Below are 144,179 nucleotides of genomic sequence, written 5' to 3'. Positions count from 1 at the left end.
TTTTCCTAGTCTCTGGTGTGTGTGTGTTCTAGTTTATTTCACATAGATATGCATCTCATTTGGAGTTTTTCTCTATAAGTTGCAGTTTATCTGGATTTAATCTGTCTTCTTTTATAAGATAGATTTATATACTTGTTTATATATTTAACCTGTATTTAAAATCTGCATTTCACTTCTGGCTAGAAATAACATTTTTAAAAGATTATTCTGAGTTTTTTTTATAGTTCACTTCTATGTGTACTCATAGTCGAAAACATTTGGACTTGAAAATAAGCAGGATAAAAAGATGTTAAAAGGCTCTTTCAGTCTTGGCCAGCTGTAAGTTCTAGTGTACAAGTATCTGTGGAGTGACTCATGCTGTGTTGTTGTTCTTTTTAATGCAACTTATGTAAAGGGAAATTGTATGTGGGTTTATATAAAGGAATGGATAAAATTAAAAACAGGGCGTGCAGCAGATTGTATTTTCTAATGGTCCATCTTCCATGTGATGACATAAAGTAAATACTATGTACTTACACTTTCGTGATGAACTTTATGCTGGTAACTTAATATAGATGTTGAGTAGAAAGCATGTGATTTTCAGAGCACTGTCTCTGATGAACTTCTAGCCTTTACAGTTCCAGTGTAAGTCCAAGATACATCTCTAATCACAGGAACTGAAAATCCCCTCAGGCTGCTGACTGGTTCCAGTAGATCACAGGGAATTTATGGCCCTCTTGTGTGGAACATACTGGAATTTTAGGCAGTGTTACCTGTGCTGTGATGACACAGCTACAACCTTCCTCCTCATGAAAGGACAGGTTTGGGCAGTAAGACTTCTCATGGTATTTATTGTAATTGTCTCCCTTCTGCCCACGTGTAGAGGTTGCTTTCTTTCCCCCATAGATGGAGACACCTGAAACTCCAAGCACAAATCTTTGTTTCCTCTGTCTGTGAACAGCTCTGTGCCATGCTTTGGGACCCTGACAAAGAATATGTCACTTCTGTACTTCTCTTTGTCACTGTTTAGGTAGTATGGAGTTCTTAAATCATACTTGATATCCAGGGATCTGAGTAGAGCAGCCTTTCTAGAGCATGTGAGTTTAATTTCAGGTTTTGTGGCACATCAATAGCCAGCTGGCCCAGCATGGTTTGTGTGGTAGGAACACATCTGATATTCTGTGCTTTCTCGTAATTGGAAAAGCACAGGGAAGACAGAACCACGATCTCCATGTATAGTGATTCTCCTTTTTCTGTTTTTGTATATTCTGTAATGCTCAGCTGGTTTCTGTGTTGCTTCCCCGAGCAGACCTTCAGGGAGCCCCCTAGGCTGCCTGGTGGGGCTGTCAGCCCAAGTGCAAGTGTGCAGTGCTGGAGATGGAAGCCAGAGAGGGAAACAAAATCCTTCAGTGTATCTCAGTATGCTTATTAGATTAGCTCATATAGTAGGAGTGGGAACTGGAAAGCATTCCTTGAGATGCTTTTAAATGGTCTAAATCCAAAAGACGAAAAACTAATCTAAATATGAATTCTTTTTAAGTACCATACCCAAGGGAACTTGTTTGGCATTGTGAATTTGTAGAAGGTTGTGCAGCTATTCCTCTATAGCTAATCAATTTTTGTCTTGTCATGATCATGATTGGTGCCATTGTTGCAGTCCAATGGCTGTTGATAGCCTGCATAATAAGACTACAGAAAAATTTGTAATGGGAGCTATTGTAAGTATCCAACTGAGCTGTGCTTTTTTAAAGAGCAATTTGAGAGTTATTGAGGACCATGGATTTGAATCTGATGTTTTTAGAATTGTTGCAGGTTTCTTTTAACTTAATCACATCAAAACTTCACTTTGAGTTTTCTCCTCTTCATTAGACAATTTTCATTAGATAACCTACAGGAGAGTTCTGTCACAAATGCCACCAGGACAGGAAGCTGATCAGCTACACCTGGGACTTTTAATAAATGTGCACAGTCAGTATGCTGTACTGTGTCTGAGTGAGGGGTGAATTCCAATGTGGTGAAAACTCTGCTGAAAGATTTATTTTGGCTACAATATTCATAACTGTGTCATCTTTATATTCTAGTGAAAGTGAAAAGCTCGACCTCATTGTAGCCTTCCTCTTGATAAGGAGTGTTTAGCAGGATCCTCTCATTTGTGCATGCTTGCCTGCCTTAAAGAAACTGGAAGCAACCTAAGTTATCTGTGAGCTCTCTGCTCTTGTCAGAGATCCAAAAGTTAGGAACCGTCAACCAGTGGCAGACCTACATCTAAAGGCCTTGGCAATGTTTAGTTTCCCTAGGAAACCAGCTAAAAATGAAACAGAACAACTCCTGCCAAAAAAAAGGACTCTCAAAACCCCTATATCCTTTATTTGTCAGGGCCTGAGAGTCTGAAACAGCATACAATTCTGAAACATGCATGCAATTTAAAAGTAAAATAGAACAGCACAAGTTACAAAGTAGAATTTCCTGAACTATTGTGAATATGTAATACATTTTAAATCACAGCTAAAAAGCACAAACTAGTGTAAACCAGAGCCAAATCCCATTCCTTACAAGAGATGTGTGTGAAAAGCACACAGCAATTGCCAGTGCGCTGAAGTAAAGAAATGCTCATTCATGCTGCAGACTGCCAGGGTATCCAGAGAGTTACAAAAGCCCACTCATGCTGAGCACCCTACTTTCCCAAGGAAAATGCTTAGTAAAACTATGTTCCCCAGCCTTGAGTTCTCTCTGCTGCCCTGCAAGTGATGAGTTTTGCCTTTCTGTCTGGGCTTCCCTGTGTTGAAAGGAAGTGGATTTTAAATGAAAAAACCCTTTTGTGATCAAGGCACTTGCAGTTTCAGGGAAGCTGGCAGGTCACATTAAAGCTCATGTGAATACAAGGCTGCCTCATCTTGCTAGATTTGAACTCACATGACTCAACTTGAAGTAGAGAACACGTTTTTGGTTTAGATGAAGACCCAGCTGCAATAAATGGCACAAGTTGTTGCCAGCCAAAGAATGAGGTAAACCGATATGAATGAGGTTCACAGTAATAAACTAAAATGGAACTGTCTCTCTCCTTTGTTTAGTGACATGTGGAAGCACAAATCATGAAAGGCCACTCACTTCTCTAATACACAGTTAATATTAAAAGCAATGGAAAACTGAGGGCAATGCTTTGCCTCAATTACACTGTTAGCTGAAGAGCACTGGAGCAATTAGGCCAGTGACCCAGAGCAGTGTAACTTGGATCGGAATCTGGCCCCAAGCAACTTGTCTGGGGTCATACAGTCAGTGCCTTCATCTGAGATCTGTTTTCCTTTGTTGTTAGTCCTGGAGACATAGGCAGTTCCATAGTCTCGGATGCAGCTGTACATTTTATTCACCAGAAGAGACAAACCTCATGCCATTAAAAGATTTTTATCCCTTCCTGCTCCAAAATCTGCCCCTTTGGGAATCAACAGGGTGGGGGTCTGCTGAAAAATTTTATTCCCAGTTTTATTCCCAGAAGAGTACCAAGATAGCATCCTTACAAAAATACACCACAAAGTGGACCTGAGAGCAGTCTGAAGACTGGTCAGAATTTCCCACTGGCTAGATAATGATAGGCATCTGATAACACAGACTTCTGCTAAATGAATGAAGTGCATATGATAGGTTGGTCTGGCAGAGATTTTGTAGTAGTTTCTGACATACTTGCTTTCTAAGTCTGGAATTCTGTATAATTGAAGGTATGCATTACACTCAAATACTAGTTGTATAGGTAAGGACTGTAAAGTTAATTTTTATTTTTAAATGGCATTTAAATTAAGTGCAATGGTGGTTTAGAGCCTTTTACATCCCTTGTTACCTTCTTTCCCTTTCAGCAACTGAGAAATGCACATTTTAATTAAAATTAGTTTTTCAAATGTATCTTGTAGCCAACACATGCTGAGAAGAGCCACTTACCACCCATGTACTGCGAGCTTGCTGTGCTGAACAAAATGGGAGAATTTAATTAGGAGGAAATTGTGGTGGCTTAGTGTTTGTGGCCTGCAATGATGTCCTTTTTGGTTTCAGGAAGACAGAATTGCCCTTGCCTGGCACTGATGGCAGAGTCATGAAAAGTGATGGTTTGCCCACAGGAGATTTTTTTTTTTTTTTGCATACTGCAGCTCTCCTTTCACAGAAGGCCACAGAGAAGCTTGTTTAGCTTTATGTGACAAGGTACAGTAGAAAATGAAGCCATGTTTAGTAAAAGCAGGCTGAGAATGTTAGAGGGAACTGGGTATAAATTGTTTTGCATACAGGAGTCACTGAGCAGACAGGATGAGGAGCAGGATGCTGATGCATGGTGATGACATTTGCACTCAGTCTCAGCTTGGCTGGCCAATTCAGTTTGTTTGGTTTTGGTATTCATGGGTCATAAAAGGAGATCCCAGCACTTCTCAGCTCTCCAGCCAGGGATTTGGTCACTCCTTAGAGCATGGTAGGGTCAAAGGATCTCAAGAGATCTCCATATCTTGGATACAGGGAAGAGTAGTTATGATAGCATGGATGGCAGTTTAATCTTCTAGCCTAAGTGGTTTTTCAGTCTTGCAGGTTTCCTGGTGCTTAGTGAAGAAAAATGTACCTACATGATTATTTACAACCTTTCAGTTGCATATTTCCATCTGATAATGAAAGTCCTCCTTTTTTATTTTATCTCCATTTATTTTTAATACAGTGAAAACTAAATTTTGTGTGAAGCCATATGTGTTTAGCATATTAGTGTGTTAACACTCCTCAACTTACATGTAATAAAATTGCAAAAATAAAAGAGGAAAAATTCAATAATAAAGGCCCAGCCTTGTGGGATACCAAGTACTTTATAAAGGCATAGAGACCTCCAGTTTCCTTACAAATATTCTTCAAAAAATATCTAATAGGAGTAAGGGGAGCTCTAAAAAAGGTAATTATATCAACAGAGACTTGCATCTATTTCCATTTCAGTACTCGGTCTAGGGGTTTGGCTGATATGGACATTCTGAAAATGTGGTTTAGTTTTGAATGAATTAGGTATAAATATTAAATACTTCCAAGATGCCAAATTACTTCAGGATATCAAATAACAATTAAATCTTAGTGAAAGAATAAGGTCAGCCTTGCCAATTTAGCCATTGATCTGATTTGCAGTCGGGGTTTGTGTTATCCTTTGGGTTTGTGGGGTTTGTGTACATAGTTGCAATCATGTTTTCAGAAGTTTTTGAGTAACTCAGCTTAGATTCCATTGATTTCAATAAGACTTTTTCTAATAATTTATCTATTTCTGAAGGTATTACTAATCATTACTTAAATTTTTATTTAGAGTATGGGCAAAAATCAAAGGCAGCATTGATACTGATTTAGACCATTTGGCTGATAGCAACAGAGGACAATGTACAGTGACATATCTGAATTTTCTGTATGGTAATAGCAAGAGAGGAAACAATTATTTTGAGGAATTAGTTTAATGATGCAATTAAATGCACTATTTATTTTATTTATTTAAAATTAAATTACAGTTATTAAATAATTTCTCTATAATTGAAGTTAGCAAGTTATAAATTCATCCACATTTAAGCTTAAATGGTCCTGAGATATTTGATCCTATCAGTGCTTTCAGAAAAAAATTGTGGGAGTAAATTATGTATTTGACACAGAAATTCTGACAAATTATTCTTGAAAAGATTATCCCTTTTAAAGTGTTAGTCCAAATGATATTTCTGATTCAGTGACATGTATATTTCTTTGCTAAGGAGTTCAGAAATTGCCTACAGCATAAAACATACTATTTATCCCCATGATTTTTCTTTTTTCTCTGGCAGAAATCTTTCAAATTGCTGTCGCATCACGAGAATCGGTCAAATTGACAAATGTAATTTAGGAAATTATTATAAAGGGTAACTTCAGCTAGCTCTTAGCTTCTGTGACCTCCCTCTCTAGTCTCTGAAAAGAATTAGATTCCTCCAGAGCAAAGTTAAATGTGAGAGTTACCTGTAGGTACTCAGATTACCCCATCTAGGAAACTGCCTCTCTTCTCTGGATGCAAAGTGAGCCTGAGGAGGTTCACTGCCCAAGGGGGATGGTTTTTGTCAGTATTTTTGTCTTTCTTAGCATAGTAAAAGTATTAGCATTTTCCAGTATTCATATATATATATTCATATATACATAAAAATTCATATATGTGTTTTATGTACATCATATGAAAATTGTACCTAAACATTGCAGGTCAAAGGCATAAAATCTTTTGGAGAATAGTCTTTGCTTTTGGATTAACAGGTGCATATTTTGTATCAAAATGATTCCAGGTGTAATTCAAGATATCTATGGTCTTATCACAGGAGTGAGTATTGTTGGTTCTTTTCTTGTAACTGTTTCTGCTGTCATATTTAAGAAATATTTAGGTTTTATTATTGACTTAGAAGGAGTACATATGGCCCAACAAATCCACTGTTGAGAATCCACTATCTATGCCAAAATTGATATTTCACAGAAATGTTATAATGTGACTATTTAATTTCTGCGCACTAATTATAGTAGCCTCCTCTGTGAAGATACACTTAATTTCATATTGAACATAATGTTGTGTTCAGTGCCTGCTGAGAGAATGAGCTGTAAACCAAAGCCCTTCAGTTCTGATGGCATAACCACGCTCCAAAATCTGCCACAGTACCTCTGTTGTTGCTCTAGCCGTCAGCTTTGCCACTCATGTGTTGTGTATTCCCAGTGGTGTTGGTGGAACACACACATTTGAGGAAACAAAGCCCCTGGAGTCCCACCTGCTTTTGTTCAGGGGCGTTTTGTTCAAATGGGCATCTGGGCTGGGGGGTGTTGGGGAACCAGCAGGGAAACCAGGCTTGGAGAGAGCAGGAGCTGGGAGCTGGGAGCCTGCACATCTCTGGCTGGCAGCGGCAGGAGTGAGAGATGGGGCTGCTGCTGATGTGAATCACGGCGCCACTTGTAGAGTGCATTCATCCTCCGTGTGAGAAGGAGGAAGAATCGAGTCCTTTGTAAGGGGCTGAGACAAATTTTTCAGCACAGAAACCGGGCAATCCAGAGATTGCTCAGTGCTTTGTTTATGTGGGCACTCTTTGGGGGGCATTCTCAGCTGAAGAAGATGCCTGTACTGAAGGCACATTTGTACTCACAGAGTCCAGTTGTGTTCTCTTTCTTTGGTGTGTGGAATATTCCTGCTGAAGTCAATGTCCTAGATTAGCAGGAAACAGATAAATTAAGCTGTTAAAACCATGTAATAAGAATCTGAGTGTATATACATGTTTCAAAACCACTCAGTAAATATAGATGCACGTTTTAGTCAAGTAATGCTTTATTCTTGAAACTATTTTTAAAATATTTTGGCCACAGTGCACATTTCATACTAGAAAATGCACAGCAGTAGTATTAGACAATGGGGAGGAAATGAGGAGAAGGTTTAGAGGGATTTATCCCTCTAACAGGATTTCTAGGGTCAGGCATTCTCTCTTTATCTAATTTAGGAATTAGTTTTACAAGGATACTTATTTAGAAAATATTCCTAAATATGCTTATATAAGTATAAAAATCTCTATTGGGAGGTAGTTTACTAGGATTCTGGGGGAGAGGAGAGAGAGATACTTAAGAGTCTGAGACTGTTCACTCATTTTATTGTACATGAAAAGATGCATAAACAAAACATCAACATTACTTCTGTGGTTATGGATAAAAAATTGTGCTTTGAAATAGAGTAACTATCCTAGAGAAGTGCACTTACATAGCCTAACAAATAACAGGCTTGAATTAATGGTTTTTTTAATGTTGTTGCATTTGTATTTCCTCTGTGTGATTTCACTGTCTCTCTTGAAGAAGGTGTTGCTGTGAATATTGAAATGTTGGTATTCAGGTTAATTATTTGCTTGGTGAGGACGTATTGTCCTGGCTCTGTAATTCTATATAGCCAGGCATTGGACAGGGAGCCATTCATTGCTGAGCACAGGAGGAAAATATGAGACTGTATTTTTGCTTAGTTAAATTTAAAGTAGCAGCTAATATGTAATTTCCTGGCACTTCCCTGTCATTTTTGATGGTTATACAGAATGAAGAGTTTTCTCCCTTCTATTGAATTTTTGAGGAAATTAAATACCTTCTCAGTAAATTGGAGAATTCACTCTCAATTACAGCACTTAAATATTGTCAGTCTAGATCGGATTTCTGTAATTACAATATTTTACCTCTAGAGCTGTAATACATAACCTATCTGTTGAATTATCAAGACAAGAAAAGGTAGAAAGTTCTGTATTTCAGAAGGTGTAAGGTTTCTCTGCTCATGTCATGGGAGTTCCTGTTTGTAAATGAGTTGTTCTCAGTTGCTAGCATCCACGTCTATAAGAGGATTTCTTATGTCATGGTACCTAAGGCATGTGTGCTCTTAGACATTGATCCCATCTCATCAAACATTTCTTCTTCAAAATACCATAGCTAATACCTCTCATTGTATTGAAAATGTTACCTTGAGAAAACCACATTTTGATTTCCTCAGTGCATGCATTTTAAAATCTGGATAAGGTGAGATTTTTTTTTAAATGTGATTCATATTATAAAATTCTGTTTGGCCTTTAGTGTGTTTATTGCATGTGCTGTTGGTATCTATCTATCTATAAACCTAATCTTTCAGGGTCTCAGAAATTGCTTCTCATCCTTATCTACACATATTTTGATTTTCAGATATCTTCCCAGAATGTATTAAGCATCTAGCATTAGCTTTTAATTTTGTACTTTGTGAGTACGGTCTTGCTTATTTCTGGCACATGAACCCGAGTCATGTTTCCCTCATCCCATTCCGAGGTTTTCATGGAGCTGGCAGCTCACAGAAGTAACTGCAGGAGTTAATGTCTTGTGTGTATTCCCAGACACTACACCCAGCACCTGGTGCAGCCTCTCCTACATGACAGCAGCCCTGATGAGTGAAATTACATCAGTGTAGGGGAATATTGTGGTCAGACACAGAATATTGTGGTCGCCAGGGTTCCACTGACTTTCCTCCCAGTCACTGCTTGTGTGCTATCACCAGGGCTTCCCTGTGCTTTTGTCATTCCCAAATCATTCAGTGGTTTCTGGATGTCTCACCCACCATAAAAACATTGCAACGACCTAGAGGCTGCTTTGAGGTGCTTGAATGCAGACAGACATGGTTTGGGTGAACAGAGCAATCACCACTGAATCTGGGATTTCTTTTTTGTAGCAAACTTTCAGTCCTGGGGAAAAGGCCAGTGTTAGAGATGGAGGTCCTTCAGGAGCTTGGCATGTTAGATGTGCTTAGATTTCCTTGTGGTCTTTATACTTCCCCTAAAATATGTGTGTTGTATCTCCTAGTTTTCTGTCTAAGCACTACCCTACCCCTATCCCAACATCATGGGATTCCAGATCACAAAGATGCAGGAGCAGCAATGCTGGGGCCCTGCTGGGATAGCCTTGCCTTTTCCAGCCCCAGTTTTCCTGAAGCTGCAGGCTCTTTGACTCTTTCAATCCTAACCCCTACCCTAACCCTAAAAATTACCTGGAGGTTTTCTGCTTGACATTTACTTACAGCTACTTATTCACTTCAAAAGCAAAGAAATTAAAAGGAATGAGAGTGCATATATGTGTGCCAGGTATTAATACCAAGAAATGCAGAGAAAATTATACCTATTTCCAAAAGCACTTTTGCTCTTTGCCGCTGGTGTTCTCCAAAGTGTTTCTTTCTCTCTGTTATTTTTGACAAAGTAAAAATTTGACAAAGGAGTCAGTTACTGCTTTGCACGTGTCCTGAGGCTGAAACCACCTTGGCTGTCGGTAACACAGCTCAGGCCCTGAGTATGGAATACAGAATCTCATTTTTAGGCAAATAATTTGCACATTGAGCTGTTGTGGATTTATGGCTTGGATTTCCTGGCTGCACGTCTGTTCAGGATGCTACACAGTGTTCAGGGAGCTGGGGTCTCAGTCTGTCCAGCTCTCCAGCTCTGAGAACCTCAGCAGCCACACTCCATCTTCTGCTTAAACACAGAGCCTCACTCTTGGAAGAGCCAATCATATGAAGCCTTTTCAGTGTACCTGGCAGAGCTTTCAGTCATCTTTCAAATACAAATTGCTTGCAAAAGAAAGCAGTGCCATTTTCTCCCTGCTGGCTTTCTGAAATGTCATGTTGGGAAAAGCACTTGCCACGTCTTTCATATGAAGAGAAAGCTTTCAGTAATGACTGGTATTTCTGAGTCTCTTGCAGCCAGTGCAGCTGTTGGAAATGTCACTGTGTATGGCACAAACAGGGGGCATTTTGAGCAAGACCATGCACTAACTGATTTTGGTATTAGTTGAAAAATAATTTAAGAAAAGCAATAGGATGTTTGAAGAATAGACAACCTTTTAGATGTAAATGCATAAAATAAGACAAAACCAGAAAAATAGTTTTATTAGTTCTTGAAGTCATCAGTAAAAATACATTATTCACAATACTAGCTGGAGATCTTTGAATTTTGCAGAGTCTGTGATTGAATTTCACATATCTATGGGTAGAATTTTCAACAATCAGGCCAACAGTAATATTCTTGCACTGAAGTGCTGGAATAATTCTTTGTCAGAGTACGTTGAGAGGCTGAAATGTTCCTCATGTTTTCCAAGTCAAGTTTTTACTTTTACTACTGCCCAAACACCTCTGAGTTCAGTTTTTTATAATTTTTTACTAGCTATGATGAAAATATAAATACTATCTTTTTCTATAATTAGATGTGGCTGTGAATAATTCTGATAATGCATTGCCCCACATCCCTGCATGAGCTTCCCATCTTCGTCACCTGGCCAGAGTTTGGGAGCTTTCCTCCCTTTCTTAGGCTTTTGTTTTCATTAGCTTTTTGTTTTCTCCCTTGGTTCTATCTCTCCTTATCCATGTTCAATTTTTTTTTCTGTTCTGTTTCTTTCCTTCTTCTCTTACATCATATCGATTTTTTCATTTTTTACCCAGTATTTTTTCTCCACTTACTGGGCTTTTTTCGTTTGTTCACTTTTGACTTGGGTCTTATGTAAGTGCAAGAACACCTAACGTTTCTGAATTCTAAATTTCACGGAATGCTGAACTATAAAGTTGCCTTGGGAACTAAGGGGAGACAAATTTAGAACCAGTGATTCTTTTTGGGGTCAATGGTCATTTGTTAGTCTTCCATACATACTTAGAAAATAACTTCCCAAGAAAACTGCAGGGTCTCAGCTGGGAAACTGGGAAGAATTAAGAACAGAAAATGCAGTTTGCTTTTGTGTCCCTTTTGCTGTGGCTCATCAAAGTGTTAATTGTTTCATTTCAAAGAAGTTGCTGTTTTAAATATGTGTATACATATGTGTATATGCATCCAGCATCTATAAATCTTGCAGAGATTGGCTGTGTTTAGTGCTTGAAAAGTGGTTTAAGGATGAATATGATTTCTGCTTGTGTTTAAGTCGCTGACAGATATGAATAGGGCCATTATGTTAACTGTGGGCATTGCTGGCTTCTTAACTGAACCTTGGAGCACTTGATAGCTTCAGGTGGTTTGTGCTGTCAGCCTGCTAGCACACACAGCGGTGATGCCAGCCACTCTCTGCACCATGCTATTAGTGCTCATTCACCTGAGGAATTTCATCCTTTCCCAATGCTTTCCATCACTGACATCCAGACTTGCATTACTGTACCCCACTGGCTGCTGAGGACCCCTCTGAGCCTTTGTGAAAGGCTGTTCAGGGATGGGCTGGTACTGGAGCACACAAAACACTGATCAAATGGGTCCTTCACTGAATAACTCGTGCTTATTTTCCATGCAGGGAATAAATCACAAGATAGTGGGATTGCAGAGATGGAGGAGCTTCCAGTCCCACACAACATCAAAATAAGTAACATCACGTGTGATTCCTTCAAGATTTCTTGGGAAATGGATTCTAAATCCAAGGATCGCATTACCCATTACTTCATCGATCTCAACAAGAAAGAAAACAAGAATTCCAACAAATTCAAACACAAGGTAATTTTCATTTAAAAATCAAGGCACAAATGCTTGATTGTAAGCAGATGAATCTCTGTTTTATTAACCTTTCAAAGCCAGGCCATGGGAAACAGGAATTGATATTCAGCAAAGGTGGGTTTTGATTAATCTGATGGGATTTTGGTTTACTCTCTGTCTCCAGCCTATGTGCATGTACACACAACTACATTTGTTTCACAGAGAACTGCACATTACTTTTTCTGTTCCATTTGAAAGCACTTTTGGAACCTCTACAGTGTAGTGCAAGACTGCCATTTTTATTCCTGACTAGTTCTTTATCATTATTTACAAAATGTGTGTATTCCCTGCCTGTCCTTGTTCAGTGACAGACTCCTGAGAGCAGCACAGCTCATTTCAACAGAAGAGCCACAAATTCTAATGCACTCCAGGAAGGCTTCCAGCAATTTTAGTTTGCAGCATTCAGCACTGTGACCTGAATATTCATCTGGCCTCTTTCCTCAAGCCTCTGGTGCAGGAACATATTGGAGGCATTGCAGGATCTGCAAATGCCTTACTTACCAAATCCAGCAAAATTTTCTTTTACCTCAGAACAGTTGAATTACTGAGATGTCCAGAGAAACAGTGAGACAGAACATTCCTCAAATTTAAAAATAATGTTGGCATTCTCTAAAAGATAAGGTTTGCCAAGGCACAAATAACTGTCCAAACAAATGTAAGGGCTGTAATTTTCTCAGCACCTAAATAATTGTTGGTTTCTCAGCCAATGAGATAAACAGAAGATATTCCCACCAATTTCTCTGAGGCTTTTTATTGTGAGAGTATTTTTTATGAGATTTTTATTAATGGCAGGTGTATAATTTTCTTATTTGACCTTTTTTGCTGTTGTTGTTTTTTTGAGTTTTTTTGGTTGGAAGTAACATATGCAGTAAGAGTAACAAAAAATCACTATTTCTTTAAATTGAGAATTTTACATGTTTGGCCAGGTTGTTGCAGTTGCTAGGAACCAATGTGTGAAGCACTACTAAACCTAATGTTATAATAGGCATGTATTATGCCCCATTTTTAATTGTAACAGCAAATAAACTAGGGTACTTTTGGTTTTTTCTTACTCTCACTAATTTTGGACTGACAGCCATTGAATTGAAATTCCCATTTTACACTGCAGGAATAAATATACTCTCTAAAGTGGGATGGATTCTTTCTAATGTCAGTTATTTTATTATTCTACATGTTTTTTCATTCATGTGCTAACTGGTGTATACTTGGAACATTTATTTTTGTGAAAAGTAGAGCCATCCTAGTAGAGCAAACACCACATACACTTCAGAATCTTTATCCCAGCAATGAGACTAGACTTACAATGGAAGGGGGGAAGGATATTGGTAGTATAATAAAGAAAAGCTATTAGATTTATTTTGTGTTTCTCAGCAATTCCCTAGCTTTTTATTGTGCAGCAGTGTTTAGTCAAAGGACAAAGGTAATTGGTATTGTAAGAACAGGAGACTAAAATCTATCCATTAAAATTATGAATAATTTGGATGTCTTGTCAGAATTAACTAAAAATTGATTGCTACTAATTTTGTTAGTGACTTGGTTAAAATTTTTTTGTGTGATTTTTTGATGGTTTTATTCCCAAGCTTGAATGACAGAGATCCAGAGAGTAGAGAGAGATTGGACAATAGTAAAGCACAGACTGAATACTCAGCTCTGTGCCAGAGCACTTGGGTGTTTGCTTTCATGCATCTTTAGTACTAAGCAATTTTTAGCACACCTTCTAGAATGAACTTGGGTTGATAATTGAAGTGCTCAGATCCAAAGATGTAACCCGGGTGGGGTTCAAGACAAGCAGCCTTCCTCCCTCTAAGGCTGGCCGTAGGAGTTTCCCAGCTGAAGCTCAGCAGCAGGAGCTGATAGCCCAGCACTGAATCCTCGCAGCTGGGAACTGACTCCAGTCCCCACCCATCTCATTAGTTCCTAAAAAAGCTTTTGCATAAAGGAGAGGGATAGCACTGTCCTTTCTCCTAGCAGAGCTTTTTTAGAGAGAAAACTGTGAGCTCTATTGCCTAGGAATAAAACAGAGCATTGGGATTTGCTCCTAGGAGTCATCCAGCATCCTGGCCTGTGCAAGGAGAATTCATCCTTACCTAACTTACAGGTAGGGTAAAGCACTGCAAGTGCCCATCTCTCTCACAGGTGTTAACACCAGGGACCAGCTTACTTTCTAACTTATACAGAATTAACATTAAGTATCAGTTTGCTCAGATGGCTTTAAGTTACTTATAGACTTCACCTGATAGATCCATGCTGTACCTCAGGAAAGGGAGCTCTGTGTTTTCTTGTGTACCAGGGAATGATTCAACCTTCCAATACTGTTTCTCTTGGTAAATATATAAAGTATATTCAGCATACTTAGGGTGCATGAAGTGTTATTATTTTTGACTATCATCTCTGTGAAAGAGGTTTGTATTGATAGTGGTGTGCAAAGACTAGAATTGTAATAAGATTTTTGTCTTTTCAATTCATTTTGCATACCTCCTCTCTTTTAAATATGGAAATATGATTATTCCCATGTAATAAGAAAAATATTCAAATATTTAGCAAAACTGGGACTAGAATCTGGATGTGCTGAGTTCCCACAAAGTTGAAGACTGAAAGCTGCCTCTTTTCTTAAAAAGGAGAGTAGTGTGACTCATAAACATTGCTGCTTAGTTATTCAAAGCTCCCAGGCTGTTCTTAGAAATTATTGCCATCTAGGTAGCTTTAGAGCTGTCTGGTGGGTGCTGGTAGTGGAGCAGCCATCTGCCACTCTAGAATCCTGGCTCTCCTTGGGCTGGCACAGTACCTGCTTTGCACTTCTTTGGTGGCTCAGCCAGGAATGAGAGCTGGGCAGAAGAGAGATGAAAGGGAGAAGTGGAGAATCCCCAGACGAACCTCAGTGTGAACATTGGAATATTTCTTCTGTATTGTGGCCTTTAAAAAAAATGTGGTGTTTGCTTAGGAAAAAACAGCAGATTAGAGTTGTGAGAGGCATCACAGCCCCTCCTCTCCAGCTGTGCAAGACATAAACCCCTCAGGTCTGTGGTCCTCTGCCCCTTTATTTTTACCTTTTTTTAAATTTTTTTTTTTTTGTAGTCTCTCCCTTTTTTGATATGGTTAAAAGAGGTAGCTGATGCACAGCTGGAGGGTAAAGCTTTGACACTTGGGGCAACAAGGCTTCTAATGTTACATGAAAACTGACAAAATTAATGGTGAAAAGCCACCACTGGGGTGTGAGCACAGAGATTTGACCATAACCCAAGAACAGGTGACAGGAAGACCAATGATGTTAACTGTGGCACCTGCTGACTGCATTAGCAGTAGCAGACTCTGTCCAGTGGGATGCCTTTCAGGGTGGTAGCTTTAAATGTCATTTGGTGTTCTTTTTTTTTTTTCTTTGTAGTTTTTCTCTACATATTATGAACTGCAGCATGCACAACTCTCTCCTTTTCAGATAAAGTTTTTATCCAACTATTATTTTATTTAGATGAGAATTGACAAAAAAGAAATCCTGACAACAAAATTTTACCCTGGATTATCACTCAATTACATCAATTATTGTAATATCTCAAGCTGCTAATTTTACACTTTCTTAATACAGAAACTGAAGATAAATTTTTTTGTTGATAGGAAAACAAAAGGGAAAAGATCTTTTTCCCATAACAGAAGACAAGGGGGAAAAAAATCCTTTAGATCTCTAGATCATGATCCCTTCTATTCCTTTTTTCCTTTAAAGACTACTATGCTATAGGACTACTATAGTAGTCCATCTACCTGTAGTCCTAGTATAGGACTACTGTATATAGGTAGATGATTGTGGATTAGTATTTGTAGGTGGACAGTTAAGGATGTCATTTAAAGTGCCCACTTTTCACATGGCAGGTGTCTTACTATTCTGTTATTACTGGTGAATATTCAATAACAAATATCTTTCATTTTATCACAGCTCCTCAGGTACACTACAGAGAATCATTGAACTCCCTTGTGAGTCCTTTCCCTCACAGTTCTTCCATAAAATGTCCTGTTCTTCTATTTTTTCTGTCCTTTGGCAGTCTGCACCAAAGTCTTTGGTACTGTACAAATCAAGTATTTTAACTACAGCAAGCAGCTATTTTTCTTGGTTGCATCCTGGGGCTTTGATATCCAGTAAGAACAAAACAGAGGATCTAAAGGGGCAATGGAGGGGAAAGCAAGAGGTTCAGTGGTAGGCTCAAGCTGTTTGGCTTCTTCTGGCCATTGCTGCACAGAACTGTATTTTGAAAGATGTGAACCAGCCATGGTTACTCTGCAATGTGTTTAATTTTGTCTGTTGAAATTTAGTTTGGAAGGTAGCAGCACTAGTGTAGCTGGACTGATTGACAGCAGGAGGAATTTTGTTTGATTACATTTGCCAAAAGAAACTAGTGAGAGCACAAGACTCTCTTAAATTAAGGTAGCTTTGTTCTCAATAGCATGTCTTTCTTTCTTTGCATACGTAAGCATAAATGATCCTAGAGTGAATTATACATTTGGGCTATATATAATAGCATTACTCTACAGTCACTGGAACAAATAATTATTTCATACATGCAAGTTATCCCTTTGCCTCTTAGATCAGGCCTTATGCCACTGCTCACTTTGCTGCAGCAACAAACTGTGGGAAATAACTGGAGTTTGAAAAGAAGAGCCAGGGTTGGTGACTACGCTGCAAAAGCAGTGAAGGAAAGGGTGGCACTTTGGTTTGGGTTCGCTGCTGACGTGTGTGTCCTTTGGTGCTTTTGTTTGTGCCAGGATGTGCCCACCAAGCTGGTGGCCAAGGCAGTTCCTCTGCCCATGACCGTGCGCGGGCACTGGTTCCTGAGCCCCAGGACAGAGTACACGGTGGCGGTGCAGACGGCCTCCAAGCAGGTGGATGGTGACTACGTCGTGTCCGAGTGGAGTGAAATCATCGAGTTCTGCACCGCAGGTAACGCTGCTGAGGGATGCTGCTCCACGGGCTGGGCCAGTGCTGCCTCTGCTGCCACACCAGGCTGGTCACCTGCCAGTGCCAGCTGTGCTGGTGGCCTTAAACAGTCACCCCTGGAAACTGGAATGCACGCTTTAGGCTTTCTATGTGCTGAGGTTTGGCACGTTAAGCAGAGGCAGCTGGACTGCCCTTTTCTTGAGCAATAGTTTAGCTGTCCCAAAGTGCTGTGCCTGGCACCACTGCTTGTCCCAGGCTAGGAAAGGGCCACTTGTGTGCCTGTCGCTGGCTACCAGCGCCTTTGGGGAAAAGTAGAAGGGCAGCTCCCTGACAGCTTAAGACATTCTGCTGCTCTGCCTTCTCTGCATGCTGCAAAGCCCTAGCACCATCTACACCCTATCCTGAGCATCACTTTGGCCTGTCTGATTGATAAGGTTTCCTTTGGATGTTCATGACCTGCTGTCACTGTGCATGCCTGTATCAAAGCTGAGGACTGAGGCAGGCTCAGTATGAATCCCATGTTGGTTGGGAAGCTATTTAAGCAGGGTCCTAAGCAAGCCTTGTTAGTACTGTCATTGGTTGTTGGCTCACAACCAGGTGTGTAGCAAACAGTTTATCAACTGATATGAGCCAGAGAGAGCAGTCCTGAGCTCCTCTGCAGTCCTGAGCTGCACTGCAGTCCCACACACAGGGAAACCAGCTCTAACATAGGAAATCCTGAGCTGAAAGTTGCTGTAGGCTTGCAGAGTCTTCATGAGGAAGGGGTGGGGGGACTCACAAACACCTGCTCCTGCCATTTGATTTGTTTGTTTCCACTGTTGAGAACTGGGGCATGATGTGATGTGTATTACCAAGACTGTTCCTAGTTTTCAGTCTGTGTGTCTGTGGCTTTTGGAGAGTGCTGTGGTTTTTCCTGCCTCCTGTACTAGCAGGTTGTCTTTCCTTTCCAGATTATTCAAAAGTTCACCTAACACAGCTATTGGAAAAAGCTGAAGTGATTGCAGGCCGTATGCTTAAACTGTCTGTTTTTTATCGGAATCAGCACAAAGAATACTTTGATTATATCAGGTAAGAAACCAAATATATTCAAAGTCCTTTGGCAAATTAAAGGACTAATGAAAATAAGTAAATAGAGACAGCTGTGCTGAAGCTAGAGCAGAATGTCTGTATGCTTTATAGCCCATTCAGAGGCAGGCAAAGAATAAAACACAAATTGTTTCTTTCACCTTGCTTAACTCAGCACCTCCATTAGGCAATAAAAGTCTGTGTTTTGAAGCAGAAACTGAGGTACTGATAGGGACTCCAGCTGATTAAAGCATCTGTAATCATAATTGAGAGTTTAGTAGCCAAATATTTCCACTGTACTGAGAAATTAAGAGTGAGATGACTGACAGTAGGAGTGTGCAGCAGTGTGCACAGGCGTTTGCCTGCATGTAAGAGTTCCATCTCAAATATTTGTCTCCCATGTACAACCATCCTATTTCCATGCTCAAATGCAGTTATACAGACTCTGCAAGCTGAATGTTAATTTGTAGACCATGTGAGGAGGGAGAGGGCATTATGTTTGGGCAGTGTTAAACCACCATGCTTCACCTGGAATGAAAAAACAGGATAGCTGGAGGTAGGTTCCCTGTTCTGTTGGAGACCCGGTGTGCCCTCCACACACGGTCAGAAGCATCAGGATAAGAGAAAAGCAGACTTTATGATAGAAGGAGTCAAAACTCGTGCTGCATCAGCAGGAACAGCCACACAGAGTAACCTTCTCCTGTTAGAAGAACATGGATGAGAGGTAAGCAGTGTGTTGGAAAGCTGCACCACTGACTGTGCTTCTTTAATATTCATCAGGAGATAGGGCTCTTGCTGGGCCACATAATTTCAGGTTTGTGTGAGTGTCCCACTAGTACCTGCCTAGAATGGAAAGTTTTTAAAACAACCCAAGGCAATCCAGCTTCAAAGAACAGAGTCTACTATATTTGGAAACATTCCCATTTTGTAGTCTTGGGTATCTAATTTATTCCAGGAGTGTATTGGATATTGCAGAGCATGGACTTGCTCTTGCCATTCTGTGTTTTGGAAGGATTATTTTATTGCACATAGGGACACAGCTGCAAAACTCAGTAGAAGTAGAGAATAAATTGCAGTTGTTGAGGTTCTTTGAGACCCTCATAACCACTGCTGCCATCCTGGGCTAGATACCACAGAAGGGAAATGCCTGTGCTGTTCTGATCCTCACACTGCTTTGTTTTCAGCTATGTAATCATAGTGCATCTGACTTTGTGTTCATTAGTGTTGAAAATTGCCACTGAGTGCATTTATAGCTGTGGGTTTAGCCTTGTTCTGCCAAATGTGATTCTAATTGATTGCACTCTGTCTGTTCCTCTTCTTCCCGCTAAATTCTTTCTTGGTTTGACACCAATAGAGATGGGTTTGTTTTCCCTCTGTTAGTAAGCTGGAGACAAAAACCTGTTTTACCAGGCCAGTGGGAAGCTACACTACCAGAACTGGCTGATGGTCTCCTCTTTTGATCAGAAATAGAGTAATATATACACAAAGGGTAATCCTTCCCCAGTACACCTGTCTGCGTGTTATGTTAAAAGCCCTGACCATGTGCTTCCTATTAGGGGAAATTCCTTGTCATCCCATGCCTGCCATGGTCTCTGGTGTCATCACACAGCCTGGAAAAGCTCTGGTAGCATTGGCATACAGGCAGCTGTGCTAAAGCAGCCCCTAAATGGAGGGTTGAGGTGAGCTCAGAAGGGGTGTTTGTGTCACTGCAGCTTACCTGGGCTGGGAGCACCAAAAGCAGCTCAGATTCCCCGAAAGGGCGACCTATAATTAGCCTAATTGGCCACTGGATGTCAGTATCTTGCCACAGAAATGGAACCCACTTCCTAAGACTGAAGCCTGACTTTTCAGGTTGCAGAGGTTTCAGGTGGCTATTTAAGATTATCCAACCTTTTTTTTCTTCTTTTTTTTTTCTCCCTAGTAATCTCTTCAGTCATAAAATACTAATTATACTCCCCACTCCAATCAATGTCTTATGAAATAGGGCTTGAGACAATAGGTAGTATTTGAATGGCTCAGAAGACTTCTGAAATGCATCTTAGAGTATAATAAAAATGTGCTGCTGAGGAGATTACAAATAATGAAAAAACTAATCACAGCTGGGGATATTTATGAGTTTATTCAGAGCTGTTTTGTAATGTATACGCTGAGTTTGTTTGCTTTGACTGCTACCTCCCACTTTAACCAAGCAAAACCTTCTCCCACACAGCACCATTTCACATGGACCTGTTGCAAGTTAGAAGCAGAGAGAGAACAGACTTTCTTGGCTAGTTTCCCCTTTCCTAAAAGAAGGAAAAAATAAAATAAAAGTAAAAGCAAAGCAAGAGGGGAATATAAGAATCATAATAATCTGTAGCCCCATGCAGCCTCATGCATTTTTAGTCTGTCATGTCAGTGAGTATAAAGACATTGTTATAAGGGTGCCGAGCAAATATGCTGTTTTACAGGACTTACAAAAGAGGATGGTTCCCTTTCAGGTATTATGTGGTTGCAGGTGCAGAGGGAGTCAAAGCTGCCACTGGAGCACTTGCAGAGGTGTGTGGGACACAAACACAGGGGAATGCCCTGCTAGACATAAAAATCTCAGGTGCTAAGGAATGTTAGAGGGGGTGTTTTGGAGTATTCTCCTAAATTTAGCAGCCTAATGCTGCTGAATGCAATTTGGGGATTTCAAAAATTCACTTGTTCGTTGTACATTTCTTTTCACTGGAATAAAATTGAGCTAAGTTAAAAAAAAAAAAAAGTCTTTTTTTCCCCTTAGGACTAGTGACTGCAGAAGCTGGATACCAACCAAAATGGAAACTAACCAAATTGCCTAATTCTCTGTGCCCAGCTCTGCACTGATTGAAGTCAGCAGTAGACCAATTAGACTTGAAATGATCATTTGGGGACAGAAAATACTGGCAGACAGTACATTCTTTCCTATAACCTCTCTAAAAAGCATCCTTAAGAAATAACTTTCACTGGCAGTATTCTACTACATGAACTATGTACTGCCTATACTAAAAATACATAGTAACAAACAGCATATTCAGCATATGGAGACTGACTTGCAATAGTCAACGTGTTTATTGTTAGAAATGTAGTGTAAGTAAGTCTGAACAAATCAGCTAATTAAAGACATTTGTGATTTGGGGGCTTTTCTGTTTGTGGGTTTGGTTTGGGGTTTTGGTTTGGTTTTTTTTTGCCCAGACAGCCGCCAGAAAAGGCAGGCCGGAAAAGCAGATTTTCCCCTTGAACAGGAATTGCTCTAGCTCTTCCCAAGTCTGATGGGACTTGATTTTCCTGGTCCTAAGATCCTGACACTAACCCTGTCTTTCAGTTTAATGGTTTTCCTTTGTGTCCCTTCAGTCCTGTTTCCAAACAGCATGATGTCCTAACTTTCCACTTTTTCTTTGCCATGTGTTACAAAATAAACAATGCCAGTCCTTCATTTGTAGAGAGCATCATGGGAATGCTATGCAGCCCTCTGTTAAGGATAACAGTGGCAGCCATGGCTCTCCGATCAGTGGGAAGCTGGAAGGCATCTTCTTTAGCTGCAACACTGAGTTTAACACTGGGAAGCCACCCCAAGATTCACCCTATGGAAGATACAGGTATGAGATTGCAGCTGAAAAACTCTTCAACCCAAATACTAACTTGTACTTTGGAGACTTCTACTGCATGTACACAGCCTACCACTACGTCATCCTCGTGATCGCCCCCGTGGGGTCACCAGGAGATGAGTTCTGTAAGCAGCGCCTTCCCCAGCTAAACATAAAAGATAACAAATTTCTGACCTGCGATGAAGAAGACGGGGTCATGGTTTACCATCACGCCCAGGATGTTATTTTGGAAGTAATTTACACTGATCCTGTGGATCTCTCCCTTGGCACAGTTGCTGAAATTACTGGTCACCAACTAATGAGCTTGTCTACTGCAAATGCAAAGAAAGATCCCAGCTGCAAGACCTGCAATATCAGTGTTGGACGTTAAAACCCCCCTCGTTCCTTAGGAGCCTTCAAGCCTCTGTTGCCCATGTCCATAGTCAGACAGTTCTGTCGGAAGCATGCACATGCCGCTGCCACCAAAAGCAACTACCAGTCTTCAAAACCTCCAATAGCCTTCTTAGGATCTCTTCTCTCCCTCTTTCCCTTCTGTTCCCCTGATGCTTTAAATGATTAGAAGTCCTGGATTTCTTTCTGGCAACCATTTATACCTAGATGCTGCAAAAATTGTTTTCTGTTTCTTGCCAAACATAACAAAATCCTATATAAACTGCTTTAGCAAAATAAAAATAACGGCTTATAAATGGTGTTTAAATATGCATTCATTTTAACTACTGAACAAGTACTGGGATAACTGAACAGCATGAAAGGTTGTAATTGCAGCATGATTTGAATTTCAGAGCCTAGAAATGTCAGCACTTCCAACGTGTTGTTTGACAGTGTTATTTATGTTATTTATATTAGCTAACTGAAAACAGAAACTGTGTCTTGACATAATAAATATAATAGAAAAATATTTTATTTGTACTGTTGTATAAAATATTATACAATCATATAGAATATATAGATTACATTTTAATATCAATTGTATACATGTCATTAAATCATTTTCCCTTATCAAAGATGTAGTTTGTAAACTTCAAATAGCTCTGTATCTGTTCCTGTTGCTCTAGATGACTTTAATTAAAACAGATTTATGAAGACCATTTCTGATTCATAAAAGTTAAGTTATAAATTATTAAATCAGTACACTGAAACAACAAACGGTGCAAAATAAAAAATTCCTTTTTTAGTGTTCATATTTTTTCCTCCAGACTACTTGAAGATGTGTACATCTTCCAAATCATGCCGTTACATACTTGATAAATACAAACATGGTTGGTACATAAGAGGCTTTATAAAATCAAAATCTTTTTACCAAGATAAAAAACAGGTTGCTTATACTATGTGGTCAATACAAAATGACAGGTAAAGCAAAACACTAAACATTATTCATCTGGTTCCAGTCCCTTTTTTTTTCTTTAATTCTTCTCTCTTTTCTGTCTGGGGTAGGAATTTCCCAGAATCCCTGCTTTTAATTTCTAGTACAAAACCTGCTGATAATCTTTCTATTACTAGTCCACTTTTCACATCAATGGTCTACCACAAACAGTGACAATTCTCCTTAATATTACAAAGTGTGGTGCTCTGAAAGTTAAGAAAAATGCATAACTCCAATGGAAAAATAACTTTGTATAACCTTATTTTCAGTAAACAAGAAGTCTACCAGTCCTCATCAGATAACTGTGACACTCACTTATATACCATGTACTTTATCTATCCAAAATATCTTCGCATAATGCAGTAATCTAGTCCTGTTTTTATATATATATATGTGGCAATTTATAACACAAGAAGTACTTCAACATTTTACAAAGTGCATGCGTTTGAACGAGCTTTGGTAGTTAGAGAAGCGAATGTTATAGCGTCAGGCAAACCAAAGTGCAAAGGTTAATAGAGAAATCAAAACTAGCATGTAGTTGATCTATTTACTGACTTCTAAATTCTGTGATCCAGGTCCTGTGAACTAGTGAAAAGGACAGCAGCCAGGACATTTGTTCCATCTTCTCTCAGCAACCTGTAGCTGTTTCATTTTGCCAAGCCCTTTCTCTTATTCCTGTAACACCACCAGTTCCCTTTGGCAGTCTTGTTCTGGCCTTTTCCTGCTCTGCTCCCAGCCCTGGCACTGCTTCTCCCTATGCATCTTTCTTTGAAGCCACTGGAATTGAATGGCAGCTCTGTCTTGACAGCTAGAGTATGTTCTGAGTGTTTCCTTCACTCATTCAAATCATTTATTTTAATCTAGTGAATCAGCACACTAATAGCCAACATTACTAATTAGTTATAACACATGTTAATTCTGGAAACAAACGTGTGGCACATTAGCATGTACTGAGATATACTAAAAACCTGCAGAACATTTCCTCACACTTTTGGAGCAGGTCATCAAACTGAGAATCTACATTACTTCACTGTCCTTTTAATTTCTTAACATTCTCACAGTGCACTTCAAGGCTTTTTCAAAAGGAAAAATATATACTATATTCCACTCACCCGTGCTTAATATTCTTGCATATTGCTGTCCTCTCTCATCACAGCTATTATAATTGGTAAAGTGCATCAAAAATCTCAGTGTGTCAATAATCGTGCAGCAGACCAAGACCTGTAAAATTACTTTCTCTTTTTCATTACTTGTTTGCTTGCATTTTTTTCTCTCTCCTTTTTTTTTTCTTTTTTTTTCCTAGAGAACAATATCACAGCATTGCATTCACTTCAAATTGTTTTGGAAATATCATGCTTACTGATGAGAACCTCCAGCAGCCTGATTTTGGCTTTTGTGTGCTTGTATTCAGAGTATTCCTCAGCCATTGGCACCCGATCTTCTTTCTGAGGACTCCTATAAAAGCAAATATAAGCACCATCATTTTTTATGACTAACAAGAGAAACAGTATTAAAAATTAATTCTGCAACAACTGATGAGGATTGGTTTTGTTTTTTTTACTGACTGTAAATGACTAAGATAATTTGACAGGACCAAAAAAGCTCTAATATTCAGAAATAAAGTCATATTTTAAATACTGAATTTTCATATACTAGATAACTTTTTTGACAGCTGTGGAAGTATAATTACTTGATTCTCAAGTCACTTGCAAATGGTTACCAGTTACCACCATTACCAGTGCCCGTATACACCATGGTTTTCAACAAAAATGTTTGCTAAATGAAGAGGAGGAAAAACAGAGTGAAAAATGGCCAGTATTTAATTCTGAGTAAAAAAACCCCAGTGGCTTCTGGTTTTAAAATCTGGCTGTTTACAAATGACCCAGCTGCCAAGTCTATTCCCTGCAGAGTGACATCCTCAGAAAGAGACTTTTAGCAGCCTCTCTTGAGCTCAGGGAATATCCTGTGCTGAGGTGGGTATAAACTCATTGTAGGCATGTCCTGGAAGATCCCCAGATCCTGGCTTTCCTCACAGATGACCACATCTTGAAGGAGCTAAGCAGAGAGATAGATGGACATCTCCAGAGACCAGACATCTCCAAGGTATCAGTGCTAGGATGCCCAACGGGCAGGAAGAATGATGTGCAGAACTCCATGATATCAGAAGGCTAATTAATTACTTCATTATATTATAACTATATTACACTAACAAGAACTATCACTAACTAACTAGAAAACCCCTGACTCTCTGCTCAAGAGGCCTGACACACACACACGTGGGTCCAATTGGTCAATGAATCCAAACCACCATCACCAGAATCCAATCAAGCAATCACCTCAGGTAAACACTCTCCAGAACACATCCCACATGGGCACAAACACAAGAGCAGCAAATGAGAGAAGAATTGTTTTGATCATTCTTTTCTCTGCTTTCTCTCCTGAGAAAGTGAAATCTCTGTTCAGAGAGCATGTGAATACCACATCAGGGTATTTTCCTGCCCTTAGGTGCATCCCCTTTGTCCTGCTCACCCTCACAGAGACAAACACCCCTGCCCAGGACCCAAAGGGGACAAGGAGAGGGCCCTGCTGACTTACCTTCCTGTCTGTTTGTAGAACTGCTCCTCAAACTCTCGGAGAGCCTTGCGAAGTCTCTTCTTATCAGCTCTTGTTTCTCTGAGATGTTCGAGCAGAACCGGCCTGTGGATCAGAAACAGGAACATGAAATCCCCTTGTGCTTGGGAGGGTTGTAAAGCCCTGGATTTGAGCTTCTGCTCTGGGCCCTTCCCAGGCACTGGCCAGAGCCCCAAGACATTCCGTCACCCTCCACACAACACTGTACTCCTTCCCTTTTACTGGTGTTCCAGCTAATAAAGGGAAGGCAGAGACTCTGGTCAGTGGAAGAGGAGAAGCATTCAGGACTGAGCCTTGCTACTGGCCTCAATTCCCTGTGGAATTAATAGAGTTGACAGGGTTCAGTATCTCGCAGGAGGAAATGCTGTAGCTGAATTACAGTCAACATGCAAGCCCTGCTCCTATTTGCAGCTGCTCCCAATCATTACTGTGATGCAGTGGAAATGCTAGTGGTACCCAGAAGCATAATGTTTGGAGGCCATGTTTTAGCTAGTGTTCAGAGCATAAGGGTTTAAGCAGAGAGAGAATTCTGTTGACATTTTCTCCTGGTAATTTTTTTTTTCATAATGACAAAATGCACAGAAATATATTCCCAGTATTTATAGCAAACTATTGTGCACATCGTTGAGTTACATAGAAATCTAAGTAATTTTTATTTGATCTCTATAGAGTCTAGTTAGCTTCATTTATGCATCTAAGACCTTCCAATCAAAACACAAAAGATACCATCCCCTAAGGTATGTGAACATATCTGTTCCTGGAAGGCACAAGTTACCTTTCTCTTCCTGGAGACAAAACATTGTTTGAATAAACAGCTCAAACCACCAGTGTGCTGCCCAAACAGTGAATCTCCTCTGCCTCCCCTCTCCCATAAGAAAGCACTGAATCACTCCTTTGGTATAGAATATACCTATGCAACAAATATGGCTCATATTTCTCTTAAAGGCTCATATGTCACTTACAAAGTCTACAAGAAATGTTTTTAAACATTTGGGGGGGAAAAAAGAGAGAACTTACATTGTTGCCTCATGTAAATTGGACATTGACAAGGCTGTTTGTCTGTAAACTTTCTTTTCATCCAGAGGTGAAATATGTGCAGGCTCACTCTCCTCCTGTGAATAACACAGGTGCTCTTCAACAGGGAAGCAAGACATTGGGCCAGATGATAACTCATGGCTGCTTTGAGAACGGTCTTCATCTGAGTCCTCTTCCTCCTGCTTGGGAAATGCAAAACATTATCAAATTAATTGTTTAAATTACAGTGCTTCCAGTAATAGGCTGACAACATAAAGAATTAGGATCTGACTTCCTGCATGTATTCAAAACAGAATAGATGTTTTGAAAGGTTTACCAGGTCTACCTGAGGCTGCTCACAAAGGCACTCCTGGGGTCACTGGGTTGCATTGCCACTAGGAGTAAAAAGGACAGAAGCTGGCCCTGCTCCCAAGTATCTCCAGCCAACAATTTATTTCTGTCTGTTCAAAAGCCTTTACATGTATCAAAGATTTAACTAACATTCTGTATTTATGTAAGCAATGCAGTCTGGCTGGAACTTCTACTCCTCTTATATACACATCTCCTGTATGTGTATGATATCCAGATGTTTTGGCTATAGAAAGAGTTGGAGGGAGAGATTCCACAGTTTTATAGCCACTAAGGAGACTGACATTGGTGTCTTGCTCACATTCCTCCATCCTCAGAAAAAAAGTTGAACTATCAAAACCAAGGCTTAAACATAACAACTCCACAGGGCAAAGCTCCTGACAAGTAACACTTAGGGGGAATTGCAGTGAAATTTTTCAATGAAACATCCAGGTGCAAGTGTGCCAAGCTTTGCACTGTGATTTTTCAAAGAAACTAAAGTTACATTGTCATCAAACAAGACAATAATAATTTTTAAAATTGACCTAACCCCAACTACTATTAGATTAGTATTTTTGGTAGACATGCTAATTAAATTCCAAGTAGCCAGATTCCACTGCCTTCACTCACAGTGAGACCAGTACTGTCCCATTGCACCAATATGTTATTAAAGTACTACAAATTTCATGTATGTGCTACATGGTTGATGAAAGCATTGTTGATAAGATATAAAAGTGAGATACAGTGACAGCAGAGTCCTTCGTGGACAGAGAGAGCTTTCCTTCTGTGTGGCAGAGGTTTGCCACAATGGAAAACTAATGCCAGCCTTTGAAGTCTTACCCAGCCCTCTGAAGTTCTTGCCTCAGAAACTGCTGCTGCACATTGGAACCTCTAGCATGCATGGAAGTTGAATTTTACAGAGCATTTTGAAGTATCAACACCCTGTGTTAACCAATCAGCAGGGTTTTTGGTATCAGTAGTTCTATTGTTGCAAAATGGACATACAGGTACAAATCAAGCACAGCATTTTGTATGTTTCCTTGGCATTGGATGAATTCTTTCCAACTTACAATTGTTGTGATCAAAGATGGAGCAGCCAGAAGTTTCTTGATAATTCTGTATCTGTCATAAAGAGGTTTCATGAGACTCTTTTCTTGCTTAGTTACCTAAAGAGAAATCATAACAAAACATAGCCCTCAAAAATTAAAAAATTAAAAAGTACATTTAAAAGATTCTAATTTTCTCCTGTAAAGCTGAGAAAGGTATTAGAAGAGTATGAGCAGATGTGTATTTTGCTTCAATAGATATTCCATGGGAACTGTAATATAATTGATGCAATTTCTAAAAAGGAAAATGGCAATCAATTTTCTAATGGAGAATACTTTGTACGGCTTCCTCACTTTCTTGAGCCACACTGCCCAGGCAGAGGGCAAATTATTCTCTCTCTGAGGCTGCTGCTAGAGCAGGAGTTCAGGTGTGCTGCTGCTGTGCCTTGCACTGCCAGCTCAGCTCCTGAGCTGTGATGGCAGCAGCAGGAATGGCACAGCCTGCCTGGGACAAGGCACTCACTGGCCCGGTGGGATGGAGAGCACCAAGAACACGGCTCTGCAGCCTGCACATGGAGCTGCCTCTGTGCAGGATTGCTGCCTGCATCCCTCACCAGAGCTGCCTTCCACAACGGGGATTTACCATCTGTTCATCTGCTTTGTTCTTGGTCTTTCATGAGCACTTGGAGCATTGATTTGGAAGAGAATATGATTTTAAATCAGGTGCTAAGTGCCTGATCCCGCCACAAAAGTTCACAAATACAACAATACACCTTAGGGAAACTAGCTGTGCACTTGATTGACTTACTGCATTAAGGGGAAAAAAAAAAAAGCAACAAGCAAATTCCACAAGGGAAAAAACCCCAAAATCAAGACAAACCACCTCTCTGCCCCGCACAACAGCCAACCAATCACACCATGCCACCACACCCCTACACCCTGAAATAACATTCTTCTCAGTGGTAAAAAGTCCAAACAGAGTCATTTGCTCCCTAGTCCAGCATCAGCCTCTGCTCATCAGCTCCCACACCTATGAGCACTCCCTGGTGCAATTTCACTGATTTTTGGCAGTGCAGAGAGGCCCAGGTGCACCCGCTCAGATGAGTGAGCACATGGCAGGTGTGAAGAGACAGTGGCTGATGGCACAGGAAATAGTCCAGAGCTGCTCAGACAGGCAAATGCCTGGTCAGCAGGAGCAGGGGGGACAGTAGACAATCACAGGCTGGTGACACTGCACGCATCTGGCTGATGGATGCTTAGGGACCACTTCTAGAGCCACCCTTCACTGTGGAACGTCAGGGCTTGCCTATCCCACTTCTCTTCCCCAGGCATCATCTTCCATTTGACTACAACACATAAGAGCTCCAGGGAATGCCAAACAAGCCAGAAGAGGTAATTTTTTTTGCTTTAAACCTGGTCAGTGGTCTCTCTGTCTGGCCTTGTCAGGTAATTCTGGATAAAGATGGTGCTGAGCCATACCAGACATCAGCAGGGCAAACATCAGCCCCAGCACACTGCACTGTTTCAAGGCTGCTGTTACAGAGCTGCCTCACCCCTCAGAACACCCTCTCTGAATCCTGTGCTACAAGGCACCCTGTTATTCTCTTTCTTATCTCTGAATTACCTCTACATTGCACTAATAATTTCTTTTTTTGTTTTCTTTCTCAGGAAATAGAATTTCTTCATACCCTTCTTGCATACTTACTCCATCCCTCAGCACTCATTCCAAGCCCAAAGAAGATGAACAAAAAATGAGGTCAGAATCAGATCATAATTTTAACAGCTGGCATTTTTTTAGACAAACAGAGGTGCAAGTTCCCTTTACCACAACAACTACTAGCCAGAAACAGACATTCACAAGAATACAGACATTGATATCAAAAGAAATTCTTCAGCTGTGTCAACAAATTTTCAAATCATCATCTCACCAATTGTGGCATTTTTTTGTTTATACCTACATTCAGAAATGAAGTCCCTTGAAAAGATTTTAAGGAATAGTTTAAGTCCTGTTGTGTAGTAAAGGAAAACACATTCGACAGATCAGGTAATTTTATAGTTCATATCTCAGATGGTGCCCTATATAAAACCTTCCTCAGCTGATAAGCCTTCCATCATACATGATAGCAGAGCCAAGGCTGCTGTGAATATATAATCTTCCAATTTAATCCTCAAATCTTGTATTTCCCAATCATAGATAGATACAGAGCCACTTTTTATTTTACTTTAATTTCTAACATATAAACCAAATTCATCACTCTCAGGAAATAACATTTATATCTGAAAATTAGTTTGAAATAACTAAAATTATGTTAATTGTGTAAAATTCATTTAAATATATTTAATATACCAAAAATATTGGTGAGAGAAGTTAGATAATTTTTAATTTACCTATCTTTCCATGGCATACTTACAGGTTGTCCATGAATACTCTCAAAATATAGTAGACATTTCTGAAGATTGATTTTTTCCAAAGCCATTTGCTTTTTTGTCATATCCTATTTAAAAAAGTTATTTATAAGATTGTGAGTCAGGATTTCATGACAAGGGTACAGGTACATATCTGTTTAATAATCTCTTCTTCCCAGATAAACATTAATAATGAATTCTATTTCTGTCTGCACTGAGGTCAATGGGGACATGGCATTAACTTAGCAAGAACAGAGTCCAAAATTACACTACATATATATTAAGTATGTTTAGTTGTAAAAAATTAGAACAACCAACATTCGAGACAAAATACTCAGAAAGCTGAAAAAATGCATAGAGAGCATTCCTCAACTTTTTAATTATTCATCAAGAAAGAGAAATAGATTTGCCTTGGCTGGTAAGTGATGTAGAACATAGGGATCTAGCAATTCAACCCAACCTGTAATGGTAACTTATTTCTGTTCAAAGACTGCAGTATGAATCACTGGTACCAAAGGAGCGCTGATTTTGCAGTGTTGGTGAACAGTCAGTGTTTGTCCAGGTGTGTGCTGTGGGGAGCACACCGTGTAACAGGTATTTGTCTCCTCCCTTGCCCCAGCCAGACCTGCTCCTGACAGTTGCATATTTTCACCTGGGCCAGAACACCAAGGAGCACACAAAGTGAATGTCACTTCCCACAGTCTGTGCCAGGACACAGCAGAGCCACTGGAGTCAGGGCCAGGTGTTCCCAGGTGTGGGGAGATGAAGTCGTGTCAAGAACCAGGGGCTTGGGGCACACACAGGGGATTTCTGCAGAAAGCTGATGACAAGGGGGCTTGTAGTGGTAACTAAGAAATTACTACTAATTAGACCCTACCTTTCAAAATAAATCAACCTTGAAGAAGTGACACTCTTCTAATATCAGAGCACCTTGCTATTAACTTCAACAGGAGAAAGACATTTTTTCTTTGATGTTCAAATGTAAAAACAGCGCAGAGCCATTAATCAGAACTGCTAATCACATTTTCCTAAAAGGTCTGCATGAGTTAATCACTCTAAAATCATCTGTCATTCATGTTAAGAGATGAGCTGCTAACTAGAATGCAGGAATATTATAAACCAGCTAATTTGTTTATTTATAGCTATTTCTGCAATTAATATAAGGTTAATTCTTTCCAAAACTATTAAGCCTGGAGCAGCTGAGTGGTTAGGAAGAAATGGGGTGATCATTAATATTGATTTTACACAAGAGAAACGATCTCAGGAGGGCTTAGCATTTGAGCCTATTTCATTAGCTCATTTTATTAGCAATCTCAAGACAGGTTGGTATTCAGCTAAGTTTGAAATAGCTGATAATTTCAAAATGAGAGAAGGCAGCTGCAGCCACAAACTACAGAATTGTCTGAGACATCTTAGGACTGTAGGCTACGTACAGCAGCAGGAGATTCAATGCTAATTAAATAGAAACACTGCTTCATAGCCAAGGAGAATATGAACTGAAGTGGGTCAATGATGAGAAGACAGATACATAAAGGGAGCCAGTCTGAGAAAAGCCTTGGGGGACAGGCTGCAAACATTCATACAAAAGGCAAAAGTTATTTGCGACATATAAAGAAAGAAAAGGGGGACTCCACCTAAAGATAAGGTAGTAGTTTGGTTTTCATGACTTGGAACAGAGGCACACAAAATGTTGTGTACAGTTATTTTCCTTACTAGTCTGTTCTGTTCCCTGCATGCTTGTGCCTTCAAGCTCGCTGTTGTTTTTCCAGACAGAAAATACCAGCTGGGGACAGAAGGACAGACAGTCCAGTGAGGGCTGGGCCTGCCCAGAGCCTGTCAAAGGCAGTGCTTTGTTTCCATGCAGGCACAGAGTCAGGTTCCCAGGGCCTTGGTCTGCCTCTTGGGGATGTGTGGTGGCTCATTACAAAGCAGCATTTAACACAAGCTTAGAAATAAAAAGTATAAAGAAAGGCAACAAGTGACATGACACCTCCATAGAGCAGTGCCAGCTCCCATCAGGCCAGCTCCAGCCCCACTCCTCTGGGAAAGGCTGTGAGCCAGACCTGGGCAGCACAGGGCTGCTGCTCCCCCAGGGCACTGAGGCAGTCACAGCCCCAGCCACCCAACACTCACTTTGGATTCCAGCTTGGGATGGGGTCTTGGATTTGCTTTTTGGGAGATTTGGTGCAGCTTTTTCAGTAGTGTTATTAAAATATGTTATTTGCCTTTTATCTCTTGAACTCCTACATTCATGCTCTTAATCTTTACCTTTTTCTAAAGCCTTGTACCTAAAGCCAAGGTGAGCTATTTATTGCATAAATTACCATCTCCCAGTAATATACTGGGAGGTAGTATTTTATGTAATACAAACAATGACAGCTGGCCACCCTTTTGTGGGCTACTGAGCCATGCACATGCCAACCCAAATTTTCTCTATGCCTTCTCATTCAATAACTTTACTCACAGGCTTTTTTGCAGGAGGAGTGTTTGGTTCTGAAAACCATATTTTGCTGTTTTCTATTCAGATCTTGTGGTCTGTGCTTTTTAGACATACTGGGATTTTATCCTGCACCTTTCTAAGGACACACATGCTCTCATTTGTATTTCAGCAGGGCTTTAGAGGTTTTCCACAGTGAACTTCAGGGGAGAACTTGGCAGGCTTTTATGGAAATGCTGTCTTTGGCCAAAATAACTAAATACCCCAAAAAAGAAACATTAGCTGCTACTTAATTTACTATTAATCTAGCTCAGATTCTAGTGCAGGATCTAAATGTTGTATAGAAAACAAAATGTTGCAGATAAAATATATCTACAGTAACACCAAAGTTGTTTGTAGCTGAAATGAAGCCTTTGATCTTTGCTGTTACCACAGACATCCTTGATTCATTTTGCATCATCGGTGCCACAACCTCATTCTCCCTCAAAAGTCCAGGATGACTCATAATCAAAATCCAATCTTTTTTTAATGTTACACTTTGGGAGCTACTAAAAATATATCATTTTGGAATAGATCAATTTGATTTCATGTTATTCCTGCTCAAACCTCTGTTCCCAGCAGTTTTGATAACTATTACCAAGCACCTTTGCTAACAGATGGTTTTTAAAACACAAGTTCTCTCCACAAGAAAACAGAAAATTAAAAAGTTTGTTTTTTAAAAAAATTGAAAATATTGTCATGTGCAAACACTTAATTTACATTATTTCCTTGTTTGTGAAAATATTTCAAGCCCTCACTGCCATTTCCTAAATTTCAAAAGTTCTTTTGGAAAATTAGGGGAAGTCCAAAAAATTGAAAAATGAGTGGGACAGATACCCCCACCCAACTTACTTTTATAAGTTTTTTTGGAGTGGGTTTCATAACAGACATCTGTTTGCGGTCATCTGATCTCAACAAATCAAAAAAAATTAATGACTGTAAATATTATCCTACAGTCTGCACTGTTAGGATTTTAGAGCTATGTACAAAATAGCATAGTTTTGTTGCCTTTTTTTTTGTTTGTTTTCTGGTTATGAAACCCTTTTTCCATTTCATTTTTCTTTCTAAAAAAGTAGCAGATAAAAAGAAACAATTAAAAAATCAGTCATGTATGCAGTGCCCAAGATCTGAGTAGCATGGCATTGTTATGCACTGTTCTGGTTTTTATATAGCAACTAGTTGTTTGAGAACCAAGAATAGAAACAAAACAAAAATTAAAAATTATCTCTGCTGGGTACTCTCTGCTACTGAAACCCACCCAGAATAATTTCTTAGTTCTCACATAGTTTAGCATTTAGTTCTTCACCCTCTCACCCCCTTTAGCTTTTTAATTAATCACCCAAAGTCTAAATGTCACTGTCAACACTTAGATTTTAGGTACCTTTGAGGGCAGGATTTATTGTCCTGCTTGGCTGTAATAGCATCACAACAGCACCATCCTCTGACAGCAAAACCAGCCCCCAGAAGAGTGGGGGTTTGGGTGGTACACATTGTTTTAGAGAACCCTATATTGTGCCAGGAATGTGAAGGCACAGCAAAAATTTAATATGTGTACTAGTTTTAAAACAAAAGCTGATTTCGTAGCCAAGCAATCGTGTTCCATGGAATATTGCCCCTACATTCAGAAGAGTAATTGAGAACATGGAGGAGGAAGAGGCAGGACCAGCACAAATGTACAAGGTGGAGAGCAAAGCAGTCTGGATGGTTGTGCTGTCCCTGTCACCTCAGTGCATGCTACTGACTCAGCAGAGGCTTTCAGCATTTCTCAGTTGAGAGGGGATCTTTATCATCAAAATACCTTCAGGAGTGTTTTTAGTCACAGTTTCTGTGGACTCAAGGTGCTTGTGCTGCACCGTCTTCAGTACACCAGGTATGCAGTTCTGGGCAAACAGCCTCAAGTCAGCAGGTTCCTGCACTGCCTGGCAAACAGTTTCACAAGTGCATCTCTGAGCAGAAAATGCTTAGCACTGCTTGAAAAAGCCTTCTGCACCTGAGCAATTCTTCTCAGAAGAGTCACTTCTGGAAACTGCACTAGAGCTCCCACCTCACTAGAGAGAAAATGCACTGCAGTGCCAGCAGACAGAGGATGTGCACCCCCTGGCACACCCTGAGCCAGCCACACACCAACATCTGCCTCAGGTGACAGAGTTCTGAGGGAACAGCCATGCTTCTTAAATACCTTAATAGTCTCAGGCAGGTTGAAGTGCTGTCTTTTCTCCTTTAGTCGTCTCAGCACACTGTCCATGGTTTCCTCCACTGAGGGAGCTGGCTCCATGCTTGTGGCCTCCTGTGTGCCAGCCTCTTTAGAGGTGCCACTGCCTTCACAGTGCTCATTTCTTTGGGGCCCTGTGGAGGTACAGCTCTGCTCTTCTGACATTCTCAGTTTCAGCTCTGAAAGGTAAATTGCATGGCAAGTAAACAGATTAGAAGTATTTGCAAAGGAGTTTCCTCTGACACTACTAGGGAAAAAAAACCCCAAAACTTTCCTACTCCTTGCTAAGAATTATTATCATACCACAGGCACATAGGAAAGTAATTCTGCTTCACTTTAATGTGTAACATCTTTTGCTTCCTGGAGCAATTTAAACTGTCCCTCTCCCTTCCAGAGGCCACCCTGCCATGCCAACACAGCTGCTCAAGTGATCCTCACAAGGAGAAGCAGCCACTTTCTTAAATGCCTTCCCTTGGCAGAAGAGCACCTGAGCACCCAGCAGAAGACAGAAGCTTCCCAGTCAGCAGCCTGCCTGGATGTGATAAAGCATGTGACTCTATTGTCTTGACACCAAGCCAAAGCCCCTGGAGCTCCAGGGACCTGCACAGAGCAGCAAGGAAATTGAATTAAACTCTGAATTAGCTCCCATAAAACCTGATTTTGTTCCAAGCATATGCCTGTCTGGTGAAGGACCTTGGGCAAGGCAGGAGATTGATGTGTCCAACTGTGTTAAATTTGTTGAAATCCACACAGAAACAGTAACACAATTTTTTAGCTGTGACAGTCTGAGGATAGAGGCCAGCTTTATGGAAAAGCCAGCAATTTTTGGTAAACCCATAGAGCTAGAAAGGATAGACAACCCTTGCAAATTTGAAGAAAGATCTACAAACATCTGAGTGTTTTCCATTTCAATTGTTCTTGGCATGTGAACCTCATGAATCTGGCTTCATCTAAAAGCAGTGCCATTATTCAGGATAATAAAAATTAAGGGTTGTCACAGGATTGAGGCATTTGGGGTGTGAAGGTGAGGCTGATCTTTGCAACCTAGACCCTCAAGACAGGAAGTTGAGTCAGAGATATGATTTTCAGAGAAGTAACCATGCAGATTGGCCTTTTCTTTGCATTTGCCCTTCCTGGATTTGCAACACAGAGTTCAAGGGGAAATAATAATAGTAATCATCATCATCTAGTAGTCAAACAGGACAGTACTCAAGTGAGTAAATTTCTTCTGGAAATTCTCCAAGATAAGTTTCTAATTCTTTATTTACCACATTCACATCCTCTATATCTACATTATTAACTACATCCAGAACAGAGATGAAAGATAACACTACAATTTATTTAGTAGTGAAAATCCATTTATAACAGGGAAAAAAAAAAAGGATTTAGAGAAATTATAAATAGCCTTCAAAAAAATCAATCAGTCTTGGCTACAGACTCCCCAAGGGAAAGCATCTGATACACCCACAAACGTAATGGAGTGGTATGCAGACAGTCAAGGTCAAAACCTGACCCTCAAGGCCAAATTTATTGTCAAGGAAAGATCTGTTTTTATGATCAAATTAAATTACATCCTTAGAGATGTGTATCCTCAGTCCTAAAGAAACATTTTCACCTACATTTTTGCTATTACAAGGAAACTTTTACTTCTGTGTTTTAGACCCTCGTGAAAGTGCTCAGAACAGCATTGCCTTTTGCACGAATGTTTATAGTGATGAGGGAGAGACGATGGCTTTCCCCCCCTTCCCCTTTCTAGCCTTGGTATGAAGGTTGAACTGGCTCACTTTAATCCCTGCTTTCAGGAATCAAGGCAAGTCATATCACAACATATCTTTCTTGCCATTGGGAGACTTACTGCCACACACTGTGAAAAATAAGCAGAGCCGTGAGGTTAGAAAAGTGACTTCAAAAGGTTCCAGGTACACTCCCACTTCCAAAAGCCTCAGCAGCAAAGGGACACAACACTCTATTATGTACCTTTGAGCTGCTTCCGACCTTTGGCCAGAGCATTCATCCACTTCAGAACTTCAGGATTGGAAGTCTTGTCACCATGAGAAGGCTGAATGCAAAGGAAAAGGTAAAGAATGTAAAGAAAGAGAAGGAACTGGCAGTTAAAGGATCAAACAGATAAAACCCTCCCCACCCCCAGTGCGCTACAAAATGTCCCCAGTTCTGACTGCACTCTATCAGAGCCATGCAGAGCATCTGGCTTGATCATGGCATTCATTTGTCATGGCTTATCTCTCCCCATTGTGACACAGTGCCACAAGGATCTGAGTGTTGCGTCTCTGATCCCAAAAAGCACAGCAATGAACGTTTCAGCCTCTGACTAATTAGATAAATAACTTCAGTGACTTCAAAAGGATTGAGCGAATACCTAATTTTAGTCAAGTTCCTAAGTGATTTCCAGGATGGTAACTGAAGCTCTCTGTCCTCTGCAGGAATAAGCTCTTACTTTAAGACAGGGATTCTCTTGGGAAACAGCATTTTCAGAATTTCAACTGACCTGCTTAATTAATCAAATGAAAAATCCTGTGCAAGAGTGATTTCAAAAGAAACAAACAACAAAGGCTTCGTAGATCAGGGGTTATTTTGCATCTAGAAATTGTCTGTGAATTAAAGTGAATTTACACTGAATCTTCAAAACTCAGATATGTAAAATTGCAAAACAGTTTTGTAAAATAATGCTCCTGAAATAATTTCTGTTCTGGCCATAGTGTGAGGGTTGTTTAGGTATGAAATTGTTCTCCTAGGAGCATATGACGCCCACAGATTCAAACAGCGCACAAGGTTATGGTTTCAGCCATTAATGGGATTAAAAGGTAATATATCCTTTTCTTAATTTTAATATAGTCAGAAAATGTCACAAACTTCCCTGTTTTGTGTTGTACACCTCCTTAGCATCAGGTACATTTTGATATTTTTATACTGCACAATTCCCAGCACAGCACTCACCACTGACCTCAAACAACCCCCACAAGTTTTATTTCTCTGATTTTTGCCATCAGCTTGTACAGAGCCCCAGGCTTTGGAGGTTCATAGGAGCCTGCCTGAATGAAGGGATCTGCACAGCAGAACAAGTTTCCAGGCAAATGACTCCTACAAAGCAAATAAGTAGCTTTTCACCTTTTGCACCATTTTGTTTCACAAGCCTGTCAGCCATGTTTCACTGATTCTTCTCAAATATGGATATTTTGCTACAAAGGTAATCCAAAGAAAATGCAGTCTCAGATCTACTACATACACTGAAAGGTGATGAAAAGCTATTCACTGAAGTTTTTCCTATTTCATTTTACCAGAAATACCCTATCTGACATTGTTTTAAATAAGTTTAAATACACTGGGATTCTTGCCTCCCTCTTGGAGTATTTACCTTTTCAATTCTTGTCTTACCAGGTATTTTTTTTCTTGCTCAAACTTTTCTTCATACTTCCTAATTTTTCTCTTGAGGCTCTGAAGATGCTTGGTAAGCTGAGTTACTGTCTGTGGTTCTTTGCAGTCTTCACAGCTACACCTGGAAGAACTTCTTGGCCTGCAAAAGCCAAAAGCAGAGTTGTGGGATCTAAGAGCTGGCTATAATGGACCATGCCTTGTTTTCAGACACACTTAACATTTTAGAATTCATGGCTATTCTGTTCTTTCACTGGCTAGAGACAGCTTAGTTTTACAAAGTAAGCATAAAATAATTGCTTTTGCTTGAAGGTACCCCTAGAGTATTCTAATGGGTTCACCATCTGTCTTACATTCTCTCTTTTTTTTAAATTAATCATGGGATTTCTGAATATATTTTTAAAAATTAATCTAGTAGGCAAAAGCCTGATCCAGTATTTACATTTAACACCCACACCTTTATTCAAAATCTTGCAAGTATAACAGGAGACTGTGGTGACGTGATTTGTAAAAGTAAGCTCAGTTTTTCATTACTGGAAATAAACATTATCATTTGGAAGACAGTTCAGTTTCTGATTATTTACAGTTGCAAGTCAATAGAGCTGATTATTATCCATATGCAGCTGAAGCTAAAGCTCTGTATATAAGCTTTAAGAAAGTTTGATTTCTCTCCAAACTCACAGCTTGGTTTCTGGAAATCACATACATGGACTGTTCATATGCTTTATGTCACTGTCACCCCTCATCAGTGACTCAAGCTACAGCTCAATTACAGCTGAATTTTTTAGTATTAAACCTAGAGAGCCCTCTCTATCTTGTGCTCATTCATCATTCTAATTACTAACATTTAAAACTGTCCTTGCTAACTATAATTACAAAGACTTCAAAAAAATATTGTACACTGTTATGACTGAGGAAACACTAGTTCCTATTTCTGGTGTTGCAAATTACCCATTTCAAAATATGCCACAATACAAACACTTGCTTTTTATGACATAGCAACAACTGACAAAACCCACGAAGAGTCAAAGGTTGTGAATTGCAGAAAAAGTCTTAAAAATACATAAGACTTAAAATAGATTTTCTTACATCATGAAAGGTTGAGCACTTGGTGGAGAAGGGGCAGACTCTGTGTCTAGATTGAATCTCTGGCTTTGGCTAAAGATAGAGCAGCGTGGTGACAGGAGGGGATTGTCTCCATCTGTGATGTGATACAGCAGTCGGCTGGTCCCGAGGGAGTGATGCTCCTGTGGGCTGCTCTCCATGTCATTCTGCCAGTCCCTGTGGGCTGGCACAGGCTCTGGAAAGAAAGTATAAATCACTGTGGACTGAGGGTCACTCACTTAGGGTACAGCTACCTAGCTCAATAAAAGTTTGTGCCCACAGAAGTATTCCAAGCATAAGTATTCAAAGTGAACAGCAAACAGATCAACAAAGTGTCGCATGCAGGGTGGACACAGCACTGAGGATGAGAAAATAGAAGCACTGCCACTGGTTTCACATAAACCCTTTCGGGGTTCCACAGGAGGAGGTGGATGGGTGTATTTATAAACTATGAAGTAAAGATGGACAGTTTCCCAGAGCAGAAGCATTACTTGTATTTTCATAGATCTGTTTGCTTTTAAAAGCCACTTTCCTGAAGAAGATGATGACTGCCTACAATAAGTTTAATTTTGTGATTTTTCATTGGTGAAGAGAAAGAAAGGTCAAAAATATAATATAATATGTAATAACCTCCAGGGCTGCTAGTAGCATCCTGCAGGATTTTGTTGGGTTACAGTAACATACCCTTGGCTCAAAGAACACAAGATATGAAAATAACAGCCACCACCAAGAACATTCGGTTTATTTATTCAAGGTCATGGGCAGTGGCTGCTCCTTGAAGGAGTTATGCTTGTGGTACTGTGTTAACAATGCTCTGGACTGTAAATGCAAACCTCACCACAGCTGCCTTAAAAGATAAAATTAGTTCTATAGCAATGGCCAAGTTAGAAAAAGTAGGAATTGATGAACCTCATCACACTGGTTCTGCTTAAGGGTAGCATGGAAAATAATGGCACATTACAGGGCCTGCCTAGGGAACATCAGGGGTTCATCTTCCTGTACTCTACTTGAGTCCATTGAAGGGAAAATTCAGTACTAAATCTTCTTCCTCACCCTGAGTAGTTGAAATGGATGAGGATGATCTAACCTGATTTTTGCTATCAGATACTATATTTTTGCTATCAGATGATTGGGATTTAATGTAGATTATACTTTCTAGGGAGAAGCTCCACAATCTCATAAAAGTTCTTGCCCAACATTTTTTTTCTCTCTTGCTTTATTAAAGCAAAGTTTGTGCTCTGACTCAGGTTCCCCTACAGAAGTTTCCACAGTACATTATATTTTGCACCAGCTACATTATTTTTTTTTCTAAGTCCATTCATATATACAGCTTTTTAATTAGTATCTATTATTTTGCATTTCCAGGCAGCAAGTGTCAATTCTAATCAGTATTATATTTGCCATATGTCATGCATTCTAATACATTTCACAGAATCTTTTTATTCAATGGAATTCTAAAACTGCACTGAAAAACAACTGTACATGAGTTTGCTCACAGAAGAACTGGCAGGTTTAGGTAAATTTGTTTACCTTCACTTTCAATTTTCTGCTTTGCACATGGGACATCACATTCCCATGCTGAGTACTTTTTTCAGGATTTGAAATGAACCTTTGTAGTACATTTTATTTGTCCTCTTCCCAATAAATACCAAAACTCCAAATCCCTATTGCTACACCGTGACAGTGGTGAAAAACCAGGTCTGAATGGCACTCTTCAAAAAAAACCTATATTTCTCTAAGAAATAGTAATTACCATGGCTTAAATATCATTTTATTGGACACTATCCAACTGCTTTTGCTTTACAAATAACAAAAAAATCCTAATCACAGTTTAGTCTGTCAAGCAAAAGTTCCATGACTCTTGTATTTATAAGCTCATCTATACTCTTACCAGCATCATCAATTATAATTACATTAAGCATTTTCACAATGAGACAACATAGCTGATTGTGAATTCTAACCTTGCATCCTTCCTCTAAGAACTTCATCCTCTGTAGGTCAAATTCAGCGCTCCAAGATACCAGAGCAACACCCAAATCTGCTAAACCTTGTATGAGATTCAAATCCTCCCACAGAGAGACCCCAGGAAGGCACCTGGGAGAAGCTGGGGCAGAGCACTCAGCAATCCTGGGGAGTCATGGACACTGACAACAGGCAGTGACAATGGCTGGAATAATGGGTGTTCTGCAACAAAAATGGTCTCTCTTTTTGGAAAGTACTCTTTCTTTACCCTGTAAGATTTTTTAAAAATAGTACCTTTGGTTGGGTTTTGATTTGTTGTTGTTGCTGGCTGTTTTTTTCTGAAAATCATTATTGTCAGTGAGGACAACCTGTCTTCCCTTGCTTTAATTTCACCATCTCTGAACTTCAACAAACACGCAATCACTGTGAAATAGGTTGACTAAGAACAATTGCATAGTTTTTCATGTTCTGTTATTGCAAGGAATAAGTATTAAGTATCAGTGCCCTCACTATGAAAGGAAAATAATGTGATAAAAGGATCAGCTAGTGATGTAATAAAAAGATCAGCTAGTCTGTGTTTGATAAGTGAAGGAAATAACTTTCCAACATTTGAACTCTGACTTCCTGTGGACCTAAAAATGTCCTTCATGCAGGAGACAGCCTGTACCACTGATAAACCTTATAGTCACAGACATTTGCTGCTCCTCACATCTACAAGAAGACAATTTCATAGGCCCAGCCCAGTCTCAGAAGTGGAAGAAATGCACGTGTTCAAGACTAAGCACTCCTGGAAGATAAATACAAGGACAAGGAGTGGCTGGTGCAGCTCCAGTGTAAAATCAAGCACATAGAGTTCAAGGAGATTCTTTTATTCTGCTAGCAAACAAAAGGGAGACAAACTGCATGATTTATAATTTGGAAATATTTCCCAAAACCCAGTGTACTTTCATTTCCTTGGCCTTCTGACAGCAAGGTCCACAATGCTTGAATACTCCTGCAACTCTGGCCCAAGAAAGGGTTTAGTTCCAACTCTACTAGAAGTGCATTAAATTACTACCAAAGAGTCAGAAGTGGTCAGCAAATAATTCAGACTGATTCATTTCAGTGGCACAACTGAAATGTTGTGCCACTGAAATGGCAGTAGGACATCTCAGGGTGATGACAAGTTCTAACCAATTCCATTTTTAAGTAATGCTTAAGGCCATCATCCTGATTTCAGTTCTGTATAGATCCTAAACAAGACACTAACTATTATCCTAAGAGTAGCTCATGAAGTGACCAAACTTCTACCTGACTTCATGTATCTTGTCTAATTTTAGCCTCTATTTTTGCCAAAACTGGGAATTAAAGCCACATCTACCCAAGCAAGTGACTTGCCCCTTATCATCTCTTCCATCCCATCTACTCCATGCAGCTTAGCACTGACAGGAGAACACCACAGGAAGTAAAACCAAATTCTAGTGTCTGATAATCTGCAGCATGGTTCAGCAGGTAGACTTCATATGACAAGTCCTGTGGTACAAGCCTGTATTTATGCCTGTGATATTCTTCAAGTGAAACAATAATACACAGAAATCTCTTGTACAGAAAAAATAATATTCAGATGTAATATCCTAAACACACTACAACTGTGAATGCCTCTATCAGAATTTTTAATTTAAAAGTAATTCAGAAGTCACTTCCTGTAGTTGGGTTCAGCTGCTCATTGCTTCAGGCACTTATATGATGTAATTTCATATCCAAAGGTTACAGAAATTGCACTCTATTTTTCTATAATTACCTCTTTAAAAAACTGGCTTAGGTACCCATCACAACTCTTTACAGTCTCACTTTGGCATATTCAAAAGTAAACTGGAAGTTGCACACTTTGCTCAGAGATAAGTTACTGTCCATCCCCTTAAAATTGGCATTCTGAAGCACCCTGTCATCTTACAAGACTGTTGTATCTTCATTCTCCATACATATCATGTACACTTTTCTAAAATTTGTTGACTGGGGTGGTAATGAAAGGATTGTGTTTATTTTCCCTGATCCACTGAGGAAAGGCTGATAACTAAAGATGGAACATGTATGGCACATCCTCTAGAGGCCCCCTTCCCAGCCTGGTACCAATCCCTGGACTTGCAGCCAAGGTGGACCTCAAACAGCCAACAGTGCCATGTGACAGCTCAATGCAACAGAGGATTTCAGCAGTAATTTCAAAGACAGAATTAGGACCAGCTCTGTCTGTGCAAAATGGCACGTTACTAAAAATGCCACAAACCACAAAGCAGATGTTAACAGCAATTAAAACCCATCAAATAAATAAGCTTTAACTAAAGCATGAGTTTGGACTGCTGGAGTGGCAGAGCATGCTCTGAAACTGTGCAAGAGAAATGCTACATCATGCAACATTTCCCCATGTGGCTGCAGAGGGGAAATGGGAGTAGAGAGGGGATTGGAAGCAGCAGTCACCACCACCATAAATAAAAAGAAAATCTAATCAAAACAGTAAAAAATAAGAGGAAAAAATTAGAAACCATCCTAACAATGAACTATGAAACCACCAGAGCAAAATAATGAAGCAAACTACTGGGAAAGCAGGAAAACGCCACCCTGACACAAAGCAAAGGAGTCAGTGCAGATTTTGGGTGAGCTGCAGAATGTCTTTTCCTATGCAATACACAAATGAGACCTGTCTCTGTTTCAGATCCCCATCAAGGTTAGCCCAGCCCAAGCTCTATAGCCGTGTCCAGGAGCTATTAAGCTATTTGCCTGGCTGGACTAACACATCCTCTTAAAAAAAAATAAAAATTAAAAATTAAAATTTTAAAAAAAAAAGGATATCTAGCATTTTTAGATTCCTTTATCTTGATAATAATTTGATTTATACATGCATTGGTCCTTGATTTTTCCAGTGCCAACCTCAAACTTTGGAATTTTTAAAGTAGAACACTATCATTTATGATTTTTTTATAAATAACTTAATGTTATTTCTTGCTGAAAATGCTGAGTAAGCAGCTCCTAAAATAAGTTCTTCTTAACCCAGATTTTTTTTCTGATCTGAAACAACAATTGCAAAGGGATTACTGGCCTACCTGCCTTGATTTGAACCACACATGGTGCACGACTTAGGTATTTGTGTATTCATGTCACTTGTCTGTGAGATGTTAGTCATACTGCCTTTGACCTATTTTTCACGAGCAGTGACTCCTCTTCTATTGAGCATCACGACTCTGCCAGCCCTGTGACTGCAAGCCATGAATTGACAAAAACAGTGCTGATCCTTAGGGCTATTTATTTCTCTATTGAGGGAAGAGGGAGCGATAACACACCACAGTTTGCCCAGCTGGGTAATAATACAGGATCATGAATGATTAAAATCCACATGCTGTAAAACTCACCTTCGCTATCTCTCTGCTGATGCATTAAATTAAAATCAATAATAGGAGAAATGAAGTGATATTGCTCTGACAAAAAGAATGACAAAAATAGAATTACATGATATGGCAGGTGATCTCACACAATACAGACATAGGAAGTAAAGAGAATAAATTTACTTGGGGAAAAATAACAGATTAAAACTAAAAATAAAAGAATTGGGATTTTTAAAACCTCTCCAAAAAGGAAAATCCCCTCTCAGAAAACCAGAGAGTTACAGCTGTTAATTTTCATCCTTTTAACAGGTATCACCCCTTTTACATTACACAGCGTTTGCAGGAGGAAATGGTGCTTTGCGTTAGCTCTGCACTGTTCCCCAGAGGGCTGCAAGCCTGATTTTAAAGTGCAAGTCACAAGGCTTTTTTATAATTGCAAATGAGAGCACATCGTGGCACGCTGGCTTACCTCCACAGCTGGCCCCATCAGCTTGCACACTGCTCTGGGCTGCAGAAGGGGCTGTGTCCCTGGGCGCCGGCAGCTGGGCAGTTTCCTCCTGGGCTGGCAGAAACGCAGAGCACAGATCCGTTTCCAGGGCTTGCAGCTTCAACAAAGAATTCTGCAGACAAAAGCAGAACATTGGGCTGGGTGGAGAACAACAGGGATCAGCAATTGCTCTTCAACTCCCGGAGCCCATGGGCAGCTCCTGCAAAGGGGTGTTCCACCGCCAGCTCCGGGAGGACGTGGGGAGAACAAACGTGCACTATTCCATGAGTTTCTTGACTCCTGCTTATTTAAGTCCCAACTGACATGGATTATTCATGGCACGTGGGAAAGATGACTTTGTCAGCAAAAGGCGATTTATTCCGGGAAGCCAAGCAGAGGTGGTGTCCCTCTTCTTGGGCTTGGAGCAATATATTAAGGAAGTATTTCATTCATTGGGCTGACATCACGATCTGATGACATTATGTCCCTCCCCATTTACCATTCATAAAAAATCAAATCTCCCTCCTCTCCAGCCTGGGAGTGCAGTACACAGCAGTGAACAAAGGGTTACTGACAGCACGATCACTCAGGGGATTCTTGGGAGAGACATTTTTTAATTGGCTGTTTTAGAGATACTTCATTATGTAGACACGGCTTTCATGTGGGCTGCTGCCGGTTCTACAGGGCAGCAGATCCTTTGTGATCCTCTGCAAAGGTAAAACCAACACATCATTGTCACTGGCTGCAGGCAGATTGATGACAGGGACAGTTATCTGCCACATCCCTTCCAGCCTCTGTGCCATGCGTGGTCCAGCTCTGATTTGAATTTTAATGCTGCATGCAGCACTGAGCTGCACGATCTGACAGAAGCATCTCGCTGTGATGGAAATGCTGTGAAAGCCCTAATCACCATCTGACTGGGCAAAATGAGTCACTCCCCACACCCCACACATTCAGCTCCCCCATCTCAAGGGAAATACTGCTCAAAACATGAAACAAAACCACACAAGGCTGTCCTAATAACCACACAGCTGGAACACACAGAATGTACGTATAACATTAAGTCACTCAAGTGATACATATTTATGAAGGACATTTTCTGAAGAAAATCTGAGATGCAAAAATAAATAATTCCTCAAATTTATACCCTGGAAACTCTTTCCCTCACTCTGTCAAACATCTGAAACCAATTTATTGATTCATTTAATAAAAAATAAATTGATTTATTGGCCTCATTTCCTTTGTGTGACAATACATCACCTACGTAATGAGTAATTTAATACATCTTTGCATTATTTTTGTTGTAAGACATCCCTTTTGTAAACCCAAAGATAACTTTTTGTTAAAAAAAAAAAAAAAATCAGCTCGGTTGTCTGAGAAGACCAGGGATGACTCTCTGCCTTTATCCTTTCATTCCTTTTATAAAATTCAGGAAAATTATGGAAACCTTCTCACCCTTCAAAGCTTTCAGGGGGCAGTGCATTTCCCTGTCAAGGGAAGGGTTTTAACTTGCATCATACATATGGCACTGTCTTGGGAAGTCCTCATTTCCCATTGTCTGTCATCCCAGCTAAACCCAAACAAAGTTGCTGTGGAATTATCACAGCCAGGCAGAGTTTTACAGTCATTAATGTCATCTAGAAAAGATGACTGTACCAGTTACAAACCAGTGAGGACTCTGATCCCAGCCTGGACCTTACCAGGAGAACAGCTGATGAAAATTAGGGAGAACACAGATGACAACCAATAAGAATGTGCCAATAAGGAAAATGTAAGTGAATGTCTGATAAAAGGACTTAACCTTCATGGACTGTTACTTCAAGCATTTGACAAGAAAAATCCCATTTCAAGGAAATACATTCACTTTGCATCACTATTCCTTATGACACATTGATATTTATGGGAAGTTCAGTGTAAAAGCATTCTCACAGACTACATTGTTAAACACTGTATTTCACCAATGCTTATGCTCTTATTCACCAGCTGGTTTATATTCAGTTGCTCTAAGTGATATTTTTTACCCATCTGGGGAAGGTGGGTGGATAGCAAATTTCCAGCCAGTGCCAAAACACTTTAAAAAATCATATAATAATAATAATAATAATAATAGAAATACCTTATCTATTTTCATGAGTGTGCCTCTGACAGGGATTTGAGAAAAACACTAAGTAGCTTTGATTGTCTTGATGTTACCAGGGAGATGATGACTCTGGAGTGTACCACCGAGCCCATCCTTCTCCCAAACCACAGCAGAGTGTTACAGCACTGCCACGCTGCACTGCCCAGGAAAAGTCACCACAAATCAACAGGAAACGTGGCAGGAGACAGAGCTTAGAGCAAGGCCACACATCTGCTCTGGGGAAGAACCAGCCTGGGCACACACTGCTCACAGCTGTGCCACAGCCAGACCTGTCCCCAGGGCCACCTCTGCCCATGGCTGCTCAAAGGGAGCTGCTAAACATGTGAGAAGCCAGTGCAAACAGGGAAAAGTCAGGCCATGGCGGACATCACCATCAATCTGAGAATGCCCCTACATGGAAATCCAGCATAACTGAAGTAATTGAAGCTATGGTGTCCTAAGATCTCAGCTCAAACATGTCAGATTTGTTCTTCATTCCACGTTCATTATGGTGCCTAACATGAGTTTTTCTGATGCAGTAATTCCTGATCCATGATAATGTATATGAAAGGACATATTACTACCTCAAATGGATCCATAAATTTCCTTGGAAAAATAACCATATTGTTTTCTCTTAAGACGAATATCCCAAAAGTCTGAAAAAGAAGCAATTATAATTTCCTTGGACAAAGGTTTCTTATCTCTTCTTATGTCCTCTTAAAGCAACTGACAATTCAAAGATCTTAATCTAAGCCAATTCCACGAGAGAAAAAGCATTGTACATTATTATAAATAATGGTAAAATTAAGATATTTATAGGAAGTCAGAGAAAAACAGGAAGAGAAATAGCGTAGTCCTTCTCAGCCATTTGCTATTTTTGATGATACTTTAAGAAAACACAGTCACTGAAGTGCCATAGCCTTGTCTGCTGGAGAAAGTACAGTACAAAAGGGCTGCCATTCCCAGAGGAAGCTCAGCCTGTAGTAGAGACACCTTCTCCACAAACAGCTGAGCTGGACCCACTGATCATCACTCCTTCCAACCAGTGATTGTTGAAAATGAAGAGGGGAGGCCTTAGGAAAAGGAATTACTGAGATAACAGATAATCTCTTACGTCCAGATGAATGCCACACACTGTTAAATCCCTCTGGAGAGTGGGACACTGAAAGAACAAATTCCCCCAGTTCCTCACCGGAATGCTGTGGCACTGAGGGGCAGAACCCTGACATGGCACACGGCCGTGCCCAGGAGGATCAGCACTGTGGGATGTGCTGGTCAGCATGTCCAGGAGCCTGACAGGAGACTATGTGACAAATGAGAGCCCTGCCCTTAGAAAGAATTTATTTCCCAGATAAAGGATTACTATTATCAGCATCCTTTGTCTCATTCTTGTGGACATCCAAAGGTTTGATAAATTTAAGAAGTGAGGGAAAGGGAAAGGACTCACATGTGTGCCAGCCATGAGCTCTGCTCAGACTCAGTCAGGAGGCTGACAGCAGAGGTGAGGAGCAAAGCCCAGGCTTGGTTCTTCCTGCATAAACTGATATCACCCTGACCCCCACAGGATGTTCCTGAATGAAAAGGATGCCTGCAGCCTGCCTCTGGGCCTGCTCCTGTGCTTCCCAGACAGGAAGGCAGCTATTCTATTATATCCAGTTTATTGATGGATTTACTGGATTTATGAAATCGGCTGGGGCAGAGAAGGAGAGTAATCCAAGCTTTCAGCATTTAATAGCCTTTGGAGTGATTCATATTGGAAAGAAACTGAGCAAATTTCAACCTGTTCCATTTTTTCACTCCAAGGAAATTAATGATTTTATATGTCACACTGGAACAGCTTTTTAATCTGAGGGTTCAGGTTAAAATAAGATAGGCACATTTTATGCGAACATAAATAAATCTCTGCAGTATCCATTAAGGCAATATTTGTGCCTTGAGGCATATGACATTTTCAATTCAGAACTTCCTTTATGGGGAACAAACAAGAAACAATAAGATAGAACAAGATATGCCCTGGGTCTGCATAATGCCACGGGTGAGAGAGACACCATTTTCTCTACTCCAGAAAGAGAATTTTTCTTATGCACAGGTTTCCAATAGACCTGAGACACAAAATAATCTAAGATTTTGCAAAAGAAAGTGCCAGGTTGTAACCTTGCTGATTCCTCATTGGTTATTAACAATTTATTTTAGCTTCTAAGCTAATCATTGGTTTTAATATTTTACACTGATTTATTACAATATTTTTTCTTAGCCTTTAAGGAATCCTTTGCAAGGATTTTAAATGGAAGCTTTCAAGCAGAAGCTTCAGTGAATATCCGCATTGGGGCTTCTCAAAAGAAACAATAACTTAATGATTTCTCCCAGGGCCTGAGGTGGCTCTACAGAGGCTGAGTGTACTCCCTTGTGTTGTCACTGAATGTGCCCTGCTTGTCAGCATTGAGATTTTCTACAGTGAGCTGCACAACAGTGACACAAAACGCAGAGAAAACAATTCGCTGCAAGGAGAAGATTAGGTCTGAGCTCCTTTAAAAGGGCACATTGTGGTCTTCCCCTAATGGAAGTCAGGCATCTATTAATAGACACAGATGTTCTCTGGCTCGTTATGGAAACAAAGCCTTCATTCCCAGAGTTTTTCAGGAATGGGCTTCTCTTCACCCAGCTCTCTTCCCCCGCTGGGTTTGTTTTGTTGTCTTGGCCCACACTAAAAACCCAACTGCCCTTGCAGAGTGAGTGGACTCTGGGCTGGCTGCAGGGTCCCCAGGTGTGGGAAGATGCTTTATAGGGTTTGCCCTTGGCATAACTGCAAAGCCTGGCTTTAGCCCCTGCCCCTCCCAGGGTCCTGCTGGCTGTGGGACCTCGCCCAGGCTCATCCATTGCTCGATGTCATCTCACCAAGCTTTTTGTGCTTCACCCACACTGTGCTCCTGGCACAATCCCGTGAAAGCAGCTTCTTTCAAGTGTCACTGGTGTTACTTGGCTTTCCTTGCTGCCCCTCTTCAGCTCTTCCCTCCTTCCATCTTACAACCAGAGCACCTTTTAGACTCCATTGTACTGTTCCTAGCTTACTTATGCAGGATGTAGCAACCTTGAGAACTCCTTATTTTTAAATAAAACATATATATGGTCCATATTTATATGACATATAATATACAAATATATATAAACATATAATATAAACAGTTCATATTTAACAGATGAACCATTTTGAGCTGTAATACGAGGAAAAAATCAAACATTCTTAAAAGATGTCCCTTCACTCAGTCAATATTGAATGTTTGATTATTTTCTGAGCATAAAAAAGCAACCTAAAGTTGGCTTAAAAAAATTTAAAATCTCTTGCTTCTAGCTTTTAAACTCTTTTAGCAGTCTCATATCACATTTTTAAGCTTTTCTTCAAAAACATGACTATAATCATTCATTACAAAGCTAGTCAAGGATTATTAGGCAATTACATTATTCCAAGACCTTGAAATTAACAAAAAACCAAAACATCTATTCAAAATTTATAACATTGTCTTTCAACTTTTGGTTACACTTACCTCATTTAAGCTGTTAAATTGATCAGTTGATTCTTTTGGTGAAATGCTTGTGCTCTGATCTATTCTACAAAACAAAATTTAAAAAATAATTCAATAGATTGCCTATCTGTGCTGGAAATATCTCAAGTTTTTCACCATGTGTGTATGCAATTTATAAATTACAGAATAAATAAATCTCTAATTTTTAACCCATTCAAAACAACAGTGGTTTTATTGAATCCTAAATAGTACATTTAAACTGTTAATGAAGTCCTGGAAACTATGACATTAACATCTGGGCTCATTCTGTCATGTTAAAAAAGTTCTACAGATGTATGATCTGTGACTTGGTGAGCTAACAGGGTTAATGCCAAGAAAAAGCTCAAACACGAGCTTAAATCTAAGCACAATTTGTCCCACATGCTTTAAATCAGGAACAACAGTTTTCCCATATCACAGCCATAAAGAATAAACTTTCCATATTTAAATTTGATGGCATTTCAGGCTCCCAATCTTCAGCATTCTGCTTTTGCAAATTTCAGCAAGGCCCCAGGTGCCTGGAAATCCTGTAAGAGAGATGTCCTCGTTTTCTGGTGAGTGTCACTTGGCTGCCATCAGAGATGTCCACACCTTTGGTTTTCTCTCAGTGCATTGCTGTTTCTCCATGTGAGAAGAGGAAAGGCCCTGGACTAGTGAGGGACAAATCTCTTCCCCGGGCTGTGGCACTGAGGAGCTGTGCCCCACCCAGGCAGACGTGACCCATTACAGCTCCCAGATCAGGGTTAGGTACTAATTCACTACACCAAGGAATGAAACTCAAGTCTGGACACAGCTTCCCACAGACTGAGCAGCCCAGCAGCACTCTGTCCATCCCAGAACAAGCTGAGGCATCCCACACCTGATTTCAGAGCCTGACATGGGGGTACCACAGGCTGCCTCTTGACTCAGGGGAAGCAAGAGAGCTGCAGCTGTCTCAGAGACTGAGACCTGTCAGTGCTGAAAAGGTGCTGATGTCTCCTGGCCCCTGGAGACTCACTCAGAGTTGTGATCAAACCCAACACTAACCCCAGGTTCCTTTGCACAAAATAATTCATATTTTTCTGGGCTCAGAGTCATCCCAGCAAAAAGAAATAGCTGTAAAATCCTCCAGAGACCTCAAACCAGAACAAAGAGATGCAGAGGTGTTTGTTGTAATTCTTCCTGGATTTGTGAGGCACTTAAAGACTGAAATGATGGCTATGCCACAAACCAGACACATTAGATAGCTACACCAGGTGAACAGCAACTTGGCTCCAAACAGGATCCAAGATGTGCAATTCCCATAGGAACAGAAATGAGTCATGAGAACAGCAAAAGGACTAATTTAATAGGAAAGAGTGAAATATTTGTAGTTTGGTTTAATAACACGTAAGGGGGCAGCTGCAAGGCTACAAACAGCTGAAGGACTAATTCACTAATGAAGAAAAAATATTTAGGGTGATTTATTGCATTGAACTAGAGCTAGACATGAAGGAAAGGATGAGAACAACACGTGAGATTTGAACACTTCTGGTATTCATTTGGATAACTTCTTTCAGGGTGCATAACAGAGCAAATGAGAACTCCCCTTAATAATATAAAAACAAAACAAATTTTCTTTAAAAGACAAAAACAAACAGTAAATTCTGAACTGTACAAAGTTCTACATTATTTACAGCTGTACATCTCACAAGTCTTGTACTCTGGAGAGTAAAAGGTTTACAGCAGCCATGAGGAGCCAGCTCTCTCATTCAGGCTGATGTTCTTGCCAGCTGTTTTAGGATGCCTTTAATCTTTCATTTTCCTGTTCCTTTTTACACTAGAAATAGTGGAGTAAGATGCTATTATTTATGCAGTCTTTGGATTCTGGAGATACCGAAATCATGAAGATGAGTAACCATTTCTGTGTGATGAGCATTTATATTTTCAGTCTCCTGTGTGCTGAGCTGATCTTACTCTATGCAGAAAGTTTTGGGGTGTGCTTTTTCATTTTCACCAAGATTAATTGCTCTGCTAGGCAAATGCAGGTTTTCTGATTGTCACCAGGCAACACAGGGCTTACCATTTAATAACTATGGTTTGGATCCTACTCTCATTAAAAGTCAATCACAAAATATCCATTAACTTCAAAAGCAGCAGGAACAAGCCCTCATTTTCCATCTGTGCTGAGTACATTAAAATTATTTCAGGCCTTAGCTGAAATTTTGATTAATTGCAGGCACCCTTATTTTGTATAATTTACATCCTGTAAAATAATGAAAATTAAATTCTCTCTGTGGCTGCTACTCAAATATATGTCTCTCACCCTCCTTTATAGACTGGCTTTGGCAGAATTATCCTTTTCTCCATGACAGAGATGGCAAAGATGCAATAACTAACATGTACATTTGAGGCTTGTGGATATAAAAAAAAAGAAAGAAAAAAACCCACCTAACTTCTAATTATCATAACAGAGCTCCTACTAGACTTCAAGGGGGAAATAAATTTGCATGAGCACTGTGCTGTTTATAATACAGATCAGGACATGTGAATTTTTGAATTATGCACAACATCACTTTTAAACCTCCATAAAATTCAAATAAAACCACATAATTTTAAAAGCTGGGGAAGATGTTTGAAGATAACCTAAGCAAATCCCCACCACATTTCCTCTCTGAACCCCAGAAAGGAGCATTACATTTTGTACCTTGCAAATGTCAGTCCAGCCCAGCTCTGGTGACACAAACCCCATCCCAGGCTGTTTATGTGTTTATGCACCACAAGGCCACACGTGTGTGGTGTCTTGGCATGGCTAATGCCAGGTGAGTCCTGCCCCTCACCCTCACAGGATTTTGTGGGATGAAACTCCTTTTCCAGAGTCACCTTCAGCCTATCCTGGCCCAGCTCCTCCCCTGTGTCCTGTCCAGGAGCCAGTGAGGGTGACCCAGGTGGTTCACAGCTCACCAGTGGCAGTCTCAGTTCCTTGGCAGGGCACTGATCCAGCCTGTCCAGAGTTACAGTAGAACACAGGGAAAAGGTTATTAGAAAATAACAGAAGGCTCCTTTCTGAGACCTTCCCAAATGGCAAAAAGCATCATGAAATCCAAACTGCTGCAGGTGGATGTTTCAAAAGCACACCTATGACTCAGAAAGCAATGCAGAACTGCACAATGCTTTGGGGCAAACATAAAGTGCACACCTACAACAAAAGAAAAATCTGCCTTGAAGGGCCCAAGGGCACTCCCTGGGCAGTCCCAGAGTGCTGGAATGGGAAGTCAGACAGAGAGCCAGTATAGCAGTGTCTGACTCATTAGTCCCAGCCCTTGTGCAGCCCAGCCAGCTCTTGTTATTCTTACCATGAGCAGGCACAGTCCTTACTGGGGCTGCAGCAAGAGCTACTCTTACCTTCCTCCTCTATCCTCTCCCCATCCCACTCATTTGTTTGTTTTTTTTTTCTTTAATTGCATTGCAGCCCAAAAGCTTGCTCAGAGACTCTTCCCTGCCTTGGTACAAGAAGTACCACTGTGACCATAAACACCAGTATTCCAATACCACCATCCCCAAAGAAATTGTTCTTAGGAATCAGTCAATCATTTCCCAACTTTCTCCCTGCTCACCAGGCTGCCTGTGCAGGAGGGGAAATGCAGCCTCTCAGGCTCTGCCTCAGCCATGCAGGTCAGCATGGGGATATCAGGACTTCTGCAGCTTCCCTGCTGCCTCCCAGTCATCTCTGAGTTGTAGCTATTCAACAAAAACTGCAAGAGTTCCCACCTGAGCTGCACTCTTAAAATATACCTGCCTTGCAAACTTAAATACTGAAGCCTTGCTAGAGCTTGGCCTCCCCTCAGGGAAGCACAGAAACCTCAGGAGGCTCTGGCTGACCCCAAGATGCAGGACAGCCCTGGGCTACCAGCACTTCCACTTCTCCTGCAGAACAATCACAGGTCTGACAGCAACTGCCCCCCTACAGCCTCTGCCAAAAATAGAGCCATAGAATCACAGAATAGGGACAAGATAAGACCTGTTGGATGAAACCACTTCGTTCCCAGTCTGTTTGGGGAATGGTGAAGAGGGGGAACTTTCAGGAATTTTATTTTGGCAGAAAAATTCACCCCAAACTGTAGCTCTGAATTCCACACTGACTTGACATGCAGCCTTCACTGAAGCATTGACATTCCCACTGCCAGGGGTGTTTTGTTTCAGCCTGCTCTCTGTAACATGCATCTGAGGAAAGCACCAGGCTCTGCTCAGGTAACGGCACACAGCCTGCAGCCCACTCCAGTTTTGCTGATTGCCTTTGAGAAGGCAATTGGCAGAAGCAGCTGTTGTAATCATGTGTATTGTTCCATACAGGCTTTTCCAGTCACTGGTAAAAAAAAGGCAATTCCTTTATTTGTTCCCAGGACCTGCTTATAACTTTTATCTGCCTTCTATCAAGGTGTAGATTATATTGCACTCATGTCCAAACCCAGCCACACACAATGACCAGAGCAGTATTCAGTGTAATCTCTGGCAATAGTATTAGAAATTCATGTTCTGGAAAAAAGGTGTAAAGGTTCCCTTCCCTGCAGATGGCATTTCATCTACTAAAATCGATGGTGATTTTCATAAATCATACATGATAAACACCTCTTGAGGTTGAAACTCTTGCTTCACAGGTCAGGTTCAGCTTAACCAAAAAAAAGACACTATTCCCTTATTCATCTGGCTGCAAATCTCTTCAAGGCTACTCTTCCATTTCCCTCAAATCCCACAAAACTTTCCTTTATTGTTTCAGTGGTTACCATAAAATGAAAGCACCCCCTCAAAGAAACAATACACACTTCTAAGTCATGATTCTGTGGGTTGTTGCTCTTACATGACCTGGTTTGTTCTTCTCTGTCACACATCTGTTTATGAGAATCCTTTGTCAGAATATCCTAAACTTAGATTATTCTGCTTAACAGGAACTGTACTGAAAAGTTTTTCATATTTCAGCAGTCTTAAATCCATATTTAGACAAGTTAAAATGATCTGGTTTTTAGCTGCCTCACAGATTTCTTAAAAACCTCTGTAGAGTTCAGAGGTATTTAAACCTTTAATCACCGAAGAGAATAAAGGCAGAGCTATAGCCCCCTGCAGCAATTAAGTTAAAGCAGAAGTAACAACAGTATTCACTAGAAACAATCAACCTTGATCCTTTATTTGAGCCAGAAATAAATCCTTCTTCTCCTGTCCTCCCCCTACACATCTGATATATGAAGAGAGGTGTACAGGGACACCCTGCAGCAGTGTGTCCCTCCCCTCTCCTCCTAAACCCAGAGAGCTTTTAGTCTGACTTAGGGACACTAGGCAGGTGTTGTGTCCCAAAGCATTGCTAATTTTGCCAGCAGCCCAGGGGAACACAGTGAAACTTGGGGTTTCTTTGAATTGAGGTTTGATCACTGTGCTTGCACAGCACTTAGAATGGTAAATCCAGGCACCTTTCTTTAACACATTTAGCCCTTTTGGACAGCAGGCTTTCAAGGGCTACCATGGTGTTAAACAAGAATAAATAGCATAGTGAAAAGTGGTTTAATACCAGGCAGACTAAAAAGGCCAAACAGTTGAAGTGGACAGGGGAACTCTGCTGTGGTTGCTGTTTTATTCATGCACACTCTGGTTCTTGTCTTTCATCACATTCCTTTCAAAATTAATCAGTTATTTACTACCTACCCATACACAAACATCCCAGCAGCAGAGCCCCTGGGTAGGTCTGATACCACACTCAGGAAGCTCCTCTTCACAAGTCCATGGGATTCTTTCCTCACATAAGGAATGCCAGAAAAAGAGAAGGCAGGCTTCCTAATTAGAAACACTTCCTGAGATGCAGTGTTTCAATTGCACATGCAAGCATTGGAGGGCAAAAGCACTTTGTTGACCCAGCTAATTAAATGCTTTTTCATTCTGCTAAACCTTCCTTTGAGTGCACAAATTAAGATCATTTACAATGTTGCCTCCTAAAAGCTGTGGAGAAAGCAACCAGTTCATGTCACACAAAGCACCAAAGTGCCATTGGATGGCAGCTGTCACTGCTGTCCCACTCCTGACTGCAAACAAACCTTGAGCCAGGGAGCTCTAGCTGTCAACCAGCTGTGCCTGAGCATCCCTGGGATGGGCTGCTGCTGCTACTTCAGACCCTCCAAAGGGAGCCAGAAACTCTGCCACAGGGCACCAAGGCTGTCATGCACATCAAGGCAAAGAGCAGAGACTCTGTGCACAGAAAAGCAGAGCCAAACCAGCACCTGAACATGGGAAATTTCTAAAGCACTGCCCCCAGATTTATTAAGGACTTAATCTTATCCTTAGGACACACCTTCACTGGTCAGTTGGGTGAGTTGAAATCCCATTTTTAGCCATTTGGATGGCCATGATGGATGAAAGTAGAAACTGTGACTTCCAACACTTGCCAGAGCTGAGTGACTTCATCACCAGCTGAGTTACCTGCCATGAGGACGTGGTTAATGCCAGACCTGAGCACACAGTGCCCTTCCAGCACCAGAACAAGGACAAAACAGCACCCAGAGCCTAAACTGTACATCTATAGATACCCTTGCTATAATCAGGTGTGAAAGTTCCCATTCCCATTGCACAGAGAATGCAGCTCTGAGAAAAAGAGGCAATTCAGCACTGGGGGGAAAGGGAAAGAAGTGGAGAAGTATTTTTGAAACTTGGCACAGAGGAGCTCAAGTTTCTAAACTAAGGATGTTCTTTCTGCTTCGGATGTAAGGGGTTTAAAGAATGATGAAATTTGCATTCTTATCTTTATCCCTTTCACTTTCTCCAAACACTCCTAGATGTATAAATACAGAATGCCAACAAGAGCCAGGAGTCTGAATATTTTATGCAGAATGCAGCAGATGAATTAGCCTTTCCTACAGTTAATCAGAAGTGAAACGTGCTGTGTTATCCCAAGTCTTACCTTGGCTGGAGTCTCACGACTGCTTCCTGGCATTTCTGTGCCACATTCTGTGCATAGTTATTAGCTGAGGATCCAGCCTTCCCCTGCCGCTCTGAGAGGCCTGGCAGTGCACACTCCAGCTCCTGCACAAAGAGAAACAAAAGAAAATGTGCTGAATGTGCTCTGTCAGTACCAATCCAAGTTGGCTAAATATTTTCCCTCGGGAAGAAAAAAATGCTCCATGAGACCAGGTGCTGGTTGAAGATCTGGACAGCACAGGAAATAAAATGTTCTAAACACAGTTATTTCATTGGAAAACAGTTTCTAAAACCAAAGCAGGCTGTAACTTTTCTGTTAAAATTATTACTTAAATAACATATTTCAGCTTTAGAGCTAAGAGGTTGTATACAAAGAATTAATTTGAAATTATTTACTCACATCAGTAAGATTTTATTACTTGAGAAGCATCAAAAAATCTGGCTGACAAAAGCAAGTGCAGTTAAATATCACTTAAATAAGATATGTAAAATTTAACCATTTGCCTCTTTCCCTTCCCTAACATATGTGTAGCCTTATGAATAGAGTATTACTCTGGGAGGTGGGAAAGGCAGTGAGGGGGGAAAAAGCCACATCACCCAATCTGCTGCACAGAAAATAAAAAAAGGCAATTTAGTCCAAAAAACTGAGTAAAAGAACAGGAATGAGAAAAGTATCCATTCGACTCCGAGCTTTTGAAAAAAAAAGCTTGTTGTAGGGCTGTGAAACAACCCCCAGTTGTAGGGCTGTGAAAAGATGCATTCAGTACATCTCTATTTCCTTACCTATGAAATGGGTTGCAATATTTCCTTTGCGCTGCAATGAAATAAGTTAATTAAGATCTTTGAAAATGTGATAATCAAAGTGGGACTTTCTTCCTACCTCTTTATTAGCTTTTGTAATCAAATATTTTAGCCTAATACTTTAAAAAATTAAAATACAATTCCCTCTGCAAAACAACAGAGCTCCCTTCCCTGCTAAAGCAACGTACCTGACTTTTCCCCAGTGTCAAATTTTGGTTGGATGCATGGAAGTCAAAAGTTTGGGTAGGACCCTTCAGAACTTGCAGGGCAGAGAGAACACAGAAATTCCAGGTGCTTCCTGCTGGATGAAGGGGAAAGCTGAGGACAAGAGCGTGTGCTGGCAATAAGCCCTTGCTTGCAGACTTGATGTTAGAAAACTTGGGTGGCTTTGGGTTGTTTCTGTATGGTTTTTTTCTCTTTTATGTCTTTGTTGCTGCTCAAAAATCATGTCATTAGGGCGTTAACAAGTAACACTGGGGAAACACCCTTGGTGGAATCTGTTTCTAAAGAGCAGTGAAATCCTGATGTGTCACAGGCACCTACAGCAGAGCCCCATCTTCTACTGCATTTTTGTTTCTTTTTCACTAAAGAGGGTGACTTCTACAGTGAAATTGCATCATAATACACATAAACAGAGTATACCCAGAAACCAAAGCAAAACTTCCAGACTGCCTGATGTGTTTATGTGTTTTTGCAGCTGATGTGCCAATATCAGCTCTGACTTTTTGATTACTGTGCATTTAAAATCATAATTTGAATGTCAAATTATTGGAAGTTCTTTGACATACAAGCAATTTGCACGCTTCATTTATAGTCAAAATACAAAACTTTACTCAGCAGTTTTCAGCATTGTCATCTTCAGGCACTGATTGTCAAGCCACCATTTTTATAGCCATTTACCTTGATAATAAGACTTTAAAACTGAACTTTTACTGTCTCTCTGCCTATTAGCTAGGAAGTTTGGTGTTCTTTTGTAAATATGTCCCAGTATCAGTAGGGCTTTTCAGGGTGACTCATTAAGGGATCCATACTCGTGACAGTGCACCAAAGGTGAGTGACAGGAGAAAGGACTGGGCAAGGAAAGCAGACTTTCTATTCCTCACCATCTGTTCTCACACTGACTCCCTGCAGTATGTTCTGGGCATATGCTTCCTCACCTCTTGAAGTCAAAGAAATCCTAATGAATTTGATTTCCTGTAGATGAGTGCTGCAGAACTGCTAAGGAAGCTGACGGAACCATGGGAAAGATGAAACCAAATAGCTGGAGCAGAGTGGTGCAGACGCATTCCAGCAGCCTCCTCTCTTCCCATGTTCTGTTTGGAAAGGTTGCAGCTGCCTCCAGAGCCAGCTCCTGCCCCCAGGGAAATAACTGCAGGCAACATGCAAAGTACAGCTTTACCCTGGTGACATTCTGCCATCTGATAAGTGCTCAAGTGAAGTCACCTGATGCTGCTCTTTTATTACTCTTGGGTTTTTTAATCATCAGTGTAAATCTAATAACCTTTTCTTCATGGAGACCAAAGGCACATGACCACAGGGCTACACTTATGCCAAAAATATCAGAGGCACAGGAATCACACTTCAGCTGAGAGCCTTGTGAAACTCAAAATCCCATCTTCCCTCTACTTGATCACAGCTGTCTGTTCCCTCTCAGGGACCTTTCCACAGTGAAAACCCCTTGGATTCTCACAACTAGAAAGGCACACCAAAATGGTTCCCATCCAAACAGACTTTGATCCTCCTAACACACACAGGAAACTTACTCATCTCCCAACAGCCTCCTCCAATTTTAAGGGGACAATTCTCTGTAAAAGAAATTTATGGGCTTATAACACATAAGAGGGAATAGCAAACAGTTCCTTGGCTTATCAGGGCAACACCTTTAGCAGAGATTCTGTCATTGTTCTGGTGTCACTCTTTCTGATGCCACAGAGTCAGGCTGGGGAAGTGAGGAGCCTGCTGAAAAAGCACTCTGCCAATAATCCCAGGAAAGCAAGGATGAACTGTTTAGTCATGATGTGCAGCGCATCCTGCTTTTCTTTCATCAATGCATGTGCTCAGAAAGTGCTGTTTGTCAGCTGCTCAGGAGTACATTCAGTGTACATCCTTTATCCCATTCAGTGGCTGGGTGGCAAGGGGTTTCACCAAGGAAGGTTGATGCAGTCATCACTTCTGTCTCTCCTAATTCAAACCCTTGAGCCATGTGGAAATTATCTGCCTGGCCCCGTTTTCCTTCCAGAGACTGCATACTTTAGTATGCTGGTGTTTCATGGCAGTCTAATTATTAATAAATAATTATTAAATAAATAGATTAATAATTATTAATAAATAAATAGACTAAATATTAATTTGAGTCTAACACTCAAAAAGTTTCCATGAAAGAATTTCACCATTTCCAGTTAGCCCCTTGGGGCCATGTAAAATGCCACAGAGCAGCAAATCTGTGCTGTGCCGGCTTTTGTTGGGTGAGAGGTACAGGCAGGACACAAACAGGGGCTCGGAAGAGGCTGAAAAAGCAACAGATGACCTCTGAGACAGACCTTGCCCCATTTACTGCCTCTTCATGACTTTTCTTCCTGATCTGCTTCCACTTGCTCTTCACAGGGAAAAATTCCCATATTTTTTTTTCCATTCAGCTGATAAACATGCACACCTCATCTTCCTGCAGGTAAAATAATATTTCCTAGGAATTCAGTACAATGGCAAAAAATCCTCCCAGTTATTGCTTTATTTCTGGATCAGCTCCAGAAGAACAGACAGGAATTTCAGGGCAAGGGTTTGACATTGGTATTCTGAAAGAGACCGTGATAATGCCATTTGCCATTTGGTTTCCATTTTCCTTCAGGGATTCAAAAAGGACAGCTCTCACTTAGAAGCTAAGACATTCTGTCTAAAATTATGAAATCCCATTCTAAACTTGGTCCAAAATAATTCCTATTCTATGATAGGCTTGAAGTACTTCAGAAAGAGCTCTGTAAATTTCTATTCACAAACAAGAACAGAGGAGAGACAAAGAGTAGCCAAATAAATTATACAGCAAAAAGATGGAAATACAGATATCTGTATTTGTGTATGCACAATTTTATGTAAATACAGACATCTGTATTTGCACATGCCAGGCCTTGTGCCTACTGCAGACCAACAAATCTACCAACATTAACATTAACTATCTTGGATATGAGAATATTTCCAGCTGAGAGGTTAAATCTGCACATCCAACATGACTTGGGAAGCAGCAGGGAAGAGCAGAGGCATTTTCAGCAGCTGCTGAGAGATGGAATTCTAGAGCCAACAGAGAAAATGTACCACCAGAGACAGCAGCAGAAGTTTCCTCATTTCTAGTCTTCCTTAGCACCTTTTACAACATTTACAGTTCTGCTCCCCCCAGCTCAACCTAGGAAGATGGTGGGGGACAGCACTGCTAAAAGTATGCACTGCTATGGTCTTACTACATAAATATGGGAAAAACAGAAATGAAGATGAAGGAAAACCGTTAAATCCCTCCATTTGCGGCCAAAATACCAGAAAAGGAGATCATTGATCAAATAAACAAAACAGAAACTGTCTAAATAAATATTTGCACATCTTCAGCTATGCTCTCCACTCATTTCTGAAAGCATTTGCAGCAGAATCCTCTCTGCAATTCCCTAGCAGAAGGAAACTGTTATTACAGGAGGGTTGCAGACTGCAGGTCCCTGGAAATCAGGGTAGATTGCTGTGGGGTCTCAAATCACAGCATGAATTACCAGGGAGTCCCTCTTTGCATTTCAAAATTTGCTTAGACATTGTGCCACAAGCCTCCCCCTGGTAAGTTTAGTTCTTTACCTGACTTTCCTCATGGCTTTTTCCATTTTCTAGCTTTGCAATGGGCTTAGGTTTCCTCAGCTTTAAGTTGCCCATTTCAGGCTTTAGAGCGCAGTCAGTTAACACCTGCTGCTTGTGCTGCTGGGTGTCTTGCAAAGGCAGCTGCCTTTCCTCTAAGACAGCAGAGTTGTCCGGGTAATTTTCTTTGTTATCATCATCTCTGTAAGAAAATAAAATTTAAATGCATCAGGCAGGTTTTCAGACATCTGTCAAAACATTATGAAGGAAGAAGAGCAACAAGTTCTTAGCTATTAATGGCATATTGCTTTTACTAAATTTAGTGGTCTACACATCAGTTAAGGATCTAAGCTACTGTTAGCATTATCACACACTCAACTGTGGAGCTACTTAAATGTTTGCTTTAGAAGCACTCTTGGGCTTCTGACCTACAGTTCACATTCCCCAAATAAAATCTGAAACTGTCTTTTTTATGCAGAAGACTTCCCCCACCCAATGATTCACAGTAAGCTATAACCTCACAAAACATTCAGCACGGACAGTAACTCCTCTCAACAGCACACTTCCCTTCTGTTGGTCTCTGGATGTGAGGGCCATTGCACAGAGGGAAGGAGGAAGCCACTCCAAGTGAGGCCTGAACAGCCAGGGATGTGTTTGACGAAAACATCCACCTGTGTAAGAGACACCTGGAGCCTTGAACAGACACAGTTACTCGTGGATGCTTAATCTGGGACCTGGGACAGGCATTTCCAATCCCCACCCAGACTACACTGTGCAAGCTCTCTCCAAGGTGACCTTGCTGGTGTCACCCACACCAGTCACTGCACCCCCAGCCTGCTCTCATGCCTTCCATGGGGAGCACCACGAAGTTACCGCAGTGCAGGAGGCAGGGCTGCCTCAGGAGCTGGCAGTGGCACTGCTGCTCCAAAATCCCTGCCTGGAGCTTGGGGTTCAGGTGGGATTTCAGATGTCAGCTCCAGCTGGCAGCATCCTAATGGTCAGCTGGGAGATGACCTCTCTCCTGGTGTGAAACTTCCACGGCTGAGGGAGTCAAGGCTATTGAATTAAATCCCCCTGAGATTAATTTCTTTTTTTTTTTTTTCCAGAAAGCATAACTTGCTAGTTCAATGTTTTCTCCTAAGGATTTTGAGCTGCCAAACTCACTTTCCATCTGTGGCCCATCAGCATCCAGATGGATGCTTGCAGGGTGCCTGTGGAGTTGAGCACCATTGCTGCCCATGCCTTCTGCAAGCAGGCTCCAAGGCAGTTGTTATAGTTACAGCTTTATAGCCCACGGGCACCCCAACAGTGTGCACCAGTGTTGATAATTTTGAGGTATCCTCTGATTTTAAGATCTTCCTGAAAGGTTAAGTTGCACACCCTAGCAATCAATATGTACTAACATAGCCATGAGAGAGGCATGCCTCAAGAATACTTCAGTTACATTACAATTTAAAGGATTTCTTTTTCCCGGACACATTCATCAATGAACACATCCTTGCACAGTTGCAAAACTCTGCTTACTACTGCTTTGCACCAGCTGCTGTACAGTAAACTTTGGTGTATAAGCACCACAGCTGCATCTGAATGACAGGAGTATGATGTGAACTTAAGAATACAGACCACAATGCATTTACTTACATAATAGCAGCAGTAAATAATCTTCATATTGATCACACAAAAGTGCATGAGATAAACACATAGAATACATACAATAAATACATTCCCAGAAATACTAGCACCTTTTGCAGGCAACACCCCAGAAATTCTGCATTCCCTTGAGAATAAAGGTTTCTTTCTAGTGTTTTAACAGAAGCATCCACAGCTTCACTTGCTGCCAATGGATTTCAGACAAAGTTTGCAGGAGAGTACCTGGGACTGGAGCTGCCTGCTTGATCTTCATGCACAGAGTCTGAATACCCGTCATACCTTGAAAATGAATACAAGATAATTATTGGTTTTCTGCCAGCTGCAGAAGCTTAGCTTTTAGTAACATTACAGTGCAGCTCATACTATAAACACATTTCTTCTTCTCCTCACACTTTAGTTAGGGTCATTTAATGCCATAGCTGCTCCATGATAGTCCAAGTCTCAGAGGAAGAAGAAGATTTAGATGTTAAGTGTGCACAATTTGGTATATTATTTTCAGAGAAGTGGAAAAAATTACAAGGAATTCAGATGTTACCATAAAAATCACAGGAAAATTATGAGAAATTCTGTATTCTAATTGCTTATAGTATACTTCACATTAACCTCAAAAATAATTAGACACAACTAAGGATTTTTTCTCACAAACTCACAAAAATATTAACTATGATAGATCAGTCACCCTTTATGCAGCAGGAAAAAAAAAATCCCCAACTAAATAATGAAGTGAGAGTTAGTCTTAAAAAGTGAACTAGCAATATTTTTTAAGAAGCCTGAACAATCATAATCAATTACTTCCTTTAACTTACAAACAAAAGAATTGTTCCCAGGCTGCCTAATCAGAAGAGAAGTCTGGATAAATATGCCAAACCACAGCCACTGAGAGGACACTGGCTGCATGGCTGAACTTTGCAGGATGATGGAACCTCCAAAGCCCACGGGCAGCCTTTCTTCGGATAAACATGCATCCACAGGCATGCACTCCCAAAATATGCAAACACCGAGCCTGGTATTGCTGGGGTAAAGTCAGGGCCCTCTCCTCACCCTCAGCTCATACTCACAGGGCACAGACACTAAGGAGGCCTGGATCCCTTGAAGTTTTCTGGCAGAGGAATCTCTTCATTATGGGGGAAGCAGCCTGTACTCCTGCTGACTTGTCAAATTTTGAGAACTGCCCCACTTAGAAGAGAGTACATTAAGTGACACATTCATAGCTCTGCGTTGCAATTTAATGGCAAGGGTTTAATATATTCCTCTTCCCCACCAGTCTTCTGCTGGTGTCTATATCAAAAGTCAGACTGCAGCAGAAAATATTTAAAGGGCCACTCAAGTGTTTACACTTCCTGAATACATCAGCATATGCATGAGAGCATTTGCTGCTCACAACTGGAGCAGAGAACTACAGTGGCAGATCACCCTAATCACACAATACTCCTGCAATGAGTGCAGCTTTCCCCATATGGCAAAGTGGGATGATGGATGGAAGACAGGGCTTGATGTGCAAAATGGGAAAATTCACTGTAGAAATCTGGGTGCCAGTCACACCTTCCCCTCGGGCCAATACCTGAGTGCCTCACAGGAAGCAGCAAGGGGAGGCACAGGACACACTGGGGGTTTGAATAACAAAGCCCGGTGTGAAAGGAACCAGGAACCTGGCTCTAGAACTAGAAGGAACATTTCAGAGGGATGAAACAACAGAAAGAAAACGCACTGGAAGGAGGCAGTGCCAAGGTCAGAGCTGGATGGACAGAGCTCCCAGCACAGACAGACGAGAAGGAGAAGGTGCCACCAGGTGAGGTGTGCACCACGGGCCAAACCATGGCCAGCAAAGTCCAGGGATCCCCTAAAGGGACAAACTCTCCCTCCTGGGGTGCCTCAGAGAGAGGAGGTGGGAGGAAGAAGCTCTGTCACCAGTTTTGCTCCCTCTTCTCCCTCTAGTCACCTCACTTGGCAGCCTCCTGAAAAACCACCTTGGCAGTGGGGAGCACTCTCTGGAGGGACAATGGATGGCTGAGCACAATGGTCAAACCAAGTCCAGTGAAGGAACACTCTCCTTAACTGGGGGAGCTGGGCTGGCTCCTCGAGGTGATCTGGAGAGGCACAGCTCCTAACTCAGCACCCAGCAGCTGACAGGAGTCATAAAACAAGACACAACTTATAAACAACATAATGAGTGTGACAAAATGTATTTGAGTAACTGGATGGCAGTAGATAGGAAATATAAGCATTGATGTCAGAGAATACAATGATCATCATGAAATTTAAAAGATCCTGAGGAAGTTCAGAAGAAACACACTCTAAAATTTCCCACCAAAATTTTTGTCTGTGCAAGAATAAATAATAACCAGGAGAGCTCACTCACACAGGACAGTGTTTGAGGTTAGGACCATAGCAGGACCTTTAAAAAGATGGATTTTTGATATGCAAATATCCATCATTAAAACTCCATCATGGAGTTTTCCTACCTTGATTTCTTAAAGAAATGCATCATCTGTGTTCATGCCTCCCGTCTGCACATATCAAAACCAACACGTACACCTTCTTTTCCTCTCACCAGTAACTTGTACATCTTGTTGTTTATCTTTAGCTGTATTTAATAGATAGGGTGATATTTGAGAGTTTGGTATGTTTTTTGATAATCTGTGGCCATATAGCAGAGAGACTTTTCACCAACCAAAAAACTGCAGCAGCATCTTCCTCACTCCTAAACCACCAGAGAATATGCCACAACAGCTGCAGGTCAGAAATCTAAATGGGTTGAGGCTTACATTGGGTAGGAAGTGTCTTTTAACAAAGCCAGTGGGGTGAATCCTCTCCCTTCAGTGCCCAATTCAGCTACTGACTGATGGATATCTCTTGAAAGTAAGAACATCCACTATTGATCTTATGGCATGGGCCAGAATCAGGTCAGAGCTGGGATCCCAGCCTGGATGGAGTGCTGCTCTGACTCTGGCTGGTACTGCCTCTGTGTTTCTTCCAGGGTCTCTGGGTTAATGGGACCAGCTCCTTCAACTTTCTACATTTTCACCTTCCCACGGGAGCCATTTCAGACCAGAGTGAGCCCTGCTCCCTCTTGCTGACCTGACCTTGCAGAAGCTCACGTGAGCAGCTCCCAAACCAGGCTGCATGCATGGCTTGCTGGGAGCTTGGCACCCCCAGGCACTTGCCTTGTCTGGAAAAATGTTCCTGAAAGTGCTCTAACACTGACTTGATTCCATTCAGGAAGCCCTGGCCTTGCCTTTGTCACAAATAAAGACAGAAATTGTTAAATGAGGATGTCTAGATGCGCATGGAAAACTCTCTTTCTTCTGCTAAATAAAAATAAATCTATTTTCATCTGTTTTCAGAGATGGTCAACACAAGCAATAAGTGATGAAATCAGTAAGAATTGTGTATCCTCAGCAGCTCTCAAAAGCTGATGTTGGGGGACTGCTCCAAATGAGATTTAGGGAAGACAACTCTGGAAACCAAGTTTGTTCAATGGGACAATGCTTTTCAGATGTCATTGTTCAGTCCCTTTGTTTTCTAAAAGCACATTTCTACCCCTTTGTTTGGGAATATAAGATTTAACATGAAATCCCACAAACAAGAACCAACAGCAGCTGAAATGAGGGAGATCCAACCCCTCTCCATCTCCCCAAGGGCAGGGCTGGCACCACACTCCCAGCTTTTACACCCTCCTGATTTAACATGAAGCCCACAGAGAAAAGCCATCAGCTTTGGGTCCCAGAAACATCAGAGGAGAGGCAGTCTTGGGGACTGCTCCAGGGGAATCTCTACAGGAAACAATGGATGTACTTAGGGACAGAGGAAAGGGAAGAAGGATAAAAAAATATATTATCTGTAATCTGGCTATTTTTCTGTGAAGAGGGAGCAACCCATAATTTTACAGACCAAAATTTATTACTTAACTAACAGGAACAAAGGAAATGAAAACAAACAAGCATGCAAGCAAACAAAAAACCCCTCCATGATTTATTAGCTTCAGCTCAATCTTTCCATATCTGCCCCAGTCACACACAAAGTGTGACTAAATTTAAATATTAAACAAAGCAAGGAAATATAAGCAAATAAAGCAAAGCAATATAACAGAGGGAAATTCTTTAGATCCCTTTGAAACATTACTTTTCCTGCAGAGGTTATGACAACACTTAGAGATGGCTCAGATGATTACAGCTTGGCCTGTTTCCAGAGTGTCCCCTGTCCCCCAGCACTCAGCAAACAGCTCATGTCCAGCTGGGGTGTTTAAATTATGAGCATTTTAGCAGTGTCAAACTCACCTACGATACAAACAAATCCATACATCATTTTCCTCCTGAAAAACAACTTGGCTCCTTACTGCTGCAGAATCATCCCCAAAAGCTTTTGAAACAATCAAAAGCATGCAAAGTAAAAATGCACAGAACACCAATATTGAAGTGGTTTAGACTAAAATAAGACAAAGACCATTTCATTTGCAATAGTTCCTAGAGGATTTGCCTTTCTAACTTTCTAATGTCCTCCCTTGTTTTGTCTGTAAAACAACAAGAAAAATCAACATATACATCCTCATGATTATGATATATACAAAAGGCCATGTAAGTAGTTTATGGAATAGATAGTAAAAGAATGACATTTTTGCTACTTGGCCTGTATAAATAATGTATAGGGATTTTTCAAAATATTTCCTAATGATTTTTCTTTTCCTAACAATGCTTCTGGTAAGTACAGACCATGTGTCCTTAGAAAACAGACATGCTTGTGTTTGACAGGATCATCAGTATCAGAAATGAGCAATATTTTGACAGAGGTTCATCCAACACTGAAAATCATGCACTCAAACGTGTGTGATGTGCACCCAGCATACATTCTCCCAAAAAAGGGATTTCACTGCTAAGTAGTCACAGAGCATTTAAAAAGGCAGCTGCTTTATGCAATCCTTCCCATACAGGCAATAATATATTTAGATTACAGAAAACTCAATCCAAATATATGACAGATAGCTTGGGACTTCTCACATACCACTTACAATTATTCTGCACGGTAACTAAACTCATCATTCCTGTTTAAAAATAAGGACATCTTTAAAGTGTTCACTTACTCTGCTAAAGCTGTCGTGTTGAAGGACTTATCCTGAATGCTGAAACAGAAACAAGAAAACATCAGATAAATCAGCAAGGCAGGCAGGCTCCCTGTGTGCTCCTCAGTTGTAGGAACACATGCACAAACATGGCATTGCGAGGCACGTCTGTGTGCTGCTCTGCATGCACAGCTCTACCTTGGGCTGCTCTGCACATGCTCATAATCAAGGAACCACAGGGATTAGTCCCACAACACTCACAAAGCCCAGCCAGCAGCACCCAGAATTCAGGCAGGGGTGCAGGTAGACTGTGAGGCTCAGATAGCCTTTCATAGCTGTGACTGTGCTGTTAATAAAGGCTTAGGTTTGCAAACAAGTATTTGGCATTCTGTCCTTTTAATATTTGCTCTATGTAATTGGCTCATCAAATGCAGGTTTTTTTACATAAATAGGGTTGCCCAGCTAGCTGTCTGGAGGTTTTCTTGTTTAGTGGTCTCTTACATGCTCAGTTCATGGCCAAACCACAAGGGATTCTATGAAAAAAAGAAATCTGGCAGAATAGACAGTTCAAGTAGGAAAAGGTTATTAAGCTAACAGCAAGCAGTAGATGAAACCATTCCTGTGAAAGGAATAGGCTGATGTGCTCCTGCAACAAAACATTTTTCACCTGATGTATTATGTTCAGCAAGGTCAGCTCAGGATATTGCAAACTGCTGGGTTTGAGGCAGCAGCGGAATTCCCCCTCTAAAAACACCCCTCAAATCCAGTGAATGCACTCTTGGATCATCCTGAAATCTTACAGCAGAAACAGGGAAAAAAAAATCCAACCAACAAAGAATCTCACTGCTACATAGCAGAGATGGGATTTTGTTGTTGTTGTTGTTGTTTGGGCTGCGGGAGAGAAAGCAAAGCAGACAACGCCTTGTGAGCACTCCTGTTTGTGACAAAGGCATCTCTGAGACGCCAGCATCAAGCCGAGCAGGGATAAAGAGAGGCACCTCCTCCTCCTCCTCCCCGCAGCAGCAGCTTGTGCCTCTGCGTGGTGTTGACACACATTTCCCAGGCAGCAGTGGCAGCCAGGAATCACAGCCTGACAAGCGCTTTCCTTTCACCAGCAGCACTGACAGAGCATAGCATCTCCCCCCGTCCCAGCCTCCCTGCCTCTCACACACACTGCCTGCTCTGCTCTGATATTTGTGCACACAGACCAGTGCTGAAAATGGCATGAGTTACCTGGGGTCAGAACATCACAGCCAGTCTGCGGGGACCTCTGCCCTTCAGAGAGCAGGTTTTGTGAGAGAAGGATGAATAGGAAAGCTAATTTTAATGGTTAGTAATTAAATCCTGCCCTAAAACTGAAATTTCAATTTTTTTCACCTGTTTCCAGTTCTTTTGCTCTGACCATACAAATAAAAATTTCTTTATCGCTATTCTATTTGCAGAACAGTAAATGAACAAAGGTATTCTTCTAGATTATGTGGGAAGTAAAAACTTAATTTACATGCTCAATAAGTAGAGTGCCATTAAAAATAAGTGATTTTTTTTTTTTTTAAAGTAATATATTCCAGAATGCTTAAGTGAATGCTTGACTCTTGATTTGGAATGGTTAGGCTGGGTTCACAGGTAGCACTTCAAGGGTGTCATGAAGGAATCACTGCATTTTATCACAACTGATAAATCCAATTGATAAGCATCACAGCTTGGCTAGAGTAGAATTTAAAGGACTGGATACCTACACACACCCCACAAGAAAAGGAGCTCTTACAAACGTGACTTCTCCATTTGTGGGTGCACAAGTCAAGGTCTGATCCTCCGTGAATTCATTCCCAGTGTGAATGCACTGCAGTGCTTAGCTGTTATTCCTGGGCAGATAACAGGACTGCAGATCCGTTTGTAAGGCAGGGGTGCTTTGGACTGAGGCCAGGTTTAAAGCATCATCACTTTTCTGTCGTTTGTCTGGATTTGGTGCTGAACAGCAACTGCTATGTCTCCTTTAGGGAAGCACTTTACATTGCAGCTCACTCCCAAACTTCCACTAGATGTAAAGATATCACTGACCAGTGTAAGTGGAGTCTCTTCCTGTAAGGTGGTGAAACTATTTAACAAAATGAAATTTCATGTAAAAGAGACACAGCAATATCAAGTGCACATCAAAGGCCAGACTCTCTGTTTCAGAGCAATGGACAAATGGAGCCACCCTGCTCCTGGGGAACACAAGAGAGGAACTACAGTAGACTTGCAATAACTTTTCTTCTTTTACCAGATGGAAGTAATTTGTATTTAGGGGCAAACAATCATTTCAACAGCGATGTTGGCTTGGGCCCTCTTGGCTGACCCCAGCTCCTTCCCCCTGCTTCCCATCCATGTGCTCAGGGTAAGACCAGAGCAAGCAAAGAGCCTCTGCCCTCACAAGGGAGAGCCAAAGGGGCTTGAACCTGCATCTCTGCTTCCTTCTAAGTCCCATGCATGGAGAAAACCTAAAACTGTTGTTACCTCCTTATTTTCAATAGTGACATGCAAGCCAATTAGGTGCATAATGCTTAGAACACCACTCTTTAGCACACTGAAATTCTCAGTGTCAGATATATTTCATCACCACATTTAGATGACATGCCAAGCTTCTCATTGTCCTGAAGTCCCAATGAAAATAAAGCTACACCTATGTGTGAAGTAAGCTTTGGACTTCCCCACTGAATAACAGATAAACTTCTAAGGACTTTTTATTTTTAATTCATCAGAATATGTGTTTCTGAAATTCTGAAAATAAGGGCTTTTTAAATCAGTTTTTCCTTTTTTCTTCAGAACAGCTTCAGTGATTCATATTTTTGCAAAACTTATGCCTAGGAAAAGACACTTTCTCTGCAGAAACGCTTCCCATTTTATACCCAGTTTTGTTCTTACCCTCTTTTGCCAAGTGCTGCTCTAGCCAACATAAACATCACATGACAGCCCTTAACTGACAACAAAAATGCCAGAGATCCCCAAAGCAAACATCTACATACATTTTGGAGATACCAAGATTAAGAAATATGTTTCTATTCACTTCTGGAAGTTTAACTAATATATTGCCTATTTATGGCTGATGAATAGATTGGCATAGAAATTCCATTCTTTATTTGGTTTGTACCATCAGGAGAATTACTGCTGGGTCAGGAAGGAGAATGGAACAGGAATCACAGCATCCAACTTGGTTTTGCACATAACAGAGACACATATTCAGAATAAATTATATGTTCATAAGCTCAGCATTAGCTGGCAGTGCCTTACAAAGGCAGTGTAAGACTGCAAAAGAAGAGAGAGGTAGTGAGGCAAAAGTGGGCAGAAATAGTTCTGGCTTCAGCAGAACAGGAGACAACAACAATCAAAATGTCATAAAAAAGAAGGAGCAATAGTGAAGCTCTCCAAGCTGCAGCTGTCTAGAAAGTCACACACTCCCCACACCACATCCCTGCAGGTCTTGTGGATCTTTGGGGTTCACCTGCAGAGCAGAACCTTTGCCTCAATTCCCCAGATTTGCTCATCTCACTAAAAGAAAAATGTTTTCTTTTCAGGGCATTTAGGACTCAGACAAATTATGAGGCCTTTCAACCCCAACAACAGAATAATGAAGAATTTGTGCAGGGAAATAAACTGTATTTTAAAGGGGAAATTACACATTTACAAAGAACTCTAAGCTCTCTAAGGTTCTGGGAAAGTTACTATTTTGCATGTAATATCTACTACCTAATGAAAAACGCAGTGCAAGCCTATAGGGTGTGATCAGCAGTTATTGCCAGACTATTTTCTTCATTATTATTTGTTATTCCGCAGAGTCAAAAGTGCCTGTGCTGGAATTGCTGCATCAAAGGCAATTATATCTTGCAGTGCTGTCAGGCCATACAAGGGGCCCCTTGGAAGGATGTGAGAGGCACAGTGTGACACACACACACTGCAGGATTCAGAGCCCAGGGCAACGCCCTCCAGCTCGGGGAAGGAGTTACTCATGTTCCACTACCCAAATAAAGGGAAACTTGGAATGATCTCCCCACTACTGTCTCTCTGGGTGAAGTCAAGTCATCCCTGCCAGACCTGGTTGAGCTCAGAGACTCATAAAAATACTGAGCAAATTTGTTTTTCTTGGAGCACGTGTGTTCCTGCCAAGAAGCAATGCCCTGAGCTGCTCCAGCCGTCCCTCTCCTCCCTCTGGAGCTGTGTCCATGAGGAAGGTGCACTGAGTCCCACCTGCCTGCATGCACAGCCTTGCTGCCACCAACAGAGCACCTCCAGCTCCCTGCTCTGGGGAGCAGACAAATATGCCTCCTTGGCAGGTCACACTGCTACTTCTGAGGCCACACTTCTGACTTTTCTTTAGGCAGTAAAGCAGTAACTCATTTCTGACTTTAGCAAGTCTGTTGTCTTCCCACACACAGGATTTTCTTCAGGGATAGAGGCAGGAATCATTCTGCAGCAAAGCGTTAGCACTGGGGATGGCTCCAGTGCCTTGCCCTTTCTTCAAAAGTGATCCTGCAGGATACTTTTGCTGTTTTCCAATCTGTAAGGCATAAACCAAGGAGCTGCCATGTGAGAGAGGAGTCACATGCTCTCTCCTGTAGTGATAAATACTGAGTGCTACATGCTGCAGCTCAAAATATTCATGTGTTCACCAACTTGCTTTCTTGATGAGCAGCCTGCCTTTTTATGGGCAAGATTCTCCAAGACATCAGCAAACATCTCAGGAGAAATTAAACTAAAATACAGCAGTTACATATAGGAGCCAGTTGGTGAGCACTCAATCCAGCTTCTACATCTTTGATTTTCTCTGTGACCTAATTAGGACATCATCTGAGAAGGGGAACCTGGGGGAAACAGCACTCAGCTGATCTTGCTGTGTGTCTCAAAATGAACTGACAGGCTCATGCAGGAAGAGGCTCCAGCTGAGCATAGGTGCAGACAAATTTATCATAATTCAGTCCAGGGAAATTCCATGAGGTGCCGCCTTTCTGTTGGGTTAGGTAAAATCTGGTGCACCTGCACAGAAATTCAGGGCACGAATATATATTTTTTTCTGGAGATATTTCAGTGTGCAATCAAACCGCATAATTCCTGGATCAAGCCTTTTAAGCAGTGTTGAGGTGAACACCCCAAGTGTGGAGACAGGAGGCTTGACTCCATTTTCTCAGAAGGCTGGTTTATTATCTTATGATATATATTATATTAAAATACTGCATTAAAACTATACTAAAAGAACAGAGAGAAAAGAATCATCAGAAGGCTTGAAAGAACAAGAATAGAATGCATAACAAAATCTTGTGACTCTCAGAGTCCGATGCAGCTGTATCTGTGATTGGCTCTTAATTAGAAACAACCAACATGCACCAATCACAGATGCACCTGCTGCATTCCACAGCAGCAGACAGTTATTGTTCACACTTCTTTCCTGGGGATCCCAGCTCCTTCAGGAGGGAAAAATCCTAGCAAAGGATTTTTCATAAAATGTCATAGGTACAAAGCAGTAGGCCCATGAACCCCATACACACTCACAAAGTACATCCAAGTTTGCCCTGAGTGGGGCACATCTACCCTGTAGCTCAAAAGGCACAAATCCCTGCTCTTTTAAAGAGTAAAATACCATGGAGCTACACAGTTTTGTGCAGGTTGTGGACCACTACAGTTCCATAACTTGATCACGTTTCTGCAGCCCAGGTGCACATACCTGAGCACGCACCAGAGGTGGCAGTGGGAGAGCTGCTGCCAGCACAGGGAATTGCTGGAGCAGGGAGCCCACACCGAGCTCTGCTGGAGAGCTACACCACTGCTGGTGCCCTGCTCAGACAGCATCAGCTGATTTCAGACAGGCCTCTGGCCTGAGGAAGAGTGCTAAGCTGGAAATACAGAACCATGCCTCTGATTTTGTTACTAAAGAACAAGTTGTTTCATGGAGTCCCATCAGCTCTGCTGAAAATCTCTGTAGAGATGGCCAAGAGTCATCATCCAGCACTCACAGGGCTGCATGATAAGCCCAGCTGTACCAGCCCAAGTGGAGCTACCGGCTGAGCTCCTACTCAGCTGCAGTGATCCTCTGCAGATAATTTCATATCGTCACAGATGACAAAACTATTTCCAGGAGGTTTACACCATAGTGAGGCTAGGCTCAACACAGCAGTAATTCATAACCAGTTTTTTCTCTCAATATTGCAAGATGAGTAAAAATACACACATATCTTTACATTTTATGTTCTTTCCAAACAGCTATTCACAGACTCATATCCCAGAAAGGCTTCAGTATTTGTCTTTTTTCACATCTGCCTGTAGCAGTGCACTCACCTATGAGGTACTTTGCAGATCTTGCTCCCTCTCCTCCATGTGACTAGCAGGCCACTTCATACTACCTTTCATCACCTGTAGCTTTATCTTCCCAGCAGCAGAGAAGCCAGAATGATGTAAAACAAAATCAATACCAATCTAGAGGACATGTATAAAAACCAACCTAAAGCAATTGCTGTCTAATTTCAGAGCTTATTCTCAGTGACATACAGAAGCACCTCTTTAATTAGCATTGTCCAAGAGTCCCATTATCAGCAATTATGTATTTTCAGGGGACACCTGGCCTGTCCCCCAGCATTACTGTTCACCACGTGGCACTTACTGATTAGTCCTACTGATATCTGAGGACAGGCCAGGTAACATCAAAAACAGATTGGCCATGAATCCTCTCTAAGCCTCTTGCTCATTTACAAAAGCTGTGATTGGGCAATTCTACCCTCTGACCACCAGCAGAAAACATCCACAGGCTGCTCTCAGAGGGCTGGGCAGCTCTACCAGGGGGCCATGCAAAGCTTTGCTAATTACACCACCCAAGGATGCTGCCCACAGTACTTAAAGCCCAGTAGGACTGATCCCTGTGACCACATGTGCCTGGAGTTTGGGTATGAAGACAGACTCCTCAAACCCCCAAATATTTTATTTCTCAAGAGCTTACTTCCTATTTATTATCTTTGTTGCACTGCAGGAAAATCTGATACAGACAGATTACGAACTATTAATGTATAAACTAACCCAGGACATAAAATTTTAAATTACACCATTATATGAAGTTTATGCCACTTTACAACTGCTTTATACATTCAGATCACATTCAGAGAACTCTGAATAATCACTACTGTTTGTGTGACACCAGGAGTGCTGACTGAAGTTGAGAAAGAGGATAGCAATAAATGCAGTTATAAAAGTATGACCTGTAACTTAAGTCTCCTGTGTCACAATAAATAACCAGAACTGCTTTTCTTTTGGAAACAAGAGGAAATACAGACAGTAACACATGTATGCTTAGCAGTGGATTTAGATTTACTCTGCATTACTCTGAGCACTTGAAATGTCTGAAAACCTAAAGATAATATTCCTTCCTACATCAAAAACAGGGAAAAGCAAGGAGTCCCCATTTGCACACCTCAGATACAAGTGTACAAGACACAGGATCCCACAGAGAGCTTTTTAACCCCATTCACTGCAGTCAGTTTCTATACATATAAATCTTTTACTCTTTTGCCAAGTGCTTATTAATTTCAGGGGCTAGCATGGTCAGAGAAGAAGCTGATGTCATTAAGTCAAAATTGATGTAATGTGTTTATTTATATGCTCTCTTCTGAACTTGCATCAATAAATATAAACCCAAGGCAGATCCAGCTTCTCACAGGCCCCTCTGGAGCCCATTCTGAGCCATGGAAAAAAGTCCTACAAAGAACTGCATTGAGTCAACTTATTCCTGGCTGTCAATTCAGACAATATTTCTTCCCAGCCATCTTAATCTCATAGAAAGGAAAAGCTGTCCACATGTCAGAAAAGAAAAGAATGTGGTGGACAGAAGAAAGAAAACTCACATTGGGGAATATAATAGGAAGGCATAAGCAAAATCCAGAATATACCCAGCAAATACAAGCAAACAGTCCCAGTGTAAAACAGTTATGATGGGCAGCTGAGGGAGGTCTTCTGGGCATTAACTCATCCATTTTTGTGGGAGTTTATAAAGCTCCAGTTGCTCATTCTCATTTCAGCCACAAAAAGTGCATAGTAAGAAATCCTAAATTTTTTTCCAAGTTGTTTTCTGAATTACTTTTCACAAAATATGTAGTCAGTGACATTTGAAACCCACTGATTCAGGCCATTAACTTTTCTAATATCATGATCCATTGACATCAGAAACATCTCATCAGTTATACCATATTCCTCTGCACTTGTATTTCACTGAAATGCTGTGAATAAGCCACCAAATATTAGCAGCTGCAGCCAGTGGTCAATTCCTGCTCAGCTTCCACCTTGCTGTTTTAATTTCTTCTGCTAGCAAGTAGTCCTCCTCTGTTTGGCTTCTATTTCTATGCAGGCTCATGATCCGTGCTTGTGTCCTACCATGCACTATTTTAATTTACCAGCACAATCCACAGCTCCTCAGCACAGACATAAGTTTGTTCTTCCAAAGTCTAAGAATATTTTAACTTTCAATACATTTTAGGTTGCTTTGGTTTTGTTGGATTTGTTTTGGGGTATTTTTTCCCAATATTTTTTTCTTTTATATTGAGGGAAAGAGAGAGGAAATTGTGTTTCACCCAAATGTCCATTCTCAGCACACTGTGTCTTGCAACACAGTAAAACAGGCAGGACTGGTCACAACACTCTATAGAAACTAAATAATACAATCCTGCTGCAGGATATTCAACTTTGTGGCACAAAATCAGAACCCTACAGAAAATATAAGAAAATGGCACATGTTATAAAGCATAAATGTTTTATGCACATATTCAAATTTATTTCCTGTTGTGGGTTGACAAGGAAGTGAGCGAGTTTTTCAGGAAGTTGTTTCCTCATTAGAAGAGAAGACTTAGAAGGATTTTGTTTTGCACAGTGGTACTTTGGGGAGGAGCAGAACCTGTGGCAGTCACTGGAACAGGGACTGAATTTCTTTACAAAGCTGAGGAAATATCCACATAACCACACACCATCTGTGCTCTCGCCTTTTTATTCTCCTGCTTAATGTGTGTGTGTTTATCTTGTGGGCTGGCTTGGCTGCTGGCTCAGGAGTGTCCTGAGGTAGCACCGAGCCCAAGCCTGTCTGCAGACGTGTCCTGTGCCAGGGCCACCAGGACATCTCCCCTCCTTAGGGAATGGGGTCTGCTGTCCCACACACCAGGATCTGAGCCCTGGCACAGCCAGGCCCCAGGTGATCTACCATCCACAGCACCACAGAGATGTTCTAACAACAGCCACTTATCTTCATGGGAATAAGTTTAGTCCTTGTATCCAGCTCCTACGAGGAGATGCTCTTCCCAGGACCAGGACAAATCTCACTGAACAAGACTTTGCAGAGGAGTTTTCTTCCCCTTCTGGCTCAGAGCACCTCACAGGGGTCTCCACAATCAGCTCCCTGAGGTGCTGCAGCACAGAGGGCAGCACTCAGCCCTTCGGTTTTCCATTCCCTATTCTCCTCTTCAGTACATTATTTGTTTGAATATGTTCTCATCCCACATTTACAACAGGTTCAAAAAGAATCTGAAAGCAATAATTTTCTCTGGGAAGACCTTGTGCCACTTTACAACAGCTGCTGACACTGAACAAATGACCTCCTTCACATAAATTTGGTCCCAATGCAAAATATTTGTGACTTGGATACTTCCTGTATGGATCTGCTGAACGGGAGCAGAACCATGTGGGAAACAAATTTGTGCAGAAAGCAGCTTTACCACTTTGCTATCTATTGCAGAAGGGCAGTGTACATTACTTCTCCCTTTTGAAGCATTTAAATCCTCTGTTGCAAAGCACATTGAGTGTACTTCATGACAAGATCACATTTTCTATCTCAAATTGTAAGTCCCCTGACCCTTTGATAAACTAGAGAAAATTGGTTTTGGTTTTACACTACTCAGAGAGTTGTAAATATAAGAAAGACATTTTCATTCTAATTTTAATGATATTTTCTGTCTAGCAGTTCTGCAGCATCAATCAGAAAGATACCAATGACAGAAAAAATGTTCTATTTCTAGGTGAGCTATCCATTTTTAGAGAGAATGAGTCTTTATGAAATTTTTCAGAAGCAGAGCCAGTGAAAAACAATAACTAATCCTTTAAAACCTGACTGTAATATATTTTCTTTTTTTTTAAGATTATGAGGAAATGACATCTTGCCTTTATATTAACAAAAATGCTGACAGTACTTATTAAAAAAGAGCAATGAATGCTGTAGTCTAAATGTAGGCATATTCAGGAATATTCAGACCTACAGTATCTTCCCTCTCTTTGCTGAAGCTTGAAGGACTGCAGCCTACACTTTCTAACCCAAATCCAGGCTCTCCAACCCACATTTAAGCACCTACACAGTTTCAGACTAATTTTAGGTAGCCACCAAGCTGAAAACCCTTGGCAGGTACACACACTGCTAATTCAGTGTCTGGGATGATGGTTGTAAAGGCTCTGGGATTATGCCTAACACTACAGCTGTGTTGATGCATGCTCTCTACAAATATAGAAAAAAAATCCTCCAACACACCCAAACTCAGCTCCAACAGTTATTAAGGCACCAACCCAGTTACCATCTCGGGGCATATTTGTTCTCCTCTCCCACTCCCTCGCTTTTCCTGTTCCTCACAGAACTTCTCAGCTCTGATTAACCACCCCAAAGCTCCTGTCTCAGCCCCGTGGGTGCACGAGGGATAATGCCAGCCAGGATAACTCTGGGTGTTTCCCACCAGCCCCACAGAGCTGGTGCCAGTCATGGGGGGGTAGTGAGGGCCCTTGCTCTCTTTTTCCTCTCCCCTCAGCACTGCACGTGGCAGATTCCACATCACTTGTAGCTGCAACCAGCCACTCGAGTGTTTTGAGAGAATGGGCTGAAAAATGACTTTATAAACTGCCCAGTGGGAAAATGTGTTCAGGCAGAGCAGGGAAAAGCCATTCTCCAAAGCAGTACAGTTCTTACCCCAGCATTACTCATAGCTGCGTGGAGAAACAGGAAAACCTGATCATCTATAGCCCCCAAAAACTGAGCATGACTCAAGTGGAGTGACTCACAGTTCTGACTAACCTGTTTAACAGCTCTTTTTAAAAAGAACCACTTTTGAAATAATTCCTGTGTGTTCTCCCTCAATTGCCTTCCACTGCACAGTTTTAAAGTGATTGCCAAAGCACAATCACAGTGCAGATCTAAGCAAACCACAACGATGCATAAATGTATCTTAAAGCTTTAAATAAAACATCTAGTTAATAAGTGTTAGGCAGATGTATTTGTCTAGAACCTAGCAGATTATTTCTTAGTCAAACACAAGGCAAATCCAGCTGAATGCCAGGCTGGGAGGATGGAGGGTTGAGTCATGCTCTGTTGAGTGCCTGTATCCAGCCTGCAGGTGCACTGCACTCCTCACATTCCTGCTCTGTGCAGTGAATTTCCAGCAGAATAAAAAAGTAGCTGAGTCCTCTCCCAGAAGAAAATGCAGCTGGGGCCAGGAACAGCAATGCTTCTAAGGAGAATTTGAGGAACAGTCACCTCCCAGCATAAAGCAGTTTGCATTTTTAAATCAATAGGGATATTGTAATAGAGATGGAAGTGAAGAGTTCATTCATTTTTAGCCCATTCTTCAATACGGGATAAGTATTCCTCCTTATTCACCATTACAATGAATCCCAAATATCAAAAATGTTTATAAAACCATAACTACACTTTGCATCTGTAATGCAGAGTAAAAAAATTAATTTATTAATATCTCATTCTTACAAATAGTCATATGTCAAACAGCAAACAGGCAGGAGAAAAGTAACCAAATGAAACCCATTCTCCATCAAAGACAGGGGTTGTCTAAATTCACCACTTTCCACAAAGTGTCCTGTCAGCCTCTGCAGCAAATGAGGCTCACATCCACTCAAAGGAGCCAGAACTAACTGAAAAGGCTGGGAAATCAGCTGAGGAGACTTAAAGAAACTGCCCCTTATATGGTGCTGTAATTCTACTCTATCTCTTGGAGAGTCTGCAGAGGTCCCACGTTTCAAAATTACACTTAACATTTAAAACTACACATGCAATAAATCATCCATGTAACATTCCTCAAGAGTCACTAAGCAGCTTTCTCTGACATTGCCACTAATGGAAAAGAGGATTAATGGGTTTTGCTATTATTTATTACCCTCCCCTTGACTGGAGAAAATCCAGTTGTTTTCCCCAAGTTGTTGCTGAATGCCTTGACCCAAATCCCTACTTACAGCCTTAGGTAACAACAAACAGAAATGTTGTCATTTCAAGGGTTAGATTAAATTTAATCCATACTGAAAGTACAATCAGATTGATGCATGGATTGATTGACAAGTGCTGAGGACCAGTCAATCACCTCTTCCTGCTGTCTGAAAGAAAGCTTCCATGTCATTTTTTTCAGAAAACATTTACTTAAGTGTGCTGATGAACTCCTGATTTTCCACTCTCCTCAGCATCCTCTCTCCATTATTTGTGCAGTGTATACTTTTAAACAGATCTGGAATGGCTCCACACTCAAAAGTATGATTAAGTGATTACAAGTAATGCAGCAGTCATTGTAATAAACCATTTAATCCACCCTTAGGAGTCTCATCTGATGCATCAAAACCTCTGTATATAACAAATATGCCAATGCACAAATATTCAAATACCTTTTGATTCACGGCAATATAAGACTATAAAGCATTTCCCCCAGTTTATTTTTAAGAGGTGGTCATTTCATTTCCTTGGAAAAATTACTCTATGCATAAACTGTATGATGCAACCCTGCATTCATTAATATTTCATTTGTTGGCAGAAGCCAGCTCCAATTTTCAAAATCCATTATGAATGTAGGGAATGATGCCCATGAAAGAGTGAGTCACAATACTGCTGCCACTTGAAATAAGTCATCATCATCAACATTTTTCATAATGTCCTCTGATCTGTGCAAAAAATAACTTTCCACTTAAATAGGAAAAGTTTGACAAAACTGGAAGCATATGTTTCAGATATTATCTCAAAAATAGTGACCTTTTCTGATATTTTTAAAAGTAGCTTTAACAAAATGAAATATTTATTATCAGCAGCAATCTGCTTTCACAAAGTGCACAACCAGAATAACACCGGGACGCGCTGGCTCCCACGGCAGTGAAATTACACACAGAACATTATGTAACCACATACAATAAAGTTACTCTGAATTTCAGAGAGATAATGAGGAATTCCTGAAGACCTCAGCCAGCTACCCAGACAGGCTTTTATTACCTGGCTGCATTGCCAAGGAGAAGTCCCAGCAGCCACCCTTGCTGTTAACTCTTGATCTCTGTCATGCAGAGTCACAGAGGAGTCCACCAGCAGCAGTGCAGCTCCCCTGCTCCCAAAGCTCAGGCATGAGATGTACACAGAATATCCAGCAGCACTCACCCCAGCCCTCACCCAGGCATTTCCCTGGAAAGACATTTGCATTTTAGGTGGGGACTCCTCCCCATGGAGCTCCCAGGAGATGCAGAGCTGGATTAGCCTTCTGCAGCAGAAAGTTCTGCTGGGCTGCACAGACACCCCACATTTCCCTTGCTATCTCCCACACTGTCGTGTTTTCTTCACCTGCCTCATCTCCCACTTGCCAAGCTGCTGGTGCCTCAGGCTCTCAGGAGCACAAATCTTAGAAGTTGTTACTTAAGGTGCCCCCCCTGCAATTAAAGATTCTAAGGAAATAGCCTCAAAACTTTTTGTATATAAGCAGACTGCCTCATTCTTCCACCAGTCAAAAGGAGATGAGCAGCATACGTCTACTTCCAGCCTAGGCTCATTGTCACTGTAACATTGATGTAGACAGCACAACAGCCATCCATGCCATGAAACACCCCAGGAATCGGAAAAATCACATAATTCCCATAAGTCAAGCCACCGTCCAGACATCTGTGTTTCTATATAAGGTTCCACAGTGTGCAGTTTTCAGAATATAATTTTTGCTGCTGCTTGGGTCAACAAGACCTCAGAACTCACCCAGCTGTAAGATTAGAAACCACCACACAACTATGACTATCTGAAAACCTGTCATTAATCTACTAAAACATCCACATATTCAGATAACAGCACCTGCATAATAAAGTGCCTTCCTTCTATTACTCACACAAACGTAAATGAAAAATATATCAGCACCATTTGAATCCAACTTCATATGGAGCTACTTTGAACTGTTTCTAGCATGACTTTGCTAAATCCCTAGACAATGAATATGAGCTTGAATATTATTTTACAATTGCTATTCAAAGTAAGATCAAACCTGGAAGCTACTAGAGTCACAAGTGAAGGGATGAAAAAAAAAAAAAGTGGTGTTGCTTTTTTAAAAATCAGTCTAAGAAGACTGAAGGGGACAGAAGAGAGGTGATTGCCTGGCAGGGACCTGCTGATGCTCTCTGGTTTGCTGACACCAGGTCAGTAACCTGCTAAACCTGCCTTGTTCCACACACTGTGCAGGTTAACAAGCCTTCTGACTTGTGGAACCAGAGCCAGGCTGAGGACAAGATAGAAAAAGGAGAAACAGCACTGCTCTTACATCTGAAAAAAAAATTATAAGTCAATGAACTGTAGAGTGTGAGCAGAAAATAAACCCATTAAATTATCGCAAAGAGCACAAGTACCTCAGGTCACGGTTGGCAAGAAGGCTGACAGAAACTGAATTGGTCAAGTGGGCTTGGAAAAGGCATTGAAAGAAAACAGAGGACAGAGGAATCAGTCTGGTGTTGAACTTGAAAAAGAAAAGACAGAGAAGTGAAAAGATTGAATCTTGATAAGTTTCCCATAAGCACAGAATGAATTAATTATGATAGCGGAAATATTAGACTAGAATAAAAGGTACTGATAAGAGCCAAGGTAATTTATCTTTCCAGTATTTATAGAGACAGAGAAACCCTTTTTTTCCCCTCCAAAACCTGTAATAAAGTTCTGCAAACCAAACTTTTTAGATGAGACTTCTTGTGAGTGACCCATTCTTACTGTGCAGGGTAAAGACACTGCCATGCTTGACAACTTTTCCAGCTATTGATAAAAATAGTCTGTCAGATCTCTGAAAATTTGCAAACCTAATTATTCCAAGGCAGAAGTTTGGACTGGTAAATATGCTTGATTTGTTTTGCATTCCATTAAAAAAAAAAATCAGAGATGTTACACCATCTTTTTCATTGAATTGATGCTCAAACACAAAAAAAGCCATCTGGAAATTCCAGTTGTGGAGCCAAGCCCAGGGACTGCTCTTTAACCTCAGCACCCCAGAGAGTGAGGACTGAAAGCCCAGGATATAGATACACAGACAGCAACATATGCAAACAGGAAAACACAATGTGCATTTCTCCTTTGTTTGCATATTCATCAAACTGCATTTCTGTATCTGCAAGTGATCACTTGGTTGTGTAATTATTAATTCCATTCTTATATGCATCAAATCATGATAAAACTAATGCAAATTGAATGGAAAACTGACCTTTTTTGTGTGTACCAGTTTTGATCTTCTGGTAGTTTGCTGGTACTCTAGGGTTGAGAATATTCTATGGAGTACAGTTTATAACAACCTCCGTGAGTCTGAAACAATTAGAAATAGTTACAACACTGACTAAGACTTCAAATTAAAATCAGAATTATCATAAAATTAAAACCTTTTTTTGTACCCATTTTCCTTTCTGGATGTGATCAAAACCAGTTTGACTTCAAAAAAGAAGTCATTTATTAATAGAACTGTATGAAGAATTTTTCATTGCAACTACCTCAAGTGGGCATAAGAAGTATACTGTGATTTACATCAGCCACAGAGAGATTTTCATTTTAATTCATTCTTTTCTATTGCCAGCTCTAATTTGCAGATGTTGTAGGCTTTCAGCCCAAAACAGAAGTAGAAATTCTGGCATGTTCAATGTTTGGAAAAAATTCATATCTGCAATGATAGAGGCTAAACAGATAGGACAGATGGGCAGAAGAAACCAAGGGACAGAAATAAATTATGTCTTGATGTTACCTGCTGAAGAGAAAACCTTTCATGGGTTTCTAGAGCCAGACCAAAACCACACTTTTCAGAACTCCATCACTTAGTCATCAGTGACAAACTGATGAAAAAAGAAGTGAAAAGTACCAACACAGTACCTATTTTTATCCAAAATAAAACATTTCCATTTGCAGATTTTTTTTAAGAGAAAAAATACTAAATAGTCTATGCAGGGATTTACAAGGAAAAAGTAAGAAAAGAGATGCCTACCATCTCCTTCTATTTTCAGCCCCTCAACATCCTACCATTCCCACAATTCATGCACAAACCATTCCAGGAGCCACAGCTCAATCTGCCTGTCCTGGAGTGTGAATATGAACTTCAGCTGCTCATTCCAGAGTCTGCCCCAAACTCTGGGCTACAGAGATCTAATCACTCCTGAGCTCTCCTGGTACCATAATTATACCATAATTCAGCACAAGGAAGGATTAGGACTCTGCATGCATCTCTTGGTTTAGTGACACCCAATTGTCCTCATGAATCCCATTCCCCAAACCTAAACACTGCAGGAATGCTTCAATATCTTGGAAAAGAAAAATTACCTGGGAAGTTAGGGACTAATCTTTTCACCAAATGCAATCTGCATAAAGCTGCACCTTTCAGTCAGTCTCTCATTCTTTTTACAAGGCACTGTCAAGCTCAAGACACACATTGCTGAGCAGAAACACAGCCAAGTCATCTTCTGGCTGGAGATGACCCAGAACTGAGAGAGTTGTTCAGGAGCTCTGGTGCTGTTCTGCTTCCTGAAGGCATCCTGACATTTAAGTGCTTTCTATAAATGTGCTCATCACTCCTGGGGGATAAAGTCATGCCCTGAGCTCCTGTCCTAGTCTTAACACAGCACTGAAACAAGTAGAGACTCCTCTGGAGGATGAGGGAAAGGTGTGCCAACATTTTTCCACAAAACTTTATCAGACAAAATGAAAAGCCCACTGCCATTCAACACACAAAGCAGCCAATGCCCTCCCTCAGCAGGTTATTATAAAGTGTTTTGCACAGAAATCCTAGATTATAATTTTCATTTGAGAGAAGTTCTTTATTTAGGGCAGTGACAGAGAAAGTCCAGGTTACCAGTGGAATTGTATTGCTTCTTGTCTGTTCATTGCATGGGCTGATAAGAGAATGCCACAAAAACAGCTATGAATGTAGATGCATCCAGTTTTTCTAATATTCACCATTAAAAGCACCAAAGATTTAAAACTGGCACCAGAACTCAGTGGCACTAAGTTTAATATTCTGACTGCTTGCAATAACTTTCAGGAGCAACATCATTTTACAGGTAATTTTACAGTATTCATTAGAATTCTAATGGAACTCAGTAGCATTGAATAATAAGTGTGCATAAAGATGCTTTAAGGTCAAATCCAGCATGCATCAATGAATAGAGAGGTCATAATGTGATAACCAGCTTGGATGGAAGTTTAGTTCTGACTGACAGAAGTATTGGAGAATGGTTTATTCGCAGGGAGTTAAACATGAGATGTTCTTCTTACCTGGTGTACAATATGCATTTTCACTCAATATTTCACATGGGACAGATGAATCACAAGTGTCTTCATCTTTCCTCATGGAAAACCTTGACTCATCTTCCCAGCCCCTACTAAAAACCTTAGCACAACGCTCTTATAAGCAACAAAGGAACACAAAACTGATCGGCTTATTAACAGATATAAATATTTTCAAGGGACTATTTGTTTGAAATAATGAAGCAGTAAGCAGCATGGCCTGAAAACACTCCAAGTTACAGCAAGCTGTGCCCAGCACACCTGCAGGGGGCTGTGGCAGGCAGCTGATGCAGCTCTGTGCATTGGGAGCTGCATCCTACATGCAAAGTGTGCATGCACATCTCACAGAAGCAGAGCAGGGCTCTGCCAGGCCCCTCAGCCCCAGCACCCTGCAGGCTGCCAGGTGCTGCAATGCAGACTTGTTCTGCCTGTCTGGATGCTCTGTGGGAAATTGATCCTGCTTATTTATGACCACTACACTGTCAGAGCATCAGGAGCTGCTTTCTCAAGTCCTAGTGATGGGCTCCATTAATTTTATTGAAACATAAATTTCACATTAGAGTTTTGATCTCTAACTTTGACAAAGACATTAATTCTCAGACAGAAAATTTTCATGAAGCCCACATTATTTCCTGCTAGGATACTGTATATATTCTCTATTTCAAATTACAGAGAGCCTCTATACATTCTAATGATATATTATGCCCTGTAATACCTTTATGTGTAGTATGCAGTCCTAGAGTCCCTAAATTATTCATCATGATGTGCTTCAGAAGCAGAGTTTGTTCATATCTCTTTAGGTAGTTGGAAGCACTGTAGCTCTATTTAACCCATTCCACACACTAGCAGAGCTCATTCGGTTAATATTAAGCAAAATAAATAAGTATTTTCCTTTGGTCCTCACATTCACATTTTAAATTGATCTAAGAGGTCCAAATCACCCTATTTTACTTTCAGTTCAAGCCTTACAAATATGGACATCACAAAAGCTAAGGAACTATGACATGACTGTGTCTTCAGACTGTGTACTGAAGATCAAAGAGAGAAATTAGCTAAGTGCTGGAGTAAATCCTTCAGGGATGTTGCTCACTCTCCATCCCTGCTGGGGAGATCAGGTTGGACAAATGTGTGTAAGGAATGGCTTAAGTGGAGTTCACCTTCCCTTCAGGCAGAATTATGGGTTAGATGACCTCCTGAGGCTTCCTTCAGATCGGTGAGGAATCAGTTTACAAACACAGCAGCATTAATCACTGTCTTTGCAGTGCCATTCCTGGCCCTTGTGTCTCTCAGGATGATGCTCAGGAGCTGCAGCTTCTACAGCAGCACCACAGAGCTGCTTCACCTCCTTCTGCAGGGCAAAGCACTGGCAATCAGAAACACTCTGAGGCTTGCTGTAACTTGTGCATCTCCTCCTTCAGCTGCTGTGTCTTACCCAGTAAGACAGAGTGTTCTAAAGCATTTCAAGCTACAGGCTTTCCAGTTGGCTGGCAAAACCTCTATACCTCATCTGGTGAGAAGGAAAAAGCAGTGTACTTTCAGGGTTCAAAAAGTTTGAGAGCTGTTTGAAGGGAATGAGGACTAAGGGAAGGCCTCCTGCACCTGCAGGTTCCTGGCACTGCCCCAACACCATCTGTGCAAAAACCTGTGGGAAGGAGAGATTTATATGTTCAATGTATTAAATCTTTTTTTTTTTTCTGTTCTGCTTCAGGGCACTTACACTTCTTCTCAAAATCCTGTCATCACACAAACTAAAATAATGCTTTCTATTTTAAAGTTCCCTCGGTAGAAGCTAAAGGATAGTAATAGCTCCATGAAAGCCAGGCATTCATTTTTGTCACCTCCTCACTTCCCAGTACCTCCAGGTCAGAAACAGGTTTTCAATTTCCCTTTTGGCACCCGCAGCAGGCCTGTTACAGGAACACACAGTTCTGTGCAAGCAAAAAATCCAGAGACACAGGCAGTGTCTTTGTGGAGCAGGCAGACAGGAACTGATAGCAAAACCCTTGTGCACTTCAGGAGAAAATGGGAAAGTTTTAAAGTAATTCTTATCCTGAAACTATTCATTCAATTATATCTAAAATATGGCTTGAAAAGTAATAGGAAAACCACAGGAGAAAGCATTTCCAGAGTTCTTTTTTTTCCTTTTTACCATACACCTCAAATAGATGACAGCTGATAAAAAAGAAAAATACCCTAACATATCTGGAGAAGTAAACAGGGAGCAATTCAGAGAGAACAAGAGTGTACTTGCATTTTATTCTTCTGGCCTTCAAGTGAGCACTTGCCTGAAACACTATGAACTGTCAGAACAGAACAGCATCATACATTCCCTTTTTGTTAGGAGAGTCTTATTCCTGTTTTTAAGAGCTGATTAGCCCCAAATGTTGGGGGAGGGAGACAACAGCACATCCTGCACTAAGGGAAGTGCTGCCATGCTGCAGAGTGGGCAACAGAAGTCAGAGCAGCAGCTGCTTTGTCAAACCAACCAATGCAAAATCTATTTTGCCATTGATGTCTCATCAATGTGAATATTAGAAAGGTTTTATTGCTTTTCACATTTTCAAGACTCGGGTCAATTCATTCCCAAGAATTTCAAAGATTCATAAATGCTCTTTGAAAAAAAAATATGGGTTTTTTGGCATAGATTTGGTTGCAAAATCTGTAATCAGTATCATATCTGGACAACCACTATTACTATAAATGCAATAAAAGCCAGAAATTGACTAGGAGTCATTTTTTTCAGCACTACTTAAGATGCCACACATATGAGGAAATATATAAAAAGTAGAATATGCACTTTTGAAAAGGAACATAGATGGCATTCCAACAGAGAGTAAAATAAAGCAAAACTTTCAATATTAGGAAATAAAATACCTAAAAACATTATGCCAAATGAAAACAGAATGCAAGTTCCTAAGGCTGCAAGAAAATGACCAAAATTATTTCACTATTCTAGAAATTCATCACAGTATCTTTGGTACCTGATTAAAAACAAAACAAAAAAAAAGAAAAAAAAAAAGAAACAGAAACAAAACAACAAAAAAAATCCCTCTAAGATTCTTTTATTTATAAGTACAGACATACACAGAGATACAGTTAGGTTTCTTACAGGTATTCTCCCTGCCTTTTGATGTTCTTATTTTTAACCCCACTGATAAAGTCACAGTTCTATTCCACTTACTTATTGGCTAATTTTTCATTAAAAGCTACCATGATCACCAGTAGGACCTGTACTACATCACTGAGGTGGAGTAAAATGTATTTCTCATTGAATTTTGCATCACTGGAGCACATAAATGAATTCAGGACATAAAAATATTCAGGCGATGAGTACCTTTAGGATTGAGCTTCACAGCAGATGATATAAAATTCAGTAGCTCATAAGTGAGCTAAATTTTCAGATCTGCTGATCTGTCTTTAAGACTTTGGATTCTAAATACCTATATATGTAACATGTTGCAGTAGAACTTTGGAAAATATTGAAAGAAATCACTTTGTATAGTGTGTCACTGTGCACACCAGAGTCCTAACTCATCCTGGGAGCAAACATCCACGGGGAAGTGGGGGTCATCAACAGTAGGGTCATGTCTCTGGCACATCAATATTCATCATGAGTGGCAAAATAATCTGAGATTTTCCAAACAACAGGGACACACACCAAGGGCATCCTGTTGTCACCTCACTCAGATGTTAGGGTTTATACCAAACTTAATAACAAAGCAAAATAATGGAACCCCTAGAGTATCTCAATTGTCTAAATCTACATCAGAATTATGCAGATATTTGTTTTGCACATTTTCAAGTATCACCACAATGCCTCTCCTTAAAAATAGACAAAGAAATGCATTTGAACTGCAGCAGTACTGCCTTTAAATGCTTGGTGGGTTTTTTTATCCTCTTCTCACTGTTTAAAAAAAGAATAAGTATTGACATCTTGAGACCTTTGCAGTTGTCCCGGAGTCATTAATCTCTGGCTGACCTAATAAAATCAGACTTTACTTATATTTCACTGATACCTTGTGATAGTCTTGCATGCACCCCTCAGCTTGTTAGTTATTATATTTGTACTACAGAACATGAAATATGACACTAGAAATAAATCACTTTCTTTTGCGGAGAAGAAAAACCACTGCTGCATTTAAAATGTGAAACACTTCCAAAAGTGTCTCATTCTCTATTAGCAGTACCATGAAGAAAGTAAATTTTTTATCCTTCAAGTGGAAGCCAGAATGGTGACTGTCATACAATTACAGCCTCACCAATTCTACCATGAGTCAAAATAATAAAAACTCTTTAAAACACCTCCCTCTGCCAAGCAAAACAAACCTTCCTAAACTATTTGAGAATTTCTTCTTCCTTGCAGTTTCTAAAAATTGACATTTTCTGAATTTGAGCCTTATATATTCACATTCTGGCCCTTAATTGATTTAATTTCTAAGTAAATACAGGAGTGCAATTTATTTTTACCAGTTTGTTTTTTATGTGTTTGTTGTGCAAAAGCACAACTACAACTACAGCTCCTACAGAAGCTGTGCCCTTCTGTTCCCAGGGAAAAGACTCTCCCATGCCATCACTACTTTATTTTTCCTTTAGTCTCCTGCACAGGCTGCTCCTCTGTGTGAGAAATGCACGTGACAAGACACTGGAGTGTTCAGAAATCAATAGAAAAGGAGCATAAAATGACAAAAGAAACTATCCCAACATGAATTAATTGTTTTTTAGTTCCAGCCCTTGTGTTTCTCAGTAAAAAGCACAGGCCTTGATGGTATTTTAGTTTTACCAAAACCAGAAATCATGCACTGTTTGAGGACAAGCCAGGACAACATGTGTGCAGATATATCTTTTTCCTTATCTTATGTTTATTATAGATCAGTTTGGAGTTTCATTGCATCCCAAATATTAAAGAAACAATTTTTAGATTGTTAATTTTACAGCTCATGAATTATGATTCAGCCAATTTACATCCACCTAATCTCAAGAAAAAATGAGATTTACAGTGAAGTCAGCAGATAAAAAAACCCACCACTAACCCAAGGCAGTACTGAAAAATAGGTCAAGGAAATGAGAAGAGTTCTTATGTCAGGAGCCCCTAATTCAATTTGCCTCATGTTTGAATCAAGAAAAGAATCAAAGATTAGCAACCAGTCAGAAAAAGTAATGTACAGCTTAAAATATAGGTATGTGTAACAGATTTTGGCAGTTCTAGCTTCGACAGAATTGAAGTCTGTAAGTTTGGGTGCTTTTAGTTATTTGTTTTGCCTACAGTTTTTTAAATTTATTTCATATATTAATTTAATATTTTCGTTATTATTTTGATTATTTAATTTATTCCTATGTATTAATCTGCTTATTGAATCCCACACACTGTACTGAAATATACTACAATATTTCAATACATTTTGATTTTTGCTTTTTGAAGAGTATACATAGTTACCTTCTCAGTCTTGTTTCTTTCGAAAATCTTTGTCATTATTGCCATATTCAATATTATAGGAAAAAAAAACTTCATATGGCAATGCTGAAGCCAGTAATATTTAAAGAAAATCACCCCACAAATGTTTTGTTGTTGTTTCTGTGGAATATATCATGATAAGTACCCCAACAAATGTATCTGAGGCACCTCAATCCTCCAGCAAAGCAGCCCAGAGCTAACCATGGGTTTATGGATGCCTCTGTGCTCACCTGAAGGTGCTGACACCCTCTGTGTCTTCAGCCTCCTGTTTTCTATTTTTTTTATTGGCAGTCTGGGATATCATTTTAATATCTTGTCTTGGGCAATTCATAGGCTAAATTAGGTTTCCCTCTGTATTTCTTTTTTAAGCAAGACAGAAATACGATAATTGATAGCAGTACTGAATATTTCTTGAAATTGCATTGGCAGGCAGTCAGGGAATGATGTGCAGGGGTAAATTGCTGCCACTCAGCAGCCCAGCCCAGTGAGGGACACTCATCTTCCGAGTGTGTGGCCTGAGGACACTGAAATTATTCTCATTTATTCAGGGGCTTTGGGCCCCTTTTGGCATCCTGTGTGATTTAACAGCCTCCAACTGACAGACACCTACATCAGACATTCCTGCCCCACTGTGTTATTAAATGTCTGGTTTTTTAATGAGAATCTGCTTTATTGCCTTTGTTTTAGATGCCATTTTAGAAACTTTCTGAAGGTTTTGAACTCCTTGAGCTTGCAACAGTACAGAAAGGGTCTTTGCTGGGGGCAACCATGCCATGGAGAGATTATTTTTAGCTCTTAAGTAAACCAGACAAAATATTGCCTCAATCAGGATAGGAAACTGCCTAAAAATAGGCATATCAGAAATCTTTCCTTTTGTACAGTCTGTTTCTCATATGAGTGAGAAATAGATCATACCCTCATATCTCCCTGTGGAAACACTCACCGAACAGAGCTCAGACTATGAGAAGCAGGAACCATAACCCCTCAAAACCTCGCCTCTAAAAATTTCCTTTCCTGCATTTTCCAGCTGCTCCAAAAGCCAGCCAGTGGCAGAAGTAACCCAGCCCTCCTCCCCCAGCACTAACTTGGCCCTCCCTGAAAGGCAGTGGCCAGGCAGAGAAAGACATTGAGCCCAGCAGTAAAACATCCACAGTTTGCCCCTCAGCACTGCTTAGGTGGGCCATGAGAAATAATAAATAATAGCACCTATTTATCTGTTTCCACAGGACAAATACCCACCCACGGGTCCCCTGGTGCACTGGTTTGTGAACTCCCTGGAGATAATGCAGAGGAAAGAGGAGATTGCTCAGCTTTGGCCACCTGGATCACACAGCCAGTGTGAACTGATGCACTGATCTGTGAAAGGTTGAGCCAATGCCTGAGGTGTGAACTTGCTGCTGTTCTTGATGGAATTTGTCCTTCAGCCAACCACAGCAATGTTAACAGCATTAGAGAAGATGCTACAGTAAAACACAGATCCAACATTTAAACAATTCTTTTAAGGCCTCACTAAAAGCTGAAATATTATCTACATCTTAACATACACAAAGCTGGAAATAAACTGAAGGTACTGGCATATGTTTAAATGCCAGTATTTAACATAAGAAACAATAGTATAACAAATGCCAGAACTGATCATTGCTCAGAAATGTCAATGCCATCTCTCAAATTAGGTAAAAAAGACAATGAAACCCTCTCCCTCCCTAACAAAACTGTTCCTTCCCAGGAACAGGAGAAAGAATCTCGCTGACAAAATAACTATTTTTGTCCTGACCAGCAAGATATAATGACATTAAGAACACCCAAAACAAGAAGTCCAAGACGTAGATGGATAAATCTATCCTTGTGATCTATGTCAGGATATGAAAGGGAGACTTCAGAAAGATTCCAGAGCTCTTATGCAGTTGAAAAGAAAGATTAAATAGAATTTTGAAGTATCTGGCTATTAATCAACAAAAATGCCATCTCCTCATGAGAAACTTAAATTCCGCTGAACATTCTTATTTAAAGGACAGAGGGAGAAAAGCAACAGTCAGTGACCAACTCAGGTGCCTGTGCTGACCAGGCAGGTAAGACTGACACCTGGGATAGTCCAGTAGCATTTCAGATGACAAAGAATTCCCTAAGCACCAAATGTCTCAAGTGTCCACCCTAAAATGAAGCAAAAATGGCAACCTTCTCATAAAAATATGCTGATCTAGGTGTGGATATCCATATGAGTACTCACTTTCAGATAAACATGAATATCTCAGTCTGATGTCCAGGTTATAAAGCGTCAATATATTTTGGCCAACTTAAAATTGAACTGGGAGAGACTACTGCTAATAAAATAAACAACATATAGGTAATTAGCTTTCTCAAAAAAGGTTTACCACCCTCTGAAGTGTTGTCAGAGTGCTGCTTTCACATGAGCATTGTGAAGCAGAGAAAATGATGATACTGGTGCATTTTTGACTTTTCACTCAATTAATATGAAAATATTTGTAGACTGACACAAGAAGACAATTTTTACAGAAAAAATAAACATAAGGGTTTATAATTTGGCTATTTCCAAGGATTTCTAGCATATCTCTACTGGAAACTTGCAACCACACCTGCTGTGGTCACTGCTGAAATGGGTAGATAAAGTTAATTTTAAACTGGTTAACACAACCACAGGCACTTCTTGTTTTGCTGTAGTGAGGCTGGAGCTCAGCATGGGCTCCTTTTTCCAGTGTTTAATCAGCTCCTAACTTGATTTTTATAACTTATGTGGGTCTCTACAGCTGCACTAATCCTAAACTGCCCTTTTCCTTACATTTCAGAGCAGTTCCAGTTACCAGACTGCAGCACACAAGTAGACACATAGAACAGAAACATTTAGAACAAAAATCTCAGGTAAATCAAGTCATGGACACACTCTATAAATATATAATAAGAAAAATGCCTTGCTGCTTTAAGATGTATTTTAAAATGAAGCTTGTTTTGTCATCAATCTGAGCAAACTCCTTGGAAAAAGACTGAGAGATGAATCTAATTCAAAGAGGGCAAATGAAATGTTAAGAAGCTCATATTTCCTTGGTGACTATTTAATAATATTTTCATTAGCCTGCCTCACACCTTTCAGCTCCACTGAAGGGAGACTGAACAAGTTGCCCATCACATATTAAATTGCAGGACAAGGCACCTCCTCCCATCCTGGAGCCTGTGTGCTTAAAGAACCATAATTTTGATGCACCTCTGGCTCCTGCAACCCTTCCTTGACCTCATCTCAGCCCTGGCAGGAGCAAGGTGAAAACTCAGCCCTCACCTGCCAGCCCAAAGATGTCTACAGAGCACTACAAGGCAGCCTGTGCATTCCCAGAGCTCTGTGACACCTGGGGCTGTGTGCTTGGGGTGGATATTATCCAGGAGCCCACCCACCGTGTTCCTGCACCATCTGCTTTCCCAGCACAGCCACTTCACACTTTTACAAGCCTGGTAAAATCTGCTGTGGTCTTCCTAGGTGCTCAGATGTGACCAGACTGAAGGCTTAAAATAGTCTTAAATGACATTGCAGCAAACTTTCCTATTTACCATTTTAATTATATACAGCTTCTTTAAAAATCTGTTACCACCTTTCAGGACAGTCCTTGCTCATATGAACAAATCCTTTAAAACGAAACCCACATGAAAAACTAGAAACCATGACACAGACCATTCCCACAGGAGGCTATGGACTATGAAGGGACGCAGTTGTTTGAGCAGCTGAGAAAAATGGAAGCACCTTTTATATGAAATTGTAATTTCAAAAAAAAAAGTAGTAAACTTTCTGCATCAAACAATTAAGAAGAAATGCAATATACAGCACTCAAAACATGACTGGGAGAGAGAAAGACATTCTGGCCACTGCTCTGAAAACCTCTGTCAATTTAATTATCTTCAGGACAGGTGGTGAAAAAGTCAATGATTTGACTTTTTTAAGGGAGGAGCATTAAAAAAAACAAGTATTTTGGCACATTGAGGATTTTACTGGAAAGACTTATCCATGAGAAAACATCTTCAGCAAACACTTCTAATAAGGTTCTCTGTCACTAAATTACATTTTTAACCTACAAATGGTAAAGGTTGAAAGCTGACAATTGTAAGGGCTTAACTAAATTTTTTTCTCAGATTTTATTTTGTAAAGAAGGAATATATAGCCATAAGCCAGCAATAATAAACCTATGGTCTAAATTTCAGTGAGGATATTGTCTTTCCTGTGACCACTTTAGTCTCCAGAACAACCAAGTGAGAAGCATAAATAGCAAACTTTTCAGAACTTTCTCTGAAGACACCCTGTTAATTAGGATTTTCCACACTAAATCTGAACCCCAACAAGATTGAAATCGTGTATTTTCTGCTTCATAGAACTGCCAAGATAAAAAATACAAAATGCATTTGCCTATTTGTGCTCACAAAAGAATAAATCATCCACTTATCAGTGTTCTCAGCAGTGAAAATATTTCTGAAAATCATCAAACAAGTTATACACCACCATTGATTTTAAACATCTTAGCAGCGTGATTGGATGTGTGCCTGCATTCAATGCAATCGTTGTCTTTTCCTTTTAATATTTAAAGTCTCCCATTTTGAGCCTACTAGATTAAGTGCTTTGCTGAGAAAGAGTCAAAAGAAGCAGAAATAATAGAATAGAAAATAGAAATTGCAAATAACAGTCATATTTTGCCAGCCAACAGAAACATCAGAGGGGAGATGCAAAGTTAGCCCATGTGAAGCAGCTCAGCATGAATTTTCCAATAACCCAGGAATATGCTATTTGTCTGGAAAACTACTGGACATTCAAATCTAGGAAGAAAAATGCCCCTGCTGACATATCCATTTCAACATATTACAGTAAAACCAAAACAGAAATTCAGAAAGTTCACTTTTTCAGCAGTTATAGTATGAAATAGTAGCAGTGTGAAGTTTTGGTATTGTTTGGTTTTGTTTTTAAAATGTTATTTCTTATGAAGCCCTTATATAGGAAATGGAAAGTAAATAATCATTAGTTTTGAGAGATACTCCTATTTCTTTATATTGCTTTGTGTTACAAAGTTTCACAGCTGTTTCTCAGAATTATAGACTCCATAAAATGCAAAATACATTTAACCAGAAATACTAAAACACTGCCTTGTTAATTAGAAACGGCCTCCACAGCAATCCCCATTGGTCATACCAGAAGCTTTTAGACTTCATTGTTTTAATTACCTTCAGAAACATTTTATCACAAATGTCCAGCACAGTAACACAGTGAAAAGCAATGCCAAATATTATTTTTGTTAGCCACCAAAATTATTTCATTACTTCATTAAGAGCCAAAATCCTAATTGAATTACTTCATTGAAGTTAACCATAATTGAATCTTTAGATTACAAGAAAGCCAAGGCAAAACAGACAGCATTTTAACCCAATATACTGGGGATTCAGGGAAGGTAAAACACTACAGCAAATGATTCATTATTTCATAAAATATAAGGCAAAATTAGAGGTTTCGTATATTTGTACAGCACTATATTGCTAATGCTGTAAAATTGCCTTCAGTTCTGGGTTGACAACATTCATGAAACTTGGTAATTAATTTATTGGCCTAATAATCCCCTCTTCACCAATCTGATAGAAATAACAAACACCTTTCTGGCCATGTTCATCCTCTCTGGAAATGTTTTGAAATTTGTTGCAGTAAATAACTGGCATTCTCATCCTCCTGTGCAGAGAGGTTTTTGTGCCATTACTCTCATTTACTAAATTACTCCAAAAGAATTAAATGGAATTAAACAGTTGGGTGGTTTGTGGTATCAAGAAGGATCAGGGAACTTCTTTCCCTACCCACTGAATTTCTATTCTCAGTAATAAAGCAAGATCTGATCCAGAGTTACATCACAGACCAGCAGCCCTGGAAAATAACATTACCACTGTTTTCATGGTGATTCATGTCTCTAATTTTCTAATTCTCTTGACAGTCCTCACAGTCCTCCTGTGCCACAAACAGCATTAATGTCACACTAGAAGAAAACCACAGATCTTAAGTGCCATTTCTGAGAAAGGAGTTTGTGAAATTCATTATCTGTTATTTCTCAGGCTAGGCCATTTTAATAGACGTGTCTGCAGGAGAGCAACAAAGTCAATGGACAACGCAGCTCTTCAATATTGCTCAGAATAACAAATCACACAAAGAGCAAAATAAGAATATATTTGACCATAAGAACAAAACCTAAAATATTCCATATTGACAGCTGTCATTTTAGGAAAAAATCTCTGCATACCATCTTTGCCATGCAGTCTGAGTCATGAAAAATACAAAATGCTAAAGTTAGGGTAGGAAGCTAAAATGAATTCAAGTAGTTGAAGAGTTCTGCTCTCCAACTTTGTTTCAGCAGCAAACAAAATCAGCTTTGGGACTCTTTCTTTCACCCCCTCCCTGTGTGAAGAACGATTTGCTCATTAACTCCCTCTGAAGCTGAGGAGCAGCTCCAAAAGCAGAGCCCAGTTCCTGCAGCTGCTTAGGCTGGCAGAATGTGCTGCCATTAACATCAGAGTGACCCCAGTCCCTCGAGCCAAGGGCTGCTCCACACACAGCCTGCAGGAATGGCACATGCAGAAAGAGCTGGCTATTTATATATTTTGCGTCTGCTTTAATTACCCTATCACTACAGCACACAACAGCAACACAATTTATTAAGCACTGACAAATTTTATGGTAATTGAAAAGCCCAATTAGCAATTCTCACACCACGGGCAGATTTTGTTTGATTCAGCAACAGTAAAAGAAAGAAAAATTTAGAAGGAAAAAAGGCTCAAAGGTATATGAAGTTCTGGAGGAATCCAAGTCTCTAATGTAAAGTATATTTAACACATGTTTGAAAACTATTCTCCTCAACAAGGGCTGTGATTTGGGAATGTGCCTCTTGAACCCATTCTCTGGAATTTTTTCCCTCATTAACATAACTGGTTTCTCTGGAAGAGAATTTTATCCCATAGGAACCATCAAGAGCTAAGAGAATATGCAACTTTATCTTAGGGAGTTACATGCCCTCATAAAACATTTCTGAATAGAAATACAATCAGTGGCTACACTTGGCAAAAGTAACACTTAAATGAGAGTTACCAATTAACCCCAGTTAGGAAAACCCCTGGGTTTATACTGATATCACATATTAAAAAGAATCCACAAAAAATTCACAGGGACTGTGAGCTGGTCTTGAAACCATGAGAACAAGATGCCAGAGCAACAGAGCAATGATGAGCCCCCAGGAACAGAGTACTGGAAATCCTTATTTCATTGACAATTAATTGTTCAAATAGATACAAGCCAAAACTGTAATAGAATATAAGGTTAATTAATAACTTCACAGCAGCAAATAGGCTGAAAATAGGACCTCAATTTAGCTTAGACAATTATAAAGCTAAAAATTACACTCCTAGGGAAGTTTGTGTATGTAGATGATAGTATAATGAATTGGACCCAGACCATCACATATACCTTGTGAATTTTGTTAATGTGAGTGTGAGTGACCATGTCACCTGTTTCTGTATCATTCTTTGTTACTTTTTTGTACAAAAGGCTGTGCTTGCATCCTGAAGTGAGTGATGCCTTGTTGCTGTCCTATTGCAAAGGTTTCGTACCTTCTTGGTGGTTTCTCATGAGCAGCTCCTCACAGCACTGACTCCTTCTTCTCAGCACAGCCAACAAACTCCAACTCACCTCGACCAGCCAACCTGCTCTTTTATAATACCCCCTTAATTGAATACAGCTGTGGCCTATTAAGAGCAGGCTTGTTCTTAATGCTTGATAATTAGCACAGCTGTAACTCCTTAGGGGCCAGATTACCTTCACCACTGTCTATTCTCCTACCTTTTATCTAACCACAATTCCCCCTTTTCTTTTAATTACAAGTTTTCCATTCTTTTAAAGTCTTATAGAATGATTGGCAGCCAAATCTGCAGCTGCCTTGCCCCCTTTTTGACACTATAATGCCTGGCACCCCATTCTGCAGAATGACAACACCACCAAATATCTCAGCTCAATGTGTTGATTGGTTCTTGCACTCTGGGTGAAAGAACCCTGCTTGAGGGACAGCCACACCACACAATGCTTCCCTGTGGTGCTTTATACACCCTTCACCCCTAAAGTACCTACTGCCCGAGGTGCTTCTACTCAGTTCCCAGTCAAGATATGTCACCAGCTGGATCAGAGATGCAGCCCTGTCATTCCAGAGGGGTTTAGGCAGGTGTACAGCTATGTCAGCAATGAAACCTTGCTCTTTGATAGGAGAGACAGACTCTAAGTGTGAAGCAAATCAAGCCCCACCTCAACCTTTGGAGGAATTATGAATTTTCTAGCTCAAAATAGTGTAAACAGGACTGACTTCACTTTTTAGATGAACTACTCAAAGCTCTTAAGTTACATAATTTCTATTTTCATAAGGAATCAACAGGAAAACAGCTTCTATAATTCTACTTCTTCAGCCCCAGCCTGGTACGACTGACCCATGATCCTCAAAGCACCTTCAGCTCTCAGGGATATATAGTAGTGCCTGCCTCATTCAATTTACCATGGCACTGTTCTGCTGAGCTACAGACACCTGTTTTACAGCTGTGAGACAAATAAACTGCTTGACAGCAATTAAGGTAAAACTATGCTTTGGTATAAAGTCTGGAGAACTGCTATTTCCTCAGTCTGTCATGCTCTCTGAAGAAAGGGTGAGATGTTAGCAAATTTTAATGACTGCTGTTAAGGGGAAATGAGGGATATTCAGAGAATTATACTTGCAAATTAAAGTCTGGTAACCTAAAACTTCTGTAGAGTTTTACTCTCAAAGCTGGAAAAGAAACCACTGAGCTACAATTTACAATGGTTGCCAGCAACACTTTCTAAGGATTTTGCACATGTCACTTGTTACTGGATTTAATTTTACTAGGCTGGATGAAAGCTAGTCTCTTTTGCTTGGAAAATACTCAAAAGTTCTTTCCTTTCTAATTTATCTTTTCTAATTTCTATCCTTTCTAACAGTGAAAGTTAGAAATGAAAGCTTGACCTTTGGCACAATGCTTGCTTACAAAGTGTAGTTCCATAATTTCTGTCTGCATCCCCACTGAAACCACTTGAAAAGTTCCCCATGGCATCCCCTGTGTCAGTATCCAGCAGAGCTGAGTTGGCTCTGGACAGTGGATCACATTCCCCTTAATCATTCATCTATCAGAGAAGATGTGGCTGTGTGTGCTTAGCCTGGATCCATCCATCTCTCCATGCCCACAGGCAGTGCCCAAAATGACTGCATTTACCTTCTCTTGACCAGCCTGATTGCATAGCAGAAAGAAATCCTGTTACAAACATTACTGTGAGAAAAACAAAGCCAGCACACAACAAACACAAAGTCCCAAAACTTCAAAAAGTCAATGCAAACAGTGGAGTAGCAGTAAGAGTGATGAAAACAGGTCATTCTAGAGGGATGTGGGGGATCCCACACAGTGCTGTCACACCACATCACACATCACCCTGCAGTAAGGCTGTGCAGGCACACCATGGGAAAATAATATTAAGCTGATATAGTCAAGCTAGAGCAAAATAATATGGATGTATTGCCCTTTAACCAGGTTTACTTGGGGTAAATTCATATCAAGCAGGAAACAAAAAGCAAAACCAAAATAAAACAAACAAGTAAAACCCTTAAAGTAGTCCCATTGTTCTGCAAGAGGCACGAGTATCTCAAGCTCACTGTGTAACCACAGATTTCCAAATCTCGGTGAATCTTCCTAATTCAAAGACAGAAAAAAAAGCAACCTCAGAAAACAAACATCAGTTTGAAATAGAAAGTGTGAACAGACAAAATATCAGATCAGAGGAAAAAACAGCATGAAAAGTTTTATCACACATTTGCCATTGCTTGTTATTTTTTGCCATCTTTGGTCTTCACTACAAATTGCCATTGCCTTTGCATATTTTATGAAAAGAGTATCTGGTGAGCAAAGGAGGGAAGAGAAACATCAACCTTGTGATCCCTTCTTCCTTCAAAACACACTTCATCCATTTCAGACTTGTCTTAGTGGACCTGTTAGTTTGTTAATCCCTAGGGAGTTCCTGACAAAACATCCTTGATAGATGTGACAAGGTATGTCAGCTTTGTATCACTAATATTTTGTACTCCAAGGGCTCTGGTTACTCTGCACATCTCTTTCCAAAAGGCAACATGATTATTCTGGCATTGGAATAAGCAGGACAAAAGACCAGTTTCCCATAAAAACAGCACTGCTGTTTGAGCCTGTGTGATTCAGCAGCCTTTAGCAGCGTGCACTGCCAGCCTGGTGACACTGCCCTGGTTGCAGTGACATGGGGTGTATCTCCAGATACCCTCAAATTTAGCCAGCAGAGCAGGTAAATCTAACTCAATTTAATAATTAGCTTTTCATTAAAACAGTAACAAAAACCAAAAGCCAACAGGATGGATCTGCCTTGGTTTTTTCTCCAAAAGAAAAACATCCTGCAGCATTTAAAGATTCCTGGATATGCTAATAACCTGTCCCCCAAGACAGACATTTTCATTTGCCCTTAATAATTGACTTAGTATAGGGTCTAAAACTGCTTGATAAGCACTCTGTAGATATCTATCAAACACATTCCTGTATATCTGGTTCCTAAGCTGAGAGATTGGGATATGCCCTGAGCTTAAGCCTTTATGAAACATAACAGAAAATCAGTTGGCATCACACTGGTTTACTTTAACAGGGTGTAACAGTAAATGAAAGACAGCTCTTGGTACACAAAATCAAAGTCACAGAAGTCTGTAACTTGCTCACCTACAGCGCGTTGTCCTCACTTTTCCATGATAAAAGGAATTTGATGAATGTTAAATTACTGGGACAAGTTTCAGTTGTGGAATATAAGAGCACATGACTGAAGTAACTGAAAAAAGGGAAGAATCATCCTGTTTTCTCTGAAACTCTTTTGTTATAAAAGCAGCAGCACAAAGGCATTCCAAAGAATAAATAATTCCACGTCAGGGAAGTGAAAGGAGGTGTGTGGTAACTAGCCTTGCCCTCAGTTCAGAATCAGCCATCAATTTGGGAAAGCTAAAATAGGCTTCCTGTCCTTTCCCAATCACGTACTCTTGAGAACATCATTCTTTGCTGAAATATTTACTGATAAACTGGGCAGCAATTCCTTGTGCTTAGATTTAAAGAAAAGGTGATTTTATGGCAACCAAATACCAACATTTTTGTCCAGAATCAGCAGGCTTCTTGTCTGCAATACTTTTAACCATCACAGCAGACACACAGAGGTTACAGCTCTCTGTCCTACATACTGATTTCATGGGGTTTGGTCTTTGTGCATATTTTGGGGAGCAGACTGTCACATCTAAAAGCTGTTTTCAGAAGTGACCTTGGCGCTGGATAATTGTTTTAGACCAACAGTAGAGCTCAATGCAAATAATGCCCCTGCTTGCAGGAGGGCAGCTCACTTCACTCAAGTGCTCCAGTCCATGCTCAGAGAAGACACCACCTCAAACTAAATGCCAAGTGATTGGTTCACCCTGCGTTGCTAGAAACAAATTACTGTGCATTTTCACTTCAGCAGAGTGACAGTAACAGACAGGTGGGGTTACAGCTTTATTGACTGGCCTAAGGGCTTGCAGAGTGAATATTTACCAACAGCATTTACTTAGTTTTGTTGAAATGAATACAAACGAGGGAGGAAATTCACATCAGCAGCTAGCCCAACTTGACAATACTTCTTAAACAAATAATAAAGCATTGCTTTCAAGAATGACATATTCAAATGAATTTCCTGGGGAAAAAAAAGAAGCCTTTTGCTGACTTTCATCAGACCTTGGGTTAGATGAATGCATAACCATGAACTTAAGTTGTCTGAGAAATGTGAATCTAGATGTCTCAAGGATACAGAACTTAGGGTTCTGCAGAAACTTCAGTTAGGGAGAAAAAAATCATAGTACAAGAATTTTCCAGTAATACTTGAGAAAAACTATTTTTGTATTCAAAATTGTTGAATGAAAACAAATACAAGACAGAAAAATTGGCAGAATTAATTCCACTCTTTATCTGAAGGGATTTGACCTTAAATCCCTGAGAAGAGTGCCCTAGCTCCAGCAGAGTTCAAGCTGAGCAGTCACAGCCTGATGATACACTCCAGCATTTATAAAATACATTTACACACAATTTTTTCTCCATTTTTATTTCTCCTCTCATTGCAGCTACTGAAATTCAATTGGTTTATAACCCAGATGGACATCCAAACCATTACTTGTCAACAGTCTGACAGGAAGAGCATCAATTCAGTGTGACCAGAACAAAACAATTGCCAGTTGTTTGACTATGATCAAAAATGTAGAAATAAAACCCCCAGAATTTCTGCCTCAGATCCAGCAAAGAGTGAGGAGTGCGTGCAGGTCCCCAGCAGACCTAAGCCACCACTGTGATTCAGAAGATGCCCCCTCACAGAACAGATGATTGTTTCAACAGGACTTGGTAATTTCTATAGTGATAGAGCCTTGACATTGGGAGGTACTGTCTGCTGGCAAATGGAAGCAGAGTTCTTTAAAGTATCTTTTAAAATCTTCTCCCTTGACTTTTGACTTCCAAAGGATGTGCTACACTCCCTCATTGCTCTGCTAGTATTTGATTCGCTTTTGGGAAATGCCAGCCTGTTTCTGCTTCAATGGCTTTGTTTAAAAGCTTGAATTATCTTTCCTAGTTCCCTCAAAAAGCTATTTCCTACCTAATGTGGTTTATTAATCTGCTGCATTACTGGAAAAGCAAACAGAATATTAAGTGGGACACTTCAGCAGCATCTGGCAGCATGAAATATCTGCGAAATACTTGAAATTGTTCTGAACCATAACACCTTTTCCTCAGCTGATTTTTTTTGAGAATTCCAAAAACTTGGTCTCTGAAAAAAAAACTCCCTGTACCTTAAAGACTGGAATGTTTACCATGATTTTCCAGTGGCTTGGCCATTAGCTTAGTCTACTTATTTTTTACTCCAAAATGCTAATGGGGTGGAAGACATTACTGTGCTTCTAAGTTTTATGGGTAAAATATTCCTTTAAGAATTTTTTTCTGCTAAGTTATGTCCCTGTGGTCAGACAGGTCTGCTGGAGAAATGATGCAAGAAAATCTAGTCTTGGGGCACAACATAATGCTGTTTGCTTAGAGAAATGCCAGTTTCATAAAAGCCAAGTCTTTCAGACAGAACCACAGCAAAGGACTGCAGTTATTGATCTATTTACTGATTGTATCTCCACCGACTGGTGCAACTCCACACCAGTGCAAATTCATGAGACACTTCCTGACACCAGGCAGTTCCTCCTGCCCACTCAGGTTACACCAACACGTGCCCCATGATTACAGATATTTATAAGCAAAATAAAACATTATAGGAATACTGAGAATAAAAACTCCACACAAACAACCCACCCAGGAATCAATAATACATTTTTTGGGAGTCAGCTGGTGACAGTAGCCTCCATTTATCTGACTACAGCTGATACATATCAGCATTAAGACTTGGAGGACTTTCACTCTTTAGGTTCTTCCTCCAGCAAATCTCCAAGAAACCAACTATAATTACATTACAGTATAAAAATTCCTTGTGAGATATCAAAAGTTTCCATGAAGCAGCTCAAACAAAAGATGTTTTCATCCTACCTTAACAATGTAAATCTGTCCTCTTCCACATCTTCTGTGTTGCTTGCCTGTGTAGAGAGGAGAAACAGAATGTACAAGGCTGGATTTCAATTCCAGACCAGTTTGGTCACTGCTCACTTGTGCTTTTTTAGCTATTTTTGGGAGGATAAACAGCACTTCTGGCTCTTCTAAGCATTTGCAGCGTTCGTAGAGTCAAGACCTCAGCCCTGGTGAAGGAGCTGGGCATGCTAACAGAAATAGAAAACATACTAGAGGTCATTCAGGAGTCAAAGTTCATCCCCAAAGTTCTGATGTCATCCTGGGTCACAGGTCACTGCAAGAGGACAAATGGTCTTGCAGAATCAAAGGTCAGAATGGGCTCAAAATGTTGTCAAAATGTCAGAGATCATCCAGAGCTCAAAGGTCATCCACGTGGTCAGAGGTAACAGAAAAGGTCAAGTGGTCACTTACAGGCATCCAAAGGGTCAGAGACATCAAAAATGTCACGCATTCTATGTATTAAACTCCCTTCTGCTCAGGACACCCACAATTTTACACAATGTAAGAGCTGTGATAGTAAATATTATGGCAAATTGAAGATACAATATGAAACAGCACAAGCTCATAGTAGAATATAGGAGACATATATAAGAAACACCAAATTAGCCAAAGAGGAATGATTTTAAAAGTCTCTCCCCAAACAAATTGGAGATTTTGTCACTTAAGATTAAGCTCCATTTTCCCTTTGAAGGACCTCAGTGGTACTATTTTAAATTTTAGAGGTAACAGAGTTTTGAATCACATCCTGTGTTATCTGAACTCCAGACAGTAAACCATGTAAAATTGGAACTGGAAAATCTGTTCCAGTTTTGATGCCCTTTTCACTTTTTATCCTTTTGTTCCTTGTGATTTTTCCTGACTCTGCTAGAAAAATAGAAAACTCCAAATACTCACCAGGTTGCAGTATAGACATAAAAGTGTTATTGCAATTATATCTGCCACGTGGTTATTATGTAGCAGGAAAAAGGCCTTATCCAGTCAGAGCTGCTGAGGAGGAACTTGTCACGCACAAAAAGTGATCAAGTAACCTTGATCAAGCCTCAAGTAACTTTAGAATAATTATCGTGGAAATGCAAAACTTCTGGTTTAGTCCCAAGTCAGGGAAACAGGCAAGTGCCTAATTCCAAGAGCTTCAGTATACTAAGCAGGCTGGCAAGCACTGAACTGCCTTGTTAAATAAAGCAAGACCCAAATCTTACACACACACAAAGCACTTAGTGCCTGCCAAGAGGAATTTCATGCGCAGTGCTGAACTACAGAATTTCTCTTCACTTACAAGCCTAATGCTGATTATGCTCAGCTGAAAGGAAGATAATGAGCTCGAGAGCTCTCAGATCAATGACTGGCAAGTGAGAATGCCCACCTGAAACACCAAGTCTCTTCATCTTCTTTCTTTGCTTTCCCACCCCAGTACATGCACATAAATCACAGTTTCACTATTTGTTTCCTGACTGTAAATAAGAGATTGCAATTTTTTTTATCCTGTCACCCAAAAGTACTACTTCTCACTTTCCAGCATCACAGTGTGCTGGATTTACCAGCCAATACAACTGTCTGAACACTGCAGACACTCTGGGACCAGGAAAACTCCTCCTTGGGAATTCCCGATGACTCTTGGCTTATTCTAAAATCATAAACCCAGGAATGTCCCCTACAAACTCCAGCGAGTGAGCACATTTCATCCCACCCCACCCAGCTGCCTTCTTTTATTCTGGATTTGGTCCAACATTTTGTTGAACATCTGGGGATTTATGCTAGGGATTTATGCTCCCCTTTCCCCTGCAGTGGCTGCAGTTCCCCTAGGTTAGAGTCAGCATTATTTTTGGTCAAATTCCCTCTAGAAAAATAAGCTTTTAATTATTACATGGTCTTCACTGGAACCTTTTCGACAAGAGGCACTAAGTGTTTTCTTCCTGCACTTCACAACACTAACAAAGCAAATAAACTGTGTGGAAGTGGCACACACATGGCATCACTGCACCCTAAACACACATCACTGGTTTTTAATCTCGCATGGATTTCTGCAGAAGAACTGAGATTTCTCCAGGGATCTTTGCAGTTAGTTAGTGTAAGAAATTGCTGCAATTAACAACTCACTCAAAATTTAAAAATACATCCCTTGCAGCCAAGGAATCTGGAGCCACAGAAAAGAGCACATCTGCAAAATAAACATTTTGTATCTGATAAGAACACAAAAACACAGTGATTTTTTTTTCTCCTTTCCATTTTGAAGTTAGGCTTTGGGTCTAAACTTTTTGACTTCTTTCACCAATGGTTAATCCACTGCAGGATGGTTCACAAAGCTATTGCATATTGCATCTAACCAAACTTCTCTTTGAATGGAGGGTTAAATATACTGGAAAAAAGCCATTTTTTAGACAGTACTGTTCTAAGTGAAGAACTGCAATGTGAAAAGATAATTTCAATCAGCACAGTGCATTGAAGGCACCTTTTTTTACAGCATCTACTTATACAAAAACACCAGCTTGTAGCCCCAAAATCATCCTCTTTGGTGGCAAGAGTATTTAAATATAAGCTAGTACTTTTTAAAAATGCACACCCTTATTACCTGAAATTTTCCCTATGGTGTTTTGGACGTAACGCCTTAAGTTAATTCTGCTAAACTTGCTAAACTTTGCCATGGCAAATGTTTCTCTGGCTTCCTATTAAAAGAAAATAATTATAAAAGCACTGTTGAGAGAGAGGATGCAACACCAAGTCTCAAAGGAAGGCTGCACACATTTCTGAATAAAGTATCTCAAAATTCATAGCAATATGAACCGCTGTGAGCACACACCCATGTGATAATTTATTAAAACAACTTTTGAGAGATCACATGCTGCAGACAGAAAACTTCTGACAGGTACAGCAAATCTGAGTCACTATCTGACATTTCTTTTTCAGCCACTCTGCAGCTATCTTGGCATTTCCTAGAACCAGGAGCTGGAATTTTCATTCCAAAGAGGAACAGAGCTCAACAATAAATGTATTAATTTTATTAATGCATTTTCTCTGAGTATGTAACATACAAGAATTCCTAAAAACTTCAGTTTCACTTTTCTAAATTGAGATTATGCTGCAGTACCCAGTAGCACTGGTACAGATGTTTAGCTTTATTATGCTCTTTGAAAGCTACTATTATGTTTGATAGACATTTAATAACCTGAGGTCATGTAACATCAAGAAGGTATTAAATAAATTTACAATGGTAATAAATATCTTGCTAGTGAACCAGCAAGAAGTTTTGAGCTGAATTGTTTTAGCATGAAAGAAAATGTGATACACCTTACAAACATAACCTATACCTCTACTACCCAACTGAAATATTTTATCCCTATTTTAAGCAGGATGAAAAATTAGTGTGCTATTTGCTGTTGAGAGCTCACCTCTTAAACAGACCCTAGGAGGTCTGGAGCAGAGATATTCATTATTTTACCCTTAAGGAATATATCTAATGTTAAAAAACATCATTTTACCAAAGAAAAACCTTATGATAGAAACAGATTAGTACAAACATATCTTGAAATGAAAGATATTTAAGTATTCACTATGATAATTAGTTAAGTCTTTAATCTCAAAATTTATTAACAGATCTTTCATACAGATATGGACATATGTGGACAATATTAAAAATTAGTAGAGGCAGAAATGTTAGGTTTTGATTGGGCCTTCTGCCTCATTCTATGGCCAGAACATATTAGTCCAGCTTTCTCAGGAGAAATTATCAGCAACCTGACGTTACCTTAGTTGACAAAAATTTAATGACATATTGTTATCTTTAATTTTGTGGAGAGTTTGTAAAAACTACCACATGCCTAAATGTTTAAATGTTTATTCTTTTAACAGAAGCAGCTACTTTTAACTTGAAAAATTTAATGCAGAGAGCTGATAAAAACCACGCAATCACTCACTGTGTTATCAACTCTTGAAACTGATACTGGGTAGTACACTGAGCTGGGTAATACAAACTGAACTCCTAAAAAAGGCTTTCCAATTACCCTGATGAAATGTGTCTGCAGTAATTTTTCAATTTGTTACTTGTCCTGTTGTTTGCTGCATATTAAAACCTCAGTTTGGGTATGTTACCTTCCTGCTCTGGCCTGGCTCCTCCCTCCCTGCCCCAACTCAGACCTGCCATGCCACTTCCCTCTGCTCAGAAAGCACCTTCAGAGGCTTTGCTCTGCCCAATAAAATCAATTGGTTGTATCATCCCAGCACCTCCAGCTCATCACAGACTTCTAATGAGCAGCTTTCAAGTGTCTGCTGCACAATAGCTTGAAAATAAAACTGTGTGGGGTGGAAGTGTTTGTCCTGGTCACTTAGTGCTCGAGCCAGCCTCAAAGGCAGCTTTCCACCTCCCTCAAATTTCAGCTGACACGTGGCCTCAGAGCACACAATTGCTTTGGCACACTGCCTGCCACACAGACAAACATTTTGAAGACTCAGGAGCTCTAACCCTTCCCTTTCACTCAGTCTCTTTTCAAAAGTTCTTCCTAACATCTCACCTAGAAGCTTCAGAATTGATTTGTATTATTGTGCTCATTAGCACTGACTTTTTGGGAGCAAGGGCCAGAAAGAGGATGCACTTCACTACTGGTTTGGGTTTGTGAGCCAGAGTATGGACAACTGCAACAATGGAAGGGCTGGTTTGGTTTTGAACACCATAAGCCAAAGTCTAATTTGGGAAGCCTGTACTAAATGAAACATTACCCCCATCAGCAATGATTTAGTGCAGCCTAGTTTGGGGAAGAGATATAGAAATGCTTTAGAAACAAATTTCATTGCTTAAAAACCAAAAAACCACCGAACACCAAAAGATACATGCCAAGTATTTGGGCATGGATTCATCATAGAGAAGAGAGTCTGGACAGGGAGTACAGTCCTACCCCATAGTCTTTTCAAGGTATTGCACTGTCTGTCAGCTTCTCCACCTTTTGAGAAACTCTTAAACCACTTCTGGAAAAAGAAATCTGGAGAAAATCCCCTCTGCTGTCCTTCATAATCTGTGCTTAATTGCCAAAAGGCTGTGGGAGCCTGACGTTGCTCTGCATGCAGGTAGGCACTGCTACCAAAGTTCCCCCTTTAAAGAAAAGCAGGGTTAACCTGCTGGCCATTTGAAAACCACCTTCATATTGACTTCATCTGCACAGCTGTGTTTAGACTTCCACACCCCCCTGCTATTTCCTCACATTGTTTCCAGAGCCCAGCATCCCACTGCACAGAGCTCAGGCAGGGTGGCACTGCTGGGAGTGCAGTGCCAGAGCAGCAGCCTGTGCAGTCAGGGGTGTCAGCAGACTGAGCACCAGCAGGGACATCCGACCTGCCAGCACTCCTGGGATCCATGGGGCTGGAAAACAGCAGCAAAAAGGGAGCACGGCTAAGGCCAGCTCCCAGGAATCGTGCACATTCCAATTTTGCAGTTACTCCCGTCACTTCTTTACACAGCAATAAGGATTGAGAGGGGCTATTTCTTTTCCTGCTACAGCCTTCTGCACAACCCCTCCTGGAACACAAGGCATTGTTCAGCAGATAAGAGAAAATTAGAACTGCATTCACAGCTATTTGTAACTATTTAAGTTAAATAACAGAGAGGGCAGAAGAGAGTCGGTCCCAAATGGTGGCACGTGGGGAAAGCCATTCTGCTACATTAAAGATGTGCTTTTAATTAACTTCTCTCTGAATGATTATAATTAAAGATTTTACCACAGGTCTTCTTAGCATAATTACCTTCTATTTCCTTGCACAGTGCACATTCCCAGGAAATGGGAATCAAGATTATTTCTTAATTTAAATAGTTCCTCAATTATTTTAAAAGTTATTGCCTTTTAATTGTTTTATTATTGTGATTTTCTTTGTGCTCTTTTGGTCCTTCTCTGATTCTTACAGGCTCTTGTAAGACGTCAGAAATATTTTTCATGTGGTCAGGTGCAATTGTGAGCAGTTAACAAATTATGGGTTGCATTTTATTATGTTTGGATCCAGAAAACAAGTTCATAAAGAGAATTATAAACTTACTTTTGGACTGGGGAATAAATGTCTCGTTTTTCTCTCTGGTGCTGAACATATGGTGCAATTTTTTTTTCAGTTTTATTCTGCAGATTGGTGTCTCCTTTACTGTTGCTTTTGTATGCAGGTCTCATCAAATGGCCTTGTTACACCTCAGCTTCTGCCATGTGCACTGAATGTAAAAGATTGAGCAGCCACCCTGATTTATTTGAAGACTAATTGTGCAGATCAGTGCATTCAGTAGTGATTGCTTGGTTTCCTACTAATATTTCCACTGATGATATAAAGACACACTGGGAACTGGCAAATGGAAAACAGGCCAAGAGAAACAGGCTCCTGCTTTCTCTGCACTGCAGATACACTGGGTCACATTTTCCCCATCTGCCTGAGATTCCTACTGCAGCATGTTATTAAAACAGAAAGATAGAGGTGGCTGAAGACAGGATTTCACCAAGGAAGGGGGAGAAAAATGCACAAAGGAGAAGGTTTTAAGGCAGAGCCCTGCCCTCTCTCCTATCAGTTCCTGCCAGCGCTGCAGCAGATTTAGTATGCAAGATTTCATCCTGAAATTCCTCTTAACTGTATCTTCCAGCCCAGGGAAAACAAACAGCAATAACCCACGAATAAACAGGATCATTCATCATTTCCTTATTCTTATCTCTGACGATGTTATCTTTATACTGAAATATTATCCAGCCAGAGGCAGTCTCTGGAAACCAAAGACACCTTTGAAGTAGCACCCCTTGAGACAAAGCACCGGCACCAAATGGAATTTGTGCTGGTTCCAGCGTAGCAGGCAGAGTCTCTGGTGCTGACAGCACACTCACAGAGCTATCAGTGCTCAGCCCAGCCACTGGCAAAGAGAGTTCCCCACACTGCTGCACCAGGGAAGTACCAGACAGACAGACAGACAGGCTCACCAGCACACGGTACAGCATTGCACATACTGACCCTCCAGGCACAAGTTTGAACTGAACATTTAAATTTAAGATACATGTTTAAAAAAAAGAATTAAAGGCATTTAGAAGTTATGACTTTGCAAATCTAATGCCAGCTAATGCTTCTATTACACTCCCCAAAAAGACATCTTCTATATGATCATCCACAACAATTCAGCCACTTCTGTAGCTCTTTTAATAAAATTTTGATAGTAACTGATGCTAGTAATCCAATTATTTCTAAGTAAGTCATCACATGCCTTTCAGTTTTGTCCTTCTATGTCAAGAAATCAACAGAGAACTGAGGAAAAAAACCCCTATTTCCATTGTGTAAGTATTTCAAAGTAAATAAATGAGAATTTTCCATAAATCTTCCATTTGGGACTCCAACTCATCTTCCCTTTCATTAGAACCCCTCACCAAAATTGAGTATTCGGCTGTAACTATAAAGATAAAAATTCAGCCTTCTTTGAAATAAACTTTGGGATTTCTGTGCGTGAGCTTTCAAAAAAGGCAGAAAAACTCTGTTTATTTAGACTCCTGTTGAGAATGAGACCTTGTTACTGTTGGCTCTTACCAATAAAGCCTTGAGCATAGGCAGCTTTTGCCAAGAAACACTGAAATTCTTCCTTGTAGAGTAATTCCCAAGCTTTTGGCTGTCTTGTTCCCACAGTGCTTCATTAGCTGCAGAACTGAATAAAATTGGTTCTGTTTATGTAGGAACAGATATTAATAGAGCCCATGCACATTTCCACTGCCTGCCATGCAAGGACACACAAAATGACCCATTTGGTTGACTCACAGGTGAGCAGGGTTAAAACAGAATTTTCACTGGGGATTGATTCTGGAGGCACAAATGAGAAGTAGAGAGACATAAATCACATTGAAAGAATGTAGTAGGTCTAGATTTCAGGAATTTTAAATGTTTAGCCCTACAGAGCCTACATTCTACCAGTGTCATCTCCCATCTTGCTCAGTATGTGCTAGAGGAAATCTGTGTTTAATGCAGTAAATAAAAAAAAAAATAAAGTGATACAAACTCAAGAGAACTACTGAACAAACCTGTGTTTCCCCTTCCCAGTGCTTCTCCTTGTTCCAGTGGGAATATTTGCCTACATGACACACATAGAAACCTCTTCAGCAGTGCTCCTGCTTAGTCAAAGCTCAAATTTCACTCCACCTTTTCTTATACTGAGGAGCAAGGCTCGGAGCTGAACCCAAAGTAACAAGTCAGTGACCAGGTTTAATCCTTCCACTGTCCACCCAGCAGCCTGGCCAGCAGCTTGCACTGCTCCTCTTCCCTGCTGCCAGGCTTCCAACCCACACATCCCCGCGCAGCCCCGCGCCTCCTCTGACCGAGAGGAGCACGCAGGCTGAGGGGAAGCAGCATCCCTGCTCTCTGCTCAGCCGTGGGTGATGTACACCGCCAGTTGTGAGGCAGTTTTCTCCCACAGGACGGGGAAGGGAAGGAAGGATGAGCAACAGGTACCTGAGGACAAGTGTTTGGCAAGGCAGGAGAAGAAAGCACAGAAAGGTCGTCTCTGCAACAAAGCCCTGCAATCCCCAGCCAGAACTGCACAAGCTGATGTGGCCCCAGGGATACCCTAAACATCCTGCCACCTGTGCTCCAAAGAGGCCATGTGCCTAGAGAAAAGCCCAGCAACTAGGAATCCACTGTGGGAGCATCAAAAATTAATATAAACTACAGAAATCAGAAGAAATTATGGCTTGTGTGAAAAAGTTTTCACAATACTCTCCACAGTGGGTAAAATAAGCTGCTATTGGCACATCTCAGCCTTCTACTGAGTCTTTTCTCTCTTTTGGGATTGCTGAGAGCTGCATGCAATTGGTGTCAAGACTTCCACATGCTGACACATCAGACTGTCCAGCTGATGGGCAAGGTCTCTGTTCTGAATGCCTGCAGAGACAGTGCAAGCAGGGCTTTCTCCAAAGAAAGTGCTGTCACTGCCTGTAAAGATCTCGTGGAGACAGACAACTTGAAACATGGCAGCTCCCTGGCTTTTCAAGAATGAGAAGAAGCCAACAAACAATACTTATTTTATATTCAATTCCAGATGAATCCCATCCCAAAGCAAGTGTTTCTAGAATGTTTGAGGAACATCTCCAGCACGCACAGATTTTGAGAATATAGGTTGGCATTCTGTAGGGCAATCAAGGAAATGTAACTTGAGCAGAGCTGGCAGAGAAACCCAGCTCTCTTCAAAGTGCAAGCTCACAGAGCAGATAAAAAGGAAAACTGGAATGGGTTGGAAGAGATTTAGGTTCGGAGACAGAATATGCACTGTGTTGTGGCAATAAGTGTAAAGTAGGTAGCTAATGAAAAAAGGAATCTGGGGAAAAAACAAAGAGAATGCAGGGGGTGGGGGGGAACTGCTGGAAAATTGTCTTCACTCTTTCAGATTTATCCTGACAATATTGTCATAACTTCATCATTTCTCAGTTCCTCTTTCTGGTTGAAAAAGCTAAAACTAGCAGACAAATTCACAGAGAAATATTGGTAGTAGGGCTGAGGCCAGACAAGCTACCTTGCTTACTTGACCTAATTACAAAGATTTTTATAGGGGACCACCAATGCATAATTCAATAAAAGTACCACATATGGAGAATTACAGAAAGAGCAAACAACATGAATAACATAAGAAACGGGGTCAGATTTTAAAGGACATTTGAAACATTTAAAAGTTACAATGGATATATTTGAGCTGTGTTCAGAAGGCCAGTGTCTAAAAGCATAATTGACATACATGAGGTGACATGTTGGTGAGATCCTCACTTCACCCTGTTTCTCAGCATCACTGCTTTGTTCTTTCACCAGTTGTGGGGTGTTTTCTATTGGTGATAGAAACACATCTCTGAGCCTGCATTAATACAGGTACAGAAATATCCTGGCTCCAAGAGCAGCAGTGCACAAGGGGTGTCTGTGCTATTCCCCATCTCTTATCCATGAGACACCAACAAAGCAGAGATGAGGCAGAGGGCTTAACAGAGGGACACATTTTCTCTCCTCTTTTTGCACAAGACAAAGAACAGTGGGAATTGCCTTTTTAGTTAGGAAGTTCTGGACTTAAATGAGCACAAAGTGGTATTAACCACTGGTTCCATGAGTTCACCCTCACTGGCAGCAGAATGGCATCTGTAAGAGCCCTGTATTTGCACTGACAGCATCATTGTGCTGAGAGCCAAGTGGGAAACCAAATCTCTGAGATTTTGCTCTGCTGGTTGAATGAGACAACATTATCAGTCCAGTTCTGATAAGAAATTTCATCAAGGACATAATAAATAATTCCCAGAAAAGCCTTATCAAACCTTGCATGCAGGCATACTCCTTTCCTACCTTAATGAATCTATATTCCCCACCTAAAAACAGGCCTGGCTGAACAACTGCCTTTGACCCACACTGATCTAGCAAAAATCATGTTGTAAAAGAGCACTGAGTCAGCAAAAGCTTACCAGAGCTAGAGACAGCAGGTGTGCACTTCAAGGCTGCCTTCAGAGGTGGAGAAGACTCACAAAAACCTCAGCAGAGATAAAGTAGTTCAGGAGCAATCTGACATCTCCAAGGGGAAAAAAACCCAAGTCCTTAAAACTAATGACTGTTGCAGCTACTTTGATGGTATCAAAGGCTTGAAAACATCAAATATAGTGGCAGCAGAGAGCATCCATCCCTGTGGTATCACTATGTGTTACAGAAGAATTTAACCAGATGGTGAAGAAAAACTTGAAAAGGGATATGGAAACATAGTATTAAAAAATGCATACATCACATTGAACCATTAATTCAACTCATTCTGCAACGTGCCTGTGTCTGCCAGTGCTGCAGTTAATAGAGAGCACTGAAACTCAGAATGCAATTAAGTCTTGGGAGAAGCACAGTTGGAGGCTGTGGCAGTTTCTATGGCAACCTGAAGGGCTCAAGACTAGTAACAGGAGATTAACTTTAAAGGCAAGATAAGTACATAAATATAGCTCTCGTTTACCATTTTTCTCTGCTTCCAAATGGGCCATGTATTTTCAATTTAAACAATACAGAAATGCAGTCAGATGTCCTACTTGCTATTAACTATGGCAAAAATAGCCTTTAAGAACACCCTGCTATAAAATTCTGACAATTTCAGACTCGGGGAGTCATCTAAACTCCACTAATTAATTCAATCAAAATGGAATCACCGGGCTTGAATGCTGCCAGGAGATTAGAAGAGGGCTTCAGGATAGAGAACATGACAGCCATAATAAGAGTTTGCTGATGTCAACACACTGTATGCTTTTGAACAAATCCTCTTGACGTGTTTTTCTGGATTACGCCTCAGATCAGGTTTTAAAGTCTCCAAAAGAGCGAGGGCAAGATTAAGAAGAAATTTTTAAGCACTACAGACCTTTTTTCTTTCCTTCTTTCTTTTAAAATAGTCTCTTCAGTAAGAAAGAATATATCAAAGAAACCTCATCCCAATTTTTTTCCTGGCACTTTGGAGCTTTTAGTCAGAAGTTCAGCTGAGACTGCAGTCACCTTTTGAACTCCTGCCCACCTTACTTACAAATAGAAAACAAGTTCAGTAAAAAGAGGCCACATCTCTAGTGCAGTCAATTGCTCTAAACTTGTTTACTTCATCATTTAAAAACAGCTGGTACACACATAAGACATTGAGGAACATGTATGTATCCAGTGTGTGGAGAACACTGCCAGCAGACCTGAAAGCAGTTACATTAGCTAAATTAGCAGTTTAATTAGCAGCCACATTAGCAAAATTGCCAGGCCAACGTGATATAACCCTCTCCTGAGTAACAGAGATCTCACACTGGCACCTCTGCACAGCTTCTGTTGAGCAGCAGATTCCTGAAAGAAAAATGGCACCACCCCTACTACACCATTATTTGGTGAATTAACCCAAAGCACGGTTAATTCACAAGGTGCTCCAAGGATTACTGTGGAATAACACAAGTCCCTTGGGCTGATCTGACCATGCCCTCAAACACTCACACAGTTCTACTTGCACGGTGAGCATTTCTGGTAGGAATTTTTTGACTTGTCTATTTGAGGAAAGAATGGAGACACCCTGTGAAAACGTCAGAGAGTCACTGTTACATAATTCAAACATGCATTCCACTTCACTGAAGAAATCCCAACCTGCCCAGAATAATATCTAAGCACCACCTAGAGTGGGGAGGTTGGCACAGCAATATTAAAGGCTGGACTCTATGAGCTCAGAGGTCTTTTCCAAACTTAATGATTCTGTGATTCTATTCACAATGGAACCTGTGCTCTGCTTCTGCTGTGGTGGGAATTTCCCTGTTGGATGTGCAGAGCAGAAGGAAACACTGATCTGTTATTTTTTTGTTAAAAAAGGCTCTGGGGTGCCCTAATTATGGCCATGCAGTACCTGAAGGGAGTACACAAAAGAGATTAAACATTTTACAAGAGCTTGTAGTGATAGGACAGAAGGGGGAATGGCTTCAAGCTGGAAGAGAACAGATTACCATTCTTAGGGGAAGAAGAAAAGGCAAAACAAAAACAAAAACCACACTTTGGAGCAAGAACTGCAGAGCCAGCCTGAGATGTGTTGAAGTAAGGAAGAAATTTCATCATCCCTCTCTATGAGGAGCAATATACAGCACCTCCATCAGTAGAAAACTTAATTTAGAGATAGGTGACTTCTCCTTGCTTCAGTGTCATTTTATACCAAGAAGCAATAGTTTATAAAGTGTTAAGTGACTTGGAGTAGTCACTCCCATTGGTTTTAATTTAACAAGGAACAGAAAATAAAAATCTCTCTGAATAAAAATAAGGTATGTCCCATCTGCCAAGCATTTGTTTTCCTTCATCACATCAGCATTTTCAAAGAAGTATACAATACCCTGACTTTCAAGAAAAAGATTTGTAGAGGAGGCAAAAGGGAATAAGGAAAAGGGAATACCTAAAGACCTGGTTTCCAGAATTAATATTTTGTTCAGAGTAGAAAAGCTAAAACAGGGTGAGATGAGGACAGCACTCTCCACTTCTTTATTGAAGTGCAGGTTGTTGTGAAATAATTAATTTTTCCTTCTGTTTTCCATTACTTTCCCTTTTTTTCTCCCTTTCAAGTAATTGAAAAGCCACAATTGAAGAATATGCAGGGACAGCAGCAACCCTTCAACCCTGAAGTTCATTTTGACTAAAAAAAAAAGAACTCCAAAGCTATACAAAAATTTCAAAGAAGGTAAGATTACATACTGTAGAATCCATTAAGTGGGAAGAAGTTGAAGAGATCCATCATTCCCCTCAGTGTTCTTAGGAGCTGACCTGTCCTGCAATTGAAGTTACCATATCTCACTTTGAAGAGTTTCTTTTCTCTTTCTGGAGTGGCTGTGTCAGTGCCAAGCTCCTCAGGAGAGAGAGCTTAATAAGAGTATAGAAAATGCTGCCCTCCTTTGCTGCACATGAAGTTCTTTTTATTGTTTTCTTTGATTTTCATTCAAAATTAACTTCTCTATTCTAAAGGAGTAAAGTAGGTTTCACTGGAGGAAAACATAAGAATAACTATGAAATATGTGTCTCAGGTAAAAGTCCTCAGCAAAGGGTGTAAAAACAGAAATGAGAGCAAAGCTTTGCAAAGTTATTTTTGTGGGGGATTTGGGTTTTGTTTTTTTTTGTTGGGGTTTTGGTTTGTTGGTTGATTTAGGTTTTTCCATTAAAAAAATTTAGCAGATCCCTAGAGCACACTTCTCAGAAACAGCATTATCTGTGAATTTTTAGCATATAAATGAATTAATCTGCTCCTGGTTTTGCTATAATGAGGCAAACTGACTTAATAAAGAGTGACAATTACATGGATCTGGACCTGCTGTAGGCATTGGAAACAAAAGCACTTCACAAGGAATGACATTTTCATGGATCTGACTTTAAATTTCATCTGCTTATGCTCTCTCTGGTCAGAGAGTGCAATGACTGTTACCATGTGAATACAGGGAATAAGAAACACTGGGAAAGAAGTCAAAAGTGTTTGCTGCTGCTAAAGTTTAACTCATGCTCCAGACAGATCCAGAAGGAGCTTTTGGTAAAAAAAAAAACACTAATTACTGAGGAGAGAAAGGTTCAGCTCACTGGTTAGCTAGAATTCAGCAATTTGCAGGTCTGTAAACAGCAGTTTTCACAAGTTCTTTAGCCTTGTAACACAAACCATGCTTGGTGGTTATAAAGGTTAATTAAACAGATACAGCTCTTTACCATTCTGCATCCCATTTAATACTGATTTTAAACACAGTTTTTCTTCTCTCATCCTCCACCCCAACCAGCATTTTGGCTAAGCTTGGAAGGCATCATGGAACATAAATAATCAGCAAAGTAGCCAGGAATTAGACTAAACATTAACAACATCAAAGCAAGAATTGGAACAGAAGAAAAGCAGCAGATCAGATATTTAACCAAGGAAATATTTTGCTCATCCATCATTTCTTGCAATTAAGTAGTAGATTGCTTCCTATGCTTTCCTAGAGAAAATATGCAAAACACAAACATATTTTTATAGCTACTGGATGGTTTTGAGTTACAGTGTGCTCCCTGTATCCAAATCCAGCTCACTCTCTATTACTGGTGCTTGATCCTCTTGTATTGACCAAGGAAAAGGTTATGAAGGTCAAAGCTATCCATGGAATTCCCAGAGAGTCTAGAAATAAAATTAGAAATCAGGGAACTAATAGATACCAAAAGAGTAACGTAAAGAGTTCTAAATCATAATTTCTTCACTTGATCTCCACTACAACTCTATGAAAATACTAAAGATATTGTATAAACCACTAATAGACCAAAATGTTTCTTTTTAGTTTTATTTTCTTAGTTTTTTCCCCCTTCAATGTAGTCCCATTCATTTTAATGTCTTTGTTGAAGGGTAAAATCGCACAAAATTTTGAAGTTATAGATTTTAGGGCCTATAAAGGACACACTTTGACATCTTCTGCCCTCCTCTACTTGCACAGCTTTCCCACTGCCCTGCCTGCAGGGTTTGCACGGGGATCAGCCTTCCCCAGCCCCTCTCCTGCTGTGCCAGGCAGAGTTCCCAGCACTGCCCATTGTGGCTAACCCCGGCCTCTCTTGGCTTCCCCATGGGCAAGGAAGAGCAGAGGTCAGTTCTAAGCTGTGGATCTGGCTCCCTGCTCTGCCCAGCTTCCCAGGTGTCAGAGCTACCCAAAAGCTGAGCTCCTGTGGCTGCTCTACATTCTGACACCAGCAGCTCCCAGGCACAGTTCCAGCTGCATACTGGAAGCAATGGTGGATCCAGCAACCCCTCAAGTATTTCCTTGTCCCAGCAGCTTCCAGAAACACTCAGTCCTGAGCAGCATTCTCTGCAAAACCCTCTCCAGGCACGGCTGACTACCCCAGCACTTGGCAGGGCAGCCTAAGGTCCATGCTATGATTCCTCACCATCCTTGTGGGCACATCTGCAGTCCCCTGGGAACAGGGTAACATCTAATTAAAGCAGATGGTCAGTGAAAATTCAAAGGTCAGGATTAAAGTTGCTGGCAGAACCTCGGCTTCAAGCATCCATCTAAATTACCAGCCATAGAAGCCAACCCATGCATGGAAAGCCAACTGCAGCAATATTTCCTTAAATCAAAAATGGCTTTGGAATGCTTTTTTTCATTTATTCCTCCAGAGTTTCTTTCCACAATTTTATTTTAAAAAGATGTATCAGTAAATCAAAGCAACTTGGACATAAAGTTTTCTAACCACAGACCCCAGGGAACAGGTGTAGCACACAACTTCACCATACATTTCCTTTCATTTCTCATAATTTTTGGCTGAATTGCACTTGTACTTTTACTGCAGGCATATTTCATCCCTTTCCTTCTCAGAATAAAAAGGTACCCCAGCATCTGATAGTTCTGGAAACTATCTAGCCAAAATGCTGACTCATGAACGTGCATTTCCATTTTCGCTTGAAGCAAATAAATTAAACACTACAGACTCCACTTTAGAGGAAAAAACCAAATAAACTGGGCGAGAGGGAAACTGCATCAGGCTCTAAGATGCTAATGGCCTTTCAAGGTTCAGCCGAGCCTTTCTGCGTGCGAGGCGATAAGTGCTAGCCCTATTCTTCTCTCGATTGGTGTTAAGTGCTTAAGGATGTTTGCGTACTTGCCAGAGTAGGCGAAATAAACTAATTAAAAAGGAACAAAGCAGTCTAGGAACTGTCGGGTGTGGGAGAGGCAGCGTGAGAGGGAACTGTGCATTCAGAATATGCCTATTAAATTCACTGTTGCACAGCTCTGTAACTAACTACAGTTAAATTACCTACAATTAACGACTGTTTAAAAAGAAGTTGGATTTTCTACTTTTCCCTATTTTTTTGACAGTGAATGTTTTTTCAGGTTTTTATTTTACTCTACATTTCTTGCCTGTTTTTCTGAAAACATGGCTCACTTCCGACCCTAACCTTGCATGAAATTAAAAGCCACTGAGTGTTTTAAATAATCTTATCTCATCGACTGTTACAGCCAAAGATAAGTCAAAACGCTGAAATATTTGATGCCTATATATCATAAGCCTTTCAGTACAAATACATTTTATTTCCCAAGGGCTTGTTTTCCTATCAAAGATTTCATTTCTGATGGGGTTTTTTTGAGATGTCTTTAACATCAGCAAACAAATCAAACTGCCCATGTTCACCAAAGAAAAGGAACACAAAAGGGGCAAGAGATTTCATTGGCAGTCCTGGTCAGGTAAGGAAGGTGACACAAGCACAAAATAAAAAAGGCTTGCATTTCATAATGGTTTAGAGGTGAATCCATACCCTTCCTTCATGCCTCTCTGATATCAATTAATTACCTGAGGGAGGAACAGGCTGATGTTCCGATACGCTACAGAAATAGAAATGTAACACCTAATTTCAAGACAGGTTCTCAGAACACATTACAGGGTTATGTCCAAAGGAAAGGACGGCTCTGGAGTGAGAGAGAACAATGCTGACACCACGTGGAAGAAAACGCTGCTGCCTCCTTCCTTACTGCTAGCTTGAGATGCCTGAAAATCTTAGGTCAGGCGTTGTGGTAAATGTTTTAAGCATCAGAGGAAGACCACACACATCCTCTGAAACCAGAGATTTCTGTTATCCTAGTGGGTACACAGCAGATTAATTATAATCCTCTTCCTTGCAGCGTAGCTGATGTTTGTGAGCAAAGCACCTGGCTGCTGCTGCCATGAGCACATCAGGAATTGCTGCCCTTCACAAACTGCAGGTAAATATCCTTCACCTGTAATTTATAAGGGTTCTGTAAATCTGACTGTGGTGAGAGCTTTTGATGTGCTCCATTCTCAGCCAGACTGAAGATGGGCATTCACAGAATATGAAACAAAGGTGAGACTCTAGTGCATTGGTTTCTGTGCCCAGACTGCCTTCAAAACCATTTCCCAAGGCAAGAAAGGCCTGTATCAGTTTTAGAAAGACCTTCCCCTCTCATGCACTTTGGATCCTTATGGAACAACAGCCAGTGCTCAGTGTGAACAGCTCGTGGCACTGCCCGAGCCCTGTTCTTGTACCACTGACTGCAGAAAAGCCCCAGCATTTCAGCTTGAGCAGCTCCCCTGCTCTGCGCAAGAGCTGCTGCTCACAGTAAAGTGGTGGCCTCATTTGCCACACAGGGCACATCCTATCTTGCCAAGCTTCTCTCCTAGTGCAGCCTTGCCCACAAAAAAAAAAAAAAAAAACCAAAAAAAAAACCAACACCACCACAACAAACAAACAAACAAAAACCAAACCTCAACACTTCTGTGTACTGGGAAGGGAAAAAAAGAGAAAAGTAGACAGCAGCACAGCACAACCCACCTGGGGGTTGAAGTGTGGCAGCAGTGTCCCAGAGGAGTTGCCCAGCAAGTCAAGAGAAGCCCCCAGCACTGCTGGAGCAAACATTAAACCAGTGACATTTCCTCCAGACCCCGCAGCTCCCCACAAGGGGAGAGCAGGCACACTCGTCCTTTCCAAGTTCCAGATCTGCAGTACAGAGGCCAGGCTGCTGCAGACACAGGCTCAGCACAACAAAGCTCTATTCCTTCCAGCCACAGGCAGCAAGGCCCTGGCACTGAACCCCCAGAAGGAGTAGTGAGTACTCCAGCCACATCCATTTGAGCTGTTTCAAGTCAAACTTCCCCAGCCTACAGCAGTTTTTATCAAATCCTTATGCCCACAGTCAGTAACATATTCTGCTGTGCTTTTGAAGAAGAGAAGAAATACATCTTTACAATTTATTGACCACAACGTTTGTAGGGGTAGAGGGCCTGCCTGCTTTGATCTCTACAAATGGCATTTTTCATCCAGCCTTCTGGTTTGGTTAGTACTCAAACAGAAAATTAAAATGTAGTGTTTAATGAGTCCATATTTTAGCAAATTTACAAAGATTATGGAAAGGAGTTTTTCCGTGGAATGGGAAATAATATTAAGAAGTCCTTCTATAATGTAACAGCAATCCCCACAGATACACTGACAAATCTCCTGGCACTTCACATGGTACATGCAGGATTTGCTATGTTCACACCTAAAACCAACTAAAACATACCACTGTTAAGGAAAAAAATTAAATGAAAGAAAGTAATTGACACTTCTACAAATAGGAAATGGAACTGTGTTCTCCTAACCCAGAAAAACTATTTTGACAAGACAATTTAGTCTAACCTGGAAACTTCAGATATGAGATAATGTCTTATTGGTTGGTTATTCACTTGTTCTGAAAGGTTTCAGCTAATTCAACAAGAATTGTCATGGGATTACCAAAGTAAAATATCAGTTAAATGATTGCTGTCCTCTGCATTGAAGATATTCCATTTGAGAGACCATAATTCTATTTTATGACAACTTCCCATGCAAGTGAGGCACCATATTTTTTTCACAGAACAGAGTTAATGCTGAAACCTCCATATCCTCTTGGAAAAAAAAGCTAAACCCACAAGATTAACAAAGCTCTCCAGACCACAAAAGCCTTCCCAATAAAGCCATAATTTGAGCAGACAAAGTATCCATGAAATATTTAGTTGCCCTCTTCTGACCAGCTCCAAACCACACTAGTTTCAGATTTCCATTTAGAGTTGTCTGTGGTCAACCTGTAGGTCCAGGATGTTGTCCAGCTCCACTTCCCCATCTCCCTAGATCTCTGCAATCCCTTCAAAATAGGGTTCTAAGGCTGTAGAGAGCAGCCTTGCTGATACATAGTGAAATATGCATGAAAGGACAAAGCAAGAGAAGAGAACAAGAAAGGAGACTCCTCTCCTCAGGGTGTAGGCATTTCTCCTAACCAAACCCATGCTTTAATGGGGATACAAGCAGTGGCTTGTAGGCACCCACAAAGTCATGCTCCTGTTTGCTTGCAAGAGAAAGGTTGGGTGCCTAAATCAGGAAGGATTCATCTATGACTTCTGTACAAACAGGAGATGCAGAAACACATTCTTGGACTAGATGCAAAAAAAAAAAAATCCATATTCAACTTTTATCTGGAATGTAAGATGCAGAAATGACAAATTGCTATTAGCAAGGTTTGGTTCATCATTAAATTACACTACAGAAGTTAAGATAACCTTGCACACCTCCAACACAGCTATTGATATTCCTTGGGTTAAATGCAGTTATTAGAAAGGCCTCAGGTGAAAAAAGGCACCGTAGTGCCTAACCTCTTTTTAAAGAATTATTTAATCCAAACATGAAAATCAGTTTAGTACCAGTGCAGCTTTTGGGCTAGGACAGAAGGTTATAGGACAGCTTTAAACGCTAGTGAATGCTCAGGAGAAGGTGGGGGGATAATATTTTAAATAAAATGTATTTTAAAAAACCCACACAGAGACACAAACCCCCAGTCTGGTAGGATTTTGCAGCATTCTGACTCTATTTTAAGGGTGAAAAAATATATGAACAACATACAGGAAAAAAGTTTAAAAAGTTAAAATACATCATGGCTGGGATATAACTTTAAACCACTCTCTTTATATATAATTGGTGGCTGTGAATAGCCTACTGTCCAGCCTAGGATAATAGTTCTGAACTACCAAAAAACTTAAACCCAAAACTTCTTCTCCCAGTCTGTCAGTCTGAATCAGCCAGTACACACAGTGCCAGTGGCATGGCTCCTGGAACTTTGAGGCACTAAGAACTCTGCTCAGAGCAAACCCTCTGCCCATTTCAGCCCACAGACAACACAACTGAGGGTTTAGTCTTGTCAGCTGTATGGCAGACCTGCCCGATTGGCATGGCTTCAGTTTGACAGAGCTCAGGTTAACTTTAAAGTGGTGAAATGAAAAAGAAAAAAAAAGAAAAAAAGACAACCCAACAACAAAATCAGAGGAATTAAGTAGTCCAAATGCAAGTATCTGTGTAAAAGCCAGTAAAAACAAGTTTCATTTCCAGGACGCAACAAGGAATCTGAGCCAGGTTTGCCATTTCACTTTTGCTTGTTTTACTGGAAGAAAAGCATGGACTTTTAATATGTTTAGTTTGTAAACCTAACTTTGATGTTTCTAGTTCAGTGGACCTTGAGCAATTGTTACATTATGAAAGAGGAAGGGTACCTATCCAATGTGCTGGGTTTCTTGCCAAAAATTACAAAAACAAGATCAGCCACGGAATACTGAATTCCCTTCTCACCCACAGATGGGATTTCTTTCATAAGCTTACCTCAGAGCAGGAGAGTGCCCCATGGCTATGCCTTGTCTGAGGCTTTAATAAAGAACTTGAAAGCAGCTTTTCAGCAGAATTCTTTCCCACATCACCACAATTCCAGACAGACTGTGACATTTTGCAGAATTACAGGGAGTGAAGCTAGTTCTAAAACAAAAGCACTGCAAGTGAAAGCCTGATTTCCTGGCTTCTCTAATACTTTTCCAATTTCTTTTAGCTGCTGATGCTTCCTCTAGCTTTGCAAACAGAAGCAGCTGTCTTGGGACAGCCAATATTTTGATTTTGTGTGCTCATTTGAGTACTAGTTTCAGAAACTCCCAGAGGAAGTAGTGACATGGGACTTCTTCAGAGAGAAAGGGGAGCTGGGAGCATGGGCTCAACACTGTCTTAATGTGAAACAATCCTAGTGTTACATTTGGGGCAATGTCTTGAGGCATTGAAGCAATATTTTAGAAACATCCTTTTATCAGTATGGCCTGTTCTTTGTACCTGTGTCTGTACAGGTTTTGTTTTCAAAGAAAGCTTCCAGCCCCAATATTCTCTTTGGGATATGTAATATGTCTAAATACTGACTTTGGCTTGTATTAGAAGTCTGCTAGCTTTCCTTAACAGGAATACTTGGAGAAAGAAGCCAGAAAATTAAGGAGTCGTGAACACAAATATCATCACTCACATTTACATGCAGTGCTAACCTCTTCCCCTGTCCATCACTTGACCTGGCACACTGCTGCCAGCCTCACCATGAACCTCAAGGATAACAAAACTGCACTGTGAAGCATTAAACTGCAGGGTTTGCTACATCTCCTTCATGTCGTTTTCCAAAAATCAATTTGAAGTTAAGCAGCAATGATACACCACATCACAAAGTGAAAACAAGATTTATATTGACCCTCTCTCTAAACCAGGATTTGTCTATCGTGTTTCTTCCAGCACGAGGTTTTCAACAAAAAGGCAAAAAAGGAATCAAAGTGCTAACAATGCTTTAAGAAAGAAAATGCCCAAGGAGAGGCTGGAACACACAGAATGAGTTCTAAAAAATAAGAGGGTTTTCTATCCTTCTGATTTTGCTTTCCTGAGTCATCAATGTATAGACAAAAGCACACACAAAATAAAACATGTTTCACTCGAGGAAAAATCCAGTGGCTTTGATCTAACAAACCTTGGCATTAATATATATAAAGTAGAACAGCTTGGGATTTTCTTCTGGACCTCTTGCTCTTGCATTTTTTTCCAAATTAGAATTTTAACACTCATGTTTCCTCTCCAGCTTAAATATATCGTGAATATTCACATTGCTGGCTACAAACTAAGGTCATTAATTACACTATGTATAAGCAAATGTATTTCCAGTCCTAATGTATTTCAACCTAATGAAGCACTTTTGATTTCTGGCTGCAATTTTCTTACCTGAAGGCCATCTGCTTGTCTCTGTGAGCAGCAAGGGTCCAGGTCAACAAAAAGCATCTCCTGGTGTTGGAGCAAATACAGCAGGAGGCCATTGTAAAGCCTTTGTTCTTCACAAGCCAAGGGACTGACAGGAACCCTAAAGGAAGAGGAGATGGATCAATCTTAGGAGCTCTCAGATCAGGGGCTGGAATGGCTGACACAGGGAGCCCTCCCAGCAGCCAAGGCAATCCAGGGAAGCAGCAATTGCTGGGACAGTGACCACTGGAGCTTGGTGGGTTCACAACAGCAGGACCTTCACAGGGGCAGAGCCCCAGCCTTGCTGCAATGGTTCACAACACAGTAAGTTTTTGTGGCAGCACAGCAGAGGAGGTAGAACCTGACAGGAACTCAGACAGGAGGTTTGCAAAATAAAGGTGAAAAGGACAGGCAAAAAAACAGTGCCCTATTAATCTGCCATTGCTCACTGGCATTGGGGTGGAAAGAGTGGGTTTGTTCTGCCTTCATTTGTGAAGGTGAGCTGTGATCACTAGAATGTCTTATTGCCAGAACAGTCTGGAAATAGGTACACAGGTCACCAGAGGTAACAAACTGCTTCAGTGCATTCACTTATAAATCCACAGACATCAGACATATCAGCAAGTGGAAATTCCAGATGTTCCCATTACCCATGTTGAGTCTGAGTTGGGTTTTTTTCTTTCTTGCTTGATCTCCCCATAGTTTTTGGGTTTTTTATGAACAGTGGTTGTATTTTTACTGTCCCTGTCAAGTCAGAACAATTTAATTAAAAGGATTTTTATATAGGATTTAATTTCAACCCCTGAAGGACTTATGTATTCCTCCCCCCGCCAACTATTTGGAAGCTTGGAGAACATTTACATAAACGCTGTGCCCTTAATGGAGCTTCTTCAGCCATGCTGCACCAACTCAGTTACACCCAGCACAATATTAATATTTAAAGAAGAAATTCATAAACTCTGGAGACTAATATGGAGCATGAATACACCAGTCTTCCGTTTGCCAAATGAGTACATTCATTATTCATTTGCAATTTTAAAGTACAAATATACACATTGGGCCCAGTCCAATTGGTTTCACTCGTGTTCCTCTTTTGTAAACTTACTGTTGTTTCTGTAAGGACTTAAGTTTGGGCTCCTTTTGGAAGCAGAAGATTTAAGCAGAGTTATAGCCAGGTACAGCATATAGGGATTTACGGGATGAACCACTGTGTCATCAGTTCCTTTAGGATTAGTTAACATTTCCCTTTCTTGCATTCTCATTTTTCTTGGGACGGACTCAGTTTCTCCACAATAAACAAGGCTGCTTGTAAAACCTGGTTGACTGAGCAATAGCCTTTGCTGCATACAACAATCCTAAGGGATTATTCATCACTTACCCAAACATCAACACCCTCAGCTCACAGGCCAGACAAGCAATATTTTTAGTCCTTTGTCTTCTTTTTCAGCTTATTCCATTAGCTTAGACATCTGTTCCTGAATGCACCTCTACCAGCTGTTAACTCCTTGCCAGAAGGAGCACTGCACAAGCTATTCAGGAAGATAAATGGCTCTCAGACCACTCATTGAGCCCTCCTTCCCCTTATTAGCAGCCTGTGTTTGAGTGCCCAGTTCTCATTCCCTCCTCAAACAGATCTAAACTGTAGACTGGGATGAGACAGCTGACTCCGAGTATCAATGTCTCATCAGCAGATATTCATGGGTGACAACAGGTGTGCATTCCAAATATAGAGAATATACTCTGATTTTTCTCTTCAGCCACCTTCCACAATGACTTTCCATTAATTTTGTGCAGTAATCACTTCCTGTCTAGTCAGATACTTCTGCTGCTACCAGAAACTGCATTATTGGGGTGACAGTAAAGGGGAGCCAGGTTCCCACACTGCTAAATCCAGACACGTGATCCTAGGAAGAGCAGAGCTACTAAGGTGTATTCTGCACTTCCCTACAAAAGCCCCATAATCAGTTCCAGTACAAATCCCAGTAGAACACACCGTGAATAAGAAACAAGTAAAACTTGACCATCAGGAATTAGCTGCTGGCTTTCTTGAGGGAGTCTAGATGTTTCAAAGCTGCTTTGCCACAAAGTGCAGCCTAAAAAGTCCACACAAGTCTCTTGCCTTGGCTTTGTCCAGGAGATCTGCCAAGGTTCCCTGCTGCCACAGGCTTGCTGCACATTTACAGAAACAATGAGTCAAAGTGAGTGGAAGCAAACAGCTGGCTGGCTGGCGTCCTTGTGCACTCATGCAAGAATTGCTTACTGGGACCAGAACTAAAAATCTCTTTACCAAGATGAAGCATAACAAAGTATCCATGGAAATTTAAGTAACATCAGTCGGAGTTCTCATAAAAGCACAGCAACACTTTCTCCTGGGCATTTACAGATACTACGAGGACAAAATCAGGAGTTTTCCATGATCCTCTAACTAGATTTTCAATATAATACCTGTGCTAAACCTTATAATTTTTGTGTTACAATAACCATAGTTACAAATCACAAAGTATGTGCAGTTTAGATTTACAATGTACAAAGCTGAATATTCTACTTTTATGGTCCCAAGGTCCAAGAGTGTTCCATGTTGTAACTACAGAACATTCCTACTCAGTCACTTCAGTGAAACTATAAACACGACAGGTCTCCACAAATAAAAGTGCCAAAATATTGAGATAGGTGATAATCATAGACAGAATTTACACTTCAATATAAATAGGTAAGAAATTTAAAGTAAAAAGGCTCATAAACAGCTTTGTTTAGTTGTTCAGTGTCAAAAAACAAAGAAGTAATTTCACAAAAATGCAGATTGCCAGGATGCAAGAACAGTTTTAACACTGCAATGAATTTATGCTGTACGAGGAGCTGCCATTACCTCCAGAAGGTTAATTCCAGCAATTGCATGGAGCACACATTTCTGTGGATTAGATCTAGAAGCATTTTTTTCCATAACCTTCACATTTACACCGAACAACTATAGCAAGTACTACCCAACATGTCCCAATTTCCTACACACTGGCTGCCAAATGTTTCATAATGTGCCAGATAATTGCACTAATTCTTGCTCTGAAAGACATAAAGGATATTTATGACTTTTTCCCCTGTGTCAGCAGATATGATTTGCCACAGCTGACTACCTTGAATTTTACTGCTGTACAGGACAATTCCAGTGATTTATTCTGAATCATTGAAGGCCTCAGGTCACTCAGCAGGAAGTGGTATAGAGCAATCTCACTGACAGTGCCAGTTTCAAGGCTCTCCTCTCCGCCCAAGTACCAAAAAGGTGATTTTTCACAACCCTAGGAGGTAACTCAACAAGCACAGCACCATGGTGTTAAATGTTTTACAAAAAAATAAACCCAAAACCTGAGTTCCAGATTTACTGGGTTGTCTCCTGGAGCTGGTGAGATCAGAATGACTGTGAAGAGCTGAAGATAGCATTTACAGGGCAGACATACTTCTATTTATGGTAGCTGTTGTCGTGACAGGTCACTGGCAGGGAAACTCTGTGCTGATTGCTTTCAAGGCTTCTCAGACAGGTCATTGCCACAAGTGCTCAGTTTAGCACTGAATGTACTTTAAAAGCAGGCAAAGGCACATGTTCAGAAGGAGCTGGGCCATGTCCCAGAACAGTGGGATATTTAAAAACTGAAGCAGCTCTTCAATCAATAAGGGAGCACACTGGATTCTTATGTGCAGATACAGGAATCAGTGGGCACACGCTGGGATAATTTGGGAATGGAGAAAAAGGAACAAAGTCTTCTTGCATGCATGTGCACGCACAGAAGCCCCAGGTGAGAACAAATTTCACCTGATGGCAGAAAAGTGACAGTCAGTGAGGGGCTTTTTGAGCTAATGTGGGGGCCAAGGGATAGATTCCTGGTGAAGGCCTTTTAGCATCAGCCAATGCTCATAAGTATCACCACAGAACTACTCCAAACACTGATAAATAAACCTCATCTGTGTCTCCACACATTTACTGACTTTAGTATTCAGATATTAAGGAACTTTGGGTCTGGTTGCAGAACTGCTTTGCTGCATTGCTGAATATCCTCCGTGGTGAGGTTTTTTTTCCCAGAGGACAGAGTGGCATAGTTCCAACCACACCACATCTTGTTAGATTCACTTCCCTTCCTGTGCTTTTGTTAAAGATATAAACTTGTATCCCATCCAAAGGTCAAATTCTGGTAGACCTGGTAATAAACCCACAGAGCAGGAAAACAGAGACCACATATAGAGACCTATGAAACAGCAGCAAGGCTTAACAGTCCATTTCCACAAAACAAAGCTTGTCATTGATGCTGGGCACCAATTTTGCTGAGTATATACTTTTAAAATTAACCTGGCTTGCCATAAAACACCCAACTGAATAACAAGGCCTTTTTACTGCATGCAGGGTATTAATGGCTAATAAATATACTTTGTAAAGTGTCATTGCCTTATAGCACATATTAACCTGGCATGGCTGTGATCCACTAGAACAAAGATTCACCAGTTGTAACAGGTGTAAGTATTTTAACATCCTCTAGTGTCAACAGTGAAAGGGGAAATCCTCCATTATCTGATCACACTAGGCTGTTCCTTCATGTCACCTTGACTTGCATGGCATGGTGTCCCACCCCTCGTTTTTTAGCTTCCAGTTTTGTGCCCACTCACCATCACCCCACACACGACTTCTCTAGCTCCAGCCAAGCTCTCACTGCTTCCAAGCTCTGCTTGGACATCAATTTGAATTAGCAGCAAGGGCAGAATGAGTTGCTTCTCTTGATAACAGGGATTCATTTCTCTGATATCAAATACTGTTACAAGGTCAAAGTAAGGGCAAGCTTTTCAGAATCAAATCCAACAACTAAGTAGCCCCCACAGCCAGCAGTGATCTTGGCTCAGAAAAGAGAAGCAGCTGTCACTAAACAGCTCTCTATACCTCATGTCTCTTCATACAGTTATTTACTTGAGGCTTGCCCTGTCTAGTCAGCACCCGACAGAATGGAAGTGATCAGCCAGCCCAGAACCTGCCACATCTGCCCACAATACACCACATAAACACTGAACTCACAAAATGCTCCCCTGTCTGTTGGACACAGAGTTACCACAGAAAGCCTCCCTGTGAGGTGTGACCTTGTTGTGCTGTTTGAGGCAGCTGAGTAGGGAGGACTCACTTGAACAGAGCAGGTCCAAACACGATGGCCAGGTTTTCCAGAGTCATGAAATTCACTGCGCTGTAGGTTGCTACCTTTAACAGGAAGGCAGACAGGAACTGGAGGAGGTTTTGATGGGCTTTGGGCAGGCAGCTGAGCAACTGTCTCAGGTTCTCTATGCATTCTGTTGTGTTAATTTTGTGCTCTGGGGAAAAAAAAGGGGAAAAAAAGAAAAAAAAAAACCAAACTTATAACCTTATAACATAGATATTCCTCATATCAACACAATTTCATTACAGACATTAGATATAAGTAAGAAGGAAGATTTTAAAATAAATGAGAACAGAGGAAAGAATAAATAGGTCTCAAACAAGGATTTTGTACACTAAATTTTGATATGTTTTTCACTTATGAATATTTCAAAACCATAGATTTTCCAGATATTGAGTTTTACACTCACTGTTTCTGATATTTTTCCTCTTAAGGCAGAATCATCCAGCACTTGCTGCTTTCCTAATGAAATTGCAGGCAGGAGTCATGTACCTGAACCCTCAAAGCTGCCTTGAAAGACAGTACAAGGTTGTCAGCCTTGACTCTCCCAAGAGATTTTACACATGCTGTATGATTCTCATTAAGAGGAATGAGAAATTGTAGCCTTTCAGCCCCACATCATCTTCATTTCCTGACTAATTGGTAGCTCTCAGACTCAAAACATCTTTGCTCTATAAATATGCAACTGCAGTTACACAAGAGATGCTTAAAATTCTAAATTGGGGATACTTAACATTTTCTTGGTTCTTATTCTTCAAAGAAGGGTAACAAGGCAGAAAATGGGTTCACAAACAACCCCATTTGATCAGCAGTTCCGTATCAGTAGGATAAATTCTCCTGGTTACTAGAATTGAGATGACAGTACTGCTCAATAATTGGCAGCTGATGCTCAAATTTGCCATAGGTCACCAGGACACATCTGTGTAGCTTTGACATTGCTTATAAGCAAATCATGCCCTTGAGGGTAATTTCAGTCCTAAAAAACACATTCTGCACAGGCCAAGGCCCATGGTGCTCAACTGATTAATGAGAAATGGAAAAGGGGACAAAGAGGAAAAAATAACTTTAAAAAATAACAGCAAGACTGTCTAGGGTAGAAAAAAATAGGTGCACATAAAAGCCCGATGGGTTGTTCTGCATAGACTTTCACAGTTCATAAAACTGCTTCCTTTCTCTTTCTTTGTAAACTCCTACACGGGCACTTCGAACAAAAGCAGCCTGCAAAGTAACCCACAAAACCCACTTATTTGTATGCAAACACCTGAATTAGCCACCAGTCAGAACCACCGGGCAGACTGAGAGCAGAGCTCAGCTGCTGCAGGCATGAATGGGGAACAGGCAGTGGGCTCTGGGGTGCTCTGGGCTTTGCATGCTGCTCCACACATAAGAGGACTGGAAAAATAAATGCTAACTAAAATTACAGTTCTGAATAAGAAGAGTGATGTGCAGAAAAACCTCCTTTAACAGAGAAGGTTAAATAGAAAAGAGGCTTCATCTTGGAAAACAGAGAAGCGAGGCAGTGGCTATATAAAGACACAAGCAGCATTATGGTGGTGATTGCATTAAAACTAAAAATATTATCTCAGTGACTAGTATGGTATACAATTTAAAAAAGAAAGCATGCAGAAGAAGAGCTTTCTCAAAGAAAACAGGATTGGATTGCAGGATTCATTGCCACAGGAAGGAAGGGAATCCAAAAGACTTAATGAATTTTAAAAAGACTGTAGACAAGTTCATAGATGCCTGGTCCCTCCAAAGCAATTAAATATCAGCTTCAGGTTAAGGAAACACAAAACCTTGTTTATAGAAAGTGTGATGAACACATTATCTGTCACTGCCAGAGAATGGACAGAGGCTTGGAAGGTGCCCGTTCTGTACCTTGGAAAGTTTTTAACAAGCCAGAACAAATATTGTCTGGAAAAACAGCCACTGGTAGTTCTTTCAGAAAGAGCTTCAGGAGACTGGCCACAGAATCAACATCTCCATCGTTAATAAGGTCTACTTTTTCCCCTTGATTGTACTTCTGCCTCAATGCCTTGATTTTATTTGCTGAGCCACCAACCCGAAATATACCGACACGCTCCAGACCTGTGTAAGGAATACAGAACAGTGAGCAGTGGTTGTTTGCTTTACCACATCCTTGTGATGAGAACTGGGGTTCAAAAAGCAAGAGCTCCTTTAAGAAAGCCCAATAATTGTAAATAAGGATTTCCCAGCATTTACAGCTGAAAAGGAAAGCTTAAACAAAGAATATCAGTTTCCAGAAGCTAAACAGGAAAAATATGAACTTACCAAATACCTCCAGGTACTCCACCATCTGTGTCACAAGAGAAGGAACCCCACATTGCTCTGCATCCTCTACAAGGGTTTCCAGAGGGACACCAAATGTGCTTCCTTCTCTGCTGAACTGCAGCTCTGGTGAAACCTTATTCGTTGTGTGCCTAACTTGTATAGAAGAGAGTGATTGCTGGGGAATAAAAACAGCAAGTGGTAAACAGTGACTGGCTTTTATTATTTTAACCTCCAAAGATCTACAACTTTGGTAAAATTATTGTCTTCTTTGTAGCATCTTAGTAGAGATCTTATTTCTACTGTATATTCTTACTAATATTTTCCTGCAGAGCTGAGATGAGACCTGTGATGGGGTAAACTCCAGTAAAGCTCCCTCACCCCTGAAGTCAGGGAAAATGGGGCCTTGTGTTGAGGCAGATGGGCTGTTTAGGACAGAGAGGGGTCACTACACCTCAAAAGGACCCCAAAGGTCAGGAAAAAGCTGACCTTGTGCTGATGCACAGCCTTCCAACTCCATGAAATTTGTGAATTTATACCGAATTCCTTAGGATAAAAAACGCAGGATTATGAAGGAACCAAAGTGGAACTTAAGCAGCAGCCATGGCACAAGCCTCAGAAGAGGTTCCTTTCTGCTCACACAATTACTCCAAATTTCTTACCCCAACAACTGATGCAAAAGCATAAAAAATCTCAAACAGCTTGCACTTTTCATCCTGTCTGATGAAGGAAGCTGCTTTTCCATCCTAGCAGGGCATGGGCTGGGGAGTTTGTGGGCTCTGGTGGGGGCCCTGTCCCTGAGGGTGGCTGAGGGACCTATAGTCAGGGAAAATAGTCGGGAAAATGGGGCCTTGTGTTGAGGCAGATGGGCTGTTTAGGACAGAGAGGGGTCACTACACCTCAAAAGGGCCCCAAAAGTCAGGAAAAAGCTGACCTTGTGCTGATGCACAGCCTTCCAACTCCATGAAATTTGTGAATTTCTACCTAACTCCTGAAGATACAAAATGCAGGGTTATGAAGGAACAAGAAGTGGAATTTAAGCAGCAGCAATGGCACAAGCCTCAGAAAAGGTTCCTTTCTGCTCACCCAGTTATTCCAAATTTGTGATGTTTCTTCCAAACAACTGATGCAAAAGCATAAGAAATCACAAAGACCTTGCACTTTTCATCGTGTCTGATGAAGGAAGCTGCTTTTCCATCCTAGCAGGGTGTGGGCTGGGGAGTTTGTGGGCTCTGGTGGGGGCCCTGTCCCTGAGGGGCTCTGTGAGGGCAGGGGTGCCCCGGGTGGGCACAGCCAGCTCTGCAGCCCCTCAGGACCACCTGGGGGTCTTCAAAAAGATATTTCTAAATAGATGCTTAGATAGATTTAAAAATAAATATAATAACTATATATTTAATAATAATATCCCTCAGGAATATTTTAAAAAAGGGGAAATTCTGCCTGGCACTCTGGAAGGAGTCCTGGCTGCCCTGTCCTCTTTCCCACCTCCCCTAAGCCCCTTGCTTGCCTTGCAGGAGGTGCCATGACCCACAATAATTGCTGAATTTTGTCCTCATGTTCCTACCGGGGAATGAGAGCAGAAATCCAAACCAACACCTGGATTTACCATTTCTGCACTAGGACTATTTAAACAGTATCTAAGTGGTATTTTTAATTTATTTTTTTTTTAGCATTATCTCAAACCAACCTCTTTTTCAAAGTTTTTTATTACTATGTTTTCAGAAGGAAAAGGAAAAGATTTTCCCATGGGTTTGAAGCTGAACTGCTGTAGTGAAGCTGTTTTCCACACATGCCTGCAGCAAAGCCATGAGCTGGAGCTCCAGGCCAGCCCTGCTGCCATGGCAAAAGCACACACAGCACTCGAAACACCCCAGGCCATTTTGCTCTTTCACTACATAGGAAAGCTTAGACTGTGATATTAGCATTACAGCATGAATAGTTATCTAAAAAGAATGAATATCAGCACGTGCCAAACATATTTTACAGCATTTTTGTATACAAGCTACGAGGTGTCACAAAAAGCCTCTAAAATATCTGAGCACCATGGCTGTAAATCCCCCCCTTTTCCCTTCTCAGATGCAGCAGCCCCTCAGCCTTCTCAGACAGGAGGAAGGGTGTGAGAAAGGAGCCAAGCAGCCAGATTTAAGTTCACTTACGCAAATGGAAAGGGAGGCGCCTGCTCCCATGTCAGGCTGCAGCAGAGTGCCAGTGTTTCAGTATTTCAGCTGTGCTGCTCCGAGGCACCATCACCTTTCTTCCCCTCCACAAAGCCGTGCAGCCTGGCCAGAGCTAACTGCAGCCATTGGGCTGCTCCTCTGCAATTAACTTATCATAGTATAATTGCTAGGCATCACCTTAATCAGTGGTTTCCCTCCAGAGCTGGTGGAAGGTAGAAATTAACTGGTAGTAAAAGAGGGCTCCTCGCAGCCAGCACTTCCCTGTGGAGGCACCTTGCACAAGCTGAGGGCTGAGCTACCACCAGGAGATGTTTCCATGGCACCTACCACACACAATGCCACGGCTTCCCAAGCCACACTGATCCTGGGCCTGATATTTGCTCCTGAGTGGGTTTCTGCAGTGCAGGTTTGCAGATATTCCTGCTGTCCCTCCTGCCTACTACAGCAGCAAGGAAAATACTATGAGGTGGACCTCTGTATACACATTATAGCTATTTGTTTATATAACACATACACAAGGATTTTGGCCAACACACGGGCAAGGACCCATCCAGTTATTTTAAAATATGAAGATGCAATTAAGCCTAGCACCCTTTATAACTGTTTCAGATACAAAATCTTGTCCTGGAAAAGAAGTCATAAAGAAGCAATGTTGCAGTAAAATCTAGTTAAGGAAGACTTTAAACACAAGTTTAGGAGGTACGTGTGAAACAGAAGCAAAACACACAAGGCAAAAAAATGGTAGAGGTGCTAAGCCAGACCCCTTGGTGGAGCACTAGAAAAGCAGGATTTACTCCAACACCATATCGGTGCAGCACAGATAGCAAAGACAGTTCCCTCTTTCTTAGCAGGAGGAATACCACTTAAAAACTAGAGCAGAATTTTAGCCCACTTACCTCTTCACAAGACCCCACAATAAGGTCTGAAAAATGCTGTGGTTTAGGGCTTCCTTCTTTCCTCTACCTATGGAGCTAGCCGCAGAAAAATCCACATCCTCCTCACCACCCCTCAGCCTGTCTCTGCAAACAACCTCCACCTGTGCCCATTTAGCCTGTTAAAAACGCTGTGCCCATCAGCACAGCTGTGCCCATTTAGCCTGTTAAAAACGCTGTGCCCATCAGCACAGCTGTGCCCATTTAGCCCTTTAAAAACGCTGTGCCCATCAGCACAGCTGTGCCCATTTAGCCTGTTAAAAATGCCATGCCCATCACCACAGCTGTGCTTGTTCAGCCTGGCCTCATCCCTGCAGCCAAGCCCCACCTGTGCCCACCACCACAGCCGTGCCTGCTCAGCCTGTTCAAGCTGCTGGGCCCACAGGAGGTCCTGGGGCTGATGGTGCTGTACCCCAACACTGCTAAATGTGAGTGATACAAGAGAAGAAAGCGTGTTGGCCCTCCATATCAGCAGTGTGAGTGCCCTCTCACTGGGTGCTTTCTGTGCCCGTGGCTGGCAGGGCACAGGGGGCATTTTGGTGTGACACCACCCAGCTCCTCTGCCCTGCAGCCCCCATGAGCAGGGCTGGCCCAGCCTCCCTGCCCTGAACCCCTTATTTGCTGTGCTTGCAGGGCAGCTGGGGCAGCAGCAGCTCCCCCACCTTTGCTGGGTCCCTTTGGACAGACCAAAGCACCAGGCACAGAGTCACCTTAGCTAGCCATGCCTCTGAGCCTGCAGCAGTCTGCACTCTGCAGAGAAACACGTCACAAAAAGGCCTGTGCAAAACCTACAAAATTAAAACAAAACATATTCAACTCTCTAACTCTTTTCTCCCTGCCCCACAGCACATTTTGATTTTCCATCTTACTAGGTGCCGCAGGAGTCATCTGGCTGACATGCTTCAGCTCCACGTGTAAACTGTGTGCACACACCTTTCAAACAACAAATTCTCCACCTGAGCAGCAAACACAAATTTCATCTGTTGACCCATGGCAGGGCAAACAAGGCAGCAGCCACTGCGATCAACCCCTGGGTCCGGACTGCCCCTGTGACTGCAGTTGTTGAAGCATTTGCTTTCGGGTGCTGCCTGCACGCCGGGCTCGGGGAGGATGCGGCCAGCCCCGCTCCCGGAGCCCGCAGCAGCTAGAGGGCACACGAGGCTTGCAGAGAGGGGTCCTGCCAGCCCCGGCCCTGGCCAGGGTTCTCCTTTCATCCGCAGGGATGGTTTCTCCTCGCATCGCGGTTGTGCAAAGAGTAGGAGGCTGCAGGCAGCGCAAATTAAATAGAACTGCTCATATTGTGTAGCTGAAGTTCCAACCCTTCCCTCGCAAGCTGTGGATCAAAGGCAGCCCCTGCAGGACTTCAGATGTGTGAAAAGGATGTGTGGTGCTTTGAGAAGCCACCCTGACTTCAAGGGCCGCGTCTAAATTAAAACCAAAGCCCTTGGTCTGGCAGCACCCTGCTGCCCAGGGGAAGGCTTGTGAGGAAAGGCAGTGCCCCAGCCTGGCTGTGTGAGGGGCTGGACCAGCTCCAGGGGCTGCCTTTGTACTCTCCCCACTGGGGCCACCCCTCCAGCTGCTGAATGGGCTGCTTGTGAGGGTTGCTGATGTTTCACAAAGATAGAGAAAGGATAAACATGAAAAGAAAACAGGAAAGTTTACTTTTGCTCCTTAGAAAACCAGGTTTTCACAGCAGCATTAGGAACAGCAGGATCCCTGTGAGAGAGGGCAGAGGTAAATCCACTGTCGGCAGCAGTAAAAAACAACAGCAGCAAGAAAAATAATTAACTGAGGCTTCATGGTTCATTGAAGTTTTCCTTCAAAGCTGCAAGCAGCCTGCTCTGCTAACTTGGTCATCTGTGTCTCAGCTTCAGGAGTCTCCAAGCATCCAGCCAAGGAGGAGAGAAAGCCCTTGGTGGTGGGCAGGAGCCGAGCAGGGCGTGCGTGCCCCCAGTGATGTGATGGGGACAGTCCTGCCGTGGCCCACACCCAGCTGGAGAGGCTCTGGTGCCTCTGGATTAGCGGCAAACACTGGGACAAGCAGCTCTGCTGATGCCAGCTGCAGGCTTCGGGAAGGCACTGTCATGCTGTGATACATCAGTTGCTCCACCTCAGCCTTGAGAACCCTTGGGAGCTAAGCCCATAAAAGCATCCCTGAATTATCACCAAGAACAGTCAGGGCTGATACACATGGCTGAGATTCTGTCAGACAAACCTGTATTACTGGCTTTCAAAGCAGGTTTTCACCTCACACAGCATTTGTATATTTTATCCCAATTCAGCAGGAGCTGCTCTAAACGGTAAACTTGGTAAATTCTTAAAATTTGCACATTTTATAGTATATGGACCTGGTAGATAAACTATAGGGCTTCTCAAGCAAAAGGAAAAAATAGCAATAAGAGCTACAACCAAGACAGAAGTGGACATGGAAAAATGCATCTCGTATTAGGTAATCATTGGCAAGAAATGAGGCATCTCTCTCCCTTGCTTACTACAGTATCAATATAAGTTTTCCTACATTTCAGCTGGTAAAAGTCATAGCAGAGACGTAAGGACTGGTTGCCACACATCCTTCATCACAACAATCTGATTGCCAACCCTGCCTGCTCGCCAAGTTAAATTACCAGCAAGGAAGAGTTGCTGTCCTGACAAGAAAGCAGCTCTCCCCTGCTGCTACTTGCACTGCTTTTTGCTGTGCCCATGGGAAGAGCACACAGGCCACAACACCTCCTGCCAGGCAAGCCCTTGTCAGCCCAGCAGCATCCCCTCTGACTTGATTTCTGCTCAGGTGGTCTCTGGAAGTGGATGCCCGGGGCAGAGATGGGTGTGCCTGCAGAGCCAGGGCCAGCCAGGCACACGGGAGCTGCTCCTCCTCCAGCAGCCAGGCACACAGGAGTGCAGAGCTGTGCCTGAGCAGATATCCCTGAGTCACAGCAAGGCTCCTTCCACTGGAGACACAGCACCTGGCAGCCTTGGAGCTGCTTCTCTCTATCTGAGCCCATCTCTGGCAGGGGAGGTGTTGGTGTCCTGAGGTGGCTCAGCTGAGCCTGTTTCCAGGCAGCTGAATTACAAGGCATGTGGAGAACTGCCCAATAAAACAGTGGGAGGCAAATGCTCAGACTGCTTGCTGGGCCTTTTTTTTTTTTTTTAATTTTTTTTTGGTCTTCCCAGCCCATTAAACCTTCTAGCATCATCTTTCTTTTAAAGGCTTTTGAAAAGCCTGCAGAAAGCTGCACAATTCCTTGGCAGTTTTGTGGAAGGGAAAGTGACTGGCAGGGGACAGATCGATAACTGCCAATATTCCTCTCTCGGAGTGAAATGTCATGAAGGTTGTTTTGGAGCCTGCCTCTCCCTGCTTCCTGTTTTGAATTTCATTTTCTTCCTCTAATCTCCACCTGGCACTTAAACCTCTTCATTTTCTTGATGCTGTTCCAGGGAAAACAAGTCAGCATTCAAAATGCAGCATTGCTTCATTATCTAAAGGCACTATCATGCTGTTGTTGCTAAAGAGCAGAACACCAGCAAAAATAGCCACAAGCTAAAAACTATTGTAATGAAGCAAGTAGAGCTCTTTTTCAGGTCCTACAAATTATTTGAAGTCTGTATTTCTATTATATTTCAGTCTATATCATGAAATTTGCTGATTCCAGGTTAATTTCTCCAAGAAACAGAAAGATGAAAAGAAAAACACAAAGTAACACAAAATTTTTTGCAATCATGGTTTGCTCCCTGTCTGCCCATTTTCAAAGGGAATTTGAAATGTTGTATTAGTTTCAGCAAAAATTGCAAGTACCAGGCCAGTTTTTGCATCCCAAATCATCCTCCCAGGAAGACAGACCTCCCATGAGGCTCCATCCACAAACTGCTGCTGGTTTCTGACAGCTTCCCACAGCTGAAGGGAGGCTCAGATTCCAGCTTCAGGTCCAGACAGCTCATGGGGTATTAATCTCTTGCTGAAGCAATTATCTCTGGCACCATATGCTACCATTTTTCATAAATAATACAGTTTCAACACAAAATTGCCTCTTTGAAGAGCTGTAAATAGGTAAGACAGGATTAGTCCTTGCCTCTTCTCCCCCTCTTGCTTGTACAGCACCTGAGGTGGAGATAAAAAAAGAAAAGGAGAAAGTAGAGGCTTCAGAATCCTCTTGCACCATGGACACTGTCCTAGCCCATGGAAAAGTCAGGCAGAGGCAATTTTTCCTTTGTATTTCTCCAATGGCATAGAACCACTCCTTACTGGTTCATCTCAAAAGAGTTGCTCCTATTATGTTCAATAAGCTCTGCTTTATGAGGTCTTGTGATACTACTTCTTGAACAAAATGGGAGAAAACTCAAAAAAATAATCTCAAAATGCAGACCTTTCCCCCAGAGGAACTGAGATGGCAGCAGCATCTCCACCAAGCTTTCCAGTTTCAGCTATGATAAAACCCTATTTGGAGCTATTCAGTCTGTCATATGAAAATTCAGGTCTCCTGTTTCTAATGCAACAAGGTAATGCTCTGCTCAGTGGGAATTCCTTCTTCCCATCTCTCTCTCCCAGGAATCTTTTTGGTAGCTAAAATTCATACACCCAGAAGAGTGACTTCCTAATAGTTTCATATCATGGGTACACCAGGGAGGAACCAGATTGTCAAACCTAGTCTCACAAATATATTTTTTGTTCCCTACTTTTTCACAGTACCTCCACATGACTCTGTTTAACTTGAAGCAAATGTTATTTAATTAAGCATTTTTCTAATCTCTTGCACAACCTCATACAAAGCATTTATTGTAATTCACAGAATCTGAGAAAGACATGCCAGGTGATTTCAGTTATCCCAATGTGGGAGGATGATCACTCAAGTAATGCAAAACAGGGACACAGCCACTTAAACCCAGGGACATTTTCATTAAAAAGCAAAGTAATTTGCTTCCAATGAAAGACAGCATGGCCTAATCCAACCTGATACGCCTGTCACATATCAAAATTTAAAGTTATAACCACACAAACCCACACAATTTAGATACAATCTGTAAATGCAGAGCTGGTTAGAGCATTGGCCATTTACAAAATGGGGTGTAGGTATTCATCTTGTTACTCAGCTTCATCTGGTCTCTGCTGTTAATCACTGAAAACCTGTTTATTTTTCAACATGAGCTGTGTGTGACACGGGGAGGGAGAAAAGAGGTTAGGCAGATAATTTTGCAGCCTGCAACGAGACAAGAGAGGAAAAGACATTAACTTGAATTAAGTGAAATTGAGTTTAGAAGTTTAACTGTGACCAGGTAAGATTAAGGTTGGAGCCAAAGGCAGAGGAGAAGAGCATTTGCTGCAGTCACACTGCAAAGCAGCTCACACAGGAACTGCCCTGAGCTCCTTCCCAGCCATGCAGCACATACAGCACATTGTGCCAGCAGTTACACCTGAGCTCACACCACAGAAACATCCAGCTGGTCTTGAGGAAAATAAAAGCAAAAAGCATTTTCAGAGGTTCTGTGAGTGCATTTACAGCAACGCACCCACAACAATGCAGCTGGATGCTTTAAGCAAGCACTTTGGCTGGCAAAAAACACAACTTGAAACTATGGCCTGGAAAACATGAAATGGCACTAGGGCTAATAAAGTCTGCTTGGACTGGT

At 40.9% G+C, this 144,179-nt stretch overlaps 3 protein-coding genes across 20 annotated transcripts in view; 1 reads left to right on the top strand and 2 right to left on the bottom strand.

The window, feature by feature from the left end:
* Positions 1 to 22,771, top strand: part of PHYHIPL (phytanoyl-CoA 2-hydroxylase interacting protein like) — a 125,723-nt gene extending 102,952 nt beyond the window's left edge. For all 7 annotated transcript variants that reach the window (XM_064430050.1, XM_064430051.1, XM_064430049.1 and 4 more), the window contains exons 2-5: positions 11,764 to 11,960; positions 16,749 to 16,923; positions 17,871 to 17,988; positions 21,426 to 22,771. In XM_064430050.1, coding sequence (XP_064286120.1) covers positions 11,796 to 11,960; positions 16,749 to 16,923; positions 17,871 to 17,988; positions 21,426 to 21,960 — 993 coding nt within the window. In that variant the 5' untranslated portion in view covers positions 11,764 to 11,795 and the 3' untranslated portion in view covers positions 21,961 to 22,771. The remainder of the gene's footprint in view (positions 1 to 11,763; positions 11,961 to 16,748; positions 16,924 to 17,870; positions 17,989 to 21,425) is intronic.
* FAM13C (family with sequence similarity 13 member C) lies at positions 21,937 to 69,494 on the bottom strand. Of its 4 annotated transcripts, none has more exons than XM_064430041.1 (16): positions 69,330 to 69,493; positions 64,475 to 64,531; positions 62,606 to 62,804; positions 57,963 to 58,084; positions 51,047 to 51,110; positions 45,368 to 45,518; positions 44,926 to 44,991; positions 39,566 to 39,776; positions 38,480 to 38,618; positions 37,064 to 37,145; positions 35,054 to 35,265; positions 30,404 to 30,487; positions 28,017 to 28,112; positions 26,602 to 26,801; positions 25,549 to 25,650; positions 21,937 to 24,408 (listed from the first exon to the last, which is right to left on the bottom strand). In XM_064430041.1, exons 1-16 carry the CDS (start codon positions 69,389 to 69,391, stop codon positions 24,285 to 24,287), a joined length of 1,971 nt encoding a protein of 656 aa, XP_064286111.1. In that variant the 5' UTR covers positions 69,392 to 69,493; the 3' UTR covers positions 21,937 to 24,284. The 4 variants fall into 4 exon arrangements, with proteins under 4 accessions (XP_064286111.1, XP_064286112.1, XP_064286114.1 ...); XM_064430042.1 differs by lacking the exon at positions 69,330 to 69,493 and adding an exon at positions 65,311 to 65,490; XM_064430044.1 differs by lacking the exon at positions 44,926 to 44,991 and having other exon boundaries at positions 26,602 to 26,798; positions 69,330 to 69,494.
* Positions 69,495 to 83,942: 14,448 nt separating this feature from the next.
* LOC135306347 (protein FAM13A-like) lies at positions 83,943 to 137,779 on the bottom strand. 9 transcript variants are annotated; one of them, XR_010367146.1, is made up of 8 exons: positions 137,605 to 137,774; positions 135,452 to 135,626; positions 135,038 to 135,247; positions 133,130 to 133,313; positions 127,965 to 128,100; positions 105,929 to 105,975; positions 84,758 to 84,855; positions 83,943 to 83,983 (listed from the first exon to the last, which is right to left on the bottom strand). XR_010367146.1 is itself a non-coding variant. In XM_064430055.1 (7 exons), the coding sequence occupies exons 1-7, from the start codon at positions 137,632 to 137,634 to the stop codon at positions 88,396 to 88,398; spliced, it is 846 nt and encodes a 281-aa protein (XP_064286125.1). In that variant the 5' UTR covers positions 137,635 to 137,775; the 3' UTR covers positions 87,846 to 88,395. The 9 variants fall into 9 exon arrangements, 6 of the variants coding, with proteins under 6 accessions (XP_064286125.1, XP_064286123.1, XP_064286128.1 ...); XM_064430055.1 differs by lacking the exons at positions 83,943 to 83,983; positions 84,758 to 84,855 and adding an exon at positions 87,846 to 88,459 and having other exon boundaries at positions 137,605 to 137,775; XM_064430053.1 differs by lacking the exons at positions 83,943 to 83,983; positions 84,758 to 84,855 and adding an exon at positions 100,666 to 102,022 and having other exon boundaries at positions 137,605 to 137,779.
* Positions 137,780 to 144,179: the final 6,400 nt, after the last annotated feature.

This window comes from Passer domesticus, chromosome 8 (assembly GCF_036417665.1).
Source record: "Passer domesticus isolate bPasDom1 chromosome 8, bPasDom1.hap1, whole genome shotgun sequence".
Lineage (NCBI taxonomy): Eukaryota > Metazoa > Chordata > Aves > Passeriformes > Passeridae > Passer > Passer domesticus.
This window is presented reverse-complemented; position numbering and strand designations above follow the sequence as displayed.

Bases quoted from the DNA above. Each gene is read 5' to 3' on its own strand.
- FAM13C (XM_064430041.1), bottom strand. From the start codon at position 69,391: ATGTTTTCTTGTTTCTGTTTCAGCATTCAGGATAAGTCCTTCAACACG. The intron at 37,146-38,479 runs GTAAGACAAGAA...CTTTGCATTCAG, and splicing joins AGCAAGAAAAAAAATACCTG to CCTTCTCATGGTGACAAGAC. The intron at 28,113-30,403 runs GTAAGTATGCCA...ATTTCTCTTTAG, and splicing joins AGAGTATTCATGGACAACCT to GTAACTAAGCAAGAAAAGAG.
- LOC135306347 (XM_064430053.1), bottom strand. From the start codon at position 137,634: ATGGGAGCAGGCGCCTCCCTTTCCATTTGC. The intron at 133,314-135,037 runs GTACAGAACGGG...TTTTTTCCCCAG, and splicing joins CTTGTTAAAAACTTTCCAAG to AGCACAAAATTAACACAACA. The intron at 105,976-127,964 runs GTAAGAAAATTG...CTCTCTACACAG, and splicing joins GACAAGCAGATGGCCTTCAG to GCAAGCAACACAGAAGATGT.